The sequence below is a fragment of the Salmo salar genome, chromosome 29, assembly GCF_965601325.2.
Source record: "Salmo salar chromosome 29, fSalSal1, whole genome shotgun sequence".
NCBI lineage: Eukaryota > Metazoa > Chordata > Actinopteri > Salmoniformes > Salmonidae > Salmo > Salmo salar.
Window position 1 is genome coordinate 3,542,017 of NC_138319.1, and position 144,179 is coordinate 3,686,195.

Genomic DNA, 144,179 nt, shown 5'->3' on the forward strand with positions numbered 1-144,179 from the left:
CACCACCGCCACTGAACCAGCCAAATCGCATAGCACTTTGGCATTTCTGATAGTGTTGGGTTCAGAGGTCAAGAGAAGGGGGTGGTATTCTTGTTGACCCCTTTGTCATCTGATAAGGGGGTACTTTTGTGTTTTTATCTTTACTCCTTTTATTTATTATTCCTTAAGCAAGAGAAATTAAAGGATATGTATGATTCCACTTGAGATAATTGCAGTGAGCTCAAAGAGGGTTTACATTTTTTTAGGGAGAGAAATTGAGAGTGCCATGGTGTTGAATAGAAGCTTGGCAGCAGTTGTCTAAAACTTTGCCACTATGCTTGTTCTGTAGTGAGTATGATGGAAGAATTATGCTCAAAGGTAAGGGGTGGGGTGGGGTTGGGAGGAGAGAGGCTATGGTTCCATTTGAAATAGAGATGCCTAATGCCAGTTGGCCTCTTTACCTGAATTCAATGAATCCATCAAGCCAGTGTGTTCTCAGGTCCCATTTACAACGGGTCTATTACAGTGTGTGTACTCACCACGCACAGAATGTGTTGAGAGCTGAACAATGCAAACAGCACTATTACTAAAGTCTGTTATCTCTCTGCAAAGGTACCTATTGCACACTGCAGGTGTTCTATGACTCAGCTACATTGATGTAATTTAACAAGTATAGCTTGTACGTCACCACAATCACCACTACCACAACCAATATCATGGCAGCTCAACCAAATCATGACAATGCCTCTGATTGAGATGTTTAGTCACAGTAATGATAATGGGGGAGTCCTTAGTTACATTATGACACCTGTAAAAAGCGCAGTGGGGTTATGGAGGGATAGAATAGGATGTCTTCTGGTCCTCCTAATGAACCTGATTTGTGTCTCAAATGGCACCCTTTTCCCTATGTTGTGTACTACTACATTTAGAGGGCTCGGAACAAATGTAGTGCACGGTAGTGTCAATATGGTGCCATATGAGATGCAGCCCAGAAGTTGACAAAGACGAAGGAGCCTGGTTGACCTAGGGCCGTATCACTTCCTCAAGGGATACCAGGACATGGTCTCACCACACCACCCTAGGACAATTTGTTTTAGCTTAATTGCCCTTTTAACGCTATGCTTTAACTTCTTGGGGCTATGTGGGACGCTAGCGTGCCACCCGTGGTGCACCCTATCAACAGCAGGTGCATTTCAAGAGCGGCAAATTTGAAACCAAATAAATGTCAAAATTCAAATTTTTCAAACATACAACTATTTTACACCCTTTGAAAGATAAACATCTCCTTAATCTAACCACGTTGTCCGATTTCAAAAAGGTTTTACGGCGAAAGCATAAAGTTAGATTATGTTAGGAGAGTACATTGACAATAGCTGTGTGTAATGTTTTGTCAATTCAAAGACAGGGTCACCAAAACCATAAAACCAGCTAAAATGATGCACTAACCTTTTACAATCTCCATCAGATGACACTCCTATGACATTATGTTAGACAATGCATGCATTTTTAGTTCTATCAAGTTCATATTTATATCCAAAAACAGCGTTTTACTATGGCATTGATGTTGAGGAAATCGTTTCCCTCCAATAACCGGCAGTCAAGTCAGCACCACAAATTAAATAATTAAAATTAGAAAACATTGGTAAAATATTATATTGTCATTTAAAGAATTATAGATTTAAATCTCTTGAACGCAATCAACTTGCCAGATTTAAAAATAACCTTACTGGGAAATCACACTTTGCAATAATCTGAGCACTGCGCCCAGAAAAATATGCTTTGCTATACAGACAAACGGCCATGTTGGAGAGATCTAAAATCGAAAATACTATGTATATAATCCATTACCTTTGATTCTCTTCATCAGATGTCACTTCCAGCAATCCCAGGTCCATAACGAATGTAGTTTTGTTCAAAAAAGCTCATAATTTATATCCAAAAAGATCCGTGTTGTTAGCACATGATCTAAGCCAGCCGGACTTCTCGTCATGAACGAGGGGAAAAAATATATTTACGTTCGTTCAAACATGTCAAACGTTGTATAGCACAAATCATTAGTGCCTTTTTTAACCAGAACATGAATAATATTCAAGGTGGACGAATGCATTCTCTTTTATAACGTATTGGAACGAGGGTACCCAACATGAACTCGCGCGCCAGAGTCTAATCGGCCATCACCGTTCCATGGCTCTTGTTCGGTCAGATCTCACAGTAAAAGACTCAAAACACTTTGTAAAGGCTGGTGACATCTAGTGGAAGCAATAGGAAGTGCCAAAACATTAATCAACCCCTGTGTGTTTCAATGGCATAGGCTTAAAGGTAATTCAACACATCAGGTATCCACTTCCTGTCAGAAAATGTCTCAGGGTTTTGCCTGCCAAATGAGTTCTGTTATACTCACAGACACCATTCAAACAGTTTTAGAAACTTTAGGGTGTTTTCTATCCATATATAATAAGTATATGCATATTCTAGTTACTGGGTAGGATTAGTAACCAGATAAAATCGGGTACGTTTTTTTATCCAGCCGTGAAAATACTGCCCCCTAGCCCCAACAGGTTAATACACATTCGTGAATTTGTCCCAAAAGTACAGAACCAAAACAACAAAAAATGTGTCACTGTGCCAATACTTTTGCAGCTCACTGTGTCAAAGCCAGAAAAGACTAATCTAGACTAATCCTATTCTGATATTATGGTTATCTACAACTGTATGTCTATACCATCTAGGTCAGCATCATATTTATATCCTCACTCATGATGTAACCTTAATTCAAGACATATTGTTCTAGAATAGGCTTATACTGAAATTATACTATATTTAACAGTCCATACTGTATGTCTCAAGGCCATCATCAGGGGCATCCACTCTCTCACGTTGTAACCTTGTTTTGAAGAGTGAATGCCACACAGGCGTTCAGAGCTTGTTTTAACCCAAGGCCACTTCTTGTCACTCAGTTAAGTACTCAAAAAATTGTCCTGCTACTCAGAATAAGAGCACTGTAGTCACGAGGACTCAAAAATAACTAGGCTGCATACACTCACACCTACTCATCCTTCATAATGAGAGGAAAGTGCCTGTCAGGAATAGTGGGGGGTAGGCCCTGAACAACATAAGGAGAGGGGAGCAGAAGGGAGGAAAGGGTGAGTGGGACCTTAAACAGTTTCCCAAGTGCCTCTCTCTTAGCAATGACTCTTCCAAGCTTGCAGACAGAACACTGGGGGACTAAAACGTTCTTCATTAATGCTACTGTATAGTATGTTTCAAATGAGTCAGGAGGGGGGAAAACAACAGTGTAAGGGTTTACCAAGAAGGCCTTCTCTCTAGCCTGTGGCTAGATTCACACCATTATAAACAAATTGTAACCTCTGTAAGAAGCCTATTGTAACGTATACGCAGGGAGTCAGGAAGCAGGTGCAGAAGGTGAGTTTAATAATATTAAATATGAAGATAATACAAAACAGGAGAAGCATACTGATTGAAACCAAAACCAAAACTGCCTGATGACAGAGCCTACTGAGGGCTATATGAAGGGAGAGTAATCCGGGTGGTGATGAAGTCGAAACGAAATCAAATCACATTTTATTAGTCACATGCGCCAAATACAACAGTTAAATCCTTACTTACAAGCCCCTAACCAACAATGTAGTTTAAAAAATATGAATAAGAATAAGAAATAAAGGTAAAAAGTAGTTAAAGAGCAACAGTAAAATAACAATTGCGAGACTATATACAGGAGGTACCGGTACAGAGTCAATGTGCACGGATACTGGTGTCAAGGTAATTGAGGTAATATGTACATGTAGGTAGAGTTATTAAAGTGACTATGCATAGATAATAACAGAGAGTAGCAGTACCCTAGAGGGGAGGGGCAATGCAAATATTCTGGGTAGCTATTTGATTAGATGTTCAGTCTCTTATGGCTTGGGGTAGAAGCTGTTTAGAAGCCTCTTGGGCCTAGACTTGGCGCTCCGGTACCGCTTGCCGTGCGGTAGCAGAGAGAACAGTCTATGACTAGGGTGGCTAGAGTCTGACAATTTTAGGGCCTTCCTCTGACACCGCCTCGTATAGAGGTACTTGATGGCAGGAAGCTTGGCCCCAGTATTGTACTGGTCCATACCCACTACCCTCTGTAGTGCCTTGCGGTCAGAGGCCGAGCAGTTGCCATACCAGGCAGTGATGCAACCCATCAGGATGCTCTTGGTGGTGCAGCTGTAGAACCTTTTGAGGATCTGAGGACCCATGCCAAATCTTTTCAGTCTCCTGAGGGGGAATAGGTTTTGTTGTGCCCTCTTCACGACTGTCTTTGTGTACTTGGACCATGTTAGTTTGTTGGTGATGTGGACACCAAAGAACTTGAAGCTCTCAACCTGCTCCACTACAGCAATGTCGATGAGAATTGGGGCGTGCTCGGTCCTCCTTTTTCTGTTGTCCACGATCATCTCCTTTGTCTTGATCGTGTTGAGGGAGAGGTTGTTATCCTGGCACCACACTGCCAGGTCTCTGATCTCCTCCCTATTGGCTGTCACATCATTGTCGGTGATCAGGCCTACCACTGTTGGTCCGCAAATTTAATGAGCGTGTTGGAGTCGTGCTTGGCCATGCAGTCATGTGTGAACAGGGAGTACAGGAGGGGACTGAGCACACACCCCTGAGGGGCCCCCGTGCTGAGGATCAGCGTGGCAGATGTGTTGTTACCTACCCTTACCACCTGGGGGTGACCTGTCAGGAAGTCCAGGATCCAGTTGCAGAGGGAAGTGTTTAGTCCCAGGGTCCTTAGCTTAGGGATGAACTTTAACTGCACTATGGTGTTAAATGCTGAGCTGTCAATGAATAGCATTCTCACGTAGGTGTTCCTTTTGTCCAGGTGGGAAAGGACAGTGTGGAGTGCAATAGAGAATGCTTCTTCTGTGGATCTGTTTGGGCAGTATGCAAATTAGAGTGGGTCTAGGGTTTCTGGGATAATGGTCTCTATTTGAGCCATAATGTTGTTGATGTGAGACATATTATTTTGACCATCTTAAAGTGAATGTCCGTGAGAGTAATTAACTGACTATTGGAGAATAGATAATAGAAGACAATACTGAACAGAAGGCTACTACAATAATCATTCATTCTTACTGCACCACATTCTCTTTGAGGAGTGTAAACATTGTCATTTAGAATAGGCAAATGGGTGGTGAGAGACCAGGGTCCTCCTCACCTTGCAGGCAGCTCCTCCATTGATGATGGACTTGACAAAGATACCTAGGTCAGCATGGTTCTCCTTGGAGCGGTTGCCCTTGATGCTGATCTCCAGACCTGCCGACCCGAGTCACTCAAGAGGATGTCAAAGGTCAGAATATACAGACAACAAATTCCAATTAGCTATACTTAAACTCTTTAACATCATCCTTAGCTCTGGCCTTTTCTTTTTTGTATATATTCCAATTTATTTTTCAATCTCTTTTTCCATTTTTAAAATAGCTTTTCGGTGAAAGCACATATTGCAATATTCTCAGTAGATAGCCCAGCCATCACGGCTAGCTATTTAGACACCCACCAAGTTTAGCCCTGACCAAAGTCAGATTTACTATTACAAAAGTTTGATTACCTTTGATGTTCTTCGTCAGAATGCACTCCCAGGAATGCTACTTCAATAACAAATGTTGGTTTGGTCCAAAATAATCCATCGTTATATCCAAATAGTGGCGTTTTGTTCGTGCGTTCAAGACACTATCCGAAGTGTAAATAAGGGTCACGAGCATGGCGCAATTCGTGACAAAAAATGTCTAAATATTCCATTACCGTACTTCGAAGCATGTCAACCGCTGTTTAAAATCCATCTTTATGCCATTTTTCTCGTAAAAAAGCGATAATATTCCGACCGGGAATCTGCGTTTAGGTAAACAGAGGAAAGAAAACAAAGCATTCAGTCGACGCGGGCACGCGCCTGAGTCTCACAGTACTGTAACCAGCCACTACCCAAACACGCTACTTTTTTTCAACCAGAGCCTGCAAAGCCACGATTCAGCTTTTTGCCGCCTTCTGAGAGCCTATGGGAGCCGTAGGAAGTGTCACGTTATAGCAGAGATCCTCAGTCTTCAATAAACAGAGGCAAGAAGAACGACACCTTGTCAGACAGGCCACTTCCTGCATGAAATCTTCTCAGGTTTTTGCCTGCCATATGAGTTCTGTTATACTCACAGACACCATTCAAACAGTTTTAGAAACTTTAGGGTGTTTTCTATCCAAAGCCAATAATTATATGCATATTCTAGTTACTGGGCAGGAGTAGTAACCAGATTAAATCGGGTACGTTTTTTATCCAGCCGTGTCAATACTGCCCCCTAGCCCTAACAGGTTAAATTAAATATACCTTCCGGTAACCCGACTCAGTCAATGTGACACGGATCCGCTATTTATTTTTAGACCCTATAGCCAAAACTTTCATCAGAAGGTAGCCAGCTAATTAGCTAAGTTTACTAGCCATTTAGTCATTGTTAGCCACTGCTAGCGGCCTTTACCCTCTGCTCAGGCACCCACCGTGTTTTTAGCCTGTATAATACCTGCCAGCCTCGGACTGTTTTTATCCACTACAACGGCAGATTTCTGCCGTAAACCCCTGACCATTGATCATCACAGCTAGCTCTCTTCAACTGAGTGACCCAGGCCGAAGCTAGCCCTGAGCCAGGCGCATCTCCCGGCTAGCAAACTAAATTTCCACAACAACAATACCTCTTTCGCCATCTGGCCCTGTCCCTTCGCCGACACGACGCCCCGCTGTACCACCACGACTGGTCTGCAGACGTAATTCCATCAGCTGTGCCTTCAACCGGCTTTTGCCAGATGACGGAGCAGACACTTCTACTTACCCCGGACTGTTAACTTTAAACGCTGTGTCTCCCGCATGCTAGCGTAGTAACGACTACCTAGCGGCTTCCCTGTTCCATCTATTGCTGTACACTGGACCCTATGATCACTTGGCTACATAGCTGATGCCTGCTGGACTGTTCATTTATCACGGTACTCCACTTTGTTTACCTTTGTTCATCTGTCGGCCCTAGCCCCGAACTCAGGCTCTGTGTGTAGTTAAACGACCCTCTCTGCCCCTTCATCGCCATTTTACCTGTTGTTGTTGACTTAGCTGATTAGCAGTTGTTGTCTTACCTGTTGTTGACTTAGCTAGCTCTCCCAATCAACACCTGTGATTGCTTTATGCATTGCTTTATGTCTCTCTCAAATGTAAATATGCCTTGTATACTGTTGTTTAGGATAATTATCATTGTTTTAGTTTACTGCGGAGCCCCTAGTCCCACTGTACATGCCTTAGACACCTCCTTTGTCCCACCTCCCACACATGCGGTGACCTCACCCAGTATAACCAGCATGTCCAGAGATACAACGTCTCTTATCATCACTCAGTGCCTGGGATTACCCCCACTGTAGCCGCACCCCACCATACCCCTGTCTGCACATTATGCCCTGAATCTATTCTACCACGCCCATAAATCTGCTCCTTTTATTCTCTGTCCCCAACGCACTAGACGACCAGTTTTGCTAGCCTTTAGCTGTACCCTCATCCTACTCCTCCTCTGTTTCTCGGGTGATGTGGAGGCTAACCCAGGCCCTGCGTGTCCCCAGGCACTCTCATTTGTTGAGTTCTGTAATCGAAAAAAGCCTTGGTTTCATGCATGTTAACATCAGAAGCCTCCTCCCTAAGTTTGTTTTGCTCTAGCACACTCCGCCAACCCCGATGTCCTTGCCGTGTCTGAATCCTGGATTACGAAGGCCACCAAAAATTCTGAGATTTCCATACCCAACTACAACATTTTCCATCAAGATAGAAGTGCCAAAGGGGGAGGAGTTGCAATCTACTGCAGAGATAGCTTGCAAAGTTCTGTCATACATTCCAGGTCTATGCCCAAACAGTTCGAGCTTCTAATTTTAAAAATGAATCGCTCCAGAAATAAGTATCTTACTGTTGCCGCCTGTTATAGACCCCCCTCAGCTCCCAGCTGTGCCCTGGACACCATATGTGAATTGATTGGCCCCCATCTATCTTCAGAGTTTGTTCTGTTAGGTGACCTAAACTGGGATATGCTCAACACCCCAGCAGTCCTACAATCTACGCTAGATGCCTTCAATCTCACACAAATTATCAAGGAAACCACCAGGTACAACCCTAAATCCGTAAACATGGACACCCTCATAGATATTATCCTGACCAACTTGCCCTCCAAATACACCTCTGCTGTTTTCAATCAGGATCTCAGCGATCACTGCCTCATTGCCTGCATCCGCTATGAGTCCGCGGTCAAACGACCACCCCTCATCACTGTCAAACGCTCCCTAAAACACTTCTGTGAGCAAGCCTTTCTAATCGACCTGGCCCAGGTATCCTGGAGGATATTGACCTCATCCCGTCAGTCGAGGATGCCTGGTCGTTCTTTAAAAGTAATTTCCTCACCATCTTAAATAAGCATGCCCCTTTCAAAAAATGTAGAACTAAGAACAGATATAGCCCTTGGTTCACTCTAGACCTGACTGCCCTTGACCAGCACAAAAACATCCTGTGGCGGACTGCAATAGCATCTAATAGTCCCCGCGATATGCAACTGTTCAGGGAAGTCAGGAACCAATACACACTGTCAGTCAGTAAAGCAAAGGCAAACTTTTTCAAACAAAAATTTACATCCTGTAGCTCTAACTCCAAAAAGGTTTGGGACACTGTAGAGTCCATGGAGAACAAGAGCACCTCCTCCCAGCTACCCACTGCACTGAGGCTAGGCGACACGGTCAAATCCATGATAATCGAAAATTTCAATAAGCATTTCTCTACGGCTGGCCATGCTTTCGTCCTAGCTACCCCAACCCCGGCCAACAGCTCCGCACCCGTCGCAGCTACTTGCCCGAGCCTGCCCAGCTTCTCCTTCACCCAAATCTAGATCACAGATGTTCTGAAAAAGCTGCAAAACCTGGACCCATACAAATCAGCTGGGCTAGACAATCTGGACCCTCTTTTTCTAAAAGTATCTGCCGCCATTGTTGCAACCCCTATTACCAGTCTGTTCAACTTCTCTTTCATTTCGTCCAAGATCCCTAAAGATTGGAAAGCTGCCGTGGTCATCCCCCTCTTCAAAGGGGGTGACACTCTAGACCCAAACTGATACAGACCTATATCCCTCCTGCCCTGCCTTTCTAAAGTCTTTGAAAGCCAAGTTAATAAATAGATCACTGACCATTTCGAATCCCACCGTACCTTCTCCGCTGTGCAATCCGGTTTCCGAGCTGGTCACGGGTGCACCTCAGCCACGCTCAAGGTACTAAACGATATCATAACCGCCATCGATAAAAGACAGTACTGTGCAGCCGTCTTCATCGACCTGGCCAAGGCTTTCGACTCTGTCAATCATCGTGTTCTTATTGGCAGACTCAATAGCCTTGGTTTCTGAAATGACTGCCTCGCCTGGTTCACCAACTATTTCGCAGATAGAGTTCAGTGTGTAAAATCGGAGGGTCTGTTGTCCGGACCTCTGGCAGTCTCTATGGGGGTACCACAGGGTTCAATTCTCGGGCTGACTCTTTTCTCTGTATATATCAACGATGTCGCTCTTGCTGCGGGTGATTCCCTGATCCACCTCTACACAGACAACACCATTCTGTATACATCTGGTCCTTCTTTGGACACTGTATTAACCTGTTATGGCTAGGGGGCAGTATTTTCACGGCTGGATAAAAAACGTACCCGATTTATTCTGGTTACTACTCCTGCCCAGTAACTAGAATATGCACATAATTATTGGCTTTGGATAGAAAACACTCCAAAGTTTCTAAAACTGTTTGAATGGTGTCTGTGAGTATAACAGAACTCAAATGGCAGGTCAAAACCTGAGAGATTCCTTTACAGGAAGTGGCCTGTCTGGCCATTTATTGTCTTTCTTTGACATCTCATTCAATTACAAAGGATCTCTGCGGTAACGTGACACTTCCCACGGCTCCAATAGGCTCTCAGAGCCCGGGAAAAACCTGAATGTCGTCATTCCAGCCCCAGGCTAAAACACATTATCGCCTTTCTCAAGTGGCCGATCAAGGGACTGTGGGCTTAGGCGCGTGCACTGGCCGCCCCCGTCTTTGTGATTTTTCCTCTGTTTGCCGAAAAGGAGATTCCCGGTCGGAATATTATCGCTTTTTTACGAGATAAATTGCATAAAAATAGATTTTAAACAGCGGTAAACATGCTTCGAAGTACGGTAATGGAATATTTAGAATTTTTTTGTCACGAAATGCGCCATGCGCGCAACCCTGATTTACCATTTCGGATAGTTTCTGGAACGCACGAACAAAACGCCGCTATTCGGATATAACGATGGATTATTTTGGACCAAACCAACATTTGTTATTGAAGTAGCAGTCCTGGGAGTGTATTCTGACGAAGACAACAAAAGGTAATCAAACTTTTGTAATAGTAAATCTGATTTTGGTGAAGGCTAAACTTGCCGGGTGTCTAAATAGCTAGCCCGTGATGGCTGGGCTATGTACTTAGAATATTGCAAAATTTGCTTTCACCAAACAGCTATTTTAAAATCGGACATATCGAGTGCATAGAGGAGTTCTGTATCTATAATTCTTAAAATAATTGTTATGCTTTTTGTGAACGTTTATCGTGAGTAATTTAGTAAATTGTTAGTAAATTCCCCGGAAGTTTGCGGGGGGTATGCTAGTTCTGAACGTCACATGCTAATGTAAAAAGCAGTTTTTTGATATAAATATGAACTTGATTGAACAAAACATGCATGTATTGTATAACATAATGTTCTAGGTGTGTCATCTGATGAAGATCAAAGGTTAGTGCTGCATTTAGCTGTCTTCTGGGTTTTTGTGACATTATATGCTAGCTTGAAAAATCGGTGTCTGATTATTTCTGGCTGGGTACTTTGCTGACATAATCTAATGTTTTGCTTTCGCTGTAAAGCCTTTTTGAAATCGGACAGTGTGGTTAGATAAAGGAGAGTCTTGTCTTTAAAATGCTGTGAAATAGTGATATGTTTGAAAAATGGAAGTTTTTGTATTTTTGAGGAATTTGTAATTCGCGCCACGCCTATCATTGGATATTGGAGCAGGTGTTCCGCTAGCGGAACGTCTAGATGTAAGAGGTTAACCTGTTGGGTCTAGGGGGCAGCATTTGCACGTCTGGATAAAAAAAATGTACCCGATTTAATCTGGTTACTAATCCTACCCAGTAACTAGAATATGCATATACTTATTATATATGGATAGAAAACACTCTAAAGTTTCTAAAACTGTTTGAATGGTGTCTGTGAGTATAACAGAACTCATTTGGCAGGCAAAACCCTGAGACATTTTCTGACAGGAAGTGGATACCTGATGTGTTGTATTGACTTTAAACCTATCCCATTGAAAAACACAGGGGCTTAGGAATATTTTGGCACTTCCTATTGCTTCCACTAGATGTCACCAGCCTTTACAAAGTGTTTTGAGTCTTCTGGAGGGAGATCTGACCGAACAAGAGCCATGGAACGATGATGTCCCATTAGACACCTGGCGCGCGAGTTCATGTTGGGTACCCTCGTTCCAATACGTTATAAAAGAGTATGCATTCGTCCACCTTGAATATTATTCATGTTCTGGTTAAAAAAGGCCCTAATGATTTATGCTATACAACGTTTGACATGTTTGAACGAACGGAAATATATTTTTTCCCCTCGTTCATGACGAGAAGTCCGGCTGGCTTACATCATGTGCTAACGAGACGGAGATTTTTGGACATAAATGATGAGCTTTTTTGAACAAAACTACATTCGTTATGGACCTGTGATACCTGGAAGTGACATCTGATGAAGAGAATCAAAGGTAATGGATTATTTACATAGTATTTTCGATTTTAGATCTCCCCAACATGACGTCTAGTCTGTATCGCAACGCGTATTTTTCTGGGCGCAGTGCTCAGATTATTGCAAAGTGTGATTTCCCAGTAAGGTTATTTTTAAATCTGGCAAGTTGATTGCGTTCAAGAGATGTAAATCTATAATTCTTTAAATGACAATATAATATTTTACCAATGTTTTCTAATTTTAATTATTTAATTTGTGACGCTGACTTGACTGCCGGTTATTGGAGGGAAACGATTTCCTCAACATCAATGCCATAGTAAAACGCTGTTTTTGGATATAAATATGAACTTGATAGAACTAAAAATGCATGCATTGTCTAACATAATGTCCTAGGAGTGTCATCTGATGGAGATTGTAAAAGGTTAGTGCATCATTTTAGCTGGTTTTATGGTTTTGGTGACCCTGTCTTTGACTTGACAAAACATTACACACAACTCTTGTAAATGTACTGTCCTAACATACTCTAAATTTATGCTTTCGCCGTAAAACCTTTTTGAAATCGTAAAACGTGGTTAGATTAAGGAGATGTTTATCTTTCAAATGGTGTAAAATAGTTGTATTTTTGAAAAATTAGAATTTTGACATTTATTTGGATTCAAATTTGCCGCTCTTGAAATGCACCTGCTGTTGATGGAGTGCACCACGGGTGGCACGCTAGCGTCCCACCTAGCCCCAAGAGGTTTTAACTAACCTCCAAACGAGCTTCAATGCCATACAACACTCCTTCCGTGGCCTCCAACTGCTCTTACACTCTAGCAAAACCAAATGCATGCTTTTCAACCGTTCGCTGCCCGCACCCACCCGCTCGACTAGCATCACTACTACGGTTCTGACCTAGAATACGTGGACAACTACAAATACCTAGGTGTCTGGCTAGACTGTAAAATCTCCTTCCAGACTCATATCAAACATCTCCAATCCAAAATCAAATCTAGAATCTGCTTTCTACTTCGCAACAAAGCCTCCTTCACTCACGCCGCCAAACTTACCCTAGTAAAACTGATCCTCGACTTAGGCGATGTCATTTACAAAATAGCTTCTAATACTCTACTCAGCAAATTGGATGCAGTCTATCACAGTGCCATCCGTTTTGTTACCAAAGCACCTTATACCACCCACCACTGCGACCTGTATGCTCTAGTCGGTTGGCCCTCGCTACATATTCGTCGCCAGACCCACTGGCTCCAGGTCATCTACAAGTTTATGCCAGGTAAAGCTCAGCTTTATCTCAGCTCACTGGTCACGATAACAACACCCACCCGTAGCACGCGCTCCAGCAGGTATACCTCACTGTTCATCCCCAAAGCCAACACCTCCTTTGGCCGCCTTTCCTTCCAGTTCTCTGCTGCCAGTGACTGGAACGAATTGCAAAAATTGCTGAAGCTGGAGACTTACATTTCCCTTACAAACTTTAAACATCAGCTATCTGAGCAGCTCACCGATCGCTGCAGCTGTACATAGTCCATCTGTAAATAGCCCACCCAATCTACCTACCTCATCCCCATATTGATTTTATTTACTTTGCTGCGCTTTTGCATACCAGTATCACTACTTACACCATCATCTGCTCATCTTCTCATCTATCACTCCAGTGTTAATCTGCTAAACTTTAATTACTTTGCTACTATGGCCTCTTTATTGCCTTACCTCCTCATGCCATTTGCACACACTGTATATAGACTTTATGCTTGTTTATTCCATGTAACTCTGTGTTGTTGTTTCTGTCGCACTGCTTTGATTTATCTTGGCCAGGTCGCAGTTGTAAATGAGAACTTGTTCTCAACTAGCTTAACTGGTTAAATAAAGATGAAATATATATATTTTTTTTAAATAACACAAACACATACATTTCCTCAGTGAAAACAATGTACTGAGCAATTGTCAAATTGGCTTTTTACCAAATTACTTTATGGCAGACCACGTGTTCACCCCCTACACCCTAATTGACAAACAAACCAAAACAAAGGCAAAGTCTTCTCATGCTTTGTTGATTTCAAAAAAGCCTTTAACTCAATTTGGCATGGGGGTCTGCTATACAAATTGATGGAAAGTGGCATTGGGGGAAAACCTTCCGACATTATAAAATCCATGTACACAAACAAGTGTGCGGTTAAAAATGGGTTAAAAACCCACACATTTCTTTCCACAGGGCCGTGGGGTGAGACAGGGACGCAGCTCAAGCTCTACCCTCTTTAACATATATATCAACGAATTGGTGATGGCACTAGAACAGTCTGCAGCACCCGGCCTCACCCTACTAGAATCTTAAGTCAAATGTCTGCTGTTTGCTGATGATCTGGTGCTTCTGTCACCAACCAAGGAGGGCCTACAGCAGCACCTAGATCTTCCGCACAGATTCTGCCAGACCTGTGCCCTGACAGTAAATCTCAGTAAGACAAAAATAATGGTGTTCCAAAAAAGGTCCAGTTGCGAGGACCACAAATGCAAATTCCATCTAGCACACAAAAAACTATACATACCTTGGCCTAAACATCAGCACCACAGGTAACTTCCACAAAGCTGTGAACGAGAATAAGGCAATAAGGGCATTTTATGCCATCAAAATGAACATAAAATTTGACATACCAATTAGGATCTGGTTAAAAACACTTTAATCAGTTATAGAACCCATTGCCCTTTATGGTTGTGAGATCTGGGGTCCGCTCACCAACCAAGAATTCACAAAATGGGACAAACACCAAATTGAGACTTTGCATCTGCAAAAATATCCTACAATTCTACAACCACCTAAAAGTAAGCAATTCCCAAACCTTCCATAACAAAGGCATCACCTACAGAGAGATGAACCTGGAGAAGAGTCCCCTAAGCAAGCTGGTCCTGAGAGGAAATAAGAAGGGGGAGAGATCAGAAGGAACTGAGAAGGATGAGAGATCAGATGAGTGTATCATGTTTTACTGTGGCTGTCATTATCACTTTGGCTTACTGTCTAGTAGATCGTCACTAATTCGCTTCCGCGGTCATAAGCTCTCTGTGTGAGAAGCAGGACGAAAGCAACTTTGAAAACACCAGGTAGCAATTTTATACTCAAACATCAGTGTTTTCCCTTTGATGTCCCCACAATGCATCTTTAGAATATCATTTCTTGTCACACGTTTGAGGCCCGACATATAATTGTTCTAGTGTTCTTTCAGATGCTTTGTTAGAGTTTATTTGTAAACAAAGAAGGGGTTAAAATTAACATTTAGTCTCAGTGTGTTCACACTGCTTGGATGTGAAACCTGTTTAAAACCACTGGTGTCAGATCCATTTATTCTCCCTTCTCTTGGAATGTTTTATGGGTGAAGAATTTCAAAAAAGACGGTAACGATATTTCACTGTGCATGACTGAAGCTGGTTCATTGAGATGGACAGGGAGAGAGCTTGTCCTGAATATGAAAATTATTCCACAGCGTATCACAACCTCTCATGAATCCTAATCACTAGTGTGTGCAGAGGAATCTGCAGCCACTATTATTGCTCCTTATTGCTGGTTGTATTGCTCTTTAGAACCAATAAAATACAGTTTGGGGAAGGATAAAACAAACAAGAACAGACCTCCTCTTCTGCACATGTAGGTACAATATTGCCATGCCGTGTGTGGATTATGAAAAAATATATATTTGGGAGGGATATGGAACAGTGTATGTGTGTATATACAGAATCATGGTGGATGTGTGTGTGTGTGACTTGCAGATATAGCCATGGCCATTGTATTAAGGGAACTAATGCAAACAGCAGGAGCAATCAACCCTGAGAACCCTGAATGTAATGCTCTGCACACACATGCACGCATGTGAACGTACACACGCACGCACACACAAGCACACACCCTTCACAGCTGCTAAGTGAGAGCAGAGCAGGTTTTCAGCGGCTAAGGAGTTATTAGGATGCGGTAGTCCGTTCAGGTGCATGAGCCTTTTTTCAACACCTACCTCGGCCTGAGGCCCTATTCTCCAGCCATTCCTTGTGTGTGTGTGTGTGTGTGTGTTTGTGTATGTGTACGTGTGAGTGTGTGTCTGTGCATGTACGTGTATGTGACCCCCTATTCCCATGCCACCCCCCAGCTGTACCCCTGTCACTCACAGTACCTAACAGTCTACACCCCCCCCCCCCCCCCCCATTTCAACACATAGGCCTCTCATTACACACTTACAATGGAGGCCCATGCCAGGAAATCACCATTGCTATCCTATAGCCAGGTGATATGGAGTGGGCACAGGTCAGGTAGAGAGAGGTATCCTTCCGCACTACCAGCAGAAAGCAATTCTTTGTCCCTTACTAAAATGCAGGTGGGAAAACAATGGTTCATGTTAGCATTTTCTCATAGTCCTTATTCAAAGTTACACTGAATGCAGACAGTGCTTTAGTTTGTTTCAAACAAAGAGTAAAAAATTAATTAGCCTTTAGTTTGGAGTTCTATATAATTCATCATCATGGGGACAATCTGAATCAGTTGTGCTCTGACAAGCCCGGAGTTTGACTTTAAACACAACTCTTCGTGTTATGATCGATTATGTGTCCTTGTTGCCAATGTGACCATTGCAACAGCAAAAAAGATACTATGCTTTCCAAAAACACTCACAGCTACTTGGATAAATTGTCAGCATGCGTCACAGAGAAATACTACGTCTTTACTATTAATGAAGAGTTTTTATTAAAAAAATGCTAAATATGAGTAATGTCCCTGGAGACGCTTTTAGCTTAACTGTTGAGGGCTGTAATACAGTATATTAAATACCACAAATTAAATCTGTCATATTTGGCAGGAGGACAACTTTTTGTGTCTTCGGAAAAATGACAATGCTACAATCTCCCTTGCATAATAAGTGAATGAGAGAGAGGCATGGTAACATTCTCATCAGATAGAAACAAGTGTTGCTGGCCAACTCTGAGGGTGTTTCTTACAATGCATTATACTGTGCTCCGAGCACGCAAATTGGAGGGTCAGAGTATGAGTCCAAATCCAAGTTTGCAAAACGGAGCACTTCTCGAATGCATACTCTGTTTGTACATATTTTGAAGCATGCATCGTTGCAAGTTTCAACGGAAAGCATGCATAGAAATATGACACAACCACATAAAGAATTACACAACATTTCTTGAAATCAATTACGGCCATTTTTTGAGCTGAAGCGAGAGAAAATACACTATTCACATCTCATATGTTGCCTGACTACAATATTTTATCTTTATACGTTAATAAATACATGCTGTCTCAATTTTGGCATGTTTACCTGCCTACAATACCCACTGTAGTGTGCGTAGATTGCAAGCCCATAGTAAGTCAACAGGGCTGACTGGCTACTACTGTTAGCTAGCCAGATAGCGGCGAAGAATTCAGAAAATATTCATACCCATGACTTATTCCACATTTTGTTGTGTTACAGCCTGAATTCAAAATGGATTAAATAGATTTTCTCAACCATCTACACACAATACCCAATAATGACAAAGTGAAAACATATTTTAGAAATGTTGGCGAATTTTTTGAAAAGGAAATACAGATATCTAATTTAAGTATTCACACCCCTGAGTCAATACATGTTAGAATCATCTTTGGCAGCGATTAAAGCTCTGGAGCTTTGCACACCTGGATAAAAAAATATTTGCACATTATTATAAAAACATTTCTTCAAGCTCTGTCAAGTTCGTTGTTGATCATTGCTAGACAGCCATTTCCAAGTCTTGACATATATTTTCATGTCGATTTAAGTCTAAACTGTAAATAGGCAACTTAAAAATATTCAATGTCGTCTTGGTAAGCAACTCCAGTGTATATTTGGCATTGTGTTTTAGGTTAGTGTCCTGCTGAAAGGAGAATTTGTCTCCCAGTGCCTATTGGAAAGCAGACTGAACCAGTTTGTCTGTGCTTAGCCCTATTTTATTTATTTTTATCCTAAAATGCTGATGACAAGCATACCCATAATGTGATGCAGCCACCACCATGCTTTAAAATATGAAGTGGTGCTCAGTGATGTGTTTTGTTGGATTTTTCCCAAACATAACACTATATATTCAGGACATAAGGTTTATTTATTTGCCACATTTTTAGCAGTTTTACTATAGTGCCTTATTGCAAACAGGATGCATGTTTTGGAATATTTTAATTCTGTACAGATTTCCTTCTCTTCATATTGTCGTTTAGGTTAGTATTGTGGAGTAACTACAATGTTGTTGATCCATCATCAGTTTATTCCTATCACAGCCATTAAATCCTGTAACTGGTGAGCGTTTTCCTTGCTTTCTTGCAACTGAGTTCGGAAGGATGCATGTATCTTTGTAGTGCCTGGGTGTACGCCATCTAAAATGTAATGAATAACTTCACAAAGCTCAAAGGGATATTTAATGCCTGCTTTTTATTTATTTTTTTACCCATCTACAAATTGGTGCCCTTTGTGAGGCATTGGAAAACCTCCCTGGCAGAGCTGCAAAGAAAAAGCCATATCTCAGACTGGCCAATAAAAATGAAAGATTAACCTGTTATGGCTAGGGGGCAGTATTTTCACGGCTGGATAAAAAACGAACCCGAATTAATCTCGTTACTACTCCTGCCCAGTAACTAGAATATGCATATAATTATTGGCTTTGGATAGAAAATACTCCAAAGTTTCTAAAACTGTTTGAATGGTGTCTGTGAGTATAACAGAACTCATATGGCAGGCAAAAACCTGAGAACATTTCATGCAGGAAGTGGCCTGTCTGACAAGGTGTCGTTCTTCTTGTCTCTGTTTATTGAAAAGTGAGGATCTTAGCTGTCCCGTGACACTTCCTACGGCTGCCATAGGGTCTCAGAAGGCGGTAAAAAGCTGAATCGTGGCTTTGCAGGCTCTGGCTGAAAAAAAGTAGCGCGTTTGGGTAGTGGCTGGTTACAGTACTGTGAGACTCAGGCTCGTGCCCGCGTCGACCGAAAGCTTTGTTTACTTTCCCCTGTTTAGCTAAATGGACATTCCCGGTCGGAATATTATCGCTTTTTTACGAGAAAAATGGCATAAAAATGGATTTCAAACAGCGGTTGACATGCTTCGAAGTACGGTAATGGAATATTTAGATTTTTTTTGTCACGAATTGCGCCATGCGCACGACCCTTATTTACCCTTTCAGATAGTGTCTGGAACGCACGAACAAAACGGCGCAATTTGGATATAACGATGGATTATTTTGGACCAAACCAACATTTGTTATTGAAGTAGCAGTCCTGGGAGTGCATTCTGACGAAGACAACAAAAGGTAATCAAACTTTTATAATAGTAAATCAGATTTTGGTGAAGGCTAAACTTGCCGGGTGTCTAAATAGCTAGCCCGTGATGGCTGGGCTATGTACTTAGAATAATGCAAAATGTGCTTTCACCAAAAAGCTATTTTAAAATCGGACATATCGAGTGCATAGAGGAGTTCTGTATCTATAATTCTTAAAATAATTGTTATGCTTTTTGTGAACGTTTATCGTGAGTAATTTAGTAAATTGTTAGCAAATTCCCCGGAAGTTTGCGGGGGGGTATGCTAGTTCTGAACGTCACATGCTAATAGAAAATCTGTTTTTTGATATAAATATGAACTTGATTGAACAAAACATGCATGTATTGTATAACATAATGTCCTAGGTGTGTCATCTGATGAAGATCATCAAAGGTTAGTGCTGCATTTAGCTGTCTTCTGGGTTTTTGTGACATTATATGCTAGCTTGAAAAATGGGTGTCTGATTATTTCTGGCTTGGTACTCTGCTGACATAATCTAATGTTTTGCTTTCGCTGTAAAGCCTTTTTGAAATCGGACAGTGTGGTTAGATAAAGGAGAGTCTTGTCTTTAAAATGGTGTAAAATAGTCATATGCTTGAAAAATTGAAGTTTTTGTATTTTTGAGGAATTTGTAATTCACGCCACGCCTATCATTGGATATTGGAGCAGGTGTTCCGCTAGCGAAACGTCTAGATGTAAGAGGTTAACGAGAGTCTTGTCTTTAAAATGGTGTAAAATAGTCATATGTTTGAAAAATTGAAGTTTTTGCATTTTTGAGGTATTTGAATAACGCGCCACGGGATTACACTGGCTGTTACGTAGGTGGGACGCAAGCGTCTAGAGCCCATAGAGGTTAAGGAACTTGATTGGATGGCTATTTTCAGTCAGCAGCAGCCAGTATATTTCTCAACTCTGTAAAGGAAATGAAAAGATCAGCAGTTTTGCCACTTTGTTAGCAAATGTTACAGTACGTTACCTCATCCTTGCGGTAAGGTTTTTGGTTTGAGACATTTATTGGATGAAAGTATTGGCTAGCATTTCTAAGGATGTTTCTACACAGGTACTAGCCAAATACATGCAAACCCACATGAGGGAAGCACTATTGTTTCACATAGGCTACTCCTGCCAGAACTGAATCATTTCTTCAACCTGAGAAAAATCTAATTATATTAACACAGAAGATGACACTTCTCTGGCCCTTCTGAATGCTGTAGAACATCCTGTCTCATTAAAAGACTCCACTGTTCATCACAATCAAAATAAACATCCTGGGTATTATGGGCTAAAACCTTTTTATTTTAAATCATCCATGGGCTAGGCTATGTGCTCTCTCTCTCTCATATCTCTCTCTCTCTCTTTTTTCTCCTGGTGAGATTGGATAGGAAGGGGAGGGGGAGGAGGAGGAGGAGGAGGAGGAGGCAGAGGAGGAGGTTGGTAACATAAGCCAAGCCAAGCGGTGGCTAGGGAGAGGTGGTTGAGCAGAAAGAAGCAGGTCAGGGAGAGTAAGAGATCAGAGGACCAAGCCATGGAAATACACCCAACTAGGCAGAAACTCATCTGGCTGGTGAAAACGAAACCTTAAGGATGAAGAATGAACGGGGAGAAGAAGACATGGGACCATTTTGTACTGCTTCAAACACAATAGAAATTAAATAGCCTGGGCCATTAAAGGAGAATGGCAGGTAGCGTAGTGTTGGGCCAGTAACCGAAAGGTTGCTGGATCTAAACCCCGAGCTGACAAGGTAAAAATCTGTCATTCTGCCCCTGAGCAAGGCACTGTTCCCCGGGCGCCGAAGACGTGGATGTCGATTATGGCAGCCCCCCACACCTCTCTGATTCAGACACATTTCGGAAGACACATTTCAGTTGAATGCATTTAATTGTACAACTGACTAGGTATCCCCCTTTCCCTTTCCTAATTACCTCAATCAGCCAATCAGTGGGCCCTGTTAGCTATGACATCACTTCTCTCATGGGGCATTGCTATTGGGACAGACAAGCGGACAGATACACAATCGTGCCCTCTTAGAGCAATGCAACAAGTCACACCTACCCCGATCTCGGGGGGGGGGGGGGGGGCAGAACATCGGTGCACCTGCAGAAGCCTCAATATACAGTACTGTACAGGAGCCCATTCACAACAATACTGATCCACAGACAGCTACTTACAAACAAGCACAAATATATTTATTGTTATTTTTCATCAACTGTTTTGTCTTGTATCATATCCCTTCTGTCTTTGGATCTACTTAGTAAAGGAATTCTTCTGGCAACAAAGCAAAATCAATGAACTGTAGCTACATAAGTATTTTTTCTTTTTCTTTATCCACTCACAAAACATCACTGGCACCACAACAAAAGCTGTCTTCATACAGAGTGTGCAGTGATTGGGGAAAAAACAAGAGATATCATCTGCTGAGGATAATTGGGCCCATTTAACTGGAATGTGCTATAAAGGTTCACTGGCGTGGTTTGGGAAAGGAAAACAATGGCATGCTTGTTTGGCTTACAAAGACATTTCAGGGAACCAACCCAGCAGCCTTTAATTTCAATATGCATATAAAGGTATTTACATAAAAATGATATTTTCCTTGTTCAGAACACTCTCAAATGGGGAGATTCTGATTGCAGCCATTACAGTTTAATGGTATATGAGTTTAGTGGTAGAAAACATTGTGGGGACCACTTTGATTTGGACCAGCTGAACTACCGTAAATAGTAGGCAGTACTTTGGGTAATAGGGGTTCTCTTTCTCTCTCTCTCTCCCTGGGCGCAAACCATCAATCCCACTGTCACATCATTCAGGACTATAATTAATTGTGCAATTAAAGATTCTTTATCCTTGGCAGATACGCCTTCTAATGGATCAGTGACAACTGTGATATGATCATAAAGACGGATTTTAATGTACTGCTTAATTACACTGATGTGATCCAGAACTACAGAATAGTCACTATGGAGAAGCATATATTCATTATGTTCCTTTAACACTCATTTGTTCTTCATATCACACTCTCTGTGTATCTAAAATGGCACTAAATTCTCTATTTAGTGCACTACTTTTGATGGGCTCTGGTAAAAAGTAGTGCACAATATAGGGAATAGGGTTTAATTGTGGACAGAACATATATAGCTCTATATAGGGACTGACGGTATAAGCATGCACTTAGGGACAGTGGGCTGTGTGTTATATTCATCATATGAATATGAAACATGGTTTATGATGCGGCTGTAAGAGAACATGGCCGTAATTGAGCCACACGCAAACAAACACACACACAAACACAGCTTTACTCATGACAACAAATTGGGCAACCACTTTGCAGCTCTAACAGTAAACCCACCAGACTGCAGTTTTAAACTTAAACCAACTCAACAGGTGAATAAATTGGGACTTGTCATGACATCACCAGGGTTGCCTCTTTCTGTTGATTAAGGCCTGGGGTCAGTTAAAGATTTACCTTGAGGAATAATTTCCCCTTACCTAAGGGAATTATTTAAGGACGTTGCATAGAGCCCCTCAAACGTTTTCCTTAGGTAAGGGCATACTGGCAAAAAGAGTCTCTGGTTACCATGGAGATGGCCTGATTCACTGACTGAATGTCTCCTCACAATTTATTTTGGGAGATTGCAAAATATAACTTCTACGTTCAAGAAAGGAGAAACAAATTCATTCTGAAGATAATAAAACATGTTTTGTTTAGTTACTTTTTTCTCAACTTTCTATTAATTTCTAGCACGTCAAGCTAACTTACCGAGTTGGTAGCTAGCTAATCAGCAAGCTTTGTAGCCATGGATCTTGCACCTGCAATTGTTTAGCTAAGTAGCTAGCCAGCTATACACCTAGCTAGCTGGTTGATGTTATCCTTTTGCAACCAGGGCAGAGGAAAGAAACATTCACTTCCAGAAATGCTATTTATCCTACATTGATATCCTTTCTGAATGAAGCACTTAAGGGACCTCATGGGCACCCTTAAGTTTTTCAATTAATTTAAGGGGGAAATTCTGATTAAAATGTTTTGTGCAACTGACTTAACGTTAAGGAAACTTTAAGGTGAAAAATAAGGGGAAATGTGACTTAAGATATTTTATGCAACCGGGCCCTGGTACGCACTAGGTACTAAAAGTAACTAATTCCTCTGTGGTGTGACCAGCCACCGTGGCTATTGAGGTGTGACATTGACTTATTTATCACAGGAGAGGAAGGTGAAATGCAATCTTGGCTCGCTGCGTCGGGGTGTCGACATGTCGCTCACAGCTATAAGCACACACAGCAGCGGTGCACGCTGGGTAGATAAACGAGACAATAAATAAACCAGCCAATGGCGTGTTGGTGCTGTGGCGGTGGGGTAGCAGGGACTGTGGTTGGCCTCTGTGTTTGCATGTCAGAATTGTGTTTGTGTGATGTGTTGTTTTAATGTTCTCACACCACCGTGTGATGTGGCTCCTGCCGTTCCTGGTCTTAGCGTAGTGGGTAATTGCATCTGCAGAAATGAATTATTCAGAGAGGTAGAAGGGGGAACTGAGGACTAGGTGTGTGTTGACTTGGACCACTGACTAGAGTAGCATCGTAGCAATGCAGAGGTAAGGTTTCATTAAGTACAGGTTGGGTCTCCTATGATTCCCCTGTGTTGTTATTTCCAATGCCAGTTAGATAAAGGTTAAATGTAAAAAAAAAAGATACAAGAAATAAAATAAAAATATAGTAAACATTTTTTTCAATGCAGGCCTTTTGGAGATTTTTCTTTCATTGTGCACTGGCCCGTTCTATTGTTGCACTCATACTCTCACATTTTTCTCTCTCTCTCTTTCTGTCTCTCTTTCCAACTCTACATTACCTCTGCCTCTCTCAATATCTCGCTCCCTCCACATCTCCAAATTGTTTACCTCTTTGTCTCATTCAATACAGGACTCACTACTGTCCTTGTCTGTGGTACTTTCTTCACCTCATCCTGGCAGTTAGAGTGTTGGACCAGTAACCGAAAGGTTGCTGATTTGAATACTTGAGTCGACAAGGTGAAAAATCGGTCGACGTGCCATTGAGCAAGGCACTTAAAATTTGCTCCAGTGGCGTCGCACTACTTTGGCTGACCCTGTAAAGCAACACATTTCAATGCACCTATTCAGAGTACGTGACAATAAAAACATATTTGTTGTTATTATTAGTAGGAACACAATGACAATACCTTCTGGAATAAAATACACAGAGACTGAAAAATACACAAATGCATTTTAGAGAGCCATGCAGTATAAGTACTTAAAGCAAAACATGAGGTATTCGTGACATGAAAAGACTAGCGTATCCAAACTCCCAATTCCCAGCCTACGCAGTGCAGAGGACCAGAGTTGTCAGCATGGGCTGCATCCCAAATGACACCCTATATAGTGCACTACTTTTATCCAGAGCCCTATGGGCCCTGGTCAAAAATACTGTACTATATAGGGAATAGAGTGCCATTTCAAATGCAGCCATAGCCTGCAGCCATAGTCAACACTGGGGATGACTCAGGAAGAGTCAAGCTGAGTCTTTCCTCACATCCTCCCCCGCCAGGCCACTGATGAGGCCCTCTGGGGCCAGAGAGGGCCTGCATGTTAACATCCCCCACCAGGGGGCAATCCCCCCGGAGCTCAAATTATTGGCTTACCCCTCCTCACTCCGCCTCACTCTTCCTCACCCACACTCATCCACTTCCCTGAGCTCTAATTCCTGGAATATAAGACCCACCATGGACTCGGTAGTTGGCATAGCAGCCATTGATCTAAAGCCTTTATTTATTCAACATCTTTACAGTTCAAGCCTCAGATTATATGGGAAGGGTGAGGAGTTGGGCTGGGATGGGCTGAGGCGTCAGAGCTAATAGTTTTCCACTCCCCTCTGGTTTGGACAGCACTGGGTAAAGGGTGACAGCCCAGCCCATAAATAATTAGCAATGATGGCCCTATCAATAAGTCGGTCCATCTGTTCTGCCACATCTGTTTCTCTCTCACCCACTCTCTGTTCTTTGAAAATGTATTCTGCTACTCCTGAGCACAGAGGAGAGAGAGAGCACGACAGCAAAGGCAAACATAATCAAATGAGCAAAGACAAAGGAATACTCAACCCTGAACTATTGTCGTTAACCTTTTCTGATCCGATGTGAGAACACAAACTTTATTGGAAACCTCACATTTGCGTTTTAAGCAAACACCAATCACAGTAAATTAATTTGTATGAAACACACACACACACACCACCTCTCACAATATACCAATAAAAAATATGTGGTGCTGGTTTCACCGCTGACACTACATTTTTACATCTAGCATTTTAGTCATTTAACAGAGCTAGAAGGGGGGGGGGGGGGGTCAAATGCAAGTGTTGGTTCAGGAAATGTTTTTGTTGGGGCGCGGAGGTTCATGATGAGGAGGGGGATTATTTAAGATACTCTTTGAAGAGGTAAGGTTTCAGTTGCTTTCGGAAGATGGGCAGGAGCTCTGCTATCTTAGCTTCCACCATTGGGGTGCCAGAACAAAGAAGAGCTTGGACTGGGCTGAGTGGGAGCAGCCCTCCAGTATGGGGTGGTAGGGCCAAGAGAATCGTAGCATTAAACTTTAAACATCACAAAGCAAATGTCAACAAAACAAACAAGATCCTCTCCATGCTGATTAATATGTATCCTGTCAACGTCAGAAATGTCCTCTCTCTCTCCTTCTCTGACAGCAGCATGTCTACAGTAATGTACCACACCACCCACACTATTATTTGAAACTCAACTGTGGTGGATATGGTGACACACACAGGTGCACACGTTTATGGTGACACACACAGGTGCACAAATGTACATATAGGCAGGCACATACACACACACCTTAAACAAGGTGTGTGTGTGTGTGTGTGTGTGTGTGTGTGTGTGTGTGTGTGTGTGTGTGTGTGTGTGTGTGTGTGTGTGTGTGTGTGTGTGTGTGTGTGTGTGTGTGTGTGTGTGTGTGTGTGTGTGTGTGTGTGTGTGTGTGTGTGTGTGTGTGTGTGTGTGTGTGTGTGTGTGTGTGTGTGTGTGTGTGTGTGTGTGTGTGTGAGAGAGACAGTGAGGCAATTACCAGTCCCTCTCTCCACCATGCTTTATTTGCAATAACTATCAGTGGTAGAGCCCTGCCCTCATAATCTGAATTTTATGAACATACTTGTATGATCTTTTCACATCAGATCTTTTTCAGAGCTCATCTGATTTGTCAAAAGACCAATAAGTGGAAAAAATATCAGAATTGCAATTGGACTGCCTGTGAACGCAGCCATAGAGACACCATCCTAATCATCTCACCTCTCTCCTCTCATTCTCTCTTGTTGCTTTATCTCTCTCTGCTGATAAATTTTCTAAGAGTGTCTAGATGAGAGAGGGCTAGCTAGCGCACTAATGCTTCATTACTCTCCTTAGCATTCAGGCACTCTGCCACACACACACACACACACACACACACACACAGAGATATGGCGCTGGAGGAGATGGCTGCCGTTTTACGGGCTCCTAACCAATTGTGCTATTGTGTGAGTTTTTTTCACGTTATTTGTAACTTATTTTGTACATAATGGTTCCTCCACCGTCTCTTATGACCGAAAAGAGCTTCTAGATATCAGGACAGTGATTACTCACCTCATACTGGACAAAGATTTTTTCTTTAACGAGTCAGATGTGAAGGATTTACTTCAGACACCCGACAAGGCCCAAATCCCTGTCATTTGCATGAAGAAGAGACAGAGATATCGGGGACGTAGGTCGGGGTGCATTGTAAGGATCTGACAGCGAGTGGGTAATCCGCCTCTACCATCAGTCCTATTTGCCAACGTGTAATCATTGGATAATAAAATGGATGAGCGCCGATCAAGACTATCCTACCAACGGGACATAAATAATTGTAATATCTTATGTTTCACCGAGTCGTGGGTGAAAGACAACATGGATAACATACAGCTGGCTGGGTTTTCGGTGCATCGGCAAGATAGAACTGCTGCCTCCGGTAAGACAAGGGGTGGCAGTCTGTGTCTATTTGTAAATAACAGCTGGTGCACGAAATCTAATATTATGGAATCAAATATTGCTTGCCTGAGGTAGAGTATCTCATGATAAGCTGGCGACCACGCTATTTACCAAAAGAGTTTATCTATATTTTTTGTAGCTGTCTATTTACCACCACAAACCGATGCTGGCAATAAGACCACACTCAACGAGCTGTATAAGGCCATAAGCAAAAAATAAAATGCACATCCAGAGGCTGTATGTTATCCATGTCATCCTAGTGGCCAGGGAATTTAATGCAGGGAAACTTAAATCCGTTTTACTTCATTTCTACCAGCATGTTACTTGTGCAACAGAGGGAAAAAAAACTCTAGACCACCTTTACTCCACACACAGAGATGCATACAAAGCTCTCCCTCGCCCTCCATTTGACAAATTTGACCATAACTCTATCCTCCCGATTAATGCTTACAAGCAAAAACTATAGCAGGAAGTACCGGTGACTCGCTCAATACGGAAGTGGTAGGATGACGCAGATGCTAAGCTACAAGACTGTTTTGCTAGCACAGACTGGAATATGTTCCGGGATTCTTCCAATGGCATTGAGGAATAAACCACATTAGTCACTGGCTTCATCAATAAGTACATCGATGACGTTGTCCCCACAGTGATTGTTCGTACATACCACAACCAGAAGCCATAGATTACAGGTAACATCTGCACTGAGCTAAAGGGTAGAGCTGCCACTTTCAAGGAGCGGTACTCTAACCCGGACACTTATAAGAAATCCCGCTATGCCTTCTGACAAACCATCAAAAAGGCAAAGCTTTAATACAGGACTAAGTTTGAATTGTACTACACCTGCTCCGACGCTCGTCAGATGTGGCAGGGCTTGCAAACTATTACAGACTACAAAGGGAATCACAACCACGAGCTGCCCAGTGACACGAGCCTACCAGACAAGCTAAATTACTTCTATACTCGCTTCGAGGCAAGCAACACCAAAGCCTGCATGAAAACATCAGCTGTTCCGGACAACTGAGTGATCACACTCTCCATACCCGATGTGAGTAAGACCTTTAAACAGGTCAACATTCACAAGGCCGCAGGGCCAGACGTATTATCAGAACGTGTACTCCGAGCATGCGCTGACCAACTGGCAAGTGTCTTCACTGGCATTTTCAACCTGTCCTTGACCGAGTCTGTAATACCACCATGTTTCAAGCAGACAACCACAGTCCCTTTGCCCAAGAACACTAAGGTAACCTGCCTAAACAACTACCAACCCGTAGCATGTGCTTTGAAAGGCTGGTCATGGCTCACACCAACACCAGTAACCCAAGACCCTAGACCCACTCCAATATGCATACCACCCCAAAAGATGATGCAATCTCTATTGCATACCACAATGACGGGCCACCCCCAGGTGGTAAGGGTAGGTAACAAAACATCTGCAACGCTGATCCTCAACAGGGGGGCCTCTCAGGGGTGCTCAGTCCCCTCCTATACTCCATGTTCACCCATGACTGCATGGCCAAGTACGACTCCAACACCATCATTACGTTTGCTGACAACACAACAGTGGTAGGCCTGATCACCGACAACAATGAGACAGCCTATAGGAAGGAAATCAGAGACCTGGCAGTGTAGTGCCAGGATAACAACCTCTCCCTCAACGGGATCAAGACAAAGGAGATGATTGTGAACTACAGGAAAAGGAGGACCGAGCATGCCCCCATTCTCATCGACAGGGCTGTAGTGGAGCAGGTTGAGAGCTTCAAGTTCCTTGATGTCCACATCACCAACAAACTATCACGGTTCAAAGACACCAAGACAGTCATGAAGAGTGCACGACAACACCTATTCCCCCTCTGGGGACTGAAAATATTTGGCATGGGTCCTCAGATCTATAAAAAGCTCTACAGCTGCACCATCGACAGCATCCTCACTGGTTGCATCACTTTCTGTTATGGCAACTGCTCTGCCTCCGACTGCAAGGCACTACAGAGGGTAGTGCGTACGGCCCAGCACATCACTGGGGCCAAGCTTCCTGCCATCCAGGACCTCTATACCAGGCGGTGTCAGGGGAAGGCCCTAAAAATGTCCAAAGACTCCAACCACCCAAGCCATAGACTGTTCTCTGTGCTACCGCACGGCAAGCGGTGCTGGAGCGCCAAGTCTAGGTCCAAAAGGCTTCTTAAAATCTTCTACAACCAAGCCATAAGACTCCTGAACAGTTAATGAAATGGCTACTAGGACTATTTGCATCCCCCCACCCCCATTTTTTACCCTGCTGCTACTCTCTGTTATCATCTATGCATAGTCACTTTACCTCTACCTACATGCACATATTACCTCATTTACCTTGACTAACCTGTGCCCCGCACATTGACTCTGTACCGGTACCCCCTGTATATAGCCTCGCTACTGTTATTTTATTGTTGCTCTAATTGTTTGTTATTTTGCTATTTTCTTCTTCAGTTTATTTTAGTAAATACGTTCTTAACACGTATTTTTCTTAAAGCTGCATTGTTGGTTAAGGTCTGGTAAGTAAGCATTTCACTGTAAGGTCTACCACTGTTGTATTTGGCGCATGTGACAAATAACGTTTGATTTGATTTGTCTAAACGCAGCTTAACATGGGATTGTTTTTTAATGAAGTCACAGTTGAGAAGACAAAGTAACCATCCTCACTCTACTGCTGAAAGGGGAGCTGGGCCAGAGGTGGTATAATATTATGCTTGTATTCTTTTTGTATTGATCTTCTATTGTCTAAGACGTTGTTAACATTGAATCAGTATGTTAGTTCCCTTAGGTATATAAAATACAGAAAAAATACAAAAGTAATGGAAAAATCTATTACTGTTTTGTTGTTTAGTTTTCGTTACAGGTTTCAAAGGAAGAATGCTTAACCCATGCCAGTATTCATTTGACTGACCATTTATGATTCTAGCGTGAACAGGAGAAGTCCATCCAGGTGTAAGGATGCCATGGTGTGCCATAAGGTAGAGATAGGGTTAACTCAGAGGCAGACTGAGTGTCATATATGGTTATAGCAATGGTGTCCTGTACACTTTAACCTAGTTAGGGTGAAAGCCAAGCACAGCTGTCCTATTACCAAATGACAGAGTTAGGGTTAAGGCAGAGACAGGTTGAGTGCTATAGGGTAAAGTTAGGGTTAAAGCCTAAACCCTGCTATCTGCCTGGCCACTCAAATGATAGGGAGACTGGAGCAGGGTAGAACACTGTCTTTACCATCTGTTACTAGACAGGGAAAGTCACCCCAGAACTACTCACACAAACGGTGTGTGTGTGTGTGTGTGTGTGTGTGTGTGTGTGTGTGTGTGTGTGTGTGTGTGTGTGTGTGAGACAGAGCGAGAGAGAGAGCTGGTCTCTGTGAGATTATGTGTACAGATAGGAGAGTGGCAGATGAACCAACCCCTGGAGAAGGTCTGTGTTAATATGATTTGGAGAAAGGACCAGGTCAGTCCATATCTCCTGGGTACCAAATGGCACCCTATTCTCTACACTACTTTTGACAAGGGTCCATAGGGTGCTGGTTAAAAGAAGTGCACTATGTAGGGAATATGGTGCCATTTGGGACGCATTCCATGTCTACTACTGATCCTAAGGGGACAGGGCTCTATAATGGCTCCAGGGTAAGGGGACAGACAGGGGAGGGAGGAGGATAATATTGTGTTCACTGACAAAACACCAGCCAGACAGATACACACAGAGATGTTCCCCATACAGATAGAATGACACTGCCCTGCAGATTGTATTAACAAGTGGGATCTGCCATAAAGCCCTCCCTCAGATCAGCCATTCATCAAACAAAGGGGGCCTGCAAGCTGGGACTGAGGGAAGTGTTTGAGCTGTGTGTTGGATTGGGAATAAGTCTGGACACTCATTAAAGTGGAGAAACTACCCACTGGACAGATCTGAGTTCAAAGTCGAGTTTTGATTTCAATTTGGTGAAGTTGTCAACTAATGTGAATTCAACAAAACATTTCACCTTGTGATTGGATTGAGTTTAAATGTTGGCTGAAAAAGATAATACATTCCCTTACGTTGATGACTTTTTGCAAATCATCAAATCAAACCCTCAATAGTATCTGCTAAACATGTCCATGTGACAAATACAATTTGATTTGTTTTCCACGTTGATTCAACGTCATCACGTAGATTTTTGTTGTTGTTGAAATGACATGAAAACTTAGTTGATTCAACCAGTTTTTGCCCAGTGGGTATAATGTAGTCTATGTGGATCCCTGTGGCACTGATGATGATGTCCAAGACAGGAGGTCACAGACAAAGAAGTAACATAGGGGTGGTGTTGGGGGGGTGGGAATAGCCCTAATATGGCTGAAGTGTTCATTATTTATTTCACCTTTATTTAACCAGGTAGGCCAGTTGAGAACAAGTTCTCCTTTACAACACTATGGGCTACTGCCATATCAGGGCTAGGATGTGAAACGTAAGTTAGGGGTAGCGATGGTGTGGACAAGTGAATAGTGATGTGAGTAAATCTGATATACATTTGATTGGCATGATTACTTATCACCTCTCTGGGTAGATGGGAGTTCTCTTGGTATAGGACTAGCAGACTGACTGTTTCTCCCATGGGTGTGGCCCTGATTAGAGCTACCACCTCCTCCTGAGTGCTCCCATTCAGATCTACTCCATTCACCTGTACACACACACATACGCGAGCAGACACATACATTCACGTAGCCAAAACACACGCACATGCACACAAACAGATAGAGGAAGGGAATGTATTAGCTTTTTTTTTTATAAAACTGAACGTTTACTGCCTTGTGTTACATGTGTGACATTTGAACCTGCCTTGTAATTACATGTGTGAAATGATTACTCATTTTTATTCCACACATAATCATTCTCTGTTTGCATAAAGGAACTGTGACTTGCCAAGACCGGAAATTTTCCAATTACATAACGATGATTTTCATGTCATTCTGATAGGACTGTTGACACAAGATTATAACGTGCAGTTCCCTTTATTTAGCCACTCAAAGCCCAACATGAACAGCCCTATAGGTACTCTACTCTGTGATTTATTACTCTTTTCAATGGCAAAGCCCATTCAATCAGCCTTTGTGTCACCAGCATACTGGTAATGGCATTGGCGTAAATGCAATGATCATGAATGACAACTGGTATGAAGGCATGCAGGTGTTTCAATCCACATGACATAAGACAGTCTTTGTCAATTGGATGTTTCTCAGAACAAAAATCATGGTAGGAAGAGGATAATTAAGGGTAGTAGCAGGACAAGGTTAATGAAGAGCAGTGGTGGAAAAAGTATTAAATTGTCATACTTGAGTAATAGTAAAGATAATTTAGGGAAATGGTAGAGCGTGGCGCGAAATACAAATACCTCAAAAATGCTATAACTTCGATTTCTCAAACAAATGACTATTTTACACCATTTCAAAGACAAGACTCTCGTTAATCTAACCACATTGTCTGATTTCAAAAAGGCTTTACAGCGAAAGCAAAACATTAGATTATGTCAGGAGAGTACACTGCCAAAAATAATCACACAGCCATTTTCAAAGCAAGCATATATGTCACAAAAACCAAAACCACAGCTAAATGCAGCACTAACCTTTGATGATCTTCATCAGATGACACTCCTAGGACATTATGTTATACAATACATGCATGTTTTGTTCAATCAAGTTCATATTTATATCAAAAACCAGCTTTTTACATTAGCATGTGATGTTCAGAACTAGCATACCCACCGCAAACTTCCGGTGAATTTACTACATTTCTCATGATAAACGTTCACAAAAAACATAATTATTTTAAGAATTATAGATACAGAACTCCTTTATGCAATCGCGGTGTCAGATTTTAAAATAGCTTTTTGGCGAAAGCACATTTTGCAATATTCTGAGTACATAGCCCGGCCATCACGGCTAGCTATTTTGACACCCACCAAGTTTGGGACAACCTAAACTCAGAATTACTATTAGAAAAATTGGATTACCTTTGCTGTTCTTTGTCAGAATGCACTCCCAGGACTTCTACTTCAACAACAAATGCTGTTTTGGTTCCAAATAATCCATAGTTATATTCAAATAGCTCCGTTTTGTTCGTGCGTTCAGGCAACTATCCGAAAGGTGACGCGCGAGCGCATTTCATGACAAAAAAATTCAAAATATTCCATTACCATACTTCGAAGCATGTCAAACCCTGTTTAAAATCAATTTTTATGCTATTTTCTCGTAAAATAGCGATAATATTCCAACCGGGCGACGTTGTATTCATTCAAAGGCTGAAAGAAAAAAATGGCGTAGTCTCGTGACAGCGCATCTCCAGTGTCACTGTCCCCAGGCTGACCACTCACACATTCTCCTGCTGTTCTTCGCCCAGAGACAGCAGACACCCCATTCCACTTTCTGGCGCCTTCTGAGAGCCAATGGAAGCCTTAGAAAATGTCACGTTACAGCACAGATGCTGTATTTTCGATAGAGATGCAACAGAAGGACAACACATTGTCAGACAGGGCACTTCCTGTTTGGAATCTTCTCAGGTTTTGGCCTGCCATATGAGTTCTGTTATACTCACAGACACCATTCAAACAGTTTTAGAAACTTGAGTGTTTTCTATCCAAATATACTAATTATATGCATATTCTAGTTTCTGGGCAGGAGTAGTAACCAGATTAAATCGGGTACGTTTTTTATCCTGCCGTGCAAATACTGCCCCCTAGCCCCAACAGGTTAACACAGTTTATCAGCTAATATTAGCCTATCTTAGGAAAGTATCTAGCTAGCACAAGCACTCTAATTTAAGCTAGCTAGCTACTGTTAGCAAGAAAAAAACTACAAGTTAGCTAGCTAGTCTACGTTAGGTAGAAACACATTATTACCAAACGAGATTGCTAACCATTGGTCACATATGATCCAACAAATGCACAAATAAAACATGTTATCAAACAACTGTCATTACAATAATGCAACTTTCTCCATCATAGATTTGACTGCCAAATGCATCTGATTTTTTGCCATCGCATTGAGCTAGTTAGAAAATGTTAGTTAGCTAGCAAGCTAGCTAACCTTGCGCCGGCTAGCTAAAGAAATAACTGAGTGTTGTTTTGCTGGTACTATAGTAAGCTAACGTCACATTGTCCGATTTCAAAAAGGCTTTACAACGAAAGCAAAACATTAGATTATGTCAGGAAAGTACCCAGCCAGAAATAATCACACACCCATTTTTCAAGCTAGCATATATGTCACAAAAACCAAAACCACAGCTAAATGCAGCACTAACATTTGATGATATTCATCAGATGACACTCCTAGGACATTATGTTATACAATACATGCATGTTTTGTTCAATCAAGTTCATATTTATATCAAAAAACAGCTTTTTACATTAGCATGTTTCGTTCAGAACTAGCATACCCACCGAAAACTTCCGGTGAATTTACTAAATTACTCACGATAAACGTTCACAAAAAACATAACAATTATTTTAAGAATTATAGATACAGAACTCCTTTATGCAATCGCGGTGTCCGATTTTAAAATAGCTTTTCGGTGAAAGCACATTTTGCAATATTCTGAGTAGATAGCCCGGCCATCATGGCTAGCTATTTTGACACCCACCAAGTTTGGCACTCACCAAACTCAGATTTACTATAAGAAAAATTGGATTACCTTTGCTATTCTTCGTCAGAATGCACTTCCAGGACTTCTACTTCAACAACCAATGTTGTTTTGGTTCCAAATAATCCATAGTTATATCCAAATAGCTCCGTTTTGTTCGTGCGTTCAAGTCACTATCCGAAGGGTGACGCCCCGGCGCATTTCTTTACAAAAAATGTCAAAATATTCCATTACCGTACTTCGAAGCATGTCAAACGCTGTTTAAAATCACTTTTTTTGCAATTTTTCACGCAAAATAGCGATAATATTCCAACCAGGAGACGTTGTATCCGTTAAAACACTGAAAGTAAAACATGGAGTCGTCACATGCACGCATGTACCAGTGCCATTGTTCTCAGAAGTACCACTCTCCAAAACCCCTGCTGTTTTTCGCCCAGAGACTGCAGAGTTATCATTCAACGTTCTGGCGCCTTCTGAGAGCCAATGAAAGCCTTAGAAAATGTCACGTTACAGCAGAGATCCTGTATTTTCGATAAAGAGGCTATAGAAGGACAAGAAATGGTCAGACAGGGCACTTCCCATATAGAATCTTCTCAGGTTTTGGCCTGCCATATAAGTTTTGTTATACTCACAGACACCATTCAAACAGGTTTAGAAACTTTAGGGTGTTTTCTATCCAAATCTACTAATTATATGCATATTCTAGTTTCTGGGCAGAAGTAATAACCAGATTAAATCGGGTACGTTTTTTATCCAGCCGTGAAAATACTGCCCCCTATCCCTAACAGGTTAATGGCCATTTGGGACCAGGACACCCCTAAGCTGCTGTCCTTTCCAAGGGAGAGGCATTTTAACACAGATTGTGGGTCGTGCTGGATGTCCTACTCCAGGTGAAGAGTTCTCAGGAAAAATTCACTGTTTTCAATTTAGCTGGTTGATGTTCAGTGCTGCAATTTAAGCCACAGGCCCTGCTCTGCTACCCAAACCTTGTATGCCTTTTAGTTATAACTAATACTTGAATCGGTGAATGGATAGATTTCCCTCCTTCACATACACAGATTCAATCCAATGAGAACAGTGATTTTACTGTAAATCAGGTTCATGTGACTTCAGTGAAGAATTTTTGGTCAGTGAGCAATTAGCAATTCATTGTATGTGGTTTGTGTTGAATACCTAATTTCAGAACCAATTGACAAGAGAAGTGATTTTATGTTGATTGATTGACTACCTAGTTGACCTCCTTAAGCCATTTTTCCACAACTTTGGAAGTATGCTTGGGGTAATTGTCCATTTGGAAGACCCATTTGCGACCAAGCTTTAACTTGCTGACTGATGTCTTCTTGCTTCAATATTTCTACATAATTTTCCTGCCTCATGATGCCATCTATCTTGTGAAGTGCACCAGTCCCTCCTGCAGCAAAGCACCCCCACAACATGATGCTGCCACCCCCGTGCTTCACAGTTGGGATGGTGTTCTCAGCTTGCAAGCCTCCCCCTTTTTACTCCAAACATAACGATGGTCATTATGGCCAAACAGTTCTATTTTTGTTTCATCAGACCAGAGGACATTTCTCTAAAAGTACGATCTTTGTCCCCATGTGCAGTTGCAAACCGTAGTCTGGCTTTTTTATGGCGTTTTGGAGCAGTGGCTTCTTTCTTGCTGAGCGGCCTTTCAGGTTATGTCGATATAGGACTCATTTTACTGTAGATATAGATACTTTTGTACCTGTTTCCTCCAGCGTCTTCACAAGGTCCTTTGCTGTTGTTCTGGGATTGATTTGCACTTTTCGCACCAAAGTACGTTCATCTTTAGGAGACAGAACACGTCTCCTTCCTGAGTGGTATGATGGCTGCGTGGTCCCATGGTCTTTATACTTGCGTACTATTGTTTGTACAGATGAACGTGGTACCTTCAGGCGGTTGGAAATTGCTCCCAAGGATGAACCAGGCTTGTGGAGCTCTACAATTAATTTTCTGAGGTCCTGGCTGATTTCTTTTAATTTTCCCATAATGTCAAGCAAAGACGCACTGAGTTAAAAGATAGGCCTTGAAATACATCCACAGGTACACCTCCAATTGACTATCCCAAGCTGTTTAAAGGCACAGTCAACTTAGTGTATGTAGACTTCTGACACACTGGAATTATGATACTGTGAATTATAAGTGAAATAATCTGTCTGTAAACAACACTCTTAGCATTCTCTCAACCAGCTTCACCTGGAATGCTTTTCCAACAGTCTTGAAGGAGTTCCCAGATATGCTGATCACTTGTTGGCTGCTTTTCCTTCACTCTGCGGTGCATCTCATCCCAAACATCTCAATTGGTGATTGTGGAGGCCAGGTCATCTGATGAGGCACTCCATCACTGTCCTTCTTGGTCAAATAGCCCTTAATCAGCCTGGAGTTGTGTTGGATCATTGTCCTGTTGAAAAGCAAATGATAGTCCCAATAAGTGCAAACCAGAACAGATGGAGTATTGCTGCAGAATGCTGTGGTATCACAGACAGTGTCTCATCATTGGACTCATCGGACCAAAGGACAGATTTCCACCGGTCAATTGTCAATGCTCGTATTTCTTGGCCCAAGTACAGTGGCTTGCGAAAGTATTCACCCTTCTTGGCATTTTTCCTATTTTGTTGCCTTACAACCTGGAATTAAAATTGATTTTTTGGGGGGTTTGTATCATTTGATTTACACAACATGCATACCACTTTGAAGATGCAAAATATTTTTTTGTGGTGAAACAAACAAGAAATAAGAACAAAAAACAGAAAACTTGAGCGTGCATAACAATTCACCCCCCCAGTCAATACTTTGTAGAGCCACCTTTTGCAGCAATTACAGCTGCAAGTCTCTTGGGGTATTTCTCTACAAACTTGGCACATCTAGCCACTGTGATTTTTGCCCATTCTTCAAGGCAAAACTGCTCCAACTCCTTCAAGTTGGATGGGTTCCGCTGGTGTACAGCAATCTTCAAGTCATACCACAGATTCTCAATTGGATTGATGTCTAGGCTTTGACTAGGCCATTCCAAGACATTAAAATGTTTCCCCTTAAACCACTCGAGTGTTGCTTTAGCAGTATCCTTAGGGCCATTGTCCTGATGGAGAGTGAACCTCCGTTCCAGTATCACATTTCTAGAAGACTGAAACAGGTTTCCCTCAAGAATTTCCCTGTATTTAGCTTCATCCATCATTCCTTCAATTCTGACCAGTTTCCCAGTCCCTGCCGATGGAAAAACATCCCCACAGCATGATGCTGCCACCACCATGCTTCACTGTGGGGATGGTGTTCTTGGGATTGATGATGAGAGGTGTTGGGTTTGTGCAAGACATAGCATTTTCCTTGATGGCCAAAAAGCTACATGTTAGTCTTTTCTGACCAGAGTACCTTCTTCCATCTGTTGTGCACTCTCCTCAAACAATAGATTAACAAGATTTTAAGCTTTCTGCCAATATCAGATATGTCTATGTCTCGGGAAATTTTCTTGTTACTTATTGCATTAGACTATGTTAGCTCAACCGTCCTGTGGAAAGGACAACGATCCCGAAGAATTTATGCAAGTATAGCTGGTAGCTACTGAATATTATTTTCTGGGGGTGTGGACATTTACAAGTGAATGAGAGACATTGTGCAAATGAACAAAGTTGTGATGCATGCTTGTCAGATGGAAGAGCAGCAAGTGTACATGCTGTGTCTGTGTGTGTGTGTGGAGTCTCAGTTTCTAGGGTAACGGGCATGGCTGCTCGAAACAGATGGAAGAACGGAGAGGAGAAGAAATGCAAGGAAGCACAGGGGACAAAATCAAGGTAGCAGTGGGAGTTGTACAGATAACTTATCAAGAGGTCTTATACTTCTCAATCTATGGTGCCCCATCGGCTCATTAATTTAGCCACTGACTTAGCTAACTAGCAAATTAAACTAAATACATAGTTTCAACGGTGTTGACAGTATTGAAAACCATCCTGTGGGCATTTCTGAAACAGGTATACAGTATGTACGGTATACCACCCAACCCTAATTGTACATGGACAAAAAACACATTGAGAGTCAGATAGTCGAAAGACACCTTGATCCTCCATAAATCCCCATAGTCCTTGTTAATAAGCACATATACCCCTCTGAGCCAAACAAGATTACATACCTTAATATACCTTAGCACCAGAGCCTCACCTTCCCCTGTTCTATTAATGTATTGGTACTCTCCATTTCCTTAAGTTGAGTGAAGATATAAGGCCATTGCAACTGGCCCTTTTCCACATTTTTTCCTAAGCGACTAGGAGAGGACACACACACACAGCTATAGAGTCATATCGGTGCTGTCTGTGCCAGGGATGAGAAATAGATTGAATTTTCTCCAGGCCCTGATCCAGAGCCAGCATGTGGAGGGAGGTTGCCCTGGTGATATCCTCCCCATTAGTAAGAGCTCATGCCTGGTTTAGAGCTGGAGGAAATGGCTGGGATAGTTGGTACTGATGGGAGAGACCAGGGGGATCTGGAGCTTTCAGGTGTCAGGAACCCGCTGGGGTATTTGGTGAAGTGGGAGGGTCTGTCTGGCCTCAGGCTATACAGAGGGCACATGAGGGTAGACCACAGGCCTACGTTAGTGTGCTTATGTTCTGTTAGATATAGTTGTTTTAACACAGTACAGTCACCCCTTTCTAATAGCAAGTTTGACAAGAGTTAAAACCAGTCTGGCCTTTACCCTCAATTATTCTACCTAGCTAACTAGTTACATTATGCACCATTCATCTAGACTTGCCCACAGTCGGAGCACCATTGTGGGGTAAAGACTTGGAGTAGCGGTGGTCTGCCACTGAAGTGTTTGGCAATAGTAAATATTGTGCAGGACTTGTCATTAGTAAACATCCCGCTACCTCCCAGGACTCTCTGCTCTGAAAGAGGCTTATATATGTTTTTGCAAACCAAATCCACATTCCATGGCTGCTCGAAACAGATGGAAGAACGGAGAGGAGAAGAAATGCTAGGAAGCACAGGGGACAAAATCAAGGTAGCAGTGGGAGTTGTACAGATAACTTATCATACATACATACATACAGCTCTCACCGACATCCACAAGTGTGAACGCAACGCACCACGACATGATTAGAAAGGAAATTAGTGTAGAAAGAAATACTCTCTCTCTCCCTCTCTGTCATTTTATTCTCTCTCCTCTTTCTTTCTCTCTCCTTGATTGTGCACTGCACTATACGAATATAATTCAAAGTGATATTCTAATCATATTGTATTGTTTTGCATCGATAAATATTTAGAGGCGATTAATCTAAACTAAATGTAATGATGCATTGTTCGGGTAATTTATTATTCAATCAGAATCGAGCCGTCTGCGTCTCCTCATCATCTGATTACTGGAGTTCCACTGTGCCTCTCTCTCATTATCAACCATAGGCTGCTTCGGTTTTACATGATTTTTGGGTGAAATTAAAATAAAAATGAAGGACGAAATCCCAAAGAAGTACCGTGGCACGCTCCGCTCTGCACCAAGGTGAAACAGCTCCAAATGAAGTGTGGTTTAGTGATTGTCAATAACTCATTTGGATGGGTTCGGTTCAATGCGGTATCATGGGCATGCTAATGGAGAGGCTGAGAACACGAGGTGGGATTGTTGTGTACCCCCCGTCTCCTCCCCCACACACACACACACACACACACACACACACACACACACACACACACACACACACACACACACACACACACACACACACACACACACCACACACACACACACACACACACACACCACACACACACACACACACACACACACACACACACACACACACACAAACACCCAGACTATCTATATGCTAAGTGGAGTTTAAGCTCAGGGCAAAACAATGCCGCCTCAAAAAAAAAAAAAAAAAACAGTTTTTCTTATTATTTGTTTACAAACTAATACAAGAGTTGATCCATTCTTAATAAGTATACAGTGTCTTTGTATGTGTGGCGAGTATACTTTGTTTATTGCACGTCTCCCATCATCTTCATTGTTGTTTTATCATTTTACTCTCTAGTGAACAGTGGCCTCATCCATAACCCCATTCCATACACACTCACGTCACAGATGCATATGCACGCACACACACACACACACACCACACACCCACACACACAATCAAAAGCAAATTATTTAATAGATTGCAGATTTTAATGAACGATGTTGACTGGGTGAATCTCATTGTGGTTCCACATCTAGTCCTACCAATGTTAATGCTTATCGCTTCCACCTCCCGAGGCTATGCTATCACTGAGACGGCAGATATTTAGCTAATGTAATCTTTGAATTAGCCTTGTCTCCAAGGTATTCACTACTTTTAGCTTCTGATTATCCACGTTGACCTCTTGACCTCTCCTCTTTTCTATAGCCTCTCCTTCTATCTGTATCAGTAAGTTGCCATATCATAATCATACTTTACCTTGTTTTCTTATCAAGCTCTAACTAATGTAATGATTTATATGCTGACTATTTTTCTCTTCTTGTATAAGTAATCTTGATCGGTTTTAGTACACTGATAAAAGTGCATTAGCTCATATTCTTATTAAGCCCTAGCTAATGTAATGATGTGTGTTGCTGACGCCTCTGCTCCCCTCTACTTCAGGGCCCAGAACATGTTCAGGCAGGCCATGCGTTCTCCTGTCATTCTGTTCCACGTGGTCCCGGCCTCCATGAAGACCCAGTGCGAACAGCTCTCCCAGGGGGAACTCAGCCCCTTGTGTCCCAGGGGGGAGAGCGGTAACAGGAGAAACTTTAGCCCAATCCAGGTCTCAGACCCCCAGGCCCAGCAGCCTAGAGACAGGGATAGTCTGGTGGTCCAGGGGGGGATGGGGTTGGATCACACCCCACAGAGGATGTCCTCCCGGTCAGAACCGCACCCCATTCCCATCCCCAACCCCAACCACAATGACCATGGTCCACCACCACAGCTGGTACCAGACCACTGCTACTCCACATCTTTACCCAACAGTAGTATTCAGACGGTGGGCAACTTTGTGTCTTCTGCTCCCTCTCCATCCCTGTAGAGGAGAGTCTGTGCCAACCCCACCGCAGCCTATTTCAAGAAGAAAGGCTAGAGACTAAACATCATGCTGAAGAAAGGTAAACACACGCAGGCAAGCACACACTCACACTGTTATTGTTAAAACTGAAGGCATGTTTAGATATGTGATTTCAGATATATAGTTTTTTGTGTATCTATCAAGCGGGCCTTTCAAAGTTGAATTTTAATTCCCTTCAATAAGAGATGATATCGTACAAGTGTCCATTCTTATCATAGCTGCAGTTGAGACTAGGGTTGTGTAACAAATACTGTTAGAAACTTCAAAGAGTTGATATTTCATTGTGAAGGACTGTCTATTCAGCACACCCCCACTATCTCACGTACAGGCCTAAATCTCATTTGTTCTGCATCACAGCAGCATCCTAGCTGCACACAACACACTCCGGGAAGGAGAGCACTAGGGATACACACAGACAAAAACACACTTCAAGAACTGTTTCCTCCTTCAAGCCATTGATCCCTGAGTGTGACATACTTCAAAAAGTGGATGTTACAATGTGTGCTGGATGCTGCTTATGGAAAACCTTGAAACTTCACCGTCCGTCCGTCCGTCTGTCTGTTCTCCCCTAGTGCAGTAATCATACTTTTCACACAGAGTTAAAAGAAAAGGGTAAAATAAGCCCTCTCTGTCAGTGGTTGCATTTAATTCTAATAGCTTTCACAGTTGGAGACTGTGAAACTCAACAAAAAACTCAACTACAAATGCCAGGCAGGGCTGCACACACAGCTATGTGTTATATTCACAGGCCTCTACAGAAACAGCAGCAGCAGCAGCACACACACACTCTGGCTCGCTCCTCCCCTTGTTTAATTGAAAAGCCTACCTCGGAAAGGCAGAAAGAAGGCCTGTTATCTCCAACACCAACTTTACAATGAGTCTAGTTGTCACACATTGTATGTTGTGTCAAAGGTAGAAGAATACCAACTGTTCGTGTGTGTGTGTGTTTGTTTGTTCAACAAAGCATTAAGCAATTATAGAGATTCCATTGAGGCCACATTCTAGAACTAGGAGCATGTTCAACTGTCAAACACTGTTAACACTGTAAAAGCCAAGCCTCGAAGGGACCTCACTTTGAAACAATGACCATTAATTTTGACTGCAACATTCTAACAGTCTAATACATACATTTCATATATGCTATTGGAAAAATAATCATTTGGTTGTGTTTATGAAGGTCTTGAGTAACATTAGAATAGCCCCCCCAAAAATGCAAAGAACACATTATCATTAGTTTATGTTACTGTTGTCACACCCTGATCTGTTTCACCTGTCCTTCTGCTTGTCTCCACCCCCTCTAGGTGTCTCCAATATTCCCCACTTATCCTCTGGGTATTATACCTGTGTTTTCTGTCTGTCTGTACCAATTCATCTTGTTTGTCAAGCTTACCAGCGTTTGTCCTGTCAGCTCCTGTCTTAACCCAGCCTCTATTTTTCTCGTCCTCCTGGTTTTTGACCCTTGCCTGTCCTGACCCTGTACCTGCCCGCCTGACCACTCTGCCTGACCCTGAGCCTGCCTGCCGTTCTGTACCTTTTCCCCACCTCTGGATTATTGAACTCTGCCTGACCCTGAGCCTGCCTGCCGTCCTGTACCTTTGCTCCTACTCTGTATTATCGACTCCTGCCTGCCTTGACCTGTCGTTTGCCTGCCCGTTGTTACAATAAACATTGTTACTTCACACAGTCTGCACTTGGGTCTTACCTTGATACCTGAGAGTACGAATTGGCCATGACTGACCCAGCAGACTTGGACCAGCTCCGCAACGCCATCTCCTCCCAAGGAGCCACCATTGGTAGGCACGAGCAGTTGCTTAGCGGACTGATGGAAAGGTTCCATGCCGAGGCCGAACATCATGACCTAGCCTTGGACGCATTGCGGGAGCAATTCCGTGGGTTACCTACTAGGCAGCCTACCACGACGGTAACCTCCCAGCCCCTCTGTAACCCGGCTGGTATCAGCGGCGTCACCCCAGCTTCCCGTGAACCCCGCTTACCTCACCTGGAGCGCTATGATGGAGATTCCAGAATCTGCCGGGCCTTTCTCTCCCAGTGCTCCCTCGTTTTTGAGCTGCAGCCTTCTTTGTTCCCCTCGGACCAATCGAAGATAGCATACATTATTACGCTGATGTCCGGGAGGGCACTCGCCTGGGCCACAGCAGTGTGGGAGCAACAATCCGCCGTCTGCCTCAGTCTGAAGGTATTAGTGGCAGAGGTGAAAAGTTTTTTAGGCTCTGGTGTCCGGGAGAGAGGCTGCCCGGAAGTTACTCCAGCTTCGGCAGATCACCCTCAGTGTGACAGACTATGCGGTGGAGTTCCGCACGCTAGCAGCGGTGGGTACCTGGAACCCGGAAGCGCTGTTCGACACATTCCTACACAGATTATCGGAGGAGGTAAAAGATGAGCTGGCAGCCCGAGAACTACAGATGGATCTTGACTCACTCATCGCTTTAACCATCCAGATCGATGGTCGGCTACAGGAACGTAGGAGGGAGAAGAGGTCCGATTGGTGGTTATTCTTGGAAGAAGTGATATGTTGAAATAGAGTTATTTGGCAAAGGTAAGTGTTTTGGAAACCTCAAAATCAGCTTTTGCTTATACTATATAGAAATCAATGTCTTACATGCATGTGACTCTGTAGGAGGATTTGAAAAACTCACTTTTTGGCACTCTGATAAAATGTAAAACTGCTTATAACACATTGTGATATCAAAATATATACTCGTTAAATAGAATTGCAGAGATATTTTACATTCGTATGCAGTGAAAATGACTGCCCTAGCACTTCCAGTGTTATGTACAGTAGTAGCATGGCCTGTGTGTGTGTGTGTGTGTGTGTGTGTGTGTGTGTGTGTGTGTGTGCGCGCGCGCGCCTGGGAGCATTTGTCAACTCTTCTATACCTTTGAGGAGCACTATGTGTATACACACACACGTATACACACAGGCTGTCTGATGAAGCAGATGTTGAGTGCTGAAAGTTGGCACGGAGCATAGAGAAAAAGCTTCAGCGAATACTAGCGCAAGGCGAGGGCAGTGGGCGGCATAGGCTAAAAGCAACATGCTCTCTGGGAGCTGTCATCTCATATAACTGCAATATGTTCACAGAAATTCCCAGTGTAAACACCGATTTGAAGGCTTTTGTATGTGGCAACACTGAAGGTTTAATTCCTTGCTTATTATTGTGATGGTTACATGATGAATTCGACCTGCTGTTGCACCCTCTACACACACAGGGCCTAGCACACGTATGCACGCACACACACACTCCCTCTGTACACACAGACAGGGACTAACTAATATTATAACATTTAGGCCTTGCCAGATTCCTGTTGGGCCAGGTCCAGAGACAGCCCACTGCCAGTAGTTTGGTTTATTTGCACTAGGCAGACCGGTTTATATTTTAACTCAACACCAAACCCATAATTCTTAAAGTATGCTGTTATACAAGTGCCAGAATGTATTTCTTAGACTATGTAACTGGATTAAATGCAGATTTGAGCTTGTCCCATTTGTAAGATTACATGAACTGTTGAGTTCATGAGATTCAAATCAATTTCTGTGTGACCATGTCCAGTTTTTCATTGATTTGTGAGAGAGACAGAGAGCGACCGAGCGAGAGAGAGAGAACAATCCGGCAAACGTATGAGTATAGAGTTGAAGTGTGTCCCTGGCTGGGAAATTACAAGAGTGCCTTAATCAAATATTGCAGCCAAAAGGACACAGACAGACAGACAGCCCATTAAGGCTCTTTCTAATGTGATGCTGTTCTTCTCTACGTCTCCTCATGTTTTCTACTTAATAGGCTTATTGGATATGGGATTCAGACTTAATCCAAAAAGGGATACAATTGCTTTTAGCCCGTAGCTTATATTACCCAAAATAATGATGTCAGTATGCTAGTTAATTACAGCCAGGGCTATTAGAGAAAGATGCATTCTGCTAATTGCCTGATTGGAGGCCATTAACGATGGGATCTTAGATTGAAGAGGAGTTTGATTTGGCTAATTAGACTGTTTAGAGGAATGGAATAAAATGGAATGGCTAGAGCAGAAGGGTAGTGGATGATGGTCTTCAAAGACCATATTGTCTCAGCCTCCAGTATTTATGCTGCAGTAGTTTATGTGTCGGGGGGCTAGGGTCAGTCTGTTACATCTGGAGTATTTCTCTTGTCTTATCCGGTGTCCTGTGTGAATTTAAATATGCTCTCTCTAATTCTCTCTTTCTGTCTTTCTCTCGGAGGACCTGAGCCCTAGGACCATGCCTCAGGACTACCTGGTATGATGACTCCTTGCTGTCCCCAGTCCACCTGGCCGTGCTGCTGCTCCAGTTTCAACTGTTCTGCCTGCGGCTATGGAACCATGACCTGTTCACCGGACGTGCTTGTTGCACCCTCGACAACTACTATGATTATTATTATTTGACCATGCTGGTCATTTATGAACATTTTAACATTTTGACCATGTCCTGCACAGCCAGAAGAGGACTGGCCACCCCTCATAGCCTGGTTCCTCTCTAGGTTTCTTCCTAGGTTTTTGGCCTTTCTAGGGAGTTTTTCCTAGGGAGTTTTTCCTATATTGAATCAGACACTGCCCTAAGTTCTATAAAAGGAATAGAGTGCCATTTTGGATGCATCAATCACACTATGTACACACTGAGGAGCACAGACAGCAGCACGGGGTACCAGTACCAAAGACGCCTTGCGTTGTCAGACACCGACTACTACAGAAATGATCTTAGTCTAACTGGGATGTGCCTATCCATTGCATTTACAGAACTCTGTTATAGTAGAGAGCATTGCAACTTGCCAATGCATGTCAAGACCGGATGCTGGACTGAGTGGTTGTGCTGCACCTCGCTTCGCGGGTAATATTACATTTCATTACATTATATTACATTACATTGGAACGATTTGATTAGTGTATTGTTAGCTAGCTACATAGTTGTATCTGTTGTCTTTGTATCAAGGATAAAGGTGTAGCTCTGAGGAACTAACAAGGTTAGCTAGCCAGCTGTATTCGTTCGTTCGCGCCGTTTTCGAAACGGCGTCAACACCATAACACCATAGCTAGCTAGCCAACTTATATTATATTTCAATTCATTACATTACATTACATTGGAACGATTTGATTAGTGTATTGCTAGCTAGCAACATAGTTGTATCTGCTGTCTTTGTATCAAGATAAAGGCGTAGTACAGAGTAACTATCGAGGTTAGCTAGCCAGCTACATTCTCTAACATAGTCAACAACGCGCCCACTGCTAGCTAGCTAACCCTACCAGCTAGCTGTATCATTTTTAGTCAATAAGATTTTTGCAACGTTAGCTTAAAACCTGTTAGGGATAAGGGGCAGTATTTTCACGGCCGGATAAAAAACGTACCTGGTTTAATCTGGTTATTACTCCTGCCCAGAAACTAGAATATGCATATAATTATTTGGATTTGGATAGAAAACTCCCTAAAGTTTATAAAACTGTTTCAATGGTGTCTGTGAGTATAACAGAACTCATATGGCAGGCCAAAACCTGAGAAGATAATGTAAATTAGTAATTTAGTAAATTCACCGGAAGTTTTCGGTGGGTATGCTAGTTCTGAACAAAACATGCTAATGTAAAAAGCTGGTTTTTGATATAAATATGAACTTGATTGAACAAAACATGCATTTATTGTATAACATAATGTCCTAGGAGTGTCATCTGATGAATATCATCAAAGGTTAGTGCTGCATTTAGCTGTGGTTTTGGTTTTTGTGACATATATGCTAGCTTGAAAAATGGGTGTGTGATTATTTCTGGCTGGGTACTCGCCTGACATGATCTAATGTTTTGCTTTCGCTGTAAAGCCTTTTTGAAATCGGACAATGTGGTTAGATAAAGGAGAGTCTTATCTTTCAAATGGTGTAAAATAGTCATATGTTTGAGAAATTGAAATTATAGGATTTTTAAGGTTTTTCGTATTTCGCGCCAGGCGCTACCATTGGATATTGGTCCATAAGAGGTTTTTAACTTTCTGAACATTCGAGATGTGTAGTCCACTTGTGTAGCTAGCAGGACTGACTTTGTGTTAGCTAGCCAACGTTTAACCTCTCTATGGTAGGGGGCAGTATTTGCACGGCCGGATAAAAGCTATTTTGACACCCACTAAGTTTGGTACTCACCAAACTCAGATTTACTATAAGAAAAATTGGATTACCTTTGCTGTTCTTCGTCAGAATGCACTCCCAGGACTTCTACTTGAACACCTGCTCCAATATCCAATGATAGGCGTGGCGTGAATTACAAATACCTCAAAAATGCAAAAACTTCAATTTTTCAAACATATGACTATTTTAGACCATTTTAAAGACAAGACTCTCGTTAATCTAACCACACTGTCCGATTTCAAAAAGGCTTTACAATGAAAGCAAAACATTAGATTATGTCAGCAGAGTACCCAGCCAGAAATAATCAGACACCCATTTTTCAAACTAGCATATAATGTCACATAAACCCAAACCACAGCTAAATGCAGCACTAACCTTTGATGATCTTCATCAGATGACAACCCTAGGACATTATGTTATACAATACATGCATGTTTTGTTCAATCAAGTTCATATTTATATCAAAAAACAGCTTTTTACATTAGCATGTGACTAGCATGTGACTAGCATTCCCACCGAACACTGCCGGTGAATTTACTAAATTACTCACGATAAACATTCACAAAAAACATAACAATTATTTTAAGAATTATAGATACAGAACTCCTCTATGCACTCGCTATGTCCGATTTTTAAAATAGCTTTTCGGTGAAAGCACATTTTGCAATATTCTCAGTAGATAGCCCGGCATCACAGGGCTAGCTATTTAGACACCCAGCAAGTTTAGCACTCACCAAAGTCAGATTTACTATAAGAAAAATGTTATTACCTTTGCTGTTCTTCGTCAGAATGCACTCCCAGGACTTCTACTTCAATAACAAATGTTGGTTTGGTCCCAAATAATCCATTGTTATATCCAAATAGCGGCGTGTTGTTCGTGCGTTCAAGACACTATCCGAAAGGGTAAATAAGGGTGACGAGCATGGCGCATTTCGTGACCAAACATTTCTAAATATTCCATTACCGTACTTCGAAGCATGTCAACCGCTGTTTAAAATCAATTTTTATGCCATTTTTCTCAATCCTATTGAAAATGTGTGGGCAGAACTGAAAAAGTGTGTGCGAGCAAGGAGGCCTAAAAACCTGACTCCGTTACACCAGCTCTGTCTAGAGGAATGGTCCAAAATTCACCCAATATATTGTGGGAAGCTTGTGGAAGGCTACCAGAAACATTTGACCCAACAATTTAAAGGAAATGCTACCAAATACTAATTGAGTATAGGTAAACTTCTGAACCACTGGGAATGTAATGAAATAAATAAAAGCTGAAATAAATAATTCTCTCATTATTAAAATAAAATGGTGATCCTAACTGATCTAAGACAAGGAATGGATTTGTACTAGGATTAAAAGTCAGGAATTTTGAAAAACTGAATTTAAATGTATTTGGGAAAAGTGTAATGAAACTTCCAACTTCAACTGAATATATAATTAAATGATGACTCTTTTGCTTGTTTTGCATGTTATTTTGGCATTAATACGTCACATATCAGTTTGCAAACAATGTTTAAAATATATGTTGAGTTAATAAAGCTGAATACAAAACTGTTGGCTTTCTTGAGTTTGGCAAGTCCAAAATGCAAGTGTTCAGCCTACCTCAGTGCTTTCTGTGGTGGAGGGGCAGCCAACAAAAAATACAGAGCGTATAGGTTGGAAATCTTCTCTAGTTGCGCCGTGATATGCTCATTGTTCTGTCACTCATGGGGACACTATGTATTACAAAATCTACAGGGAGAGCTTGAAAGTTCAAGCCCCCTTGGGTGCAGCCATAGATTTACATCCAAGGTTCAAGGTCATTGGCCACAGATAAAATGATGTCAAATCACTTTATATTTTCCATAGCTTTGATTGGACAGATAATGTCAACATCATACTTTCAAAATGTTAACTAGCATGCTAGACAAGCAGTCATCATCATGAATCACTTTGACAATCTCCTGGCAAATCCTTTTCAATCCTTGTCATATGAAGAGAAATTATAGATAAAACAATCCCTATTTTGCTTCCTCTGCCTGCTATTCGGTGGAGAGAGTGTGTGGTCCATATCTGGGTTTAAGGGTCCCTTCTAAGCTTAAAAGTATAAACATTCACACACAACACCATGGGCCAGAAAAGGTTGAATACAATGGCCATGCTGTCAAGCCAGCATGACTTCTGCCGCATTCCAACTTGAAACTCAGAACTGCGAAATCTCAGACTTCAGTGAGTTCAAGACAACTGGGAACTCGTAAAAAAACGAGCTCCGACTGGGAAAATACATTTTGAACGGTCATCCAACTCGGAATTCCAAGTCGGGAACTCTGCCCTCTTTCTAGAGCTCCGACCTGAAGATCACTGACCTCATGATCCAACCTTGTTTTTTTTTCCAAGTTCCCAGTTGTCTTGAAAACACCATAAATCCAGAGAATGCCAGCCCTTGATGACAAAGTTTTATGACAACATTTGCACACAAGAAGGACTGCTGTGCCACCTTCCTGTTCAAGTGAGCACAGCACAACTGTGAGTCCAAAAATGTATTGCATGCTGCTACATAAATGATCCAATATGCCAGGGAGATATGTGTACTGTAGCTAAGAAAGTAATACTAAGTGTATGTTGTGTACTAAGCTATTAGTACCCTAATAATACCCTCACCCTAATAGTACCCTCACCCTAATAATCTGGTCCATTTTCCCCTCATAAATTAGCCTACTGTTCTGACTAGGTGGCACACATGTAGCCTATAGCCTGTTTTAGAGAAATGTCATCATCGAATATCGTAAGAGCTTTCATTGTCTGCTTATATGCCCCCTTTATTTATCCTAAGGTTCTGACTTAGTGTACAGGGAGAATACTGTAAGAACAGTCCAGGTTCTGAATTCTGTGGCTGTACATTTCAAAAGTGCTGCACAAATAATTATGACTACGTCCGTCTTACCTCGCTCATTAACGTCTTAATCTAAATTACGGATTGCCTCTTATCCACACGTCATTCCCTTACACCATAGTTTGTACATCTCAATTGTCAGTAGAAACCACATAAGTTTAAGCAAGTCAGCCATGTCAGCTGTGTTTTTTTAAAAGGCCGTAAATGAGGCTGAATTAACTGTTTTCGCTGCCAGACAAGGATGCTCCGCTGTTAGCCATGTGTAGCGGTGGTAAGGATTCACTCCATGGTGCTGAAAAGAAAGCTCTACTGTTGGAACAGATTTATGTAGACCCTAATAGTTTGTGGGTACCGTTTGTCACCATTATAGTGCAATAAATGTATTGTTTAGTGTTGTGTTGTGTAGTGGCTTTTCCCTACCAAGATTTTCATGCTAAAATTGCTACTGCACAGAACCAACACATTACTGTAGAAACACTGCATTGTTACTCTGTCAAGGGATCTTCACCAAAAATTATCCTCAGTAGCTGGTTTCCATCCAATTGGCAAAATATTTTCATGCAAATATTGTACAATCTGCATAAAGAAAATATGCAAATGTTTCCACCAGTGATGTGTTTCAAACCAAATGGCCTTGTTGTGGATAAAGATCAGTGCGTGATGACCAAGTGCACGCAAAATGTACTTTTTCGCTTAAACTTTCATGTACCGAATAAAAATGTAAAGTTCAATATGTTTCCATTACATTTTCAACTCTACCGATAGCAAATGTGCCTACTCTGTTCTTGGCACATGCACTCTAGCCAACACAGTGCAGGTAGGTTGTGCGGGCTAGTCTACATGATGAGATTATTTTAAACAAGAATATTTTTACTTGTCAAACGGCAGTCAAGCATCGATCATCATGTCACCAGAATTAGACCCTAGATAGTGAATTGGAAAGCAGCATCAAGCTCATCACAGTGCACTTTCACCACCCTGTGAAGTTCATAACAAATTTAATCTGAAGCCTAATTACTTCCATGGTTGCCAGAGTCGTAGTGGGAGGACCACACACCATATCCTTGAATGACTCCAAGTTTACTTCGATATGATGGTTAGTAGATTTAGATTTTTATTCGGTATATGAAACCTTAAGCGAAAAAGACACGCATAGACATACATAGGCTAGCACATGCACTCTACACACACATACATTGCAATATTGTTGTATGGTGGTATTATACATCTTGTATTTTAGATATGTAGTGGTGTAATAATGTTATAGCTGCTGCCTCCATAACAAATACAAAATATCAATTTCTGCACATAAAGGCTTTCCACCACCATTTCGTGTATAATTAATTTCCTTGACACAAAAAGATCCAATCATGTTGAATGAACAAATTATCTGTCTGCGAGCTAGATTATTGACATAAAAATAATATACATATTTACTATTTTCTCTCTTCCCAGAAGTGGTGTGCTGTGTAATATTTAGCTCTGACCCCTTTCCTTCCCCCTATGAAGGACATCTAAGTGGTAATCCTGGTCTTCAGACTAATGATAATTGTATGGCTTCAGTGGGGCTCTGCTCAGAGCCTGCTGTATTTCTTCCCTTAGCCAGGGCTTAAAAAGTGAGCAGGCAGCATTGTTATGAAGACACACACATGCACACGCACACACACAAAAACGCACACACACACACACACACACACACACACACACACACACACACACACACACACACACACACACACACACACACACACACACACACACACACACACACACACAAACACACACACACACACACACACACACACACACAAATACATAGCTTGCTGTCTCAGCAATCCCCTCCAAGCTCCACAACCTTTACCTTCAAACCCGATGCAGCAAATAAATACATCATAAAGCAGCTTGGGGTTTTAGCTCTCTCTCACACTTCGGATCACCACGCTACCACAGACATGCAAAGAGATCTGATAGACGCACAGACAGCAAAACTATAACTCTTGTTTCAAAGCACCCAGAGAAGCTGCAGCAGGTATATTGAGTTCTGAGACTGTTGTTGTCCTTGCCACATCTGATGAAAAGTTTTAAGACGTTTAAGGCTCCTGAGACAAATTCATGGCATTCTGAATTTTATTAGAAACATAAACAAAAACAACCCAGTAAAGAACAAATACAAAAAACCAAAAGGACATTTTCTTCCATGGCGAGAGTGAGGCTAAATTCACGGAGCTGTTTAGCATTTCAGCCGAATGGGCACTCGCCACATCAGTTCATTGGTTTAATTGGCTGTGTAACATGGATATGCTCATTCACCACCACAAACTCACCTCCCTCCTCAATGGGGGTAAATGGCACATTACTAAGTTAAAATTAAGTGGTACAAAAGGCCTTTGTCCACCACACAACGAGCAGACTAAGCAGACTGGGGCTTCATAAATTGGCTGGATGGAGTGGTTGGGAGAGGAACAGAGATTAATTATAGAAGGCGCTGTGGAGGCAGAAGATGGCGAAGCGTTCTGCTTTATCTTTACAATGTTGACACACTAAACAGGGCATAGGGGGATTCAAGAATCAAGACAATGGATTCATCCCAAATGGCATACTATCCCTTATATTATGCATTACTTTTGACCAGATCCTATATGGCCAATGTTCCCTCTAAACTGCACGTAGGCGCGCAGCTCCCCCGAGACTACAGCACAGAAGAAATATCAGCCCACGCAGGTAAAGTGGGAGGGATTGCTTCCTACAAGAGCACAAAACGTGTACATTTCTATTAATCTGAAAAGCTAGTCAGGTAAAGAGCTATTTTTTATGTCTTAAAGGGGCAGTTTTGTATTTTGAGTCAGGCTTGAATAAGCTAAGTAGCCAATAGGCAGAGGGCAGCATAATTAGTCTGATTCTCTGTAATATTAATGGGAATAATAATTAATTTTATTTTGTAAAGCAGTTTCTTGCATCACAACATGTTCAGTCACTTTCTTGTCTGAAAGACAAGTGGATAAACAGGTTAATGTCAGGCCCTGCATGTTTATTTCAAAATTCTCATGGAATGTAGGCCTACATTGAACACCACACATTGGCTGCTACTGTAGGCTGAATGATAGAACCGCTATTTTCATGTTAAAATGTTATGGGATGCATTTTGCCACTTTGGTAGGCCTACATTATTATTTAAATAGCCACAGTAGCCCACTTGGCCACTGTTAAAATAGTAAATTAAAGTGCGCATAGCCTCAATGTTCACAGTAAACATGCTGTCAGAAGTTGCACAGAATTTTCACAACGTTCAAGTTTCCGCTCAGCAGACCAGAAATTTGCTCAGTGCCTAAAAATATAAGAGGGAACATTGAATATGGCTCTGGTCAAAAGAAGTGCACTTTTTTTAAGAATGTGAAATGTCAGAATAATAATAGAGAGAATTATTTATTTCAGCTTTTATTTATTTCATCACATTCCCAGCAGGTCAGAAGTTTACATACACTCAATCAGTATTTGGAAGCATTGCCTTTAAAGTGTTTAACTTGGGTCAAATGTTGTTTCGGGTAGCCTCCCACAAGCATCCCACAATAAGTTGGATGAAATTTGACACATTCCTCCTGACAGAGCTGGTGTAACTGAGTCAGTTTCTTAGGCCTCCTTGCTCACACACGCTGTTTCAGTTCTGCCCACACATTTTCTATAGGATTGAGGTAAGGGCTCTGTGATGACCACTTCAATACCTTTACTTTGTTGTCCTTAAGCCATTTTGACACAACTTTGGAAGTATGCTTGGGGTCATTGTCCATTAGGAAGACCTATTTGCGACCAAGCTTTAACTTCCTGACTGATGTCTTAACCTGTTGGGTCTAGGGGGCAGCATTTGCACGTCTGGATAAAAAAAATGTACCCGATTTAATCTGGTTACTAATCCTACCCAGTAACTAGAATATGCATATACTTATTATATATGGATAGAAAACACTCTAAAGTTTCTAAAACTGTTTGAATGGTGTCTGTGAGTATAACAGAACTCATTTGGCAGGCAAAACCCTGAGACATTTTCTGACAGGAAGTGGATACCTGATGTGTTGTATTGACTTTAAACCTATCCCATTGAAAAACACAGGGGCTTAGGAATATTTTGGCACTTCCTATTGCTTCCACTAGATGTCACCAGCCTTTACAAAGTGTTTTGAGTCTTCTGGAGGGAGATCTGACCGAACAAGAGCCATGGAACGATGATGTCCCATTAGACACCTGGCGCGCGAGTTCATGTTGGGTACCCTCGTTCCAATACGTTATAAAAGAGTATGCATTCGTCCACCTTGAATATTATTCATGTTCTGGTTAAAAAAGGCCCTAATGATTTATGCTATACAACGTTTGACATGTTTGAACGAACGGAAATATATTTTTTCCCCTCGTTCATGACGAGAAGTCCGGCTGGCTTAGATCATGTGCTAACGAGACGGAGATTTTTGGACATAAATGATGAGCTTTTTTGAACAAAACTACATTCGTTATGGACCTGTGATACCTGGAAGTGACATCTGATGAAGATAATCAAAGGTAATGGATTATTTACATAGTATTTTCGATTTTAGATCTCCCCAACATGACGTCTAGTCTGTATCGCAACGCGTATTTTTCTGGGCGCAGTGCTCAGATTATTGCAAAGTGTGATTTCCCAGTAAGGTTATTTTTAAAGCTGGCAAGTTGATTGCGTTCAAGAGATGTAAATCTATAATTCTTTAAATGACAATATAATATTTTACCAATGTTTTCTAATTTTAATTATTTAATTTGTGACGCTGACTTGACTGCCGGTTATTGGAGGGAAACGAGTTCCTCAACATCAATGCCATAGTAAAACGCTGTTTTTGGATATAAATATGAACTTGATAGAACTAAAAATGCATGCATTGTCTAACATAATGTCCTAGGAGTGTCATCTGATGGAGATTGTAAAAGGTTAGTGCATCATTTTAGCTGGTTTTATGGTTTTGGTGACCCTGTCTTTGACTTGACAAAACATTACACACAACTCTTGTAAATGTACTGTCCTAACATATTCTAAATTTATGCTTTCGCCGTAAAACCTTTTTGAAATCGTAAAACGTGGTTAGATTAAGGAGATGTTTATCTTTCAAATGGTGTAAAATAGTTGTATTTTTGAAAAATTTGAATTTTGACATTTATTTGGATTCAAATTTGCCGCTCTTGAAATGCACCTGCTGTTGATGGAGTGCACCACGGGTGGCACGCTAGCGTCCCACCTAGCCCCAAGAGGTTAAGATGTTGCTTTAATATAGACGCATCATTTTCATTCCTCATGATGCCATCTATTTTTTTAAGTGCACCAGCCCCTTCTGCAGCAAAGCACACCCACAACATGATGCTGCCACCCTTTTTCCTCCAAACATAACGATGGTCATTATTGCCAAACAGTTTCTATTTTTGTTTCATCAGACCAGAGGACATTTCTACAAAAAGTACGATCTTTGTCCCCATGTGCAGTTACAAAACATGGTCTGGATTTTTTATGGTGGTTTTGGAGCAGTGGCTTCTTTCTTGCTGAGCGGCCATCAGGTTATGTCGATATAGGACTCGTTTTACTGTGGATATAGATACTTTTGTACCTGTTTCCTCCCGCATCCTCACAAGGTCCTTTGCTGTTGTTCTGGGATTGATTTGCACTTTTCGCACCAAAGTACGTTCATCTCTAGGAGACAGAACCCATCTCCTTCCTGAGCGGTATGACGACTGTATGGTCCCATGGTGTTTATACTTGCGTACCATTGTTTGTACAGATGAACGTGGAACCTTCAGGCATTTGGAAATTGCTCTCAAGGATGAACCAGACTTGTGGAGGTCTACAATTCTTTTTCTGAGGTCTTGTCTGATTTATTCTCTTATGATGTCAAGGAAAGAGACACTGAGTTTGAAGGTAGGCCTTGAAATACATCCACAGGTACACCTCCAATTGACTAAAATGATGTCAGAAGATATCAGAAGCTTCTAAAGCCATGATGACATTTTCTGGAATTTTCCAAGCTGTTTAAAGGCACAGTCAACATAGTGTATGTACATTTCTGACCCACTGGGATTGTGATACAGTGAATTATAAGTGAAATAACATGTCTGTAAACAATTGTTGGAAAAATTACTTGTGTCATGCACAATGTAGATGTCCTAAACGACTTGCCAAATGTATAGTTTGTTAACCTGTTAGGGCTAGGGGGCAGTATTGACACGGCCGGATAAAAAACGTACCCGATTTAATCTGGTTACTACTCCTGCCCAGTAACTAGAATATGCATATAATTATTGGCTTTGGATAGAAAACACCCTAAATTTTCTAAAACTGTTTGAATGGTGTCTGAGTATAACAGAACTCAAATGGCAGGCCAAAACCTGAGAAGATTTCATGCAGGAAGTGGCCTGTCTGACAAGCTGTGTTTCATCTTGGCTCTTTTTATTGAAGACTGAGGATCTTTGCTCTAACGTGACACTTCCTACGGCTCCCATAGGCTCTCAGAGCCCGGGAAAAAGCTGAACGATATCGAGGCAGCCTCTGGCTGAAACACATTATCGCTTTTGGCAAGTGGCCGATCAGAGTACTATGGGCTTAGGCGCGTGCCCGAGTCGACCGAATGCTTTATTTTCTTTCATCTGTTTACCTAAACGCAGATTCCCGGTCGGAATATTATCGCTTTTTTATGAGAAAAATGGCATAAAAATTGATTTTAAACAGCGGTTGACATGCTTCGAAGTACGGTAATGGAATATGTAGAATTTTTTTGTCACGAATTGCGCCATGCTCGTTACCCTTATTTACCCTTTCGGATAGTGTCTTGAACGCACGAACAAAACGCCACTGTTTGGATATAACTATGGCATATTTTGAACCAAACCAACATTTGTTATTGAAGTAGAAGTCCTGGGAGTGCATTCTGACGAAGACAGCAAAGGTCATAACATTTTTCTTATAGTAAATGTGACTTTTCTGAGAGCTAAACTTGCTGGGTGTCAAAATAGCTAGCCCTGTGATGCCGGGCTATCTACTGAGAATATTGCAAAATGTGCTTTCACCGAAAAGCTATTTTAAAATCGGACATATCGAGTGCATAGAGGAGTTCTGTATCTATAATTCTTAAAATAATTGTTATGCTTTTTGTGAACGTTTATCGTGAGTAATTTAGTAAATTCACTGGCAGTGTTCGGTGGGAATGCTAGTCACATGCTAGTCACATGCTAATGTAAAAAGCTGTTTTTTGATATAAATATGAACTTGATTGAACAAAACATGCATGTATTGTATAACATAATGTCCTAGGGTTGTCATCTGATGAAGATCATCAAAGGTTAGTGCTGGATTTAGCTGTGGTTTGGGTTTATGTGACATTATATGCTAGCTTGAAAAATGGGTGTCTGATTATTTCTGGCTGGGTACTCTGCTGACATAATCTAATGTTTTGCTTTCGTTGTAAAGCCTTTTTGAAATCGGACAGTGTGGTTAGATTAACCTCTATGGGCTAGGCGGGACGAATTCGTCCCACCTACGTAACAGCCAGTGTAATCCAGTGGCGCGATTTTCAAATACCTTAAAAATCCTATTACTTCAATTTCTCAAACATATGACTATTTTACAGCTATTTAAAGACAAGACTCTCGTTAATCTAACCACACTGTCCGATTTCAAAAAGGCTTTACAACGAAAGCAAAACATTAGATTATGACAGCAGAGTACCCAGCCAGAAATAATCAGACACCCATTTTTCAAGCTAGCATATAATGTCACAAAAACCCAGAAGACAGCTAAATGCAGCACTAACCTTTGATGATCTTCATCAGATGACAACCCTAGGACATGTTATACAATACATGCATGTTTTGTTCAATCAAGTTCATATTTATATCAAAAAACAGCTTTTTACATTAGCATTTGACATTTAGAACTAGCATACCCCCCGCAAACTTCCGGGGAATTTACTAACAATTTACTAAATTACTCACGATAAACGTTCACAAAAAGCATAACAATTACTTTAAGAATTATAGATACAGAACTCCTCTATGCACTCGATATGTCCGATTTTAAAATAGCTTTTTGGTGAAAGCACATTTTGCAATATTCTAAGTACATAGGCCTGCCATCACGGGCTAGCTATTTAGACACCCTGCAAGTTTAGCCTTCACCAAAATCAGATTTACTGTAACAAAAATGTTATTACCTTTGTTGTCTTCGTCAGAATGCACTCCCAGGACTTCTACTTCAATAACAAATGTTGGTTTGGTCCCAAATAATCCATCGTTATATCCAAATAGCGGCGTTTTGTTCGTGCGTTCCAGAAACTATCCGAAATGGTAAATCAGGGTCGTGCGCATGGCGCAATTCGTGACAAAAAAATTCTAAATATTCCATTACCGTACTTCGAAGCATGTCAACCGTTGTTTAAAATCAATTTTTATGCAATTTATCTCGTAAAAAAGCGATAATATTCCGACCGGGATTCTCCTTTTCGGTAAACAGAGGAAAAATCACAAAGACTGGGGCGGCCAGTGCACGCGCCTAAGCCCACAGTCCCTTGATCGGCCACTTGAGAAAGGCGATAATGTCTTTCAGCCTGGGGCTGGAATGACGACATTCAGGTTTTTCCCGGGCTCTGAGAGCCTATTGGAGCCGTGGGAAGTGTCACGTTACCGCAGAGATCCTTTGTAATGGAATGAGATGTCAAAGAAAGACAATAAATGGTCAGACAGGCCACTTCCTGTAAAGGAATCTCTCAGGTTTTGACCTGCCATTTGAGTTCTGTTATACTCACAGACACCATTCAAACAGTTTTAGAAACTTTGGAGTGTTTTCTATCCAAAGCCAATAATTATATGCATATTCTAGTTACTGGCCAGGAGTAGTAACCAGTTTAAATCGGGTACGTTTTTTTATCCAGCCGTGTCAATACTGCCCCCTAGCCCTAACAGGTTAACGAGAGTCTTGTCTTTAAAATGGTGTAAAATAGTCATATGTTTGAAAAATTGAAGGTTTTTCATTTTTGAGGTTTTTGAATAACACGCCACGGGATTACACTGGCTGTTACGTAGGTGGGACGATTTGGTGCCACTGGCCCTAGAGAGGTTAACAAGAAATTTTTGGAGTGGTTGAAAAATGAGTTTTAATGACTCCAACCTAAGTGTATGTAAACTTCCGACTTCAACTGTATCTGTTGGAGAGACTTGTTGAATACTGAGTCCCTCTATTTATCGGCTCCTATGCAGCGGCTTTGTTTGAGAGATAGTTGAGGAGTTAAACTGAGGAAATGCTTAGCTGAGCGACAGAGACCACCTGTTCCCATCCATTGACTTTAATTGAATAATAATGCAATCAAGATCCATTTAGGCAGCGCAATAATGTCTGTGTCTTGTATACAGTTCACAGTGGTCACAGAATGTGAACTCATTATTGAAATGGTGGCGGTAGCGCATCTGAGAGGGAGTGAGTGTGCATGTGTCTGTGCACAGTTGCGTGTATCTGTCCTCTCTGTTTCTCCCCTATCCAAGACCCTCTTTCCCCTGCAGCTGCAAAGACAGTAGCTGCTGTGCTAGCATCGCTGTGACAGCAGACGCTCCGAGTGTTCCGTCTGGGTCGGACGTCTGACCCTACCCTGTTTGTCTAGACGGTAATGAGACAGCCCTCTGAGACTAATGCCTGATGTCCTGGAGGAAGAGCTGAGAAGGCCATTAAGATAATCTGACTAGCCAGCCTGTCGTTCTGCCGCATTATCTTGTTTGGATGTAATTGGAGGATCTGATAGCCATTAGCAGACATCTGATGAAGCAACAGAATTTTGTATGGAAACAGAGCCATATTCATTTTAAATATATGGCTTGGGTTGGGGCCATACATAATATACTAAAGAATATGGTAACAATGGCCATCTCTGAAAACTAGAATCACTATTTGAGCAAATAGTCCTGACAAAAATATAACAGGACAAAAGACTGTTTAAAAATGTTTGCCAAGAGGATTTGTCCAGTATCAATATCATTGATGTCTATAGTAATTTAATAAACACTTTTAATATGAATTTGATCAATATGTCCTCTTCATTTTCTAAGCCAAAGCTCACACAGTATATTGTAAGAATCAGATGCTCAATTCTCAAAGTTCAAGCCTATTTATGGTTCAACAACATCCTGCCGGTTTCTCCGGGATAGCAATAGAATCAAGTCCTGAGTGAGTTATCTTAACGAAATGACACAACATCAACCTTCAATGACACAGTCCCACGTGATATACCATTTAATTTCTTTCATCAGTGCTTTCACCTCTTTTCTTTCACCTCTTTTATTTCCGCTGTAGGATTGTGTCCCAAATAGTACCCTATTATATATATATAGTGCTCTTCTTTTGACCAGATCCGTAAGGGGCTTGTTCAAAAGTAGTGCACTATATTGGGGATAGGGTACCATTTGGGACACAACCTGTATGTTACCCTGACCTTGGGGGTGTGCACTGTGCCAATCCATTGGCGTAGGAAGGGACCCATGTTTAAATGAGCTTTTAGTTTGATTGCATTGGCCAGTTCCTGCTTGTTGTGAATAACTAAAAACTCTGATGTATTCAACATCTTGCTCTTGTCATCACTATTCTTCACCAATGAGGAAAAACCACCTAAGGATATATGGTAGCTAGAATTATTTCTTTCTCCCTTAACAAGTCACTTTCAAGCCAGAGGACTTCTAAAGTCGACTGTTTTCCGTCGATAGAACTCAGAATATAGAACTCAGAATAAAAGGAACATAGAGAACACTGAGACTGTACTGCCTCCAGTCAAGAACAAACCACTTTCATCCTTTCCTTTTCATTGTCTCCTTAGAGCTGTAAAATATCACTCACATTAGTAAGGGACAAGTGTTTCAGAAAATATAAAAGGGAGAAAAAAGATTAAAAAAGAGGCCAAAAAACACATCAAAGTCACTCACCATGACAGCTGTGAGCAACAGAGATGGAGCTTGGGTGAAAGAACGGACAGAGAGAAAGAGAGAGCGATTTCAGAGAGGTGTCAAGCTGAACAAAAGGATGCAGAGGACATATCGGGACACGGGCAAGCCTAGCAGGAATAATGTAGTCTTTCATATTGGGAAAGGGTAGCAAGGCGCTAATAAAGCTAGCGGTGGCTAACAGGAGTACTTGGACCATATTCACAAAATGTGTCAGAAGGAGTGCTGATCTAGGATCAATTTGGTCTTTTAGATCATAATGAATATGGTTATGTGGACAAGTGGGATCTGATAATAGATCAGCACTCAGCACTTCTGTCCGTGGCACTGAAAGGGCACAACGTGGATCCCCAGAGGCCCGCCAACATTGGACACCTCTACCAGCTTTAGCAGTCACTGTGGGATAATGATGGATGAGGCAAGTGGTGAGAGGGATGGAGGGAGAAAGGAAAGCATGCGTGAAATAAAAACAGACCCAGAACACAAAACAGAAAACTGAACGGGCAGCAAATATAAAACACAAAACAAGATAACATGACAGGTCTGGGAATGGAGCCTCTCTAGCAGCTAGGGACATGTTACTGCAATCAGTCACTGCATGCATCCCAAATGACACCCTATTCCCTTTATAGTGTACTACTTTTGACCAAGGCCCATAGTGCACACAATAGGGAAATAGGGTGCCATTTGGGACAAAGTGCCTGTAGAGATTGGCTTTGGTTCAGCTAAGTCTCTTCTTTCATGAAGCCATCCATTATACAGTCCGCCTGTGTATCCAGTGGTTGATTAGGGATCCAAATGGAGACTCCAATTAAGTGATTAAGATCAGGTCCTAGTGGGTTCTACAGTAAACTAGTAAAGTATCCCAGATGATTTAGAAATGTGGAGGGATGCTTTAGACCTGCGAATAAAGATTTGAGGGTGTGAAAGAGTCAGATAAATAATAGACAAATAATGAATGGTAAATCTCATACCTGCACTGAATATAAGAAAGTGTCTGTGGTGTACTGTAACTATGTTATAATGGCGTATATTTTGAGTATAGAACATCTGATCCAATGGACACTACAATGTTATTGAGTACTGAGATGAGTACTACACTGAGTGTACAAAACATTAGAAACACCTTCCCGATATTGAATTGCAAGTAGGGCTGTGGCGGTCACGGAATTTTGTCAGCCGGTGATTGTCAAGCAAATAACTGTCAGTCTCACTCTCCTGGCTTCAACACATAGCCCACAAGCCACTGATGCAGACCTTTGGAACATCTACATTTTAATAAGTCTAATAAATCCATGTAGTATAGTCTACACCTTCAAAATAAATCCATTATTTATTTTAGACAGGTCTAAAGAAACATGATAAGAGGAATATGTAGTCTATTTCAGAAGAACAAAATACCATACTCTGAGTTGTCCTTATGTTAGGCCCTGATCTGGCTATGCCAAATGGATGTGGGCTACACTAGTTCATTTAGCAGACAAGATTTGCTTAGAATTCCATGGCATTATTTTATATAATTTTATAGTATGAAGAATACAATTGAACAAAGCTGAATAAAATAGAAAGGATATTGTCTCCAAACGAATTGAGGGAGTATGCACATGCGGCTATTCTGTGTTGAGCAGTTAACAAAAAAATAGGTACTCCTACGGTATATGCTTAATTTAGAGTTATTAATGTAACTGTAGTTGTTCTACAAACATTGGGCTATATGTTTTGATTTTTAATACATTGTAAGGCTGCATGATGCGACTCTAATGATGATTTGAAAAAAGTGTCTTGAAAGACACATGCTCTGCTTTGTTTTTTGCACAGGCTGTACACACTTCCTCAGTCAGTCATTCACAATTTGAAAAGCACTTGATAATGCCTCGAATTTCACAGAAAAATAAAAAAATACATTTCATTTGCGGCCTTTAGCCGCTGTGCCCTTGGCCCGGAGTACTGCTTTATGCCCTTCTCCCTGATTGCTGTGGCACCTCTCACTCACATGGCTCTCCATCACGTGATCAGGTCTTTCTCACAGGCTACAAGTGAAGACAGAAACATCAGGGACGCAACTGCACGTGCCTTATTCCAATTCCTAGGTGCATATTGAAGACATTGGAAGAACTGTCCACATTTACTTTTCGTCAGCCAACAAGATGAGTAAGCCTATGTCGATATACTATCCCCCATAGTACAAAAGTTGACATATTCTATTCTGTGTGAGAAATAAATATTCCAACCATATTCTGGGACAGCTGTGGTATGCGATAGATCACAAATTATTAATACAACCACTAGCATCAAAACCAATGTTTGCACAATATGGCTGACGCAACAGATCTGAACATTTAGCTTAAAATGTTGATAAACTATTAAGCTATTTCTTAACATTATAAGCGTAGCAATGCACACACGTCAGTAGGCTATAAGCGTGAATGTTCCATTAGCGGGAAAACACCATAATCAAAAGTGACCGCAAATGCGAGTTCGCATGTAATGTTTTTAATATAAAGGTGCATTTTTATGGCAAAAATGATCTTCCCCAAACTTGAAACTCAGGCATTGCTTATGTATGCCAGTTATTTTTTATTTAACCTTTATTTAACTAACAGTTAGGCTTTACACCCCTTGTAAAGTGGATTAATATGCTCAATTAAAGTTATTTGGCCACTTTAGTTGTGATATAAGCCTTATCAAAACATATAGGCCTATGGGCTAGTCTACATGAGGTGTACGACTATGATTCGAAAAAGCAAAAAAGGCATTGTTTGGGATCATATATAATTCACAAGTGATAGGCTAATATTGTCACCCATCAGACTATTATTTGATTTAATCTTGTCTTTACATTTACTAAATAATATGTGTGAAATTTGTTTTGATTTAGATTGGATCATTATCATGTACCTGTCTTGAAACAGGGGCAGGGGAAAAAATACATGTCATCTACAATATGCACTTAAATAGCAAATGGAAGACGCTTCACACATGGTTCATTTTCATTCCAGCCAGGTAGGCTACACTCTTGTTGTAAAGATAAGCAATGTGCTTAATATTAGGAAATTTGAGAAATACATATAGTAGTCCTAGCCTATAGAAAGCTGATTGGATCCTACCCTTTTTAATAGAAGCCATCACTCTGTTTTCTTGTGCAATTGCATAGCCTATAGAAATGTTGGCTCTCATGAAGTGTTTGATTCGATTTTTGATTACATTTGCCCTGATGTCAGAGTGATTAGAGGGACAGTAGAGTGCTGAGTATCAGGCAATTAGCAAGTTTGGTAGGCTACTAATGACCATCAGCAGCATCAGAGCTTGGAGAAGCCTAATTACCATGACTAAACAGTCACATGGAATTTTACGATTTCATGACTCGTGACCGCCGGTGTGGGGGTAACAGGGTCACCATAACAGCCCTAGTTGCACCCCATTTTGCCCTCATAAAAGCCTCAATTCATTGGGACTTGGACTACAAGGTGTTGAAAGTGTTCCACAGGGATGCTGGCCCATGTTGACTCCAATGCTTCCCACAGTTGTCAAGTTGGGTGGATATCCTTTGGTTGATGGACCATTTATACTACATATGGGAAACTGTTAAGTGTGAATAACCCAGCAGCATTGCAGTTCTTGACACAAACCGGTGTGCCTGGCACCTACTACCATCACCCACTCAAAGGCACTTTTTATTTCACCTTTATTTAACTAGGTAGGCTAGTTGAGAAAAAGTTCTCATTTATAACTGCGACCTGGCCAAGATAAAGCAAAGCAGTGCGATACAAACAACAACAAAGAGTTACACATGGAATAAACAAACATACAGCCAATAATACAATAGAAAAAGTCTATATACAGTGTGTGCAAATGAGGTAAGATAAGGGAGGTAAGACAATAAATAGGCCATAGTGGTGAAATAATTACAATACAGCAATTAAACACTGGAATGATAGATGTGCAGAAGATGAATGTGCAAGTAGAGATACTGGAGTGCAAAGGAGCTAAATAAATAAAATAAATAACAGTATGGGGATGGGGTAGTTGGATGGGCTATTTACAGATGGGCTATGTACAGGTGCAGTGATCTGTGAGCTGCTCTGACAGCTGGTGCTTAAAGCTAGTGAGGGAGATATGAGTCTCCAGCTTCAGTGATTTTTGCAGTTCGGTCCAGTCATTGGCAGCAGAGAACTGGAAGGAAAGGCAGCCGAAGGAGGAATTGGCTTAGGGGTGGCCAGTGACATAACTGCTGCAGCGCGTGCTATGGGTGGGTGCTGCTATGGTGACCAGTGAGCTGAGATAAGGCAGGATTTTACCAAGCAAAGACTTATCGATGACCTGGAGCCAGTGGGTTTGGCGATGAATAGGAAGCAAGGGCCAGCCAACGAGAGCATACAGGTCGCAGTGGTGGGTAGTATAAGGGGCTTTGGTGACAAAACAGATGGCACTGTGATAGACTGCATCCAATTTGCTGAGTAGAGTGTTGGAGGCTATTTTGTAAATGACATTGCCAAAGTCAAGGATCGGTAGGACAGTCAGTTTTACGAGGGTATGTTTGGCAGCATGAGTGAAGGATGCATTGTTGCAAAACAGGAAGCCGATTGTAGATTTATTTTTGGATTGGAGATGCTCGATGTGAGTCTGGAAGGAGAGTTTACAGTCTAACCAGACACCTATGTATTTGTAGTTGTCCACATATTCTAAGTCAGAACTGTCCAGAGTAGTGATGCTAGGGCAGGTGTGGGCAGCGATCGGTTGAAGGTCATACATTTAGTTTTACTTGCATTTAAGAGCAGTTGGAGGCCACAGAAGGAGAGTTGTATGGCATTGAAGCTCGTCTGGAGGTTAGTTAACTCTTGGGGATCCCTGCCCGGTAATGGGATTCATTGTCAAGAGACCATGGCGGGAAATTCAAAACTGCAAGAATCTAATAATTTCAATTTCTCAAACAATCAACTATTTCTCACAATTTGAAAGATAAACATCTCCTAAATCCAACCACATTGTCCGATTTCAAAGAGGCTTTACGGCGAAAGCATAAAGTTAGGTTATGTTAGGAGAGTACATTGAAAATAGCTGTGTGTAATGTTTTGTCAATTCAAAGACAGGCGTCACCAAAAGCTAAAACCAGCTAAAATTATGCACTAACCTTTGACAATCTTCCTCAGATGACACTCCTAGGACATTATGTTATACAATACATGCATTTTTTGTTCCATCAAGTTCATATTTATATCCAAAAACAGCATTTTACAGTAGCGGTGAAATTCAGATTGTTTTTCTCTCAAATGCTTCCGGTGAACAACGTTACAATTTACAAAATTACTATTCGAAAACATTGGTAAATTATAATATTGTCATTCAAATAATTATAGTTTAACATTTCGTAAATGCTAATGCATTGCCAGATTTCAAAATAACTTTACTGGGAAATCACAATTTGCAATAAACCGGGTGCTGTGCTAAGAACAATAGGCTAGGCTATATAGGTTAGCACCATCTTGTAACCATGTAATATCAAAATTACTATTGTCAATAATCCCTTACCTTTGATTATCTTCATCCATTGGCACTTCCAGGAATCCCATGTCCACAACAAATGTGGTTTCTTTCAACAAAGTTCATAATTGATGTCCAAACAACTCCAAGTTGTTAGCGCTTTGGTAGGCTACTAAAAAGTAGCGCGGGGGGGGGGGGGGGAGTCAGGGCGAAAAGTAAAAAAAATAATCTATTTACGTTAGTTCAAACATGTCAAACGTTGTTTAGCATCAATCTTTAGAGCCATTTTTAACGTGAAACATCAGTAATGTTTCAACCCGACCTCTCCTGTGTCTTGAAAAACGTTTTTGAAAAATGTCTCGCATCACATGATTGCGCAGGTGCAGCCAATAAGGAAGTGACGACATCCCAGGGAGGTCAACTTCTCTTCCTTGTCATCCGGTCTCTGTTCATCATAGACGCTTCAAACAACTTTATAAAGATTGTTGACATCTAGTGGAAGCCGTAGGAAGTGCGAAATGAATCCTTTCTCACTGTGTTATCTATTAACAATGACTCAAAAAAATAGTACAGCCACAATTTTTTTTCTCTCAGGTTTTTGCCTGCCATATGAGTTTTGTTATACTTACAGACACCATTCAAACAGTTTTAGAAAATTCAGAGTGTTTTCTATCCAAATCTGTTAATAATATGCATATTCTAGCTTCTGAGTTGGTGTAGGAGGCAGTTAAAAATGGGCACATATTTTTTTCAAAATTCTCAATACTGCCCCCTAGACCCAACAGGTTAACACAGTGTCCAAAGAAGGACCAGAAGTATACAGAATGGTGTCTTCTGCGTAGAGGTGGATCAGAGAATCACCAGCAGCAAGAGTGACATCATTGATGTATACAGAGAAGAGAGTCGGCCCAAGGATTGAACCCTGTGGCACCCCCATAGAGACTGCCAGAGGTCCGGACAACAGGCCCTCCGATTTGACACACTTAACTCTATCAGAGAAGTAGTTGGTGAACCAGGCGAGGCAGTCATTTGAGAAACCAAGGATGTGTAGTCTGCCAATAAGAATGTGGTGATTGACAGAGTCGAAAGCCTTGGCCAGGTCAATGAATACAGCTGCACAGTAATGTCTCTTATCGATGGCGGTTATGATATCGTTTAGGACCTTGAGCGTAGCTGAGGTGCACCCATAACCAGCTCGCAAACCAGATTGCAAAGCGGAGAGGGTACCGTGGGATTCGAAATGGTCAGTGATCTGTTTGTTAACTTGGTTTTCGAAGATGTTAGGAAGGCAGAGTAGGATATATATATGGGTCTGTAACAGTTTGGGTCTAGAGTGTCTCCCCCTTTGAAGAGGGGGATGACCGTGCCAGCTTTCCAATCTTTGGGGATCTCAGACGACAAAAAAAAAAAGGTTGAACAGGCTAGTAATAGGGGTTGCAACAATTTCAGCTGATAATTTTAGAAAGAGAGGGTCCAGATTGTCTAGCCTGGCTAATTTGTAGGGGTCCAGATTTTGCAGCTCTTTTAGAACATCAGCTATCTGGATTTGGGTGAAGGAGACCTGGGGGAGGCTTGGGCAAGTTACTGTGGGGGATGCAGGGCTGTTAGGGGTAGCCAGGTGGAAAGGATAGGGGTAGCCAGGTGGAAAGCTTTGCCAGCCGTAGAAAAATGTTTATTGAAATCTTAATTATCACGGATTTATCGGTGGTGACAGTGTTTCCTAGCCTTAGTTCAGTGGGCAGCTGGGAGGAGGTGCTCTTATACTCCATGGACTTTATAGTGTTCCAGAACTTTTTGGAGTTTGTGCTACAGGATGCACATTTCTGTTTGAAAAAGCTAGGCTTTGCTTTCCTAACTGCCTGTGTATATTGGTTCCTAACTTCCCTGAAAAGTTTCATATCGCGGGTGCTATTCGATGCTAATGCAGTATGCCACAGGATGTTTTTGTTCTGGTCAAGGGCAGTCAGGTTTGGAGTGAACCAAGGGCTATATCTGTTCCTGGTTCTACATTTTTTGAATGGGGCATGCTTGTTTAAGATGGTGAGGAAAGCACTTTTAAAGAATAACCAGGCATCCTCTACTGACGGAATGAGGTCATTATCCTTCCAGGATACCCGGGCCAGGTCGATTTGAAAGGCCTGCTCGCTGAAGTGTTTTTAGGGAGCGTTTGACAGTGATGAGGGGTGGTCGTTTGACCGCAGACCCATTACGGACGTAGGCAATGAGGCAGGGCTCGCTGAGATCCTGGTCAAAGACAGCAGAGTTGTATTTGGAAGGAAGGTTGGTTAGGATGATATCTAGTGTTTACGGATTTGGGGTTGTACCTGGTGGGTTCATTGATAATTTGTGTGAGATTGAGGGCATCAAGCTTAGATTGTAGGATGGCTGGGGTTTTAAGCACGTCCCAGTTTAGGTCACCTAACAGCACGAGCTCTTAAGATAGATGGGGGGCAATCAATTCACATATGGTGTCCAGGGCACAGCTGGGGGCAGAAGGTAGTCTATAGCAAGCGGCAACGGTGAGAGACTTGTTTCTGGAAAGGTGGATTTTTAAAAGTAGAAGCTCAAATTGTTTGGGCACAGACCTGAATAGTCAAATAGAACTCTGCAGGCTCTCTCTGCAGTACATTGCAACTCCGCCCCCTTTGGCACTTCTATCTTGTCAGAAAATGTTATAGTTAGGGATGGAAATTTCAGGGGTTTTGGTGGTCTTCCTAAACCACGATTCAGACATGGCTAGGACATCCGGGTTGGCAGAGTGTGCTAAGGCAGTGAATAAAGCAAACTCAGGGAGGAGGCTTCTAATGTTGACAGGCATGAAATCAAGACTTTTACGGTTACAGAAGTCAACAAATGAGAGAGCCTGGGGAATGGGAGTGGAGCTAGGCACTGCAGGGCCTGGATTAACCTCTACGTCACCAGAGGAGCAGCGGAGGAGTAAGATAAGGGTATGGCTAAAGGCTATAAGAACTGGTCGTTTAGTACATTCAGAACAGAGAGGAAAAGGAGCAGGTTTCTGGGCACGGTAGAATTGATTCAAGATATAATGTATAGACAAAGGTATGGTAGGATGTGAATACAGTGGAGGTAAACCTATGCACTGAGTGACGATGAGAGAGATATTGTCTCTTGAAACAAAATTTAAACCAGGTGAGGTCACCGCATCTCTGGGAGGTGGAACTGAAGGGTTAACTAAGGTGGTTTGAGAAGGAAATAAGGCAATAATTATTAACCAAAAGAGCAATGGACGTGACATATTGACATTAGGGAAAGGCATGTGTAGCCAAATGGTCATAGGGGTCCAGTGAGTAACTCGGTTGGCCAGAGACCCGGCGATTCAGACAGCTAGCGGGCCAGGGCTAGCAAGCTAGCAGAAGGGCCTTAGAGGGACGTCGCGACGGAAGAAGTCTGTTGTAGCCCCCTCATGCTGTTATGTTGGCAGACCTGTCGTCATGGATCATCAGGGCTCCGTGTGGTAAAAGGGTCCAGGCCAATTGGCAAAATAGGTATAGAGACCAAAGAGTTTGTCCAATGGGCCTCTTCAGCTAACAGTCCGATATGCTCTAGACAGCTAGCAGGCCGGAGCTAGCAGGCTAGCAGATTGGCATTCAGGGGACGTCGCGACGGAGGAGCCAGTTGAAAAACCCCCTCGGGCGAATTACATCGGTAGTCCAGTCGTGATGGGTCGGCGGGGTTCCGTGTCGGCAGTAAAAGGGGTCCAGGCCAATTGGCAAAATAGGTATTGTAGCCCAATGTGTTTCTGATGGACCTCTTCGGCTAGCCGAGAGATGGGCCAAGAGAAGGCTAGCTCCAGGCTCATTTGTTCTTGCTTTGGGACAGAGATGTTAGCCAGGAGTGGCCACTCGGATAGCAGCTAGCTAGCTGCGATGATCCAGGTGAAAAGGTTCAGAGCTTGCTGTAGGAATCCGGAGATATGGAGAAAAAAGTCAGATTTGCTCTGGTTTGAGTCGCGCTGTGCAGACTGGCGAGAGTTGTCCGGGGTAAAGATAGCTGATGACCGCTAGCAGTGGCTAGCTTCCTACTAGCTAGTAGCTAGTTAGCTGGCTAGCTTCTGTTGGGGGTTCCGGTTCAAAAGTAAAGAAAGTAGCAGATTCATTCCATATTGAGTGATGCGGATTGCAGGAGAGTATGTTGAAGTTGAGGTTAAGAAAAATGTATGCGAAGAAAAAAGATATAAAAAGATATATACACAGGACACGACAAGACGAGGACAAAAGACGTCTGACTGCTCCGCCATCTTGGATTTTAATATTTTGTCTTGCCCATTCACCCTCTGAATGGCACACATACACAATCCATGTCCCAATTGTCTCAAGGCTTAAAAATCCTTCTTTAACATGTCTCCTCCCGTTCATCAACACTGATTGAAATTGATGTAAAACAAGTGACATCAATAAGGGATCATCGCTTTCAGCTGGTCAGTCTATGGCATGGAAAGAGTGTATAGTACATGGCAATGTTTTGTACAATCATAATATGTACATGGTATGACTGTCAAAAAAGGTGTTCCTTGGATGAGTCCATTCTCCCAGTAAAGGGGTGTGGGTGGTTATAATACATGAAGAGAGTTGGGTGAGTCCATTCCTCTCAGGAGGATGGTGGTGTTCAGTACACTTACTCCAGAGAAACCGTAGGGGAGCGTTCTACGCAAATAATCTGCACTCCTCACCGGCTCTATCCTCCCATTCCTCTCTTCCTCCTTCACTTGCTAACCCTCCTCCTCCTCCTCCTAGAGACACAGAAAGAAACAGAGAGAGAGAGAGAGAGAGAGAGAGAGAGAGAGAGAGAGAGAGAGAGAGAGAGAGAGAGAGAGAGAGAGAGAGAGAGAACAAGGTGACACAGGGAATATATGTCCTACTATCTGTGTTTCTGCATCTCATCTCATCTTTCCTCCCTTCTTTTTAATCCAATTACCTGAGAAGATACAAATCTGTCGTTCTGCCCCTGAGCAAGGCAGTTAACCCACTGTTCGCAGGGCGCCGAAGACGTGGACGTTGATTATCGCAGTACCCCGCACCTCTCTGATTCAGAGGGGTTGGGTTAAATGCGGAAGACACATTTCAGTTGAATGCATTCAGTTGTACAACTGACTAAGTATCCCCCTTTCCCTTTAGCACACACATGCCAATACCCTAATATTGATACAATCAAGCACCGATATACCCATATCCTAGCCTAAATTCACTATTTGCTACTCATAGATCCCAGTTCCTTTGCCAATACTCCTCATCACTGTTACTTGCCTATCTCAGCCATGTTACTCACTTTCCTTAGGCCTGTATTCATCAAGTCACCAACAGTAACCTATATCCAGCTTTCGCTGCACCCAACCCTGTTATTTGCATATCTAAGTCCTGTGACCTCTGGCCTGTATACACTAATCATTTCATAGATAATCTTGTAGTATAGTTGTAAAATACGTGCCCCAGCCCCTACTCCAAACTTGTTGCCAGAAAGGATTTGAATGGGAAATAGACGTCCATTCAGACCCATTACCTGTATGATCCTTGTGCTACATTACTCAAATGTAAATGGCATGTATGTATCCCTACACCCCATTGCTCATATAAACCAGGTAAATCCATCATACTCATACAAAACAGGTCCAGTGCCCAAACCTCAACATTCATACAAACCAGGTCCACCCTTGTACTACAGCCCCAATATTCTTATTCATATTGACATTAAATATTTGTTAAATTATTATACTAATTCAGTTTATGGGTCTAAACATGGCCAATTCCTCTGAAATGACAAAATATGACGATTTATAGTAAAGTCACTGATGGATAATGGAAAAATAATCTGTAAGATCATCTTGATCAAGTATATCCATAACCCATTTCAAAATCAAAAAATATACACTGAGTGTACAAAATGTAAGGAATACCTGCTCTTTCCATGACCAGGTGAATCCAGGTGAAGGCTTTGATCCCTTATTGATGTCACTTGCTAAATTGACTTCAGTCAGTGTGGATTAAGTGGAGAAGACAGGTTAAAGAAGGATGTTTCCATGAGACAATTGAGACATGGATTGTGTATGTGTGACATTCAGAGGGTGAATGGGCAAGAAAAAATATTTGAGTGCCTTTGAAATGGGTATGGTAGTAGGTGCCAGGCGCACCGGTTAGTGTCAAGAACTGCAACGCTGCTGGGTTTTTCACACTCAACAGTTTTCCGTATGTAGCAAGAATGGTCCACCACTCAAAGGACATCCAGCTAACTTGACACAACTGTGGGAGGCATCGGAGTCAACATGGGCCAGCATCCCTGTGGAACACTTTCGACACCTTGTAGAGTCTATGTCCTGACAAACTGAGGCTGTTCTGAGGGCAAAAAGGGGTGCAACTAGGACTGTTGCGGTGATCGTGTTACCCCCACACCTGCCGATCACTGCAAGTCAATATTCGGAAGGTGTTCCTAATGTTTGCTTTACTCAGTGTATAATAAGTTAGAGCCATTGTATTTTCCCATTGGCTCTCTCTCTTTTACATCAGACATAGCACAGCCAAACAAGACTGGTGGCCGTAATGTATTACTCATAATCAATCAGAATGGGGGAGATGGGGGGATTGAGGGGAGCTGCCAGGTTCTTACAGTAATCTGATAAATGGGAGGATGAGACACAGGCCATTTGTTTCCTTTAATCTCTCTCTCTCTTCATTTAATTTACCCTTCTTCGTCTTCTCCATTCAGGGCCATTAGCTATTATACCTCTCTGTCCATCTCTCTATTTACAGACATACTTAATGTCAGACAGCTGGGGACCTTAGCGTCCACTGTGTAAAAACAGGAAGTTCTTATACTGTATTAAAGAGGAGTTATGCATGAGTTGTCATTGAGATACATAAAATAGCAGATGCCAAAAAAAATCTCTAAATTAATCCACATTTATTCACATCTGATTCATATAGTATTGTGAGTGTAATGGTGAGATTCCGATCGACAAGTTTGGAAATTCTGCTTAATTTGAGCCCAAGCCCTCTGTTATTCTAATTGACACATTTCCGAAGGTGAAGAGAAACTGACACAGGGTCATGAAAATGTAATCAGAATACCTACAAATTCCTGCTGCCAAGCTGCTGCTGTTTCCTCTATTATGCGGTCCTATGAAAATGAGTCAATCACATTTGTCCCCCATGCATTGCACCAGCTCTGCTGTTTTAATTTTATGTCATAGCAGGTCGGAATTCTATTCATATGCTTTGTATTGGAAAACCAGGGGGATACTGGCGTACTGTACTGGTGGGCCTCAATGGGCCTGGCAACCCGTAGAACGCTTCAGTAAATAATAGACTGGGAAGACTGATAGGGAGATATCAGGGAGGGAGATATCAATGATAGGGAGATATCAGTGTTTAGAGCTCATTGATGCACGGAGGTGAGGACAGGTTTCTATCCAGGACTCACACCAGAGATAGGTAGCAAGATACAGAGAGGGAGAGAGGGAGACAAAGAGTGAGAGAGAGAGAAAGAAAGAAAGAAAAGAGAGAGCGAGCGACAGACAGTAAGGTAGAGATAGTAGTAGTCCCTTGAGGGATAACTGGTGACTCTTTCACGTCCCTGATGGACAGATTGATTGGCGGAGTGACTCAGAAGCAGTGTGTCACTCTCCTCTTGTCACCAAGGGCAGGAAGAGAGCCTCACGCTGGCTGCCAGCCCTGATCTATTGTCCATCTCTGTCTCGCTCTCTGTCTCGTTGACAGTGCTAAGCACCTATTGACAGGAGAGGTGAGCCACTAGCTCCCTCTCTCTCTCTAGCTCCCCTCCCCTCCCCTTCTCTCTCTCCATCTCATTCCCTTCAGCGCTGTTGGCCGGATGATCATTTCCTTCCTGGTCAGAGGGGAAGTGACCTCGTAGTGTTACCTGCCTGGCCGAGTTGAGAAAGGGTTTAATTTCACCTCTCACTGCCCCTCACTTTTGGCCCGGTCTCTGTAGTGAGTGCAGAGTCAGAAATGGTGGAGCGGAGGAGCCTGACAGACTGAGAGCACATCTCTCAACACATGGGACTGGGATGGCTGTGATGTGTGCTGTGTGCTGGGTGAGGGCATGGGGCTGGGCCAGGGCAAGGGCCAACTGCCTCTCCAACAATGATAGGAAGCACAAGGTTAGGAGCCTGGCGATTAGACAGCCAGTGCATTAGATTATTGAAGCAGATATGAAGGCTTAGCTTTCAGACAGATGGAGAGGGAGTAGAGGGAGGGACTGTAAAGTGCAGAGCGCTGTTTCCTTTCACAGATCTCTTTTACAGTGGACAGGGGGAATGGGGAGGACAAGGGGAGGGGCTGCGTCGTGCTCACACACAAACGCACACACACACACACATCGACACAGACACACACACAAACTTTCTGCTCGCTGGAGAGTTGGGTGTAAGGGCGGTCGCTGAATACTTGTCACCTTCCATCATAACTGAAGGTGTGCCTGCATGTGCGTGTGAGTATGCGTGCATGCACCGGCTTAATAATTGCAACACACTATCATCTCTGACAATGTCAGACACTTCATCACAATGGAGGCCAAAGACCATGCTATATAAATACAAAATAATGAGCCAGTGGCAAATGTGCCATAGAAAATAATTTAACACAGCCATTAGGCACAATGACCGTTGAAACATTTAAACAAGACACCCCTCATAGTTTGCAGTAATTATACTAGGTGAAGTAAAAAGTCACATAAAAAGAAACACTGGAAATGCCAAATGTAACAAATGCTTCGACGTGAGAAAATACAGTGCCTTGCGAAAGTATTCGGCCCCCTTGAACTTTTCGACCTTTTGCCACATTTCAGGCTTCAAACATAAAGATATAAAACTGTAATTTTTTGTGAAGAATCAACAACAAGTGGGACACAATTATGAAGTGGAACGAAATTTATTGGATATTTCAAACTTTTTTAACAAATAAAAAACTGAAAAATTGGCCGTGCAAAATTATTCAGCCCCCTTAAGTTAATACTTTGTAGCGCCACCTTTTGCTGCGATTACAGCTGTAAGTCGCTTGGGGTATGTCTCTATCAGTTTTGCACATAGAGAGACTGACATTTTTGCCCATTCCTCCTTGCAAAACAGCTCGAGCTCAGTGAGGTTGGATGGAGAGCGTTTGTGAACAGCAGTTTTCAGTTCTTTCCACAGATTCTCGATTGGATTCAGGTCTGGACTTTGACTTGGCCATTCTAACACCTGGATATGTTTATTTGTGAACCATTCCATTGTAGATTTTGCTTTATGTTTTGGATCATTGTCTTGTTGGAAGACAAATCTCCGTCCCAGTCTCAGGTCTTTTGCAGACTCCATCAGGTTTTCTTCCAGAATGGTCCTGTATTTGGCTCCATCCATCTTCCCATCAATTTGAACCATCTTCCCTGCCCCTGCTGAAGAAAAGCAGGCCCAAACCATGATGCTGCCACCACCATGTTTGACAGTGGGGATGGTGTGTTCAGGGTGATGAGCTGTGTTGCTTTTACGCCAAACATAACGTTTTGCATTGTTGCCAAAAACTTCGATTTTGGTTTCATCTGACCAGAGCACCTTCTTCCACATGTTTGGTGTGTCTCCCAGGTGGCTAGTGGCAAACTTTAAACAAAACTTTTTATGGATATATTTAAGAAATGGCTTTCTTCTTGCCACTCTTCCATAAAGGCCAGATTTGTGCAGTATACGACTGATTGTTGTCCTATGGACAGAGTCTCCCACCTCAGCTGTAGATCTCTGCAGTTCATCCAGAGTGATCATGGGCCTCTTGGCTGCATCTCTGATCAGTCTTCTCCTTGTATGAGCTGAAAGTTTAGAGGGACGGCCAGGTCTTCTTAGATTTGCAGTGGTCTGATACTCCTTCCATTTCAATATTATCGCTTGCACAGTGCTCCTTGGGATGTTTAAAGCTTGGGAAATCTTTTTGTATCCAAATCCGGCTTTAAACTTCTCCACAACAGTATCTCGGACCTGCCTGGTGTGTTCCTTGTTCTTCATGATTCTCTCTGCGCTTTAAACGGACCTCTGAGACTATCACAGAGCAGGTGCATTTATACGGAGACTTGATTACACACAGGTGGATTCTATTTATCATCATTAGTCATTTAGGTCAACATTGGATCATTCAGAGATCCTCACTGAACTTCTGGAGAGAGTTTGCTGCACTGAAAGTAAAGGGGCTGAATAATTTTGCACGGCCAATTTTTCAGTTTTTTATTTGTTTTTTAACAGTTTGAAATATCCAATAAATTTCGTTCCACTTCATGATTGTGTCCCACTTGTTGTTGATTCTTCACAAAAAATTACAGTTTTATATCTTTATGTTTACAGCCTGAAATGTGGCAAAAGGTTGAAAAGTTCAAGGGGGCCGAATACTTTCGCAAGGCACTGTAAATCCATATTATGATGATGAAATCTAGACTTTAGAGGAAGGGGGAGAGGTTGCAGAAAGGGGGAGGGAGGCTTTCCTCTCATTCACATAGGTCATGGCCAATAATTGCATCCTCATTACATGCTTGAGCTAATGTGTTTACAGTCCAGACCAAGAGACAGAGACAAATGAGACCATACAAGACACTAGAACCATGGATGGAGTCATTATAACATGCAAGGACCTTCGGTATAGAGTGGACATTGCTTCTCCAGTCACCATAGCAAGCAAAGACAGAGATAAAGTATAGAAAGAATCAACTAATAAAGGCGTCATTAAGCATTTCAATTCGAATTGAAGTCAGTGAAATTCCAAATCAATAACTGAAAAGGAAAAGCTATTTATTTCAAAAGTTTTAGCATTTTTACTTCTCTTCCTGAATTGTGACTTCAATTTTGAATTGACTCCAACCCCTACATCAAATACTTGACTACACTAATGAGACATGACTCAAACAGCTGGGATCCACCCTTAAACAGATCCTGTCCAAAATCCTTTTTTCAACTGTCAGTTATTGTAACTGTGAGTTTAGTTATTTTCAACCAGAGCGACCTAGATCATGAAGATCACTTAAATTTCAATTATTGATACACCCTTTTAAACCTCTGGTTCTGACCAGAGAGCATTCCTTTCTAACCTCTCTGTATTTGATGAGGGCGGGCTCTGACACTTGTGTCTACGTCCACTTTAGGTTTTGTTATTGACTCAGTGATTGATTTAAGCCCTCATAATTAGCTTGGCCTAACTGAATTTAAGTGCAATTTAACGATACAGCAGCCCAGGCAGAGGGAGGCTATGTCATTGATAGATCTGCCTGGACTCGTATGAAATCCTGGCTGGCAGATGAGAGGAGAATGGGAAAAAGAAACAAACTTACTAGCCAAACTGGTCCAGTTCTCTGAATGCCAATCTTGTCTACAACACATAACAGACCCTTCCTAATCTGACAAGTACAACCAAGGTCTGCTGACATGTCTGAATTCATTTTCATAACAGCATGAAGAACCTGTTTGGGGTTTAATTTGCATAAAGTAAATCTATGTCATATGCTAACCAAACTTTTATAAGCCGTTAGCGCAGTGTCTTAAAAACAAAGAGTGAAGGTAGATTTAAAGGTTGGATGTTTTTGTTGATTAAAAGGGGAGATAGCTATATAACTTGTTAAGGCTAGGAGGCAGTATTCGGAAGTTCAGATGACTGACGTGCCCAAAGTAAACTGCCTGTTTCTCAGGCCCAGAAGCTAGGATATGCATATAATTGGTATATAATGTCTGTGAGTATAACAGAACTGATATGGCAGGCAAAAACCCGAGGAGTTTTTGGAGAAAAAAGGAGGAAAAAGGGGGAGGCTTGCAAGCCGAATAACACCATCCCAACCGTGATGCACGGGGGTGGCAGCATCATGTTGTGGGGGTGCTTTGCTGCAGGAGGGACTGGTGCACTTCACAAAATAGATGGCATCATGAGGCAGGAAAATTATGTGGATATATTGAAGCAACATCTCAAGACATCAGTCAGAAAGTTAAAGATTGGTCGCAAATGGGTCTTCCAAATGGACATTGACCCCAAGCATACTTCCAAAGTTGTGGAAAAATGGCTTAAGGACAACAAAGTCAAGGTATTGGAGTGGCCATCACAAAGCCCTGACCTCAATCCTATAGAAAATTGGTGGGCAGAGCTGAAAAAGTGTGTGCGAGCAAGGAGGCCTACAAACGTGACTCAGTTACACCAGCTCTGTCAGGAGGAATGTGCCAAAATTCACCCAACTTTTTGTGGGAAGCTTGTGGAAAGCTACCCGAAACGTTTGACCCAAGTTAAACAACTTAAAGGAAATGCTACCAAGTACTAATTGAGTATATGTAAACTTCTGACCCACTGGGATTGTGATGAAATAAAAGTGGTGATCCTAACTGTCCTAAAACAAGGATCTTTTACTAGGATTAAATGTCAGGGATTGTGAAAAACTGAGTTTAAATGTATTTGGCTGAAGTGTATGTAAACTTCCGACTTCAACTGTGTTTACCCCGAAAAAAATATGGGGGATTGGAAATGATGCAGACAATTACATTGATGGAAGCTACAATCTATCCACAATATTAAAGCTGATCCACCCCCTAAAATAAAATAAAAAATGCATTGCTGCTGGGTTTTCACGATCAACAGTTTCCTGTGTGTATAAAGAATGTTCCACCACTCAAAGGACTTTCAGCCAACTGCAGGACAATGAGTGAAAACGGGTCATTAATGAAAGAGGACAAAGCAAGCTGTTACGAATTGTGCAGAGAAACAGACGGGCTACAGTTATAGTCAAGTACGGAGTTGACAGTCCAGTACAACATTGGTACCCAAAGATCCATTAAACAATGCACAACTTGTTGTACCTTGACAACTTCCTTCAGAAAAAACAAGTAACTGTGGTTGCAGTGGGCTAAGGAACAAAATCACTGGACACTGGAGAATTGGAAAAACCCGATTCCTGCTGTTTCACATGTTAACATTGCAGGCGGTGGTGTGATTGTGTGGAGTGTTTTCATGACACACATTGGGCTCTTTCATAAAAGTGTAGCAATGTTTGAATGCCACATATCTGAGCATCATTGCCAATCAGATGCATCCCTTTCTGGAAGGATTGTCCAGGAATGGTTACACGAACATGACAGTGAATTCAGCTTACTGCAGTGGCCTGCCCAGTCACCAGATCTCAATCCAATTGAGTATCTGTGGGATCAGATGGAATGAGCTATTTGGAGTGGAGATCCTCTACCAGCCAACTTGACACCACTGTGGGAAGCATTGGCGTCAACATGGGCCAGCATCCCTGTGGAATGCTTTTGACAGCTTGTAGAGTCCATGCCCCAACGAATTGAGGCTGTTCTGAGGGCAAAAAGGGGTGCGACTCAATATTAGGAAGGTGTTCTTTATGTTTTGTACAGTCAGTGTATCTCTGAATTTCAATGAAGTGGAGTAGAAAAGAGATAGAGGACACTTAAGTTTCAAACAGGTGAACTGTAACTAAATATACCCATCTAGAGAGTATAATGTACGATTATCATACTGTATGATTTATCATTCTAAAACAGCTCCATATGTTGAGGACAGGATGGAAGGTCTACTCCCTGACCTAGTTTGAGTTGCCAGATCTTGACCTGAATTCACCTTGTAACCTGATATTTCACCTCCACATTTCATCTTGTAATTACACACTCGGATGAATAGATTCTCTCAAAGAAAATTGTTCTAAAGACTTCAAAGAGCCAGACTGACGAGGGGAGGAAAAGTGCTAGTTAAAAAGCTATAGTTAAGGCAAAGAAGCAGGGTTGTAAGGAAGTAAGGATGCAGGGTGGTAAGTAAAGTCAACTCTAATTCCAATTCCAATTGACCCCAATCTTGCATGAACGTAACCAGGATCTAAAGTAAAGACATGTCATGTCTCCCCAGTAGCATACTATACGTTGTTTCCTTTGCAGAGCTCATCTTAAACACCTCACCAAGGTGATTCTGAAGGAGGATGATTGATGTGGTCCTATGAATTATTGAGCAGGAGCAGAGTCTTCGGTACAGACTAGAGCTAGTCATTACTGAGCAGCCAGTCTATTCCTCAGATTAACTGTTGTTTGCTGTCTTGTTCGAGAGCTTAATTTTAAGTGCTCAGCGGCAGTAGTGGGAGGAACAGGGAGCGGTGTTTTGTTCATTAAATGTTTATTGGAGTCAGAGATTCTGGGGGTAGGGATTCATTTGTTCTCATCCTCTCTCTCTATTGGTGGGGAAATTAAGTGGACCGATGTGGATGGGGGACAACAGGGGCCTCGGATAGGGCCAGTAATTAAATCTGGTCCCAGTGGAGCCACTGTTTGACTACTTTGCTACAAGGACAAAGAGGATGGTGGGGGTGTATGGGGCTGAGGAGGAGGGGGAGGAGTGGATTTTAGTAAAAACATCAGAAACTGATATGCTGGTCTGCTAACAAATGTTCTTGGGTGGGAATATGCATTTTAAAGGCCCAGTGCAGTTCTAAAACATGATATTATATACATTTCCACATTATGAGATTGGAATAATATTGTGAAATTGTGAACATGATGATAATGACCTTTCAGCTGTTTGAAAAGGCTGCCTGAAATGTTTGCCTGTTTTGATACAATTTTGGCATGCCTGTTATCACATTTTACATTTACATTTTTAAATTTGTCATTTAGCAGACACTCTTATCCAGAGGATTTAGGGTTAAGTGCCTTGCTCAAGTGCACATATTTTTCAGGGATTTGAACCATCAACCTTTCGGTTACTGGCCCAACGCTCTTAAATACATGGCTACCTGCCGCAAGGCGGTAAATTTGTTAATAGACCAATAAGAAAGAGAGTTCCAAACATCTCTCCCAATAACAGCTAGTTTTCAGTTTTTCCCTCCCCACTCAAACAACTCCCAAAATTCTTGCTTGAGAAATTGCTCTTTGCTAAGGAGCTATTTTTGTTTCTTTTTGACTATATTAATTGAAAACAATCACAGTAAGGTACTTAATTGTTACCCAGAAATGATTTGATATTGAGATAAAAACTGTTTTTTTCCCCCCACTCTAAAAATGTTGACAATATACACTACATGACCAAAAGTATGTAGACATCTGCTCTTCAAACATCTCATTCCAAAATCATGTGCATGTTTGGATACGGAGTTGGTCCCCCCTTTGCTGCTATAACAGCCTCCACTCTTCTGGGAAGGCTTTCCACTAGATGTTGGAACACTGCTGCGAGGACTTGCTCCCGTTAAGATTTCCCTTCACTGAAACTAATGGGCCTAGCACGACCCTCCACCAAACTTTATAGTTGGCACTATGCATTCGGGCAGGTAGGGTTCTCCTGGCATCAGCCAAACCCAGATTTGTCAGTCTGATTGCCAGATGGTGAAGCGTGATTCATCACTCCAGAGAACACATTTCCACTGCTCCAGAGTCCAATGGCGGCGAGCTTTACACCACTCCAGCCAATCATTGGCATTCTGCATGGTGATCTCAGTCTTGTGTGCGGCTGCTCAGCCATGGAAACCCATTTTATGAAGCTCCCAACGAACAGTTCTTGTGCTGACGTTGCTTCCAGAGGCTGTTTGGAACTCGGTGAGTGTTTTTTTGTTGTTGTATTTACTAGGGATCCCCATTAGCTGTTCCTGGCGTCCAAACACATTAAGGCACTTACATTACACATAAAACAAAATATACAGTGGCAAGAAAAAGTATGTGAACCCTTTGGAATTACCTGGATTTCTGCACAAATTAGTCATCAAATTTGATCTGATCTTCATCTAAGTCACAATAGACAAACATAGTGTGCTTAAACTAATGAAACAGAAATTATTGTATTTGTCTTGTCTATATTGAACACATCATTTAAACATTCACAGTGTAGTTTGGAAAAGTATGAGAACCCCTAGGCTAATGATGTCTCCAAAAGCTAATTGGAGTCAGGAGTCAGCTAACCTGGAGTCCAATCAATGAGACGAATTTGGAGATGTTGGTTAGAGCTGCCTTGCCCTATAAAAACACTCACATAATTTGAGTTTGCTATTCACAAGAATCATTGCCGCATGTGAACCGTGCCTCAAACAAAGAGGTCTCAGAAGACCTAAGTTTAAGAATTGTTCACTTGCATAAAGCTGGAAATGTCACGATTGTGTGTAGAGAAGGACCAAGGCGCAGCGTGCTCTGAGTTCCACATTTTATTTTAGTGAAACTTTACAACAACCAACAAACCGTGACGACATAGCTGCTACATGCACTGACTCAAAAATAAGATCCCACAAACAACAGGTGGGAAAAAGCTGCCTAAATATGATCCCCAATCAGAGACAACGAGATACAGCTGCCTCTGACTGGGAACCGTATCAGGCCAACATAGAAATACAAAACTAGAGTACCCACCCTAGTCACACCCTGACCTAACCAAAATAGAGAATAAAAAGAATCTCTAAGGTCAGGACGTGACAGGAAAGGGTTACAAAATTGTTTCTAAAAGCGTTGATCTTCATCCGTCCACGGTAAGACAAATTGTCTATGAATTGAGAAAGTTCAGCACTGCTGCTACTTTCCGAAGGAGTGGCCATCCTGCAAAGACGACTGCAAGAGGAAAGCACAGAATGCTCAATGAGGTCAAGAAGAATTCTAGAGTGTCAGCTAAAGACTTACAGAAATCTCTGGAACACGCTAACATCTCTTTTGATGAGTTTATGATATGTAAAACACTAAACAAGAATGATGTTCATGGAGGACACCACAGAAGATGCCACTGCTGTCTAAAAAAAACATTGCTGCAAGTCTGAAGTTTGCAAAAGTGCACCTGGATGTTCCACAGCGCTACTGGCAAAATATTCTGTGGACAGATGAAACTACAGTTGAGTTGTTTGGAAGGAACACACAGCACTATGTGTGGAGGAAAAAAGGCACAGCACACCAACATCAAAACCTCATCCCAACTGTAAAGTATGGTGGAGGGAGCATCATGGTTTGGGGCTGCTTTGCTGCCTCAGGGCCTGGACATCTTGCTATCATCAACGTAAAAATGAATTTCCAAGTTTATCAAGACATTTTGCAGGAGAGTGTTAGGCAATCTGTCCACCAATTGAATCTCAGCAGAAGTTGGGTGATGCAACAGGACAACAACACAGAAGTAAATCAAGAACAGAATGGCTTCAACAGAAGAAAATACGCCTTCTGGAATGGCCCAGTCAGAGTCCTGACCTCAACCCAAGTGAGATGTTGTGGCATGACCTCAATAAAGTGGTTCACACCAGACATCCCAAGAATAATGCTGAACTGATACAGTTTTGTAAAGAGGAATGGTCCAAAATTCCTCCTGACTGTTGTACAGGTCTGATCCGCAACTGCAGAAAACATTTGGTTATTGCTGCCAAAGGAGAGTCAACCAGTTATTGAATCCAAGGGTTCACATATTTTTCCCACCCTGCACTGTGAATGTTTACACGGCGTGTTCAATAAAGACATGAAAACATATAATTGTTTGTGTGTTATTAGTTTAAGCAGACTGTGTTTGTCTATTGTTGTGACCTAGATGAAGATTAGATACAATTTTATGACCAATTTTTGCAGGAATCCAGGTGTTTCCAAAGAGTTCACATACTTTTTCTTGCCACTGTAAAACAGTACATCATATAACATTATTACACCCCTACATATCTACAACACAACATGTATAATACCACATTAAAACGATACTACAATGTACGTGTGTGTGAAGTGCATGTGCTAGCGTGTATGTGTGTGTGTATGTACCTGTGTGTGTGTCTCTTCACAGTCCCTACTCTTCCATAAGGTGTATTTTTATCTGTTTTTAAAATCTGATTCTACTCTTTGCATCAGTTACCTGACATGGAATAAAGTACCATGTAGTCATGACTCTTTGTAGTACTGTGCGCCTCCCATAGTCTGTTCTGGACTTGTGGAGAGACCTCTGGTGGCATGTCTTGTGGGGTATGCATTGGTGTCCGAGCTGGGTGCTAGTAGTTTAAACAGACAGCTTGGTGCATTCAGCTTTGCAACACTTCTTACAAAAACAAGTAGTGATGAAGTCAATCTCTCCTCCACTTTGAGCCATGAGAGATTGACATGCATATAACTAATGTTAGCTCACCGTGTACATTTAAGGGACAGCCATGATGCCCTGTTCAGAGCCAACTGTAATTTATGGCACCTGACCATAAGACTGAACAGTAATCCAGGTGCGACAAAACTGGGGCCTGCAGGACCTGCCTTGTTGATAGTGTTGTTAAAAAGGCAGAGCAGTGCATTATTATGGACAGACTTCTCCCCATCTTAGCTACTGTTGTATCAACATGTTTTGACCGTGACAGTTTACAATCCAGGGTTACTCCAAGCAATTTAGTCACCTCAACTTTCCCAATTTCCACATTATTCTTCACAAGATTTACTTGAGGTTCGGGGTTTAGTGAATGATTTGTCCCAAACACAATGCTTTTAGTTTCTGAAATATTTAGGACTAACTTACTCCTTGCCACCCATTCTGAAACTAACTAAAGCTCTTTAAGTGTTGCAGTCATTTCACTCACTGTCGTAGCTGACGTGTATAGTGTTGAATAATACGCATACATAGACACTGGCCACTTTAATAAACAGGACACTAGTCACTTTAATAATGTTTAAATGTCTTGCATTACTCATTTCAAATGCATATACTTTATTCTATACTATTGCACCATATCTTAGTCTATGCATCTCTGACATTACTGGTGCTTTACTAGAGTTGCACATTCCCCTACACACGCAATAATATCTGCTAAACACGTGTATGTGACCAATACAATTTGTGTTTACTGTAAAACAGCATTGGTCAAACACAAGTTTTTCCAAAAGTTTACTTAGGGTTGGTAATAGGACGATTGGACGGCTATTGGAGTCAGTAAAGAGGACTTTACTATTATTGGGTAGGGAATGGCTTTTTGCCTCCCTCCAGGCCTGAGGGCACACACTTTCTAGTAGGCTTAGATTGAACATTGAAAATAGCAGTTGCAATATCATCCGCTGTTATCCTCAGCAATTTTCCATCTAACTTGTCAGACCCCGGTGGCTTGTCATTGTTGATAGACAACAATACTTTTTTCACCTATTCAACACTAGCTTTACAGAATAAAAAATTACAATGCTTGTCTTTCATAATTGGGTGTCAGGTGCGTCGTAGAAAGTGGACCAAGGTGCAGCGGGTATCGTGCTCATCTTCTTTTATTTATATAAGTGAACACTTAACCTGTTAGGGCTAGGGGGCAGTATTGACACGGCTGGATAAAAACATCAGATGACACACCTAGGACATTATGTTATACAATACATGCATGTTTTGTTCAATCAAGTTCATATTTATATCAAAAACCAGCTTTTTACATTAGCATGTGACATTCAGAACTAGCATACTTCCGGTGAATTTACTAAATGACTCACGATAAACGTTCACAAAAAAACATAACAATTATTTTAAGAATTATAGATACAGAACTCCTCTATGCACTCGCTATGTCCGATTTTAAAATAGCTTTTCGGTGAAAGGACATTTTGCAATATTCTAAGTAGATAGCCCGGCATCACAGGGCTAGCTATTTAGACACCCACCAAGTTTAGCCCTCACCAAAGTCAGATTTACTATAAGAAAAATGTTATTACCTTTGCTGTTCTTCGTCAGAATGCACTCCCAGGACTTCTACTTCAATAACAAATGTTGGTTTGGTTCAAAATAATCCATAGTTATTTTCAAATATCCTCTGTTTTGTTCGTGCGTTCAAGACACTATCCGAAGTGTAAAGAAGGGTGACGCGCACGACGCGTCACTACTTCTATGAGTTGGCAAACAAACTGATAGGGTGCATACTGCCACCTGTAGTGTGTTGTTTGAAAAGTTTTAAAGCCGAAGTTGGCAATTTACTGCCACCTGCAGTTACATTTAATTTGCAGTTGTGGCTCCCGAGTGGTGCAGTGGTCTAAGGCATTGCATCTCAGTGTTATAGGTGTCACTACAGACCCTGGTTCGATTCCAGGCTGAATCACAATTGGCCTTGCTTCGTTAGGGTTTGGCCGGGGTAGGCTGTCATTGTACATAATAATTTGTTCTTAACTGACTTTCCTAGTTAAATAAAGGTTAAATAAAAAATTATGGAATGTTTGCTCACAAGTATAATTCATTGGCTGATCTCTCCCCATGACCTAGATGGAATCATGTAATCCTTCCTTAACCCATAAGAAGTCCCACCCAGTTGACTACTTCAAAATGGTGAAAGTCCTCAATGGAGCTGGCCATGCTGAAATAGGCTTTTGGGCACTAGAGTCCTCCGTCTACTATGTCTCTATGGTTCTCACACACTGTATTTGAAAATTGGACTCCATGTCTGTGTCCCTAATGGCACCGTATTACTTTTGTAGTGAACCACTTTTGAAAAACACCCATAAGACTATGGTCAAAAGTAGTGCACTATAAAGGGAATAGAGTTCCAATTGAGGTAAACACCATTTGCGACCCCATCGCTTCATGTCCTTTTTCTCTCCCTTGGTTTGACTGCTTAATTGCCTCCAGGTGTTGATCATTCAGCTTGGAAAGACAGAGAGACTGTACTTAATGCCAAAGTGGCTCTTTAAAGTAACTTTTCTGCCCCAAAATGTGAAATATTTGATGTATTGCAAAGTCTTTTGGAGGCTGTCAACAATAGCTCCCTGAACAAAGTCAGCTCCATTTGTAAAGATCCTTCATCTTGGGAGCAGACCAGACACGCTCGCCTTGAACATCTTTCACTCTCTCTCACATTATGACAAGGAAAATAATCTGCAGCATTTTCAGCAGTAGGCCTTCAGTATGCAATATAACAAAAAGTATTCATTAGATTGTGTACTGGGTTGTTCCACAAATAGAGTACATTAATGTACTATATTTGTGATTAATGTACTCTATTTGTGAAACAACAAAATACACATACTAATAAATACTTTTTTTATATTGCGTACTGAAGACCTTTGGGTAGTGTAACTTGGTAAAAACAATTATACATTTTACCTAATTTTAACATTCAGTCATAAAGAGCACATATTCAACTTCATAAAAAAAAAAATCATCTCAAGTGGTAAAAAAAAGGCTACAGTAAGTGCAATCAAGGAAAGATATTTGACCATAACAGGGTTGTTTTCAGTGACAGGGGGAATGGAAGATTGTTGTGTGAAACAGGGAGGGGCAAGCTTCACAATTATTATTCTTTTAAAAAATGTCTAGCGTAGCTACACTACATTCGGGGAGTCTGAAAGTATTCAGACCCCTTGACTTTTTAAAATAAAAGAAGAAAAAGTGAATGGGTCTGAATCCTTTCCGATTGCACTGTATCTATGGGTAACAGTGTTGATGTGGTACGCTCAACACGCTCAGTTTTCCACAACAAAACACCAGAATATGGCCAAAAAGAGTAGAACCAGCTCACCTGCTTTTGCATTATGATTTTCTATTGTTTCTTTCTTTTGAAAAAATCATTTTTTTTTAAAGTTTCACCATATTAAAATGAGAGTTCAGTTCACATAAATGGGTGAACTGAACTCTCAGGGGCAGATGTAAATGAATCACTATTCAAATTAAATAAATAATTATCTACAGAAATTACTTTGTCAAAGCAAAAATATAACTAGAGCTTTACAATGATGGTAAAATAATACAGTCGCAGCCAAAAGCTCTTTCGGACACATATTCTACAGTCCCAGGGAGCAACTATTGTCTGGGACGTTATATCTAAGATTCATTTATCAAATTAAAGCAGAAATCTGGTGTGAAATGAGAAACAGAGGTGGAAAAGAGACCAATTCTGAATCCTAATAGGGCATAAACACACTATTGTTAGAGGAGAGGAGAGCAGTCCCTGGGAAAAAGTTGTTTAACTGTTATCTACTATATAATGACCACTAGAACTACAGTGTCTGGAAAATATCCTCATAATCATTGTCTAGTTGTGAAATGATAATGGATATTTACATAATCAACAACTATTATGTTTATCATATTGTTTAAGCCCATAGGGCTCTGGTCAAAAGTAGTGCACTATATAGGGAATAGGGTGCAATTTGGGACACAACCAAGGTGTCAGTATCATCTGTCTCATGTCACATTAGACCTGTGTGTCACTACCTAACAATGACCCTACCATGACCCTAGAAGTGACCAGTATGAAAGGATGACAGAGGAGTGTGGGACATATCTGTCATCTCAGGAGGAAGATGGCAACAATACCCTGTCCCCAAGCAGCTGTTTGACCCTGTACTGGGTGTCCTCAAGTACCGGTTTCACCCCAGGTGACTGGAACCCAAGACTTTACCCTCACTATGACCACTGACTAGACATGGCACTACTGTCGCTATGGTGATGAATAGTGGGTGCAGTTTCAGTTTTTTTCCCTGGCCTAGTGACAACTCTGGTCTCAAATTAAACCCTATTATAAACTGGGTGGTTGAAGCCCTGAATGCTGATTGGCTGACAGCCATGGTATAACAGACCGTATACCACGGGTATGACAAAACGTTTATTTTTACCTCTCTAATTATGTTGGTAACCAGTTTATAATAGCCATAAGGCACCTCTGGGGTTTGTGGTATATGGCCAATATACCATGGGCTGTGTCCAGGCACCCCACGATGCATCGTGCCTAAGAACAGCCCTTAGCCATGATATAATGGCCATATACCACATCCCCTCATGCCTTATTGTTTAATTATACTAGAGAGGCCCAAAGCTTCTCATGGTCAGGAAAAACTGTCGGCATTTTTACAACATATTATATATGACATATACTGTCCAGCAGCAGTCTGGCTGGTTCTATCTGACAATACCTGCTACTCTCTCTTCCCCCTCCCTCTCTCCCTCCCCATCTATCCCTCTCACAGGAGTGAGTTAATGTGAGGCCCAGGCAGGCAGAGCCAGGCAGTCAGGGGGTGGCAGGAGGTTGTGGCGTGGCGTTGGGGTAGGTTAATGGACTAGAACAGTTCCAGCTCATTGCCGGGTCTTCACAGGACGGGAGGGGAGGGGAGGCAGTCACTCCTTCCTCTAACAGATGTTGGGGTGGAGGGTGGAGGATGGGAGAAAAAAGGGAAGGATATGGAGAAGGCAGTGGCCTGGGAGAAAGGAAAAAGGGAGGGAGGGAGCCTTGAGTGTGTTGACGAGGTAAAATAGGGAGAGAAGGAGAGATAAAGGATGGGACAGTAGCCTGGGGGAAAGAAGGAAGGTAGGGATGGATGGAGTCTGGAGGGTGTGGTAAAAGAGGTAAAATAGAGAGAGGCTCACTTAGTTCTGCATAAACAATGACAAGTCACCCAGGCACATTTCTTTCCCCTTGAGAAGCTCTGAATGAATGCAACTTTTGAATACTTACCTAGCTACCTACAGTCAAGGCCAAGAACACAACTTCTCTCATTTCAACAACTGCCTCAGCAGCTACACCTGTTGGGGAATGGGAGGGAGGGGTAGGATGATTGTTTGCTTGGCTGAGCAAGAAGAAGAAAGCAAACCATGGTTGCTTGATCAAAAGGCGCTCCGACTAACAGCACAAGCTAATATCTTTCCAGTTCAGTCTAGGGAGAGAGGGAGAGAGGGTGAGCTAAGCTATGCTAAGCTAGCCAACAAGGTTATCTCTGGGAGAGTAGGGGAGCGATAAGCCCATGTATAACATGTAACACACATGCACCTGTACATGGAGAGAGAAAGAGAAAAGCCTGGTTCGAAGCAGCTCAGTGCTGGGTAGTTAATTAAGTGAGGAAAGCTAATTTGCGGCTCAGGCTGTAATGCATGGTGCAGTATGTGGCTCTCTCTCAGCAGGACTGTTTCTAATCGAGCTGGGACCATAATCGAAAATTACGGACACCAACATTGCCTTCCTCTTACCGAAGCATTTTGCTTATGTTAGTAATTTTCTGTGATTTTAATACACAATGTTCCTGGAAATTGTTATACAACCATTATTTGGTCAACTGTAATAGCCTATACATTATGTTGATTTGTGCTATGAAAGTATCTGCCTGTTCCTGTTTCGCTGTCAGCTGCTGACTCTCACTCCCTCTCCCCACTGTGTACACAGAGGAGGGAGAGATTCATTCTGAGAAGCACAAGCACATGACCGTTGCTCAAAATGCTATTGTGGAAAAAATACAGTTTTTAAAGCAACTAATGTTGTTCTAGTTACAGAGAGGAGAGTCACAGCTTTCCCGTGAGTATTTAATGTATTCCTCACCTCTTATTACTGAGTTCATGGCAGCACTTTAGAACTGGAGTAGGCCGTAGTTAGTATAGAAGAGCAGCGCATGCAATTTGAAGTGAATAGGCCCAAATTAAGTAGGTCTAGCGCGGAAAAGTATTTGTAGGACATTAGCCTACATTTACTGATAGATGAATCAATTAGAGAGAGAGAGAGAGAGAGAGAGAGCAGAGAAATCACATACCTCTAACTTTACCATACTTTTAGTAACTCTATACCAACTGAAAACTTCACAGTAAATTAAGAGAGGACTGTCAGACACATGCATACTTGGGGTGGCAGGTAGCCTAGTGGTTAGAGTGTTGGGCCGTAAACCGAAAGTTTGCTGGATTGAATCCCCGAGCTGACAAGGTAAAAGTCTGTCTCTGAACAAGGCAGTTAACCCACTGTTGCCCTGTAGGCTGTATTGTACATAAGAATTTGTTCTTAACTGACTTGCCTAGTTAAGGTTAAAAAATACCCTGCTTTGTAGACACTAGATACCAATGATTGATTTCAGTGTTTTGGAATGTGGAAACATCCTCCCTCTTCACTCCAAATATCCCTGCAGTATACGACCCGATGACTTGCTGTATATCACATATCCCCCCTGACCCTGTGTCACACACACACAGAAATTGCGCTGCCAAAAATTCCCAGAGAGAGCACACACCACCTGTAATTACTATTCTCTATGCAACACCTACATCTGCAGGGCCATGGAAAGGTTTCACTACTCTAAATAGAGAAACAGACAAGCATATTGAGACAAAAACGGAGAGATGGAAAGAGAGGGGGAAAGGTTGGATATAGACAAAGAAAGAGAAAGAGGAGGAGGAGGAAAAGGAGGAGAAGGAAAGGAGGAGGGGTAGGAGACCGTGATTCACCTGTTTCCATAGCATTCAATAAAATGGTCCATTCAGTAAATACTACCTGTTATGTGTGAAGTATTTTATCTGCTCTGGTTGCTGTCACTTGGCTGAGCTAACAGTGCCTGCAGCATGCCAGAGTTTTCAGGCTGTGTGGACTCAACAACCCAATTCCTAGCCCCACAACATACAGTATCTGACCTCCACCTTAACTTTATTAACCTCCTATGGCCAGTAACTTTCTCGACCAAGATCAAATTGACTATTTTACCAAGAGCAATTGGACTGAATTCAATTCCACAATGGTGTATCCATGCTACATACTTTCAACAACTCTCCAACATACAAAGGTAAATGCCGAGGTTGAGATACAAGATTAGTCATTGGTAGAGCCAAAACCCCACTGAGTTCCAATGTCTGGACTGTGAAACCTAGATTCCTATTCATTCATTCAATTAAGCATCTTTGATCTACTAGGGGAAACAATGAAACAAGTTTGATCATCCCTCTCTCTTCTCTCTCCTCTCTTATCCTGTTCAACTTTAAAGAGGCAAGACAGACAAGTCTTGTTAACAGCCAGACAAAAGCAGGCAGACAGCATTTTGTTTCATTTAGGAAGAATTAAACGCCCAGACAAGGTCCCACCGCTCCATTAAAGAACAAACCACAGGAACATTCTCCTGGTTGGTACTCCGATCAAAACTTCTATCCACTTCTTTTCCTCCTTAATGCTCTCTGTCTTTGTTTTGTCTCTCACACTATCTGAACAGAGTGTTTGGGCACAGTAATTGCGTTAAATAGTTCTTACCATCTAGAGATGGCTACACTGGAACCAAATCATCTACAAAAATGTTTAACGTGTTGGGGATAGGGGGCAGTATTTGCACGGAAGGATAAAAAACGTACCCGATTTAATCTGGTTACTACTTCTGCCCAGTAACTAGAATATGCATATACTTGTTTGATTTGGATAGAAAACACCCTAAAGTTTCTAAAACTGTTTGAATGGTGTCTGTGAGTATAACAGAACTCATTTGGCAGGCCAAAACTTGAGAAGATTCCAAACAGGAAGCGCTCTCTCTGACTATTTCTTGGCCTTCTTGATCATCTCTATCCAAAACAGGGGATCTCTGGCATAACGTGACCTTTTCTAACGCTCCCATAGGCACTCAGAAGGCGCCAGAACATTGAATGGTGACTTTGCAGGCCATGGCTGGAAAACAGTAGCGCATTTGGATAGTGGTCGATCTGAGAACAATGAGACTGGGGCGCGTGCACGAGCCGACACCATGTTTTTATTTTTTCGTCTTTGAACGAAAACAGGGTTTCCCGGTCGGAATATTATCGCTTTTTTACGAGAAAAATTGCATAAAAATAGATTTTAAACAGCGTTTGACATGCTTCGAAGTACGGTAATGGAATATTTAAAAAAAAATTGTCACGAAACGCGCCGGGCACGTCACCCTTCTTTACCCTTCGGATAGTGTCTTGAACGCACGAACAAAACGCCGCTATTTGGATATAACTATGGATTATTTGGAACCAAACCAACATTTGTTATTGAAGTAGAAGACCTGGGAGTGCATTCTGACGAAGAACAGCAAAGGTAATCCAATTTTTCTTATAGTAAATCTGAGTTTGGTGAGTACCACACTTGGTGGGTGTCAAAATAGCTAGCCTGTGATGGCCGGGTTATCTACTCAGAATATTGCAAAATGTGCTTTCACCGAAAAGCTATTTTAAAATCGGACACCGTGATTGCATAAAGGAGTTCTGTATCTATAATTCTTAAAATAATTTTTATGTTTTTTGTGAACGTTTATCGTGAGTAATTTAGTAAATTCACCGGAAGTGTTCGGTGGGAATGCTAGTCACATGCTAGTCACATGCTAATGTAAAAAGCTGGTTTTTGATATAAATATGAACTTGATTGAACAAAACATGCATGTATTGTATAACATAATGTCCTAGGAGTGTCATCTGATGAATATCATCAAAGGTTAGTGCTGCATTTAGCTGTGGTTTGGGTTTATGTGACATTATATGCTAGCTTGAAAAATGGGTGTCTGATTTTTTCTGGCTGGGTACTCTGCTGACATAATCTAATGTTTTGCTTTCGTTGTAAAGCCTTTTTGAAATCGGACAGTGTGGTTAGATTAACGAGAGTCTTGTCTTTAAAATGGTGTAAAATAGTTATATGTTTGAGAAATTGAAGTAATAGCATTTCTAAGGTATTTGAATATCGCGCCACGGGATTCCACTGGCTGTTGAGTAGGTGGCCCAGAGAGGTTAAAATGTTTTTAAATTTCAATGTGCAAGCTAATTCTACTTTGTACACTTTCAGTCATAACATAACTATTCAGTAAAGGAATGGTTTTACTTATAACGGATTAAGTTCAAACAATTTCTCAGCATTATTTTCACGATGTTTTACCAGAATTCGAGGTAAACAAAGAAATACACCATTGGTCTACTCGCAAGGAAATGCGACAAACAGAGAGATATTTATCGCTAGTCAATATCTACTCAATTTCAATCGGATGGCCCGCGGGAGGCAGAAATAGCACTGCGTTTGGCCAAAAGCTCTAGTAGCTGGATCGTGTCCTAGCACTTACAAATGTAATCACTAACGCTACCCACTGGCTACGTCAGAGAACAACATGGAGGCAGCCTCCAGAACACACAAACGGCTCACCAGTTTCTGTCTACCACTCCAATAATGTATATAATAAATTGGGTGTATTATATATTCTGCTTTTCAATTTTATATAAGCTGAATCAAAATAAAAACTTCATTCTATTTTAGATTCCTCGCATGGGGCGTCAATTATGTCATGTCTCTGATTAAATTATATGACATGCTATTTTATCAAATCGATTACATAATGTTTAATTGAATTAAACCATGCAACAATTAAACCATTAATAACCTAGGGCACCATGGAAGCATTCATTTATATAGAGTGGTTATCTCCCGAATCCACTCTTAAAGATCTGAAGATGTTTTATATCAATAGCAGTCAATTATTAATCGTCACCTCGATCAGTCTCATTCTGATTGTTGTAAGTACTCGGTTATCTGCACGAACCCTAGCTAACAAGTTGAATCAGCAATACACAAATTTGCTTAATTATTTATTTACTAAATACCTAAATAATCACACAGAATTACATATATATACACAGGATAGATCATGCATCGATTACTAATCATATCATGAAAAGCCCCTAGTGGGCTAACCCAATATGACGGCTGGTTACACAAAGGAAGGGGGTTGGGTTTGAATGAAAGAGCGGGAAGACTAAGGGACAAAGGGATTGGGTCTCTATCGGCCCTTGAGAAGCTATGCTACCGTACATTTCAGAATCTTATGCATTCTAATAACCGCCCATTCAGAAAAAGAAAATGCAAGATATATATTTACTCTGAGCTGCGCTTCGATAGATGGGTCGAAGATGGAAGACTGGTTTCTTTTGAAGAATCTTTCTGGTCATAGCGTTGTAGAGCGGATACGTTGAAATACCCTGCCATTCATAGGATATTATCTGTCCTTTCCTAGTCCACGTACATTTACAGCTACAGCTGATAACTCGACGTCTAGGATGTATCACTTCTTCTTTAGTGAATAATAGTTCAAAGTTCATACCAAGTTGCCATAATCAGCTCGTGCTGTATTCTGGCTGGTCTAGTCGAAATTCACCAGTCCATGGCGGTGATTGTCACCTCCACCTGATCTGGTCTCATGTAAATTTCGTTAGATAGAGTAGTTGTTCAAACATTCGCTACCACAGCTCACGCCAGGGTTTGCTTAGTCTAATGTGAATTGGGTTACGGGGGCTTTGTACTGGGGAAGAGAAGGGTGTGTTTCATCCCTCCTCAACCAATGTCTGTTCACTTGGGCGTGGCCACTGAGTGAGCATAAGTTTACTTATGAAAACAATTCTCTCATTTTGAAGCTAAAATCAAATTTCATCTTCTCACAAATAGTTTCATATTTAAACATTTAAATTGCACAACAATTCCAAGTGAATCTGATAATTCGAATGTGTAGACTTTCCAAGATACAATTTATGTCGTCCTATCATCAGATATAATGTCCCAGACAACATCTGACATCATATTCTTTAAGTACCAATGGATACTTTCAACTGGTTGAGAAAGGGAAATATTTTTCCATTCCCCAACCTTTTGATGTTACCATACTTTCTCTGTGGTAAGACAGGGCTTACCAAGAGTCCATTCTGTAGAGTTGAGAGAAAAGGGGAAAGGTATTTATGTGGGGGGGTCATAAACCTCACCCAACAGGGCAAAGTCATGACACCCCATAGGAGAACCCTTTTGTTCTATGTAGAACCCTCTGTGGTAAGGGTTCTACAAAGAACCCAGAAGTGTTATACCTGGAACCAAAAAGGGTTCTTAAAAGGGTTCTCCCATGGGGAGAGCAGAAGAACTCCTTTAGGTTCTAGATAGCACCTTTTTTTCAAAGAGTGTAGTAAAATGGAGGGCCTTGTGTTTGCTGTATCTGTTTGTGACTTTCACTATTGATTTACGCATTATAGGGTTGGGCGTTATCCAGATTTTCATATCATCATATCGTCCTTCTCTCATGCCGGGATTTATGGTATTACCAGCTTAGTACACAATGGGGTGTAAAATCGCAAAAAAGCCCATTGGGTATCTGTTACCGGAATGCTAACAAAATTAGCACGTGTAATAGCACATTTCTATGGAGGCTGCTAGCTAAATATGCTAACAGAATAAAGATATTGCAAAGACCGGCAATTCAGCTCATAATGTTGTACATATATAGGTAGGAGCTACCAAATGTCATTTTTGGTGAGTTTGGACAATTGCAAGCGAATGTGAACGAGAGACTGTGCAAATGAACAAAGTTTTGATGTGTGTTTGTCTGAAGGAAGAACATTACTGCTCTGGAGCAGCATATGTACATGCTGTGTCTGTGTGGACTCTGGAGTCGCTAGGGCAAAGGGCATGCCTGCTCTGCTCAGAGAAGATGGGGGAGGAGCAGACAAGCCGAGAACAGCGGAGAAAAAAACGCAGCTGTACAAATAGCTTATCCAAATGTCTTTGACTTCTCAAACACAGCACGGCGCGTTTTGTGACAAAAGAATTGAAAATATTCCATTACCGTACTTCGAAGCATGTCAAACGCTGTTTAACCTCTTGACGGTCGCCTAGGATAGGGGGCGCTACAGCGATTTTTGAAAAGAATTCGTGCCCATTTTAAACGGCCTCCTACTCAAACTCAGAAGCTAGGATATGCATATAATTAATACTTGTGGATAGAAAACACCCTAAAGTTTCTAGAACTGTTTGAATGGTGTCTATGAGTATAACAGAACTCATATGGCAGTCAAAACACCGAGACATATCGTAACAGGAAGTGGAATTCTGAATTGCGGACTCAACTTCATCACTTTGCCTATAAATCACACCGTGAGCAATGGTTCATTGAGCACTTCCTATTGCTTCCACTGGATGTCCCCAGTCTTTACAAAGTGGTTTGAGCCTTCTGCTGTGAAAACTGACACAATGAGAGTCTGTGGAACGTGGTCACAAAGGGAGGGCCATTACCATTATGACGCCGGCGCCCCTGGCTACCCTCCCCTTTCGAAACGTTTTGAAAGACAATGCAATCGTCCCCCTTGAATGTTATTGGAGCTCTGGTTGAAAAAGGCCCAAAAGATTTATGTTATACAACGTTTGACATGTTTGAACGAACCTAAATAAAATAAAAAATGCATTTTATTGAAACAAGAGTCCCGCGGCCGACGGAGCTTTTGGAGCAGCCTTCAGAACGCGCTAACAAGAACAAGCTATTGGGACGTAAAGGATTCACTTTTTCAAACGAAAATACATTTGTTGTGGACCTGGGATTCCTGGAAGTGCTTTCTGATGAAGATAATCAAAGGTAAGGGATTATTGACAATAGTATACAAGAGTAGATTTGATATGCGATTGTTCCAAGATGGCGCTGACCTGTAACGGTAGCCTATTTTTCTGAGTATCGCATCCCCTTTTATCGCAAAGTGTGATTACCCAGTAAAGTTATTTTTAAATCTGGCATTACAGGTGCTTTCAAGAGATATTCATCTATAAATCTTAGAATGACAATATTAAATTTTAAAAATGTTTTCGAATAGTAATTTAGTAAATTGTAGCGCTTATTCACCGGATGCATTTGAGGGAAAATAGTTAGTCAACGTCACGCGCCGATGTAAAATACTGTTTTTATATATAAATATGAACTTTATCGAACAAAAGAATGCATGTATTGTGTAACATGATGTCCTAGGAGTGTCATCTGATAAAGATTGTCAAAGGTTAGTGCTGCATTTAGCTGTTTTTTGGTTATTTGTGATGCATGTGGTTGGTCGGAAAATGGCTATGTGGCTACTTTTACGATATACTCCTCTAACATAATCTAATGTTTTGCTTTTGCTGTAAAGCCTTTTTGAAATCGGACAACGTGGTTCGATTCAGGAGAGTTGTATCTATAAAACGATATAACATAGTTCTATATTTGAAAAAAATATATAATACATTTTGATATGCTAATGGGGATAGGATTTTTACCTGGATGTCCGTCCCGCATACGGGACGAGCCCGTCTTAACTGGTGTATAACACTTGTATTTTCATGAATGTTTAATATTACGAATTTTGTATTTTGAATTTCGCGCTCTGCAATTTCACCGGATGTTGGCCAGATGGGACGCTAGCGCATACGGGACAGTACCCAACCAGGGGTTAAAATCAATTTTTATGCGATTTTTCTCGTAAAAAAGCAATAATATTCCGACCGGGAAACCCTGTTTTCGTTCAAAGACGAAAAAATAAAAACATAGTGTCGGCTCATGCATGCGCCCCAGTCTCATTGTTCTCAGATCGACCACAATCCAAATGCGCTACTGTTTTTCAGCCATGGCCTGCAAAGTCACCATTCAACATTCTGGCGCCTTCTGAGAGCCTATGGGAGCGTTAGAAAATGTCACGTCATGCCAGAGATCCCCTGTTTTGGATAGAGATGATCAAGAAGGCCAAGAAATAGTCTTCTCAGGTTTTGGCCTGCCAAATGAGTTCTGTTATACTCACAGACACCATTTAAACAGTTTTAGAAACTTTAGGGTGTTTTCTATCTAAATCAAACAATTATATGCATATTCTAGTTACTGGGCAGGAGTAGTAACCAGATTAAATCGGGTACGTTTTTTATCCGGACGTGCAAATACTGCCCCCTATCCCCAACAGGTTAACTAATATCCAAATGAATGGGTTTCAACAAATGAAACAATTTAAACTTTTCCATATTAACCCAGATGAACTATCCAAGATGGCGTAGCAGTCAGATATCTTTGTCCTTCGTCTTGTTGTTCCCATGTATATTTCTTTATCTTTTCCTTCACATATCTTTTTTTATATTTTTCTAAACCTCAACTTCAAAATACTCTCCTGCAACCCTCCCCACCCAATGTGGTGTGGATCTGTTTTTTGGAAAGTATTTTTATTTACCTCAGAACCATAATACCCCAACAGAAGTTTGCCAGCTCACTAGCTACTGTTAGCGGTCAACAGCTAACCTTTAGCTCAGAAAGCCCTCGCCAGTTTGTACAACGCGATTCAAACCAGAGCATATCGGACCTATTTTCTCTCCATATCCCTAGATTCCTACCACAAGCTCTGAACCTTTTCACCTGGATCATCGCAGCTAGCTAGCTGCAATCCGAGTGACTACTCCTGGCTAACGCCTCTTTCCCGAAGAAAGCACCAATTAGCCTGGAGCTAGCCCATGCTAGGCCAATCCCCGGGCTAGCTGAAGAGGCCCATCAGCCACTCCTGGGCTACAATACCCAGACCCTTTCTACTGCCGGTATGGGGCACGGAACCCCGCCGATCCTTCACCACCAGACTACTGATGTAATCTGCTCGAGGGGGTACTCAACTGGCACCTACGTCGCGACCTCCCCCGAATGCCCATCTGCTAGCCTGCTAGCCACAGACCGCTAGCTGTCTAAAGCATATCGGACTTTTAGCTAATAGGACCATCGGCCAAATTCTCCTGCATGGAATCTTCTCAGGTTTTGGCCTGCCATATGAGTTCTGTTATACTCACAGACACCATTCAAACCGTTTTAGAAACTTTAGGGTGTTTTCTATCCAAAGCCAATAATTATATGCATATTCTAGTTACTGGGCAGGAGTAGTAACCAGATTAAATCGGGTACGTTTTTTATCCAGCCGTGTCAATACACGGCCGGATAAACTAGCCCTAACAGGTTAACCTGTTAGGGCTAGGGGGCAGTATTGACACGGCTGGATAAAAAACATACTCGATTTAATCTGGTTACCACTCCTACCCAGTAACTAGAATATGCATATACTTATTACATATGGATAGAAAACACCCTAAATTTTCTAAAACTGTTTGAATGGTGTCTGTGAGTATAACAGAACTCAAATGGCAGGTCAAAACCTGAGAGATTCCTTTACAGGAAGTGGCCTGTCTGACCATTTCTTGAACTTCTTTTCCATCTCTATCTTTTACTTCTGCTCTAACGTGACACTTCCCACGTCGTCCATAGGCGCTCAGAGCCCGGGAAAAAACAGAATGTCGTCATTCCAGCCCCAGGCTGAAACACATTATCGCCTTTCTCAAGTGGCCGATCAAGGGACTCTGGGCTTATGCGCGTGACCCGACCGCCCCCGCCTTTGTGATTTTTTCCTCTGTTTGCCGAAAAGGAGATTCCCTGTCGGAATATTATCGCTTTTCTACGAGAAAAATGGCGTAAAAATGGATTTTAAACAGCGGTTGACATGCTTGGAAGTACGGTAATGGAATATTTAGAATTTTATTGTCACGAATTGCGCCATGCGCGCGACACTTCTTTACCATTTCGGATAGTGTCTGGAACGCACAAACAAAACGCCGCTATTCGGATATAACGATGGATTATTTTGGACCAAACCAACATTTGTTATTGAAGTAGCAGTCCTGGGTGTGCATTCTGACGAAGACAACAAAAGGTAATGAAACTTTTATAATAGTAAATATGATTATGGTGAGTGCTAAACTTGCCGGGTGTCTAAATAGCGAGCCCGTGATGCCTGGGCTATGTACTTAGAATATTGCAAAATGTGCTTTCACCAAAAAGCTATTTTAAAATCGGACATATCGAGTGCATAGAGGAGGTCTGTATCTATAATTCTTAAAATAATTGTTGTGCTTTTTGTGAACGTTTATCGTGAGTAATTTAGTAAAATGTTAGCGAATTCCCCGGAAGTTTGCGGGGGGTATGCTAGTTCTGAATGTCACATGCTAATGTAAAAAGCTGGTTTTTGATATAAATATGAACTTGATTGAACAAAACATGCATGTATTGTATAACATAATGTCCTAGGGTTGTCATCTGATGAAGATCATCAAAGGTGAGTGCTGCATTTAGCTGTCTTCTGGGTTTTGGTGACATTATATGCTGGCTTGAAAAATGGGTGTCTGATTACTTCTGGCTTGGTACTCTGCTGACATAATCTAATGTTTTGCTTTCGTTGTAAAGCCTTTTTGAAATCGGACAGTGTGGTTAGATTAACGAGAGTCTTGTCTTTAAATAGCTGTAAAATAGTCATATGTTTGAGAAATTGAAGTAATAGGATTTTTAAGGTTTTGAAAATCGCGCCACAGGCTGCAAGTGGCTGTTACGTAGGTGGGACGAATTCGTCCCGCCTAGCCCAGAGAGGTTAACGAGAGTCTTGTCTTTAAAATGGTGTAAAATAGTCATATGTTTGAAAAATTGAAGTTTTTGCATTTTTGAGGAATTTGAATAACGCACCACGGGATTACACTGTTGAGTAGGTGGGACGCTAGCCCATAGAGGTTAATATCAATATGACTTGTCCAATACTGACCTGGTTAGTGATTATTGTCTTATTTCACTGTAGAGCCTCAAGCCCTGCTCAACATACCTTAACCAACCATTTAGTTTCACCTCCCACATATACGGTGACATCACCTGGTTTAAACGTCTCTAGAGACAATATCTCTCTCGTCATTACTCAATGCCTAGGTTTACCTCCAATGTATTCACATCCCACCATACCTTTGCATGTACATTATGCCTTGAGCCTATGCTATCGTGCCCAGAAACCTGCTCCTTTTACTCTCTGTTCCGAACGTACTAGACGACCAGTTCTTATAGCCTTTAGCCGTACCCTTATCCTACTTCTCCTCTGTTCCTCTGGTGATGTAGAGGTTAATCCAGGACCTGCAGTGCCTAGCTCCACTCCTATTCCCAAAGGTGCTCTCATTTGTTGACTTCTGTAACCGTAAAAGCCTTGGTTTCATGCATGTTAACATTCGAAGCCTCCTCCCTAAGTTTGCTTCATTCACTGCCTTAGCACACTCTGCCAACCCGGATGTCCTAGCCATGTCTGAATCCTGGCTTAGGAAGACCACCAAAAGCCCTGAAATTTCCATCCCTAACTATAACATTTTCTGACAAGATAGAAGTGCCAAAGGGGGCGGAGTTGCAATCTACTGCAGAGATAGCCTGCAGAGTTCTGTCTTAGTATCCAGGTCTGTGCCCAAACAATTTGAGCTTCTACTTTTAAAAATCCACATTTCCAGAAACAAGTCTCTCACCGTTGCCGCTTGCTATAGACCACCTTCTGCCCCCAGCTGTGCCCTGGACACCATATGTGAATTGATTGCCCCCCATCTATCTTAAGAGCTTGTGCTGTTAGGTGACCTAAACTGGGACATGCTTAAAACCCCAGCCATCCTACAATCTAAGGTTGATGCCCTCAATCTCACACAAATTATCAATGAACCTACCAGGTACAACCCCAAATCCGTAAACACGGGCACCCTCATAGATATCTTCCTAACCAACTTGCCCTCCAAATACACCTCTGCAGTTTTCAACCAAGATGTCAGCAAATCATTGCCTCATTGCCTGTATCCGTAATGGGTCTGAGGTCAAACGACCACCCCTCATCACTGTCAAATGCTCCCTAAAACACTTCAGCAAGCAGGCCTTTCTAATCGACTTGGCCAGGGTATCCTGGAATGATATTGACCTCATCCCGTCAATAGAGGATGCCTGGTTATTCTTTAAAAGTGCCTTCCTCACCATCTTAAATAAGCATGCTCCATTCAAAAAATGTTGAACCAGGAACAGATATAGCCCTTGGTTCACTCCAGACCTATCTGCCCTTGACCAGCACAAAAACATCCTGTGGCGTACTGTATTAGCATCAAATAGCCCCAGTGATATGCAACTTTTCAGGGAAGTTAGGAACCAATATACACAGGCAGTTAGGAAAGCAAAGCCTAGCTTTTTCAAACAGAAATTTGCATCCTGTAGCAGAAACTCAAAAAAGTTCTGGGACACTGTAAAGTCCAAGGAGAATAAGAGCACCTCCTCCCAGCTGCCCAATGCACTAAGGTTAGGAAACACGGTCACCACCGATAAATCCACAATAATTGAGAATTTCAATAAGCATTATTCTACGTCTGGCCATGCTTTCCACCTGGCTACCCTTATCCCGGTCAACTGCCCGGCACCCCCCACAGCAACTCGCCAAAGCCTCCACCATTTCTCCTTCACCCAAATCCAGATAGCTGATGTTCTGAAAGAGCTGCACCCTTACAAATCAGCCGGGCTAGACAATCTGGACCCTCTCTTTCTAAAATTATCTGCTGAAATTGTTGCAAACTCTATTACTATACTGTTCAACCTCTCAATTCTCGGGCAGACTCTCTTCTCTGTATACATCAATGATGTTGCTCTTGCTGCTGGTGATTCTCTGATCCACCTCTACACAGACAACACCATTCTGTATACTTCTGGCCCTTTTTTGGACACTGTGTTAACTAACCTCCAGACAAGCTTCAATGCCATACAACTCTCCTTCTGTGGACTCCAACTGCTCTTAAATGCAAGTAAAACTAAATGCATGCTCTTCAACCGGTCGCTGCCCGCACCTGCCCGCCCGTCCAGCATCACTACTCTCGACGGTTCTGATTTAGAATATGTGGACAACTACAAATACCTAGGTGTCTGGTTAGACTGTAAACTCTCCTTCCAGACTCACATAAAGCATCTCCAATCCAAAATTAAATCTAGAATTGGCTTCCTATTTCACAACAAAGCATCCTTCACTCATGCTGCCAAACATACCCTCGTAAAACTTGACCACCATACCCATCCTCGACTTCGGCGACACTCTACTCAACAAATTGGATGCAATCTATCACAGTGCCATCCGTTATGTCACCAAAGCCCTTTCTACTACCCACCACTGCAACCTGTATGCTCTCATTGGCTGGTCCTCGCTTCATATTCGTCGCCAAACGAATGGTCTTCCAGGTCTTCTCCAAGTCTCTGCTAGGTAAAGCCCCGCCTTATCTCAGCTCACTGGTCACCATAGCAGCACCCACCCGTAGCACGCGCTCCAGCAGGTATATCTCACTAGTCACCCCCAAAGCCAATTCCTGCTTTGGCTGCCTTTCCTTTAAGTTCTCTGCTGCCAATGACTGGAACTAACTGCAAAAATCACTGAAGCTGGAGACTCATATCTCCCTCACTAACTTTAAGCACCAGCTGTCAGAGCAGCTCACAGATTACTGCACCTTTACATAACCCATCTGCATATAGCCAATCCAACTACCTCATCCCCATACTGTATTTATTTATTTATCTTGCTCCTTTGCACCCCAATATCTCTACTTGCACATTCATCTTCTGCACATCAATCTCTCCAGTGTCTAATTGGTATATTGTAATTGCTTCACCACCATGGCCTATTTATTGCCTTCCCTCCATTATCTTACCTCATTTGCACACACTGTCTATAGATTTTCTTCAACTGTATTATTGACTGAATGTTTTCTTTATTCCATGTAACTTCCGTGTAATTCTCTGTTGTTGTATGTGTCAAACTGCTTTGCTTTATTCTTGGCCAGGTCGCAGTTGTAAATGAGAACTTGTTCTCAAGTAGCCTACCTAAATAAAGGTGAAATAAAAAAATAATTAAAGTTTAATTCCCTGATAGCCTATCCAGGTATGATTAATCATTATAATTGATTAATCAATTTACTTTTGCAAAATTCATTCACGTCCAACTCCCACATTACTGATGGTTCATTAACGTCTATAAATAGATTTAATTCATCTTTGCAGCTTCCAACGAATTCCCAACCCCCCCCCCCAATTTTTGTATTTTTTTTTCTCTACGTTTTTCAAATAATGAGGAAGCTCTCAGAGAAGGTGGTCACCACTCCTCCACTAATTAGTGAACCTCCACCCATAAAAGGATTGATCTCTGACCTCAGCAGCGATACCAACCCTAACTATGCCATTAGCAGAAAAATGCAACAAACGCTCTCCAAAATCAACCATCGAATGCAGGCTTTGCAACGGTTCTCTCCACTTTAGCCCTTATGTATCGCCATAAAAGATTGGCATCGGTCCAATACCACAGTGCACAGCTAAAGCACATGCAAGACATGGCTGACACAAAGGGACAGGTGGAGAATACCGAGCAACTATTGACAAAAGCAGGAAATGAAAACATTCTACTAGCCCATGAACTGCGTTTGAAATCTGAACAATTAACCCTTTCATGCGTGAGTTCCAAATATCTCTAACGGTCGCCCCAGCATGAGTTTTTTTATGCACATGATGTTAGAACGTTCTCTCCATTCCAGAATGTGATTGTTACGCAACAATACATTTAATCCGTGCTGCCTTCAAACCAAAGCACGCAGCCTGTTTTTATTTATAGGCTGTTTTTAATTTGTCAATTTAAAATTATTTTCTAACAAGTTTTTTATTTTATAAGAACAGTTTGAATTGAGGTGTGTTCCGCCTCATTAATTCACATGAACATAGTCATTTTTACTTTTGCGGACCAATACATTTTTTGGATATTTCTGACCCGGACAAAATTCCCCAAACACTTCCCAATTGTTAGAGTAGTTCAAGTCTGCAGACATTTTCTCATCTCCCGTCTTGCACACACACGTTCACATTTTCTGTCTGTTGCCTGCATCGCAGTTATAGTTGTTTTCGTTACCAAAAATAACTTTGGAGATGTGTGCATTTCTATCAAAGTAAGTGCCTTATTATGTTATAATAGTTTCTGCATGTCTGTTATTGTCACGTCCTGATCCTAGTAAGATGTCATTTTCCATAGTAGAGTAGATCAGGGCGTGACAGGGGGTGTTTTGGGTTGTTCTATGTTTTCTATGTTTAAGTTCTAGTTTTTCTATTTCTATGTTGGGATTGTTTGGGTTGATCTCTAATTGGAGGCAGCTGATCCTCGTTGCCTCTGATTGGAGATCATATTTAAGTAGTGGTTTTTCTTCCTGGGTTTTGTGGGTAGTTGTTTTCTGTTTAGTGTATGTCACCTGTTGTCGGTCATTTTGTTTAAGTATATTCATTAAAAGTAAATATGAGCCCTTCACACGCCGCACCTTGGTTTCCTTTAGACGACCCACGTTACAGTTATGTCGTTACTGTAGCATAATATTTTTGTGTATATTCCTTAACTGCGGACACGCGAGGTAACGTTACTCATTTCATAACCTTTATGGTGTTATACTCAATGCTTAGGTAGCTAGCTACAATATTCTATTCCCTCTGGAAAACAATGATAATTGCATCAGAGAAGTATTAGCATGTGTTGTACTTTGAAGCTACCCTAGCCTTATGACTTCCAAGTGGCGCAGCGCCTCAGTGCTAGAGGCATCACTACAGACACCCATGTTGAAATCCAGACTGCGTTTCTATCAAAGTATGTGCCTTATTATGTTATAATAGTTTCTGTATGTCGTGTTATACCATTTCTACTGTAGCTCACTGTGTGTATGGAGCATAACATATTTGTGTATATTCCTTATAACCGTGGACACGCGAGTTAACATTACTAATTTCATAACCTTTATGATGTTATATTCAATCGTGCTTATGTAGCTATTTACATTCTTACATTAGCTCTGTAAAACAATGCTAACTGCGTCAGAGAAATATTGGCTTGTTGTATTTTGAAGCTACCCTGGAATTTAAAAAATATATATTCTTATACCACTTGGTCGTTTTCTGAGTGCATTGTTGATGAAATGCAGTTTTGGGAAAAGAGGGTGGCGAAGAAGGGAGTTTCAAACACATGATCTGTGCTCCAGTATTCTCTTAGAGTTCTTCTTTACTATCCCCATGAGAAGGACTGTCACCAGGAAGGTATACATTTCACTAATTGTGGTTATCTCCCCCCACTCCTGGCTCTCTCTTCTCCTGTAGCTCCAAGGCTTAGTGATTGGTCTCTGCTATGTCTCCCACCAGCTCCTCTGTCAGAACTTGAAGCATTCTGCCACTTGAAGCACTCTGGCAAGGGGCATTGCACTCCAGACTGGGACTCATCAAAGCAAACAGCAGGGCCAGGAGGGGTGAAATGGCTGGCAGCCTTCCAGCTACAACAGAACTCCTGTACTTCATCCATTGTCGGTCTGCCTCCATCACCACCATTATCTTCAAAGGAAACTGGGACTTTGTCAGTGGTCAAGGGGTCCTCGGATTCAGGGTTCTCAATGGCTGGGGGGCAGCTCATCACTGTCAGAATCTGATTCCTGACTTTCAGACTCAATGTCATAATTTTTTTTAAATCTCCAGAATTTCCGCATTTGTGAGTTGTCTCCTTTTGAAAGACATTGCTAATGCTACAGCTTAGCAAAATACATAAACAACAATACTGAATGGCTCAGAGTGAAAGTGAGAGGTTACGTGATGGACTGCCAGCACATGCCATTTGTATCAATAAATCACTATCAGAAAATGTTTTGTGTGGTAATTATTGATATATTTACAGTATTATTCTCATGTTTTTCAATTACCGGAGATAAATCATGCATTCCGATTCTTGCATAGATTGTAATGGGCACATAGCATGTGTGTAAAATACTTTTTTGAAGGTTGTACTGATTATGATGAGCTAAGCAAATTACAGCTGTATGTGGAGCCATCTTTGTTGACATACAATGCATTCTGGGTTTCACATAATCGTCTGTCGGACCAAAGAGGCTATAACAAAATGAGGTGAGGAAGTGTTCACTAATTTTTTGTGAACTTAAGGAAGTGAATGGTGGGATGTGAATGATGGTAGATGACACACCCCTTCAACATGCATACTATAAACAGACCAAAATCATCTTGTCTTCTCTTACCATTGGTTTCTGTGAGGAAAAAAAGCACGCCTGAGCGCTGAAACTAATCATCGCTGGATTACTTTCGATTTCTAGAAAGTGTTTTACTCAATTATTTTGATCAACGGTGAGCTCATCCGTGATGTGATTAATTATACATAGTAATTGCTATTAGCTAATTCATATTGTAGTTTATGTCAGCCGAGAGTTAGAAAATATGAACGCTTGTGTTACGTCAATCTTTCCTCAGTTAGCGCTAGGACAAATGTAGCCTACATTTTTCCGGTTAGGATGATTGTGTTATGCTATAGATACTTCTGTGAATATCTGAACATTGCATCCAAAAATAAACATTGTGGACATAACATAACAAAGTGTGGCTAGCTCAAATGCTGATTGTTGCATCATTCGAAACTGGCCGTTCTAAATAAGCATTCTAAATAAGCGTTCTAATCACACGGGTGTGATCGTACGCTTCAGGGACCACTGTAGAACGATCACACCCGTGTGATGGTACGTGTGAAAGGGTTAAAAGTAATGCAAATACTTATGACGATGACCGAGCACAAACTCTTCAACAAAATCGTTGTCTTCAGGAACAACTCGATTTAACAAAAAGTAAATACGATGTAGTCCACTCCGAAGTAGATAAAGCTGTCGAGTTATCTACAAACAGGAGCGTGCAATTTGATAACATGCAGGCAGCTTTGTTGAACGTTACTCAAAGTAACAATGTTCTACTCCAAATGCTGCAGACCAAAGATGATCAGTTAATGAACACAATGACTAAGTTAGATGACAAATCAGCAAAACTCATTGAAGTCGCTGACCAAATGAATGATGAGAGAACTCAGGTGATGAAGATGGAAATATTGATTTCGGAAAAAATCTCATCATTGAATCCCTTGCGCCGTACTCAAGACCTCTATCTGCAAACAATGACAGATAAGTTTGAGAAAGTCCGACACTCAGGTGTCCTAGCACTTTAAGCAATCAAGTGGACTCTGCAATGCAGCAGAATACCACCCTTAGGTACAATCTGGTGGAATTCCAGAATGGTCACGCGCTACAGCGTGACTACCCAACCAAGCAACCGCAGTCAGATACTCAAAGGAGTGAAGACGATAGAAGATTTCAGACTTTGTCTCCCTCATGTGTCCCTCAGTCTTCTCCTCTTGGCCATTCGGCACTGAGTAATATGGCGCCTCTTCGCCAACAAAGCCAAAGCTTGGCTTCTCCTCTTGGCCTTTCAGCCCCAATTTACCCACAGGTTGAAGCCAACCCTCTCTGCCAGCTTGGCACAGAACGCCTTGACAAACCCGTTAAGAATTTCCTCACCTTTGACCCCGTTCCAGGTGAGACAAACAATACTGAGACATTCCTAGCTGACATAGAGGATGCATTGGATGGCTACCTGAACGCTACGGGTTCTGACAGGGTTTACCTGTTGAAGCGAACGTCAAATAGACACATGACGAGGTTCATTCGTCTAACAGCAACACGTCCTAAATGACTACACTAAACTTGCCACAACTTTGAAATTAGAATTCAGTGCTTCTGCGACTCGCATACATGATAGCTCATTGGCTAACACTGTCAAAAAAGATCAGAATGAACACCCACAAGCTTACTATCATAGGCTTCGTTCAGCTTATTTTGGCCTACTCACTGATACAGGAATTGAAGAGCTGTTAACATTCAAACAAATGTTTCTGTCGAACATGTATCCCACCTTCATTACCTACTTGGATCCTACAGCCCATGTTGGCTTGTCTTTCTTACAACTCAGGGAGCTTGCAAGCACAGCTTTTGAGGCATCAAAAGCTAGCAACGTTAACCTCTCTAGGCTAGGCGGGACGAATTCGTCCCACCTACGTAACAGCCACTGCTATCCTGTGGCGCGATTTTCAAAACCTTAAAAATCCTATTACTTCAATTTCTCAAACATATGACTATTTTACAGCCATTTAAAGACAAGACTCTCGTTAATCTAACCACACTGTCCGATTTCAAAAAGGCTTTACAACGAAAGCAAAACATTAGATTATGTCAGCAGAGTACCAAGCCAGAAATAATCAGACACCCATTTTTCAAGCCAGCATATAATGTCACCAAAACCCAGAAGACAGCTAAATGCAGCACTCACCTTTGATGATCTTCATCAGATGACAACCCTAGGACATTATGTTATACAATACATGCATGTTTTGTTCAATCAAGTTCATATTTATATCAAAAACCAGCTTTTTACATTAGCATGTGACGTTCAGAACTAGCATACCCCCCGCAAACTTCCGGGGAATTCGCTAACATTTTACTAAATTACTCACGATAAACGTTCACAAAAAGCACAACAATTATTTTAAGAATTATAGATACAGACCTCCTCTATGCACTCGATATGTCCGATTTTAAAATAGCTTTTTGGTGAAAGCACATTTTGCAATATTCTAAGTACATAGCCCAGGCATCACGGGCTCGCTATTTAGACACCCGGCAAGTTTAGCACTCACCATAATCATATTTACTATTATAAAAGTTTCATTACCTTTTGTTGTCTTCGTCAGAATACACACCCAGGACTGCTACTTCAATAACAAATGTTGGTTTGGTCCAAAATAATCCATCGTTATATCCGAATAGCGGCGTTTTGTTCGTGCGTTCCAGACACTATCCGAAATAGTAAAGAAGTGTCACGCGCATGGCGCAATTCGTGACAATAAAATTCTAAGTATTCCATTACCGTACTTCGAAGCATGTCAACCGCTGTTTAAAATCAATTTTTACGACATTTTTCTCGTAGAAAAGCGATAATATTCCGACAGGGAATCTCCTTTTCGGCAAACAGAGGAAAAAATCACAAAGGCGGGGGCGGTCGGGGTCACGCGCATAAGCTAGTGTCTCTTGATCGGCCACTTGAGAAAGGCGATAATGTGTTTCAGCCTGGGGCTGGAATGACGACATTCTGTTTTTTCCCGGGCTCTGAGCGCCTATGGACGACGTGGGAAGTGTCACGTTAGAGCAGAGATCCTTAGTAAATGATAGAGATGGAAAAGAAGTTCAACAAATGGTCAGACAGGCCACTTCCTGTAAAGGAATCTCAGGTTTTGACCTGCCATTTGAGTTCTGTTATACTCACAGACACCATTCAAACAGTTTTAGAAAATTTAGGGTGTTTTCTATCCATATGTAATAAGTATATGCATATTCTAGTTACTGGGTAGGAGTGGTAACCAGATTAAATCGGGTATGTTTTTTATCCAGCCGTGTCAATGCTGCCCCCTAGCCCTAACAGGTTAAGTCCCCTGACCACTCGGTTCTGAAGTTTGACTAGGAGCACTCACTCCAGTTAGACGGTGCATTATCAGGTATTGGAGCGTTGAGAGATGATGCACAACAACGGTTTCTACCACGAAACCATGAATCCAATAACCAAAATAACTGTAAAGTACGTCGCCATCGAAACGACTACCGCTACAATCAACCTGTTCACTACGTTCCTGCACCCAACCCGCACAAAGTGTCAGAGCACAAGGGTAACAAAGGGTTAAAGGATAATCAAAACGTACACCAATGTTCTCTAGAAGTTCCATGACGTGAAGAACTAAAGCAAGAAAAATTTGAGAATGGGTAAAAAGATAATTCACAAGTACTAGACGGGGAATTGTGAAAGAGAAAGACACGCCTCACAAGTCCTCAACTGGCAGCTTCATTAAATAGTACCCGCAAAACATCAGTCTCAACGTCAACAATGAAGATATGACTAAGGGATGCTGGCCTTCTAGGCAGGGTTCCTCTGTCCAGTGGCTGTGTTCTTTTGCCCATCTTAATCTTTTCTTTTATTGGCCAGTCTGAGATAAAGCTTTTTCTTTGCAACTCTGCCAGGAAGGCCAGTATCTCAGAGTCACCTCTTCACTGTTGATGTTGAGACTGGTGTTTTGTGGGTAATATTTAATGAAGCTGCCAGTTGAGGACTTGTGAGGCATCTCTTTCTCAAACTAGACACTCTAATGTACTTGTTCTCTTGCTCAGTTGTGCATCGGGGCTTCCCACTCTTCTTTCTATTCTGGTTAGAGCCAGTTTGTACTTTTCTGTGAAGGGAGTAGTACACAGCGTTGTACGAGATCTTCAGTTTCTTGACTATTTCTCGCATGGAATAGCCTTCATTTCTCAGAACATGAATAGACTGATGAGTTTCCGAAGAAAGTTCTTTGTTTCTGGCCATTTTGAGCCTGTAATCGAAACCACAAATGCTGATGCTCCAGATACTCAACTAGTCTAAAGAAGGCCAGTTTTATTGCTTCTGTAATCAGCACAACAGTTTTCAGCTGTGCTAATATAATTGCAAAAGGGTTTTCTAATGATCAATTAGCCTTTTAAAATGATACACTTGGATTAGCTAACACAATGTTGTCACGTCCTGACCAGTAAAAGAGGTTGTTTGTTATTGTAGTTTGGTCAGGGTGTGGCAGGGGGTGTTTGTTTAGAGTGTTTCATGGTTTGTTGGGCTATGTTCTTATTTAAGAGGGGTGTTTGTTTAGAGTGTTTCGGGGTTTGTTGGGCTATGTTCTTGTTAGTCTATTTCTATGTTAGTTCTAGTATGTCTATTTCTATGTGGTGTTTATTGGGTTGACCTTCAATTGGAAGCAGCTGTTCCTCGTTGCTTCTAATTGAAGGTCCTATTTAAGAAGGGTGTTTTTTCTATGGGATTTGTGGGTAGTTGTTTCCTGTTTTGTGTTTGTGCACCTGACGGGACTGTTTAGTGTCGTTTGTTGTTTTTGTATACGTGTTTCTTTTTGTTTTCCTTCTTTAATAAAATAAGAAGATGAGTTTACACGTTCCCGCTGTGTTTTGGTCCAATCCCTACGACACCTGTGACAAATGTGCCATTGGAACACAAGTGTGATGATTGCTGATAATGGGCCTCTGTACGCCTATGTAGATATTCCATGTAGCCATTTCCAGCTACAATAGTAATTTATCTAGAAAAAAGAAACGCACACCTTTAAAGGCGAGGTGCTGGCTAGCGGAGTAGAACACTAGAAAATAAAGGAAAGCCGCACACTCTAAGAGCTCAGATGCAAAAATTTAATCACCAACGTTTCGACTGCGAAGCTGTCTTCATCAGGGTATCATCAAACACTGCGAGATGAGTCATTTATATAGTGTCAAGAGACACACAGGTGTTTGTAATCATGGCCAAGTATGGCCTAATATCATTGGTTAACTCAAATATTTAAAAAAATGGCATACAAAGAACATACAAAAAGACAAACAAATGGATAGCATACGATCATAGCATTTGTAGTCTAAAATGTATCTAACAAACAATTACAATGGCAAAATCACAATTATCACAAGAATGGCTTCAGATCAAAGTCTATGTTGAGACCGAAGGGAGCAAGGGTCTTTAAATTAAAGATCCAGGCAGCCTCTCGTTTCAACAATAAATTATCAAGGTCACCCCCTCTCCTCGGGAGGGTGACATGTTCAATACCAATATAACGCAGAGACGAAATCGGATGGTTTGCTTCCAAAAAGTGGGCCGCAACTGGGTAAGTTAAGTTTTTGCACCTAATGGTGCTACGATGCTCTGAGATACGTACTTTTAATTCACGCTTTGTTTTACCCACATAATTTTTACCACAAGGACAAGTTATAAGATAAATAACTGCCTTAGTGGAACACGTAATAACACCTTTAATTGGGATAGATTCCCCTGTTTGGGGGTGTTTGAAGGATCTACATTTATAAGTGCCATTACATTGAGCACAGCCATTACACTTGTAATTTCCATCCAGTATGGGCGCAAATAGACGTTGTTCAGGAATATCTTACAATAGTAATTTATAACATTAATGTCTACACTGTATTTCTGATCAATTTGATGTTATTTTAATGGACAAAAAATTTGCTTTTCTTTCAAAAACAAGGACATTTCCAAGTGACCACAAACTTTTGAATGGTGGTGTATGTAATTCTGTGTGATTATTTAGGTATTTAGTAAATAAATAGTTAAGCCAATTTATGTACAAAAAAATTACAACAATATCTATGGGCTAAAAAAACTAAATAAAAAAATGTTAGCTGAGATGGGCTAGTTAATCTGGACAAGTTATATACATAGCTCTCTAAGGTATGCAATGACTAACATGACAAGAGGAACTGATGATGCAATACCCAATTTCGAAATTGCACCTTGTGCATTCTACTATTACAACTTTTAAGAGTAAGTTTAAAGCTGGACCCCTGCACCTACCCTTTCTGACCCCTCACGCCCCACAGTTTGGGAACCACTGGTCTAATACAGTATGATAAAACCCTGACAGCCATTGCTTCCACCTGTCTCCAAATTTTCCCATTCATTCCACATCACCACTCACTCCTGGGATGAGCAGGAATGGCAATGGCAGAGGAGGATTGTAGGGGGATGGTGAAGAGGAAAATGGGAGGGAGGGAGGGAGGGAGGTGGGGTCTATATTCAAATGTGGTTTTACCCATCAGCCTAGGTCAACATCCATGATGAGGGTAGGAGAGGGAGGTAGGGATTTGGGGTTGGGTTTGATGAGTAGAAGAAGCCTGATGGAATGAGTCAGAGGGCCTGAAAACTGAAGTGCTACTGAAGGTCCTTGTCTGTGACAGCCCAACCTGGGTCATATAGTCATGTGCCTAGTCTGGTTGGGGCCGAGGCTCTGTCTGACGGACTGGTCCACTGGATCACCTCAGAAAGCTCCAGTGGGAGCCCCCACTGGGAGACCTGATTGGGTTCTCCATGCAAGATGGATTTTCTTATCGATGATGAACGACCCAGGGCAGGATAGGATCCGGCAAGGGTTACTCTATTTGGGGCTATGTCCCAAATGGCACCCTTTTCTCTGTGGGCCCTGGTCAAAAGTAGTGCACCATTTGGGACATACATTAGGCTACTTTGTCTGAGAGTGGAGCAGGGATAGATTGGTGAGAGGCCAACCAAAATATTAGACTGCCCATATCCCCAGACTGCCGATATTGATTGTGAAAATGAATACCTGAATTGCCAGTTGTGCACTCAGTACCTTGAATCTCCATATGTTTCTCTCTCTCTGTGTGTGTCTCTCTCTCTCTTAGTTCTAGCTCTCTCTCTCCCTCACTCACTCTCTCTCCCTCACTCTCTATTCTTTATATTTCTTTGTGTGGAGGTGGATAATGTAAACACCTCCCTCATGAGGCCCAGGCAGCCAGGCAGCTGTTTTGACAGACAGGCAGGCACAGGGAGGGCGATAGCAGCGGTAGGAAAGTGTGAAAGGCAGAGATGGAAGATTGAAGAAATCCTTTCACATCGAGTGAGGAGCGAGCGTTATTTGGCCCACACCTCCAAGGTCATTTATGAGATCAACAGAGACTGTCTGTCATTTTATATATTACTTCCACTTTTTAAAGTGCACTTTTACTTTTTCTCTTAGCCTTGAATAGGAAGACAAGTCAGTCATGAAACAACAGACAGACATACTGCATTTGCCAGTAGGCCCCTAGACTTTGGAATGGTCTACCTGAGGAAATTAGGCTTGCAGATTCAGTGCCTCTTTTTAAATCCCTTCTGAAGACACACTTATAAAAATGCTGTTAATGTATATTTTCACTATGATTTTAATTAGCTTTCTTGTTTCTTTCTCCTTCCTCCTTCAATCCTTTCTATTTATTTGTTAGTACTATTATTTTATTTTATTATTTTATGATGTGAAGCACTTTCTTACTTGTTTTGAGAAGTGCTATACAAATAAAGTTATTATTATTATTATTATTATTACAGCAGAGCAGAAACACTGTAATGTTTAACTCTGAAAGTTTAATTGAAAAGCTCAATGTCTTCACGAGGGAAAAAGAACAAGGAATGTCTGGGCTGAGCAGCATGTAAGTTAGAACTGAGATAAGGGCCAGCATTGGCTGTCTGATGGACCATCAGTAATGTAGATGTTTTACTTTTTATTGCACTCGGGCTAGGGCCAAAGTGGTCTGGACAGTTTTTCTTTGGGTTCCTATTGCTTCGACTGAGTGACGTACCTTAGTGACGTTTGTTGCACTAGCGTGTTACTCTCTCTCCATGTGTGTGTGTTCATGCGTGTGGTCCTACCTGTGCCTGTCTGTCCAGCCAGCAGTCTACCATGGGGTGGTTGACACTGAGGGAAGGAACAGGGAGTCTCTCTCTGGAACAAGGTGGCCCAGGCTGCTGCATCACAAGGAAGACTCCATTACTTATCCACTGCTTTACCCTGCACATATGGAGGAGAGGAAACGTTTAATACCACATGTTGATGCACAGTACATGCAGTATACTGTACTTAAACAACTAGCTAGTATAAAAAAAATCCACACACAGATCCTAATTTACCCTGCAGACACGGAGAGGCAGTGTTTAACACACAAAGTCACACTAAAATCACATTATATTGTACATTTATTACACCACCAAACTATGAGGTGCACGTCGTTCAGTCCTACTTTTTTCAAAAGAGTTCCATGCTAACTTGACATACAGATGCTGTTTAATAGCTGTTATATGATCGGCAGGTGTGAGCCACACACAGATGCAGTTCATTCCTATCTCATTACACACAGATACTAATTTCTTGTCGCTAATAGCCCGGTCACATTGCATGGTGCTGCTAGGTGCCACGGACCACAGCTGAGCTCTTCCATTACACAAAGCGGGCCTTCCAAATGGCACCATATTCCCTACATAGGGCCCTGGTCAAACGTAGAGCACTATATAGGGAATACGGTGCCATTTGGGACCCAGAAAGCGAATGAAGAACCTCTCCAAAATATTTTGTGTGAAGGTGATATCAAACACGCTAATTAGAACCCATTTGTTGGAGTTTATAGAGCAACACAGGGAGAGGGAGGGATGAGCAAGCAAGGGAGGAACAGAGAGAAAGAAAAAGCAAGGGAGAAAGAGGACAAAGAAGAGGTAGAGAGGTAGAGAGAGCGAGAGAGAGAGAGAGAGAGAGAGGAAGAAAACAGGTTGCAGTCCAGACAGACATGTTAGACCAGCCACAGGCCAGGATCAGCCTAGTAAACCTACAGACCGATGCTGCTGTTGGCTACAGACAGCACGTGTGTGTTTCTGTCTGTCTGTGTCTGTATGTGAAACTGCTGGTAGCTACACACTGTCCACGGCAGACCAGACCAGCCGACCCACAGCTGTTCCATCAGTATATCTGTCAGGAAAACTGGCACTGGATGCTGTAAAAAGTTCTGCCGGCAACACTCCTGAGGGAGAGAGATCCAGCATGTCTCCTGTATAGTAAAACAATCCATATGGTTTAGTAGAGCTGAATGCAGTGTGACCAAGGACCACGACTGAGGAAGGAGAGGAGGAAGGAGGCCAGAGAGAGAGGATGGAAGTAAAGAAAGGAAGGGGTGCAGACAGGGTCATAAGCTACGGGTCAAAGGCCTATTGAGATGCCTGGTCTTAATGAAACCATCAGTCACAACATTAGCCCTTGCGACCTCCACCCAGCACAATACAGGCACACAAAGACAAAGGAGTCCACTCTAATTTTTACGACATATAAAATGATGTGGATAACACAAACCCAGAGAGTCTGTAAATGATCAGGTACATATTTACTGCTGGCCCTGCTAAACCTGTTTACCTCTCGGTGCTAAGAGCTAAGGCCTAGCTAGCTAAGAGGAGAGCCGACAGACGTATTGTAAAGTCATTGCGGAATGTGACGATTTTACAATGCTAGCTTGAGTCCCATTGGTTATAATAAAATATAGGTGTACCAAAACATTCAAAGGCCATTTTCTCAAAAGTGAGGTTGCAAGTGTATCAACTTTCAAAGCAGAATTACTTTCCCATTGTTCCTCAACTGTAGCGTATGATATACCATTTTCTAGCTCTTACTTTTATCCAATGGAAAATGTTCCTACATAAGACCAAATCGAGATGGTCAGTCACATATATCATTGTATTGAAATGATGCAGAAAAATATAGCTGATGCTGTTGGAATTATAGGAAACAGGGCAAATATAATAAGTGGAACATTACTTGCGATGCTCAAAGCAAAAAGACTTAGACAAAGAAAAGTGGTGTTTGAAAATACAGTATATTTTCACCAGAAATGAGTGGGTCAAATATTAATAGTTTTGATGTGTTGTTAGTGTGTTAGCTTTTAGAATAAACATCCTGCCAAGATGAAATATTCTATAGCCAGAGAGGTCTAAAGATAATTAACATCTTGTGATTATCAGATGAAAATATATAGAGGCATATCTAGCCATAAAATACATATGCATTTTAAATAGGCCATTGACAAAGAGAACGAGGAATTATTATCTACAAATTAGACTATACACAGTCCGTTCTATCATGACACAAGGCGAGACCCAGATGCAGACACAGGTGGCAGATGGTAGGAGTCTTACAATGTTTATTAATCCAAAAGGAGTAGGCAAGAGAATGGTCATGGACAGGCAAAAGGTCAAAACCAGATCAGAGTCCAGGAGGTACAGAGTGGCAGACAGGCTCGTGGTCAGGGCAGGCAGAATGATCAGGCAGGCGGGTACAAAGTCCAGAAACAGGCAAGGGTCAAAACCGGGAGGACTAGAAAAAAGAGAAATGCAAAAAGCAGGAGAACGGGAAAACCGCTGGTTGACTTGGAAACATACAAGACGAACTGGCACAGAGAGAGAGGGAACACAGGGATAAATACACTGGGGAAAATAAGCAACACCTGGAGGGGGTGGAGACAATCACTGGGACAGGTGAAACAGATCAGGGCGTGACACCATTCATCTTAAATATTATCATATATTCCTAAGAAAGCAATAATATGCTGTGCATCAAAATCCTAACATTTCTCTGTCACTGCCAACAATGCACTGACTCCATCTATTCAAACCTATGACATTCAACCGAAAAGACTGTATTCAGACACCAACTTAAAGGTACAATAACAGCTTTATTATTTCCATCTCTGTTTTCCCCCCGCAGTGTCATAGAAGCGACGCTGGGTTTGCAGTAAGATTATGGCGGCGGTGACAACTAAAGTGCTATTAAATAAGATTAGCAGCCAACGCTCTAAAACGCACTAATCATGTCGAGGGCTGCTGTGTCACATTCTGAGCACCCCATCTTCACTTCTTCCTTCCATCTCATTTGAAATATCAGATTTTTTTCAAAGCGCAGAAGGCTTGTCACCGGCCATTTTGATCTAATTAACAGGCCTAGCTGTTCCATTTGAAGCTGCAGGGAGGATGAACCCCAAAATAAGCTTTTTACATTCACTTTTGGTTCACCTTAGACGAACCTCGAAAGTGAATCGTGACAAAGGATAAGTGCTCAAAGCTGTGTTCTTCATTCTTTTCAATAAAGAATAGCGGTTAGCTTACTAAAAGTTGTGGCTTAGGGATTCATGATGGGGATAAGGACTAGCATCCTTGAAGCTGAATGACATTTTGGGCATAGTGGTACAACTAGTGTTGTGTTCAGTAAGGCACACTGTACCAAAATGGACAACAAAAACAAGTATTATTTTGGGATAAATTCAGGTAGTACCTCCCTGTTTCAAAATATTGTGTCCCTACTGGACATGATCCAGATCATGAGGTTGGGAGAGTTTACTGTACTGTACAAGGCTATTGGTCCCTGTGGTTGTGGTTGTGTTAGGGTAAAGGTTAAGGGTTATGTTTTGGATTACTGTACCTTGCTTTCAAGGGTGCTGGTCCCAGTGTTTTGGCTCTTTTGGTGATTGTGCTTGTGGAACCCTGCCGTGGTGGACCATAGTGTGGGGTTCATACGGGAAGGTTCTTCCAGTGCTGTCTGTGGGTCACCCATGGGAAGGCCTGCCAGAGAGGGGTCACTATTGCACCGGACATGGAGTGGCATGTCTAGAGAGAGAGGGAGGGGGGAGGAAGAGAGAGAGAGAGAGAGAGAGAGAGAGGGAGACAGAGACAGAGAAAGGTTAGCATATCACATATTGAACAGCAGACCTGAAAACACATTACTGCTGTTACTACTTGATACATATCGACCTACTCCTTCCTTGACTGCAAGTTTCTACAGCATAGGGCCGATGCGCTGTCTTATTTTACACCAGAATACCAGCCAACAACATCCCACGCAGTACCCATAGGGCAAGCTATTGTGTGACTGTAAAAGACATGAGAAATGGTTGTGTATTTCTGTCAAGCTGCAGTGCCTAGTCCTCTGAACCCCAATGAAACATTACACTGAACTGTGGGCCGTTTAGCTTGGCTGTGGCCAGTGACTCTTCAGATAGTACAGAACTGTTCCCTGCTTGTCCCTGTAACGGAATTTAACTACAGGGCATGTACTCTACTGTATCTACGAGCCAAGGCCGATCTGAGCCAGCCATAGGAGACTGTGTGCTGGGCCGGAGATCTCTCCAAATAATTCTGCTCTTTAGTTTATAATGAAGAGAGGAGATAGAACAGTACATGTTCTCTTCACTGATAATGGCCCCTGTCTCTTTGTAACCTCTCCCTCATTCCCTCTGACATCTCTCACCCCACTGCATGGAGCCTATCCAGCAGACACTCATCATAGGACACAACAAATGGTAGATGAGCCAGAGAGGTGCCCTCTGCTTTAAAATGGGTTCTGAACTAGATAGTACAGATGAAGTAGGCATAGTGTTGCATACTGCAATATCACTCTTTATTACTTTCCCTTGCATTAGAGGGATTCTTGCCAGGTAATGCCTACCACACCTGGCATCCTTGGCTCTCATTTTTAAATAGTTTTGGGGTGAAGTGCTTTAGTCCCCCAAAGGCCATATGGATTTGTTTACGGCTTGATACGAGTCCTGCTTGCAACATCCATAATTATGTAAATACCACGGCAACCACCTGTCATCTTTCAGCAGATACTCAGGCAGCATATGCCCACGTTCTGCCTCCCATCTGATATCTACAGTTAGTGTGTGTGTGTGTGTGTTTGTGTGTGTGTGTGTGTGCTTCCCTGTATGTGTGTATGCGTGTGTCCTTGTGTCTCTGTGTGTCTGTTTGTGTTTGTACATGTGTGCCTGTATGCAGGGGGGGGGGGGGGGGTGTGTGTGTGTGTGTGTGTGTGTGTGTGTGTGTGTGTGTGTGTGTGTGTGTGTGTGTGTGTGTGTGTGTGTGTTAGGACGACTAGGAGGCAGCACCGGAGGAAGGAAATGGGCCTCAGCACTGTTAAATTATGGCCCAAGGAATTCAATAATGATTTGTAATACTCTTCCCTCCCTGTCAGTGGTCAGTTCATATCCAGTTCAGGGTTCTAATGACGAGCCACCTAGAAGGAATTGTAATTGTATAACCCCTCCCCATTCCCCCCCCACCGTTACACGTCCGTCCAGGATTATATTAGATTATTATTATCACCAGGCCCAGACAAGGCTGGATATGACACAAAGAGGAAGAGAGAGAGGGAGGGAAAGAGAGAGGGAGAAAAAGAGAGGGGGAGAGAGAGAGAGAGAGAGGATGATGAAATGACATCTGCACACATTGTCTTGGCCTCAATAAATGACATTACAAATTGCTGCGGCCATATTAGCGAGTTATGACATAGATATTATACAAGCACATCAATAATAGACCTTGGATGTGTAGTGAGGGATACTGTTCCACACCCAGACCTAAAAAGCCCTGTTTTTTGCATCCCAAATGGCACCTTATTCCCTATATAGTGCACTACTTTTGTCCATGATTAATAGGGCTCTGGTCAAAAGTAATGCACTATATGGGGATCATGGTGCCATTAGGAACGTAACCCTAATAAACACTGTAATGATAATCAGAGATGATAGTTAGGGCAGGACGATGCTGGGCCTATCAACCTCCCCTGAATGGGTTGTATGGATTTCTTTGCTGTCTTTTTTCTCTCATCCTAGAGCGGGCTAAGAAGTGTAGGGCTCTGGAACCATAGCATCGATTATGGGATAGGGGGAGAGATGGATGTGAGAGATGGAGGCTGGGAAATGTTCAAATATTAACCAGATGTGAAGGATCACTGTGGATAGGGGGGTTGAACAGGTGGCATTCTAACTGAGGTACTCACTCATTTTCCTCTCTGTCTCCCTTTGGCATGTTCACTAAACCCTTCTGAGCAGATCTAAAACCACTACTGTAACTTGTTGCTGTACAGTGTTTATATGAAGCCTTTTGACATGGATTAATATCTGAGGCATTCCTTTTATGGTCAATTTCATTCCCCCAAAAAACCAAAACTTGCTGCCCGCCAGGGTATTCTCCAACTTTCCCAGAAACAATGACAACATCCATCTTAATGTCAACTCATCACGGCTTCCAGCTGAACCACTGACTAGGGGTCTGGGGCAGTGTTACATCAGTCAAACTAATCACTCCAAAACCTCTGACATCATCACTACCAGACTGACAGTACAAGAGCTTTACAAGCCATTCTGGAAATGAGATATGATGATTTGAGCTTGTTATGAGAAATTTAGAGAGATGGTTGCTGGCAAACTGATGTGAAGACAGATTAGACATATAAAACCATTGCAGTCAGTAATATCATAGTTTCAGAAACGTTAACATATTTTCCTCACACACACCCATATTGTCATGCTCTATCTAGAGACCAATGGAGGATTGTGGGTAATGTTGAGGATGTGTGAGGCCGGGGCATCGTGGGAGGCATATAATCACAGGTCTCTCCTCGCTGCCCTTCACTAACATGATACGATATGTCAATAAAATAATGTTTGATTGGATTAGCCCTGTGCACCAGGAAGTGAGATGGTCCCACTTGAAAAAGACATGATGACCACTTAAGACAAACCAGCCATCGAGCTTTGACTCACTGGGGGCTGCCGAGGGCACACAATCACGCACACACCCCCACTGCTGCACTAATAAAATGAAGGTGTAATCTGTCTTTACAGTGAAGGGATTAGGAGCGGGCTAAAGCAGACAGGACTCTGTAGACCAGCTTGCATCACCACAGAGAGGTCACTTCTCATGGGGATAACCACCTGTCTGTCTGGACGGAAACACTAACACTAATATTTTCTTGATTCATCTTCTCCCTGTAGCAAGTGGGGGTGAAAGTGCAGTTAAACATAAATAAATCAACTTGTAATGATGTACTGTGTGCGTAACTCAAATAAAGCCTTACACAAGTAAAGCTGTAGGTTTATCTAGATAGATGTACTGTGTCCTTTTTATTGTCAATTAAAATGCCCAGTAGTCATCAAGGTGAGTAGAGGACTCTATCCCCTCCCATCTCTCTGTAAACCTTGTGTCTGCTACCTCTCTCAACCTGCTCTAATAACACAGCATGGCACAATACACTTTAACTTGTGGAGCCAGAGCAGGGCTCTTTAATGTATTACTTGGAAGTTTCCCATATTTAAATGGCAGGGAGGTAGAGTACAAGTGTGTCCTTAGTGTCCTTCCACTGTAGATACCTGCCAGAGTTAAGAGTGGCCCTGACTTGCTGCCAATGCAGCGTAATGGAGATAGGTGGGGGCTAATGCATGGGAATACTGATAAGGTTATGGAGAGGACACCGGACAGGGAGGATGGGATGACAGGATGGCTGACAGGCAGGTGAGAGGAGCCATTTTCTTTTGGCAAACTGCCCTCTCGCTCGTTCCCGGTCTCTGTCTCTCTCTGTCACTGTCTCTCTCTCTATCTCCGTCTCACTCTCTAGCTGCTCTGCTGTCTCCTCTCTCTAGCTGCTCTGCTGTCTCTCTCTCTAGCTACTCTCCGTCTCTCTCTCAAGCTGCTCTCCGTCTCTCTCTCTAGCTGCTCTCCGTCTCTCTCTCAAGCTGCTCTCCGTCTCTCTCTCTAGCTGCTCTCCGTCTCTCTCTCTAGCTGCTCTGCTGTCTCTCTCTCTAGCTGCTCTCCGTCTCTCTCTCTAGCTGCTCTCCGTCTCTCTCTCTAGCTGCTCTCCGTTTCTCTCTCTAGCTGCTCTCCGTCTCTCTCTCTAGCTGCTCTGCTGTCTCTCTCTCTCTCTAGCTGCTCTGCTGTCTCTCTCTTTCTAGCTCCACTGCTGTCTCTCTCTTTCTAGCTCCACTGCTGTCTCTCTCTCTCTAGCTGCTCTGCTGTCTCTCTCTCTCTAGCTGCTCTGCTGCTCTGCGAAGAAGTGTGACTCAGTATGCTCCTACGTTTCTCAAAAAAAAACTGTTTTTTGCAGAGAGATAGATTTGAGCAGTTTGAATTATTTTAAGGAATTAATCAAATATGTCAGACAGACGGCATGCTTTTTAAAACGCCCCAGTCTCCTCTGCCACATAGTCTATATTGATGTCGCTAGTGAGAGGAAAGGGGACCTCTGCAGAATATATCAGTGTGACCTGAATTTACATATGCCACTGGGGTACAAAGGGGCCAACTCAGGAGACTGAGATAAACTTCCAAGCTGCTTCCCAAATTGCACCCTATTCCCTATGTAGTACAATACTTTTGACCAGGGCTACATAGGGAATAGGATGCCATTTGGGATGCAGCCCCAGAGAGGTGGGAACCAACCCAGAGTACATTTACATTTTAGTCATTTAGTAGATACTCTTATCCAGATTGACTTACAGTTGGTGCATTCATCTTAAGATAGCTAGGTCGGACAACCACATATCTCAGTCAGAGTAAGTACATTTTTCCTCAATAATGTAGCTATCAGTAAAGTCAGTGCTAGTAGGGAAAAAAAGTGCGGGAGTTCGATCACGAAAAGTGCTGGTGTTTGATCACGAAAGGCAAGGGTGTAATTGTTTTGTGCTGTGGGATTATTTGAGATACTCTTTGAAGAGGTAGCGTTTCAGACGTTTTTGGAATGGGTATAGCGTTTGAGCATAGCCTGAAGGTAGGGAGTGGCAGCAATATGGAAAAGTTTGATTCATTCAATACCAGTAAACTGGAGCACTCAAAATAAATTCCATCCAACGAAGCAAGCCAGACTATTTACTCAAAGAGAGAGCTCTACTCAACAAACACAGACAACCAGACACAACAATAACAAACAACAAACAAATTGTGACTGTCCTCTCTCCCCCTCTGATACTATATCTCTGTTGCCCCCAAGACCCAGGAAGAAAATGGCGAGGCGGGAACTTCCCAAATGAAATGTGACACATCTGGGTCGCCGTTTTAGACCCTGGAGAAAAATGTGTGTCTGTGTGTGTGTGTGTGTCTGTGTGTATGTGGTTGTGCACTTATGGCACATGATAACACCCAAAGCCTCGAGCCTCCCATCCAGACCAGACCTAGCCAGACTTGTAGACAGGAATGTCACCCCTCGCTCCTCCGAGAGTTGCTAATCAACAAAGCAAACAGATCTGCAGGGCTGAAATGTGACCAGCACCTTCAATGTAAATACACCATCATGCTATTTCTCCATTAGGAGTAGTCTGGAAATATAGGCCTAGAGAAATAGCAGTAATAAATCTCAGTCAGTGTGCCATGCAGTGCGGTGTCATTCAGGATTATAAATACCATTACATCTCTCTGAGACAGGAACTAAGAGGTCAGGTGTCAGTAATGACACAACCCAACAGAACACCAACCCAACATAAAACGCTCCAGTCCCAGTTCCAGTTGAACTGTGTGTTAAATCAATTGATTGCTAACACACAGTCAAATCAAGTTGAAGTGTCTGTTAGCAAGCTAGCATGAAGGGTTCTCTATATGGTCATCCATGTAGCAGTGTCAGACTCTGGACAAAGACAGTGATTTCTATGCACCAAAGCTGATGCCTTCAGACCTATTTGTTATTGCACCACTGCTGCAGCTAATAGAGCCAGACAGCACACACAAATATCACATCACAGGCATGACCAATATCTCTTTTACCATAGAGCTGTCTAGCTCTCAAATAAACACATAAGAGGCTCTCCTTTCCAGAAGGACAACAGAATAGCAAATTCCAAACGAATATCTCTCTGCTTTGTGATTAACCATATACTGTATTTACTTGGAGGAAGAAAAATCATCAACAAAATGTGCATGTAATCTTGATCTGATGAAAGGGCTCCTGCAGCTGAGATGATATATATTCCCTATTTAGTGAACTCATTTTGACAAGTGGGGCTATAGGGCTCTAATCAAAAGTAGTGCACGATTGAATAGGGTGTCATTTGGAATACAAGCTAGTCTTTCTGAAAGGAAGGCCTCCGACGATAGGGGGTCTTATTCGAAGGCTTAATAAATTGGCTATTGAACTGTCTGCTCCACATCTGATTAAATGTGGCTCCATTATCTGCTTGGAGCCACATGGACCGTGCCTAGCCCAGGCTGTGTTAATATGTTATCTTACAGGACCTCTCAAACACGCACCGGTACACTCAAACACACAGACACAGTATCCAGATTAAATGGATCTTAGAGGAAGAAGGGGAGATGGAGGGATGTAAGGGCTGTGCAGTATATTGTATTTTACCATATACCAATATTGATGCTCGGACCGGTTTGGGTTTTTACTTGACATTCTATAATGGTTTTTCAATGTTTGGTTTGTTAAATGTGATACACCACTCCGTTTGAATAGTTTACTCCGCTACTTGAGTCGCTACTTGAGCACACTGTAGTGGAGCAGGTTGAGAGCCTCAAGTTCCTTGGTGTCCACATCAACAACAAACTAGAATGGTCCAAACACACCAAGACAGTCGTGAAGAGGGCACAACAAAGCCTATTTCCCTCAGGAAACTAAAAAGATTTGGCATGGGTCCTGAGATCCTCAAAATGTTCTACAGCTACAACATCGAGAGCATCCTAACTGGTTGCATCACTGCCTGGTACGGAAATTGCTCAGCCTCTGACCGCAAGGCACTACAGAGGGTAGTGCGTACGGCCCAGTACATCACGGGGGCTAAGCTGCCTGCCATCCAGGACCTCTACACCATGCGGTGTCAGAGGAAGGCCCTAAAAATTGTCAAAGACCCCAGCCACCCCAGTCATAGACTGTTCTCTCTGCTACCGCATGGCAAGAGGTACCGGAGTGCCAAGTCTAGGACAAAAAGGCTTCTCAACAATTTTTACCCCCAAGGCATAAGACTCCTCAAATCAAATAGCTACCTGGACTATTTGCATTGTCTATTTGCACAATTAAATTGTTTCATTTGGGTCAAACGTTTCGGGGGGCCTTCCACAAGCTTCCCACAATAAGTTGAGTGAATTTTGGCCCATTCCTCCTGACAGAGCTGGTGTAACTGAGTCAGGTTTGTAGGCCACCTTGCTCGCACACAATTTTTCAGGTCTGCCTACAAATTGTCTACAGGATTGAGGTCAGGGCTTTGTGATGGCCACTCCAATACCTTGACTTTGTTGTCCTTAAGCCATTTTGCCACAACTTTGGAAGTATGATTGGGGTCATTGTCCATTTGGAAGACCCATTTGCGACCAAGCTTGAACTTCCTGACTGATGCCTTGAGATGTTGCTTCAATATATCAACATAATTTTCCTCCTCATGATGCCATCTATTTTGTGAAGTGCATCAGTTCCTCCTGCAGAAAAGCACCCCCCACAACATGATGCTGCCACCCCCGTGATTCACGGTTGGGATGGTGTTCTTCAGCTTGCAAGCGTCCCCCTTTCGCCTCCTAACATAACGAGGGTCATTATGGCGAAACAGTTCTATTTTTGTTTCATCAGACCAGAGGATATTTCTCCAAAAAGTACAATCTTTGTTCCCATATGCATTTGCAAACCGTAGTCTGGCTGTTTTATGGCGGTTTTGGAGCAGTGGCTTCTTCCTTGCTGAGCGGCCTTTCAGGTTATGTCGATATAGGACTCATTTTACTGTGGATATAGATACTTTTGTGCCTGTTTCCTCCAGCATCTTCACAAGGTCCTTTGCAGTTGTTCTGGGATTGATTTGCACTTTTCGCACCAAATACGTTCATCTCTAGGAGACAGAACTCGTCTCCTTCCTGAGCGGTATGATTTCTGCGTGGTCCCATGGTGTTTATACTTGTGTACTATTGTTTGTACAGATGAACATGGTACCTTGAGGATTTTGGAAATTGCACCCAAGGATGAACCAGACTTGTGGAGGTCTACAAATATTCTTCTGAGGTCTTGGCTGATTTCTTTTGATTTTCCCATAATGTCAATCAAAGAGGCACTGAGTTTGAAGGTAGGCCTTGAAATACATTCACAGGTACACCTCAAATTGACTCATATGATGTCAATTAGCCTATCAGAAGCTTCTAAAGCCGTGGCATCATTTTCTGGAATATTTCAAGCTGTTTAAAGGCACAATCAACTTAGTGTATGTAAACGTCTTACCCAATGGAATTGTGATAGAGTGAATTATACGTGAAATAATCTGTCTGTAAACAATTGTTGGAAAAATGACTTGTGTCATGCACTAACCGACTTGCCAAAACTATAGTTTGTTGACAATACATTTGTGGAGTGGTTGAAAAACAAGTTTTAATGACTCCAACCTAAGTGTATGTTAACTTCTGGCTTCAGCTGTAGCTAGCTAATACAGCCTGATACCAGTGCTGGTGTAGGCCTAAATCAGTATGTTGTTTGTGCAATATATTGCAGTACCCATGTCTGAAGGCTTACTGAAGGGACTTGAAAAACAACACCCACAGATTATCTACAACTGTTTTCTCAAGATCAAACGTGTGATTCCTTGCCAAAGTAAGCAACTCTATAACTGGCGTGTTAGTCCAGTTTTCCACACAGCTCTATGGGGCTGATTGTGTCTCCCCAGATGTATAGAGTTGATGATAACCAGGACTCAGCTCTCCTGCAGAGTGGATGGAGCAGCCAAGAACATGAAGCCCATCAGAAGTTGTAAAGCCAAGTCAAAATAACAACTCCCTCTAACTTAGTAAGTACCAAGCGCAGATAACTCACTCTAACTTAGTGGGTACCAAGTCAAGATAATATCTAAACTCAAGCTAACTTAGTGAGTACAAAGCCAAGATATCAAATCTCTACTTTAAACTTTTAAGCTACGTAATCATGTTCAAATGTACTCTCAAATAGCTTTGCATCCTTGTCTCTCCCTCTACAATAAGTCTCCATCAAACTTTTCATGCTTTTTTTCTGTGATTTGTCTTTATATCCATTTCTCCACTTCCCTATCTTCTCTCTACCTACCCCCTCTACCCCTCTTTCTAGCGTGCATAGGTGAATATGCGGTGGCTTTGATGCCCCCTGCAAAAACAAAAGTGCAGGTACTTCATTCTTCCTGGAACTCGATGAGGGAGGAAAAGGGGGAGATGAATAGGGGGAGAAAGAGCAGAGAATGAGAGTGAAGAGGGTGTCATGAGACAAAGAGCCCAGAGACACAAAGCTAATAAATCCCTTCCCTCAGAAGAACAGCCTATTGAGGAGTCCCATTGCCCTTGGGCTGGCAGTGACCTTTCCACGCCCCGGATGTAAATGGACCCTACAGAGATCACGGTGTCATTGAAGGGGGAGATGAAGGGCAGGAGGCCCTGACGTGTGTAGTGGGGTGCGCCTCATTGGGGCTGAGTGCCCCATCACCTGAGCACCTCTCCCCTCTGACAAATTAGTGCAATTTACACAAACGCAGCAGCCTGTTTCACAGAGAGAGAGACAGCGAGAGAGAGAGGTCCCCTGTCTGAAGATGAAGCACACACCATGCAAATGGCACCCATTTTTATTCATGTTTGAGAGAACTTAAGGGCTAATAAGTCATTTTTATGGGGTTTTCAGCCAGCTTAGGATGAGAGAGACAAACAAGCAGAAGGAATTGTGTGTGTGTGTGTGTGTGTGCTTGTGCGTGCATGTGTATGTGCATGTGTGTGTGCATGTGTGTGTGCATCTGCTGTGAGAGAGTGGGGCCAGTTGTGAGCAGGAAGCACATTTCCTACAGGGCCCACAGCCAGATAGGAAATAAGATGGAGGTTGGAACAATCTAATCACTACTCATTGTGGTTCTAATGAAAGGTCTAAGAACTGTAATCCCTAGTTAAGATGCTCTGCCCAGACCGATGGAGAGGGAAACGAACAAAGAACAAACTTTAGAAGAACTACAATAAGTTAAAGGTTAAATGTCACTGAAATGAAGTGGAATCGAAAAGTGTAGTACATTGTGTTATTGAGTCTGTGATCTCAGTAACTCAGTGTGTGTGTGCGGGGGTGTGTGTGTGTGTGTGTGTGTGTGTGTGTGTGGGTGCGCAGTGTGACAAACCAATTTTATCGGCTCTTCGTTGGCATTCACAAAGCACTGCAACATGAAATGTCCTGTGCTTTGTCTGCACTCTTTGAATTAAGGGGCTTGAAAAACATCAACCCTACTCATTCAGAGGACTTGGTGACATTGCTAATATGTTAGGGTAGACAGTGCCTGGGAAGCCTTTAAATGTAGATTATTTGATGTGGTGAATGTGATGGCTCCCATTAGACAGGTCAGAGTAAAGCAGAGATCTAGCCCTTGGTTTAATCATGAGATCCTAGAATCTATCCAAGCAAGGAATAAGGCCTTTAACACTAGAACCTCCTGGCCTTTCTGTCTATAAGTACCCGCTAGAGAACGTTGCTGGGCATCACCTTTAGCATATGCATCAGATGCATATCAACCCGCAAACATAAGCACCAACACTTGATAAATACTGCATAAAGTATTATAAAGGATTAATTGCATGAAGAAAAATTCTACAAAGTCTTAGAAAAAACGTAGGCCTATAGCCTATTTTTGTTTCCCTTACAAGAAAAACATTACAGTGTAATCCATTTGATCAACTGTATTTCTTAATTCGATTAGTAATAGAGTTATAGTAATTAATAATGTCGTTACAGCTTCTTTTGACAAAGTATATACGAATAAGATAATGATAATAATACTATAGCCAGCCAGGTGCACAGATTAAATTATTTGCCCTATTCCTAGACAAAAGCACCAATGCATGAACAATTGTAATTGATAAATTGCATAAATAAAGAGCATATGTTTTTTTAAGTTTACTTTGTTACTAGTCTTTGCTTAGTAGCCAGCTGTTGCATGAGTGGTCATGTGCCGAATGCATGGACAGCACTGATATTCTTGGAAAAAAGTACAATTTGAAAATACAGCTGCACCTCTTGAATTATGAGAGTTATATGACAAAGGTACGTGTAATAGAAACTGCAGAATATGCTCTTTATGATACATAGATTTGGGTATGTTATTATAGGCACATTTTTTAAAAAGGGGCGGATCCTTAGAAATGTAAATGTTTTACCTGCTATGACTCTGAAGGAGGATTGATAAAATTATTATCCTTTCCCTGCATCTGTAAATTACAAGATGTGCCCATCTCTTCATGTACAATTTTGACAACTGATAGGCCTAATATTGTCAGAAAAAAATTATAATAAATTGTCGCTCATCAGATCATTGTCAATTTAATCTTGTCTATAGGCTAACTCTTATGATGTGTGAAATTTGTTTGGGTATAGTTTAGGTGTAGTTACGATGGGCCGGCTCTGCAGGCTGACTGGCATCGTTTGTTTCACGCTCATCAAGTTGGATATAGTCAAGGATATGTTTTGCATTATTCTACAGTTCTACTGCAACATGTAGCACGTTTTCGTTTCCCTTACAATACATTTGATTAGTAATAGAGTTACAGTAAATAAAACAGTCCCCTAACAGCTTATTTTTACAAAGTAAAACATAAAAGAGAATGTTATTAACTCCCAAGGTGCATGGTCAAATGATTTGCTGCTGATAAATAGGCACAACACAAACTCATCATTACACTATTGTCTTTCTAAATGACATCGACCTCTTCACCCTTCTTATCTGTCACGTGTACGCTGGGAGTCTGAAGCAAATATTATCTCCCAAGATAATTCTCTTTGGTTACTGTTACAGCCGTGTATATCCCCCCTCAAGCCGATACCACGACGGCCTTCAAGGAACTGCACTGGACTTTATGCAAACTGGAAACCATATATCCTGAGGCTGCATTTACTGTAGCTGGGGATTTTAAGAAAGCAAATTTGAGGAAAAGGCAACCTAAATTATATCATCATATCGACTGTAGTACTCGTGCTGGAAAAACGCTCGACCATTGCTACTCCAACTTCTGGGATGCATACAAGGCCCCTCCCCCGCCCTCCTTTCGGCAAATCTAACCACGACTCCATTTTGCTCCTCCCTTCATATAGGCAGAAACTCAAACAGGAAGTACCCGTGCTAAGGACTATACAATGCTGGTCGGACCAATAGGAATCCACACTTCAAAATTGTTTTGATCACGCGGACTGGGATATGTTCTGGGTAACTTCTGAGAATAATATTGATGTTTACACTGAGACGGTTACTGATTTCATCAAAAAGTGTATAGGAGATGTTGTACCCACTGTGACTATTAAAACCTACCCTAACCAGAAACGTGGATAGATGGCAGCATTCATGTGAAAAATTGAAAGCGCGAACCACTGCCTTTAACCAAGGCAATGTGACTGGTCATTCCCTCCCCAAGGCAATCAAACAGGCAAAAGGAAAACCAACCACGTCACGGACACCTACGTCTTGCTTCCGGACAAGCTAAATGCGTTCTTTGCCCGCATTGAACATAACACAGCGGTCTAGGCCAGCTAACAAGGACTGTGGGCTCTCCTTCTCAGTGGCCAACGTGAGTAAGACATTTAAACGTGTTAATCCTCGCAAGGCTGCCAGCACAGACGGCATCCCTAGTTGCAGTCTCAGAGCATGCGCAGACCTTCAATCTCTCCGTATCTCAGTCTGCTGTCCCCACATGCTACAAGCTGGCCACTATTGTTCCTGTATCCAAGAATGCAAACGATGAAAAAAAAAGAAAAATACAGGTGAAGAACAAATGACATAATGGTTATCATTTCCATCTGAGATATATGATCGACAGTCTAGACGATGCAATCGCATCACACTGCACCACTGCCCTATCCCATCTGGACAAGAGGAATACCTATGTACGAATGCTGTTCATTGGCTATAGCTCAGCATTCAACACCATAGTACCCTCCAAGCTCATCATTAAGCTCGAGGCCCTGGCTCTAAACCCCGCCATGTGCAATTGGGTCCTGGACCTTCTGAAAGCACTGTAAATGTAATTAAATACAAACATGTAAAAAAAAGTTATGAACAACTATAGTTCACTTTTGCTATGAGTTCATCTTTGTTTATCTTGGGTTGTAATGTCATAGGGCATTTTGGACTATTTGCTTAGCTATAGCGCCATCAATATTTTGTCAGCTTTGGAGTGTTTTCTTAACCATAAAGAACCATCAATAGTATTTTATCTTTAAGCAACATGGACGTAAACAAGTGCACAGTAAGTCCCCTCTGAGAGGTCAAAAGTGGGAGAAGATGACCTATTTCAGACAGAGACAGTCACATAATTCTCCTAAGTGTTTAAGGCTTTGTGTAGTATCAACTGAGCGTTGGGATGACACTGAACCACAACTTGTTAAACACTAGTATCCACGGACACACACACATACACAGACACCAGAGTTAAAACAAACACTCTCAACCATAACAGACCATGCCAGACTTCCCATGGTCCACTGGGGTTAAAGAAACGTCCCATGATTCACTTAATAGTGGTGGGGTTTGTGTGTGTATGACGAGTTGTCCCATTAGTATCTGTACAGCTCCTGGGTAACATTACCACTGACATAAACAAACATCAGAGCTTTACTTCTGTCTAACCAGGAAGCTATAAAGCTGCCCACACAGACACACAGATCACTGTACAGTACAGCACTGTAGAAGTGCAAAGTGGGATGTTAGTGTAGGTTCTTGGTGCGTGGGAAGAAACAGCTAAGATTTGCCCCTTTCTACAAGTCATGGGAGAGCTGTGGAAGGAGTGTAGGGAGCCTAAGCTCTGCACTGCTCTGCTTCTAACTGCCCCCAACTCTGCCCATCCAGTGGGTGGCAGGTAGCCTAGTGGTTAGAGTGTTGGGCCAGTAACCGAAAGGTTGCTGGATTGAATCCCCGAGCTGACATGGTCAAAATCTGTTGTTCTGCCCCTGAGCAAGGCAGTTAACCAACCCACTGTTCTCTGGGTGCCGAAGACGTGGATGTCGATTAAGGCAGGCCCCGCACCTCTCTGATTCAGAGGGGTTGGGTTAAATGTGGAAGACACATTTCAGTTGAAGGCATTCAGTGGTACAACTGACTAGGTATCCCCCTTTCCATTACAAGCGGCACACACTCGTGCTGAGAAAACAAACACACACACACGTACTGAGTAGGGACTTTCCTCACCAGTCTGAGTACACACTTCATTACCAAATCGTTTTTTAAACAATTTTACGGTGTCAATGGTTACAATAATTAGCAGTAATAAGCTCTAGATTAAATTGTTGTCAGTTTTATAGTTTTATGACTAACAGTCTTGCATTATAACAACTCTTGATGCCCCCTCTCTTTTGATAGCAGTGGTGTTTAAAGGCCAACTATGCTCTCCTCTCCTACCTCTCATTTAATTTGCCATGGGAGGTTTTAATGTAGCCTGCTGGTTGATTAAGAGTTGACATAACTAATAAACTCCACACTAACTAAGCCAGACAAAGACACTTCAAAGTCAAAGAGAGAGCAGAGAGTGGCCCTTTGTGTTCAAGTGCTGGCAGGTTGGAGAGCTGAGAGAGGGATGAGAGAGAAAGAGAAGAGAGAGAATAGCTTCATTTGAGGGTAAGATGCATGATGGTTATAATTTTTATAATATACCAGCTCATATTCCACTCATCTCTAGTGTGTGCTCTCATGAAGCCAATTGGGTACTCTGCCTTAGATACATCCGGTTCAGTAGTAACTCTATATTGTTGAATAATATAGGGCTTTGGGATGGATTGGGAAGCTACCCTGAATATGGTTGTTAGCTAATATCACCTGTGCACCAGGACATTTGGCCTGTTATCTTTTTCCAATTAATGCTCTTCTGTTATTCTGTCTGTAACTAACTACAAAACTAACTACACAATGCATGTATTGCTTTAATGTAATGCTGATGAGATAATGATTTTTATAAGCAATTTTTTAAAGTGGTATCAAACCAGTGAGAGTTAATTCCAATAAAAGCAGGCTGTTCAGAGAAATGGACACACACACACACACACATCAGAGCGGGGCAATCAGACACACACTGTCGCCGTTATCAACTCTGACTTCTCTTATACCACTATTTGCCGATCACATAACGCCGCCCGCCACTGAAGTGTGAGATTGAAGAGGAGAGCCTTTGGACCCGAACAAAGGAGTAAACGAGCAAGGGAGAGAGAGAGAGATGAGTGTCAGAGTGGAGACCAATATTGGGGAATACTTAGTCAGATGCACTACTGAATGCCTTCAACTGAAATGTGTCTTCCGCATTTAACCCAACCCTTCTGAATCAGAGAGATACGGAGGGCTGCCTTAGTCGACATCATCGGTGCCCGGGGAACAGTGGGGTTAACTGCCTTGCTCAGGAGCAGAACGATTTGATCCAGCAAACGTTCAGTTACTGGCCCAACACTCCTACCCACCAGGCCACCTAGGCCTACCTGATGGCAGTTCAAACCAAACCCTGTTAGTTATCTGTAACGGGCAATCAATGCTTCTGGACTTCAACCAAGTTCAAGTTATGATGATTGTTTTCATTTTTTATTATTATATATTTTTTTGTCTTCTCATTAACACAAAATGTGTTATCCTGTTAGGGCTAGGGGGCAGCATTGACACGGCTGGATAAAAAACATACCCGATTTAATCTGGTTACCACTCCTACCCAGTAACTAGAATATGCATATACTTATTACATATGGATAGAAAACACCCTAAATTTTCTAAAACTGTTTGAATGGTGTCTGTGAGTATAACAGAACTCAAATGGCAGGTCAAAACCTGAGAGATTCCTTTACAGGAAGTGGCCTGTCTGACCATTTGTTGAACTTCTTTTCCATCTCTATCATTTACTAAGTATCTCTGCTCTAACGTGACACTTCCCACGTCTTCCATAGGCTCTCAGAGCCCGGGAAAAAACAGAATGTCGTCATTCCAGCCCCAGGCTGAAACACATTATCGCCTTTCTCAAATGGCCGATCAAGAGACACTGGCTTATGCGCGTGACCCCGACCGCCCCCGCCTTTGGGATTTTTTTCCTCTGTTTGCCGAAAAGGAGATTCCCTGTCGGAATATTATCGCTTTTCTACGAGAAAAATGTCGTAAAAATGGATTTTAAACAGCGGTTGACATGCTTCGAAGTACGGTAATGGAATACTTACAATTTTATTGTCACGAATTGCGCCATGCGCGTGACACTTCTTTACTATTTCGGATAGTGTCTGGAACGCACGAACAAAACGCCGCTATTCGGATATAACGATGGATTATTTTGGACCAAACCAACATTTGTTATTGAAGTAGCAGTCCTGGGTGTGTATTCTGACGAAGACAACAAAAGGTAATGAAACTTTTATAATAGTAAATATGATTATGGTGAGTGCTAAACTTGCCGGGTGTCTAAATAGCGAGCCCGTGATGCCTGGGCTATGTACTTAGAATATTGCAAAATGTGCTTTCACCAAAAAGCTATTTTAAAATCGGACATATCGAGTGCATAGAGGAGGTCTGTATCTATAATTCTTAAAATAATTGTTATGCTTTTTGTGAACGTTTATCGTGAGTAATTTAGTAAAATGTTAGCGAATTCCCCGGAAGTTTGCGGGGGGTATGCTAGTTCTGAACGTCACATGCTAATGTAAAAAGCTGTTTTTTGATATAAATATGAACTTGATTGAACAAAACATGCATGTATTGTATAACATAATGTCCTAGGGTTGTCATCTGATGAAGATCATCAAAGGTGAGTGCTGCATTTAGCTGTCTTCTGGGTTTTGGTGACATTATATGCTGGCTTGAAAAATGGGTGTCTGATTATTTCTGGCTTGGTACTCTGCTGACATAATCTAATGTTTTGCTTTCGTTGTAAAGCCTTTTTGAAATCGGACAGTGTGGTTAGATTAACGAGAGTCTTGTCTTTAAATGGCTGTAAAATAGTCATATGTTTGAGAAATTGAAGTAATAGGATTTTTAAGGTTTTGAAAATCGCGCCACAGGATAGCAGTGGCTGTTACGTAGGTGGGACGAATTCGTCCCGCCTAGCCTAGAGAGGTTATGGCATATGCTAACATATAAACCGATTTGTTGTTGTCAGAGTTTCTGTACAGTACATTGTCTGTGTCCCAAATGGTGCCGTGTTTCTTATTTACAGTAGTGTACTACTTTTGACCAGAGCTCTATGGGCCTTGGTCAGAAGCTATGTACTACATTGGGAATAGCTTTCCATTTGGGATGCTGCCATTGTGTGTCCTTTACCGACTTCTATATGGCCTTGGTCTGCAAAGGGAGGCAGCCCAGCATCAAGCCACTATCCAAAATGATTAGATAAATGCGGTCCTATCCATAGGTGTCCACACTTTACCCCAAAGGCAGGCAGGCAAGCAATCTACTAATGGCTGCCGAGCTCCTGTGTCACCTTTACCACGTGATTCAGTGGGGGCAGACCAACAGGTGATTTGTCATGACATTGATATTCCTGACCAATTAGAAGCAGTGATAGAGAGTGCACCAGCCAACCAACCAACCAACCAACCAACCAACCAGACTGGAACCATGGAACCAGCTTCCATACTGCTGATTGCACAGCTGGTGGCCAAACAGAAGATATCGCTGAGTGGTTTCGATCTAAACAGTTTTACAACCATCAGGAGAGAGGGGAGCAGGAGGGACAATCATAATGCATCAATGGGTTCAGTTTTCAGTCTCCTGTGGTTGTTTTGTTTTAAACCATGATGTGTTTCATTTCAGCATAGCTGCGAGTAAAGGCTTTGGCTGAGCGTTTCCTTTTGCGAGGGTGGAGACTTCGCAAACCGGAACTACCAATTTCTAACACATATGGACACGGAACTAAATTACACAACTCATCTGGTTAAAGTTTATGCAACTTATATGGATGATGTTTATCCAACTCAAATGGATGGAGTTTATGCAACTCACATGGATGGAGTTTATGCAACTCACATGGATGGAGTTTATGCAACTCATCTGGTTAGAGTTAATGTAACTAATCTAAATGTTTATTCAACTCTCAAAGCAAAGCAAGCAAGGCCGAAGGAACTCTCAAATGAAGAAAACTATAATTAAGATTGCAAGCTAGATTTTAGTCTAATTAAGATTCCAAGCCAGTTTTATAGCCAGATTACATTTTTTCCACCGCAAGATTGTACTTTCATGTTAAGCAAGTGAAATGGACCACCATCCATATAATTACCAGGCAAATTACATTCATTATTGTAATTTACATCTCATCTCTAAGCTAATTATTAGCAGTCTGACCTCTTACGGCTTTCTTCTGCTTGGAAATCTAAAACAAGCTGTGAGGTGGGAGAGCTGGCAGAGGGAGGGAGAAAAACAATCAATACGATTCTGAAGATGATTATTTCAGATATCCATAATTCTATGCTTCACAGCACAGCTGTGTGAGGCCACCTGCTTGCATTTCTAGTGTGATTTGTGTAATCGCCACTGGTAATGAAGGGAGGCAGTCTGCATTCTGCATTCGTCCATCTATCTGTCTGTCCAGCCCATCACACACACAAAAGCATAACACACACGAGCGCACATGCACAAACGCAAACAGAAACACACACACACACCTCAAACAATCCACAGAGTCTAATTAAACTGTGCAGTAGATTACCTATCTATTACAATAGAACCAGGGATTGAAATGAGAGTGCAGCATTAGACGGTAATCCCCTCGGCAATTGAGGGCAAACTGTAATTTATTCCCTGAGCCTTGGTTTGGAGCTGGTGCACCACTCTGATTTAAATTTGTGACAGGCAGGAGAGGGAGGACGAGACACTAATACTACTGTGTCATAGTGGTGGGACATACATTGTTCAATGGATCTATGGTGTGAGGAGAATCAAATTAAGTGGGATTTGCAACAAAACCATGAGGTGTTATAGTACACAGCCTGTCCTGTCACTTGTATACAGGCTAAATGCTCTCATGATTGCATGAAAATGGTGTACTATTATACCAAAATGATAGCAGCTAAGATTTGGAGAACACACAGACTAGGGTGAGCTGTTTGTTCGCCCGCACCTGCCCGCAATTGCTAATAACTCATCTGCAACAGCCTGACTAGTTGACATTAGTAAAGTTCTCTGTTATCTCTGCTTCTTTCGCAGAGCAAAGACATTTAGGGACCAGGGAGAAAATGCAATAACTCTAAAAGAATGGGAAAGAGTTTCCTGTTCAAAATGTCAAAATGGCATCAATTTGACCGGTTATAATGAATGTAATGAAAATGACCGAACATGCTTCTGATAAGATTTTAGTTTGGCTTGGATACAGATTGTATGTGGTTGAAATACTATAAGCTTTTATGATACTGTCGTGTCTTGACTATCATTAATGTGTTTGACTGTTATTTTATAAAATAATTACATAGCACGTTCAATTATTACACGATTCAATTCATCAAATAACAATTAATTAAGTAGTAATCTGGGGCACCAGAGGAAAGTTATTTAACGAGTTACTATCTCCCGACTAAACTCAGTCACATTCATTAATTCTTATTTACCTTCAGTCTCATTCTGAATGTTGCAAAACTCTTGGATATCTGCACGAACCCTAGCATAAATGATGAATTATCGATATACAAATTGGCTTAATTATTTATTTACTAACTAACTAAATAATCACACAGAATTACATAAAAACACAAACTGGATAGCTTACACATTGATTACTACACAATGCAATGAAAAGTCCCTAGCGGACTAAACCGGTATGACGCTTATTACACAAAATTGTGTATTCAAAAGTGAGGGAAAGACAAAGGAATTACGCTATCGTACAGACAGCTGATAACTATGCTCATGGAAATGCGAATAATTTGCACATGAATGGCCACTCATTCGAAAGAATTGCAATGTACATATTTACGTGTGTATGACTTTGCTGCCTCTCTGCTGAAAACACTCATTCCACCTACGGGGAGTAATTCGACAGAAAGTCTCTGGTTGTTCACCAGAGGTCACCATGTCCTTTGTAGTTGTAGTAGGTTTCGGAGTGTCTGTGAGAATGGTCTACCCCACATTGTTCAGCGGTCTCTGTTCTCTAGAATAGAGGTATCTATAGTGGTGAGAGTAAATTGTTCTTTGTCTTTTCGTATTCGTTCGAGTTTACTAGACTAAAGTACTTAACCTGTTAGGGCTAGGGGGCAGTATTGACACGGCTGGATAAAAAAACATACCCGATTTAATCTGGTTACCACTCCTACCCAGTAACTAGAATATGCATATACTTATTACATATGGATAGAAAACACCCTAAATTTTCTAAAACTGTTTGAATGGTGTCTGTGAGTATAACAGAACTCATTTGGCAGGCAAAACCCTGAGACATTTTCTGACAGGAAGTGGATACCTGATGTGTTGTATTACCTTTAAACCTATCCCATTGAAAAACACAGGGGCTGAGGAATATTTTGGCACTTCCTATTGCTTCCACTAGATGTCACCAGCCTTTACAAAGTGTTTTGAGTCTTCTGGAGGGAGATCTGACCGAACAAGAGCCATGGAACGATGATGGCCCATTAGACACCTGGCGCGTGAGTTCATGTTGGGTACCCTCGTTCCAATACGTTATAAAAGAGTATGCATTCGTCCACCTTGAATATTATTCATGTTCTGGTTAAAAAAGGCCCTAATGATTTATGCTATACAACGTTTGACATGTTTGAACGAACGTAAATATATTTTTTCCCCTCGTTCATGACGAGAAGTCCGGCTGGCTTAGATCATGTGCTAACAAGACGGAGATTTTTGGACATAAATGATGAGCTTTTTTGAACAAAACTACATTCGTTATGGACCTGTGATACCTGGAAGTGACATCTGATGAAGAGAATCAAAGGTAATGGATTATTTACATAGTATTTTCGATTTTAGATCTCCCCAACATGACGTCTAGTCTGTATCGCAACGCGTATTTTTCTGGGCGCAGTGCTCAGATTATTGCAAAGTGTGATTTCCCAGTAAGGTTATTTTTAAATCTGGCAAGTTGATTGCGTTCAAGAGATGTAAATCTATAATTCTTTAAATGACAATATAATATTTTACCAATGTTTTCTAATTTTAATTATTTAATTAGTGGTGCTGACTTGACTGCCGGTTATTGGAGGGAAACGATTTCCTCAACATCAATGCCATAGTAAAACGCTGTTTTTGGATATAAATATGAACTTGATAGAACTAAAAATGCATGCATTGTCTAACATAATGTCCTAGGAGTGTCATCTGATGGAGATTGTAAAAGGTTAGTGCATCATTTTAGCTGGTTTTATGGTTTTGGTGACCCTGTCTTTGAATTGACAAAACATTACACACAACTCTTGTAAATGTACTGTCCAAACATACTCTAAATTTATGCTTTCGCCGTAAAACCTTTTTGAAATCGTAAAACGTGGTTAGATTAAACCTCTTGGGGCTAGGTGGGACGCTAGCGTGCCACCCGTGGTGCACTCCATCAACAGCAGGTGCATTTCAAGAGCGGCAAATTTGAATCCAAATAAATGTCAAAATTCAAATTTTTCAAAAATACAACTATGTTACACCATTTGAAAGATAAACATCTCCTTAATCTAACCACGTTTACGATTTCAAAAAGGTTTTACGGCGAAAGCATAAATTTAGAGTATGTTAGGACAGTACATTTACAAGAGTTGTGTGTAATGTTTTGTCAAGTCAAAGACAGGGTCACCAAAACCATAAAACCAGCTAAAATGATGCACTAACCTTTTACAATCTCCATCAGATGACACTCCTAGGACATTATGTTAGACAATGCATGCATTTTTAGTTCTATCAAGTTCATATTTATATACAAAAACAGCGTTTTACTATGGCATTGATGTTGAGGAAATCGTTTCCCTCCAATAACCGGCAGTCAAGTCAGCGTCAGAAATTAAATAATTAAAATTAGAAAACATTGGTAAAATATTATATTGTCATTTAAAGAATTATAGATTTACATCTCTTGAACGCAATCAACTTGCCAGATTTAAAAATAACCTTACTGGGAAATCACACTTTGCAATAATCTGAGCACTGCGCCCAGAAAAATACGCGTTGCGATACAGACTAGACGTCATGTTGGGGAGATCTAAAATCGAAAATACTATGTAAATAATCCATTACCTTTGATTCTCTTCATCAGATGTCACTTCCAGGTATCACAGGTCCATAACGAATGTAGTTTTGTTCAAAAAAGCTCATCATTTATGTCCAAAAATCTCCGTCTCGTTAGCACATGATGTAAGCCAGCCGGACTTCTCGTCATGAACGAGGGGAAAAAATATATTTCCGTTCGTTCAAACATGTCAAACGTTGTATAGCATAAATCATTAGGGCCTTTTTTAACCAGAACATGAATAATATTCAAGGTGGACGAATGCATACTCTTTTATAACGTATTGGAACGAGGGTACCCAACATGAACTAGCGCGCCAGGTGTCTAATGGGACATCACCGTTCCATGGCTCTTGTTCGGTCAGATCTCCCTCCAGAAGACTCAAAACACTTTGTAAAGGCTGGTGACATCTAGTGGAAGCAATAGGAAGTGCCAAAATATTCCTAAACCCCTGTGTTTTTCAATGGGATAGGTTTAAAGTCAATACAACACATCAGGTATCCACTTCCTGTCAGAAAATGTCTCAGGGTTTTGCCTGCCAAATGAGTTCTGTTATACTCACAGACACCATTCAAACAGTTTTGGAAACTTTAGAGTGTTTTCTATCCATATATAATAAGTATATGCATATTCTAGTTACTGGGTAGGATTAGTAACCAGATTAAATCGGGTACATTTTTTTTATCCAGACGTGCAAATGCTGCCCCCTAGACCCAACAGGTTAAGGAGATGTTTATCTTTCAAAGGGTGTAAAATAGTTGTATGTTTGAAAAATTTGAATTTTGACATTTATTTGGATTCAAATTTGCCGCTCTTGAAATGCACCTGCTGTTGATGGAGTGCACCACGGGTGGCACGCTAGCGTCCCACCTAGCCCATAGAGGTTAAACAACTGCAGACTGAATGTTCCTTTGTAGTCTTTTTCTTCAAGAGAGACTTTCAGAGTTTCTAACCATTCCTTACCTTTCAGCTCACACTGTCGGTCATGCTGGTCTAATGTAGAGCTTGAACCATATTGCACGCCCGTAGCAACCTGGCAATGTACTGGTCTCTAGAGATTTACATTTCTTAACCATTTGTAACGTTTTCAGCTGGTGCTGCACGTAATTGATCTCCATTTAAATGGCAACCATTTCAGCGTGTGGATTGCATCCTCACGTTCTCTGGTCTGTAGAGAGTTCTTCAGCGGCTCCTTTCAAACATTTGGGGAAAAAGGGTGATCCATTACGTTTGGCATAAAGTCTGTGCTCACGTGGGTGTAGTTACTGACTGGATAAACTTCACATGGAAAACCATTTCCTCATTTAGAAGGCCAAGATCACATTTCATCTTCTCACAAATAGTTTCATATTTAATCCTCTAAGTTCCACAACATTTGGATGTAAACCTGATGTGATACCCTTGTTTGAACCAAGTATTGAGTTTATTAGTTATAATTAATTGGTATTATATTTAAAAGATGATTGAATT